The sequence below is a fragment of the Martes martes genome (genome assembly GCF_963455335.1).
Source record: "Martes martes genome assembly, chromosome: 8".
NCBI classification, from domain to species: Eukaryota; Metazoa; Chordata; class Mammalia; order Carnivora; family Mustelidae; genus Martes; species Martes martes.
In genome coordinates, this window is record NC_137895.1 from 18,739,685 (window position 1) to 18,883,863 (window position 144,179).

The 144,179-nt window shown below is 40.5% G+C and overlaps 1 protein-coding gene across 1 annotated transcript; it reads left to right on the plus strand.

Moving 5' to 3' along the window:
- The first annotated feature begins 18,836 nt into the window (after positions 1–18,836).
- PAH (phenylalanine hydroxylase) lies at positions 18,837–87,082 on the plus strand. Its single transcript, XM_080811274.1, has 13 exons — positions 18,837–19,015; positions 25,027–25,134; positions 39,052–39,235; positions 53,113–53,201; positions 65,645–65,712; positions 71,090–71,286; positions 73,683–73,818; positions 75,086–75,155; positions 78,621–78,677; positions 80,868–80,963; positions 81,390–81,523; positions 84,728–84,843; positions 86,481–87,082. Exons 1-13 carry the CDS (start codon positions 18,959–18,961, stop codon positions 86,522–86,524), a joined length of 1,356 nt encoding a protein of 451 aa, XP_080667400.1. The 5' UTR covers positions 18,837–18,958; the 3' UTR covers positions 86,525–87,082.
- Positions 87,083–144,179: the final 57,097 nt, after the last annotated feature.

Genomic DNA, 144,179 nt, shown 5'->3' on the forward strand with positions numbered 1-144,179 from the left:
GAAGGGCCATCTGTACCCCAATGTTCATAGCAGCAATGACCACAGTTGCCAAATTGTGGAAAGAACCAAGATGCCCTTCAATGGATGAATGGATAAAGAAGATATGGTCTATATTCTATGGAGTATTATGCCTCCATCAGAAAGGATGAATACCCAACTTTTGTATCAACATGGATGGGACTAGAAGAGATTATGCTGAGTGAAATAAGCAGAGAAAGTCAATTATCATATGGTTTCACTTATTTGTGGAGCATAAGGAATAAGACGGAGGACCTGGGGAGCTGGAGAGGAGAAGGGAGTTGGGGGAAATTGGAGGGGGAGAGAAACTATGAAAGACTGTGGACTCTGAGAAACAATCTAAGGGTTTTGGAGGGGAGGGGAGTGGGAGGTTGGGTGAACCTGGTGGTGGGTATTATGGAGGGCACATATTGCATGGAGCACTGGGTGTATAAACATTGAATTCTGGATCACTGAAAAGAAATTAAAAAATAAATAAATATTTAAAAAAAAAAGAAGAGTTAGAAAAAGAATCCATGCCCAAGATCACATATTTGTCTTACCAAGAAACTGAGCACTCCATGGTCTGGTGAGTTGAGTGCCTCAGGAGATGTGTTTCCCAAATTTATGACTCAACAAGTAATGACTGCAAGTACCAGCACCTTAGCTTTTTTTTTTTTTTAATTTTATAGTTTATTCTCTTGATGAGCAAGTTTGACTTCAGGAAAAACAATAAATGTTGATGTCATGAGGTGTATCTTCACTAAATACAATTGAAAAGGAAGTTTTCCTTTTTATTTTTCTACAGCATAAAATCATAAATGCAGTCCCTGCACTTGAAATTGCATTCCAAAGGTTTCAAGACCCAGATTTCCCTGGTCTTTTCTTTTCTTTCTTACTTTGTTTCTTTTACTTAATTTTTTTTTTTATTATTAACATGTAATGTGTTATTTGTTTCAAGGGTACAGGTCTGTGATTCATCAGTCTTACACAAAACACAGGGCCCACCACAACACATACCCTCCCTAATGTCCAATGTCCATCACTCAGCCACCTCATCCCACCCACTCCTACCCACTCCAATCAATATTTATACCCCTAACATGGGAGCAGCCAATTATATAAGACCTTAGTTTTCTAATGGTCAGATCTAATGAGGCTCCACAGGGGCTAGGAGTCTCTGAGTGGACAGAGGTGATTATACCACCTTTGCCCTCTGCAGAGTGCTCTGGTCACTCAAGAACCAGAGAGAAAGGAGAAGGGATAATTTCCCCAACCCTAAACCTTAGCATGCCAGGTCTTTTGCTTCCTATCCCACAAGACCACAGTTCCTCATCCATCCCATGAGAATACTAAAAACCTCTCTCATTGGATTAAATACGATAACCTTTGAAGTGTGCCTGGCACTAAATAAATATTTAAGTGCTGAAGAAATATTTGTCCCTTTCTCTTCCCAGAGAGAAAGAGAAGGAAAGAGTAACACTGAGAGATAGCTTCATTTATATCTAATGAAAAATCCAGTATTGCTTTAGGCAAATTCTCTAGGCAAGCTACTTTTTCTCTTTGGGACATTTCTTCTTCCTTATGTACATAAATATAAAAGCATAAATATAACCAAAAAATCTCTTTCTTAAACCTACAATCTAGAGAAAATACCACTTTATCCTCCTTTTTTGTTGTGGTATCCCTTATGATATATTTACACAATGGGAAGTATAAGGCTTTATATTTTACCCGTCTCTAATTGAATTATGTGCATTTTGAGATAACATTTTTTATTATTTTAAAAGTAATTTTATGGCTGCCTCTGTTATGTGAAGGAACTGTAATCAAGTTATTCCCCTACTGCTGAAGTTTTAATCTCTTCCCCATTTCCCCCCTCCAAACACTTTTGTTGTATGTTTTGCTACATTTATGTTGTATGTTTTGCTACATTGTTGTATGTTTTTGCTACAGTTATTCCCCTACTGCTGAAGTTTTAATCTCTTCCCCATTCCCCCCCCCCAACACTTTTTTTGTATGTTTTGCTACATTTATGAATTGAGTACTTCGTATGGATCAGGCACCATGCCTAGTCTTAGAATGACTAAGATTTGGTCGCTGATCTGAGAATGCTTAGTCTAGAAGGAGGGGACAGAAGAGTAACAGAAAGGCAAGAAAGTTTATGAGTTTAGTTATAAAGAAAATTTCAAGATGCTCTCTGAGGTGCCTGGGTGGAGTGAGTCAGAGAAGCCTTTTTGGAAGTCGAGTACTTGGGTTAACCAATTGAGTACTAATCCTTACTCCTGAGTCTCACCACTGAGGTAGCTTCCCTTGCCTTTGACACTGGATTTTTTTTTTTCCCTTCAGACTGAATCTCAGCCTGATCTGCTTAGATTTGGTGCTCTTTCTCCACTGACCAGTAACGGAGCCCACTCTGCTCTAAAATGTCTTCAGTCACTGCATGATATCATTGTCCTGGCATCTGAGGAATCTGGTTTCAATCCAGTCCTACTTGTGTTTCGCTGCCATAGTTATAGTCAATGGGATGTGGTAAATGTTTAGCAAACCACTGACTGTACTCTTGATTTGTAGTGTTTTCTGATTTCCAGGGTGTCAATATTTCCATCATGGCAGATTTCAAGCTACTGATATGAACTTGAAGCGGAGGAGAGATGTGCAGTAGCATATTATCATGTAGTATTTCTATCATGCAGATATAACAAGCATAAATAACCTGGGACAACGAACTTAGTAAAATAATTATGAGTATTCGTTATCTTTGTTTTTAATTTACTTAAGGCAAGTTTCCATAATTGAGTTTTTAATCATGGATGTGGTTAGCAACAGACTCACAAAACCTCTGAAAAGTCAGCTCTCACAAGTCTGTATGAGCTGACTTTAGTACTCTGCTGGTCATAAACACATGGATTTGTTCTATCTACCTCTCCAAACTCAGCGCACACCCCCCTGTCCTCCATTCTTTCTACTTCAACCACAACTGGCCTCTGTCTGCCCCGCAAAGAAGTTCCAGGTGTTCATGATTCATGATTTCAGAGATTTTGTATAGAGATTCATTCCACTGGGAGTCTCTTCCCCCAGATCTTTGTAATTAGAGCACAGCCTTCCCATAATTCAAATAATGCCTTGTTGACTAGGTCTTCCTTGTGCATTCAACTTAAATCAGCCTCTCCAAAACAGTCAATTTATTTCACAATATCTCTTTTTATTTTTAAATTTTTTAAAAGATTTTATTTATTTAAGCAAAAGAGGGAACACAAGTTGGGGGTGGGCTAGAGAGGGAGAAGCAGGCTTCCCACTGAGCAGGGAGCCCAACGTGGGGCTTGATCCCAGAACTCTGGGATCATGACCTGAGCCGAAGACAGATGCTTAATGACTGAGACACCCAGGCACCCTGTGTAATACCTCTTTTCAAAACTATTTCTTCTTGGTCATTATCAGTACTGAGTATATCTTGCCTTTTTTTTTTTTTTTTTTTTGTCCACTTGTTTACTGGTCATGTTCCCTAATAGAATTTGAAATCAATGAGAGCATTGACTGTCCTGCTCATTATTGTGTGGAACAGTACCTGACACATAGTACATTCCCAACAAATATTTGTTGAATGAATGAATGTTTGAATGACAACATTCAGTGACCTCACTCTCCTGTTGCCAAAAAGGAATGATAATGTTATGGCTTCAAAGTCTCCAAAATACACAGACACACACATACACATACACAAACACACACACACATTTCATTTAACACTCTTCTGATCAAATGCACGTGATTTACCTATTGATTTAATTATAGTTCGAAGAAATGCCTAAGTTCTAAGAATTGTAGGAACAGCTTGCTTTAAGTTTTATTTTGGTTAAAACCACAAGTTCACGTGTTAATTGCACTTATTTTTTGTGGGCATTGGTGATCTTCAGATTTCTAGATTGTCTGTGTGGGAGAGGTTAGACTAAGAAGTATGCCATAGAAATGAGGATCTCGGGGGATGGGGTGACAGGGTGATGGGTATTAAGGAAAGCACGGGTTGTGATGAGCACTGGCTGTTATATGCAACTAATGGATCATTGAACACTACATCAAAAGTAACAATAAAAAAAAAGAGAAAAGAAAGAAAACGGTATGGAGGTTCCTCAAAAAGTTGAAAATAGACCAACCTTATTATGATATAGTAATCACACTACTGGGTATTTACCCAAAGAATACAAGAACATTATTTCAAAGGGATACATGATTCATGTACCCCTATGTTTTTTGTAGCATTATTTATAATTTACAATAGCCAAGATATGGAAGGATCAATTGATTATATGTGTGTGTATATATACACACACACACACACACATATATATACACATACACACACACACATATATTTATTTGACAGAGACAATGAGAGAGGGAACAGAAGCAAGGGGGGAGCTGGAGAAGGAGAAGTAGGCTCCCCAATTTTATATATATATATATATATATATATATATATATATATGGATACACACACACATATATATATAAAATGAAATATTATTCAGCCATAAAAAGAATGAAATCTTATTATTTGCAACAACATGGATGGATCTAGAGAGTATAATGCTAAGCAAAATAAGTTAAAGAGGTTAGAGAGGCAGATACCATATGACTTCCATCATATGAGGAATTTAAGAAGCAAAACAAACAAGCAAAATAAATAAAATAAGGGAGAGACAAATCAAGAAACAGACTATTAATTATAGAGAACAAACTGATGTTGGGGGATGGGGGGATGGGTTAAATAGATATTGGGGATTAAGGAGTGTACTTGTTAAGATGAGCCCAGGGTGATATATGGAAGTGTGGAGTTACTATATTGTACATCTGAAATGAATATAACACTGTTAATAACTGGTGTTAAAATAAAAACTTTTAAAAAAGGAAAAAAAAAAAAAAAAGAAATGAGGATCTGAAGAAGCTCCCAGCCAACTGATTTTGCTGGGTGGGAATTTCCCAAGTATTTCCAGTAAGACATCGCAATGTTCTCTAAGTTCTGATAAAGAAAAGAGGAGTTCTTAGACAGAGAAATCCATCTTAAACATCATTTCCGTGCATTTCATATTGTCAGAATTAGATTTGGCTGTGAGTGACAAATTTTTCAAACAAAAAGAGTCTAAAGAGTTAAACAAAATAGAAGTTAATTTTTTCCTATATCAAAGCAAGGTCAGAAGTCCAAGGCTGCTGAGTTAAGGCTCCATGATGTCATGAATCAGTCTTGTTTTATCTTTATTCTTCTCTTTTTTTATTCTGAAAACCGTAGCCCTCATTCCTACATTTATCTCTACATTTATCTCACAAAGTGGCTTCTCCAATTCCAGTCAGCATTTCTGTGCTCCATCCTGCAAAAAGGAGAAAATAGAAGGAGAAGGGCAAGCCTTGTATAGGGATGCTTCTCAGATGTTGCACAAACTTCTATTCCTTGTGTTTCTTGGGTCAAATATTAGACCTTCAGTTACATCTAACTTCAAGGAAGGCAGGGGAGTGTAGTATTTTATTCTGGGGAGTCTTGTGTTTGGCTGGCTAACATTTAGAGTTTCTATTTCAATGAAAGAGAAGAAAAGAAAATGCTAGCCATTATTGCCTCATCTCTGTGTTTTTTTTTTTTTTCTCTGTCAAATAGAGCAAGTATTTCCTAAACATCAGTGTAACTGCTAAGATGACTTGCCATACTTCCCTGAAACTGGCCAGCAAGGAATGATAAGCCCAGTGGATATAGATTGTTTATTGCTCAGAGCACAATAGGCAACACACATGTTGTTTTTATATTGGTTCCCCTTGTCCAAGTCCCATAGGTGTCAAAACAAAGTGAATCCAGGTAGATGCTGAGTACACACTGGTTCTGTGTCATAGCCAAGGAACACTGAGCTGGGGAAACTCACTTCTTCTATGGGGCTGATGGCACATTCACCATCCTCCTCTCCAAAGAGAGGCATTGTCTTTACTCTGGGTTGTAAGCAGAAATTCTCCAGGGAGGGGAAAGACTTTATTATCATGGAATATCTTTGGGGGTGGAGATCTTTATCTCCCACACATCAGGAACCAAATCTGCCCTTTTACCCATAGAGAGACACCATCTCCCTCTTCTAAGGCTGTTGCTGTGCAAATATCCTTGAAAAAACTTTTTTCCACTGGATATTTTTTCCTGCTTTGTCGAAGATAATTTGACCATAGAGTTGAGGGTCCATATCTGGGCTCTCTACTCTGTTCCACTGGTCTATGTGTCTGTTTTTATGCCAGTATCATGCTGTCTTGGTGATCACAGCTTTGTAGTAAAGCTTGAAATCAGGTAACGTGATGCTGCCAGTTTTATTTTTGTTTTTCAACATTTCCTTAGCGATTCGGGGTCTCTTCTGATTCCATACAAATTTTAGGATTATTTGCTCCAGCTCTTTGAAAAATACCGGTGGAATTTTGATTGGAATGGCATTAAAAGTATAGATTGCTCTAGGCAGTATAGACGCCAAACTGTGGAAAGAACCAAGATGCCCTTCAACGGACGAATGGATAAGGAAGATGTGGTCCATATACACTATGGAGTATTATGCCCCCATCCGAAAAGATGAATACCCAACTTTTGTAGCAACATGGACGGGACTGGAAGAGATTATGCTGAGTGAAATAAGTCAAGCAGAGAGAGTCAATTATCATATGGTTTCACTTATTTGTGGAGCATAACAAACAACATGGAGGACAAGGGGAGATGGAGAGGAGAAGGGAGTTGAGGGAAATTGGAAGGGAAGGTGAATCATGAGAGACTATGGACTCTGAAAAACAACCTGAGGGTTTTGAAGGGGCAGGGGGGTGGGAGGTTGGGGGAACCAGGTGGTGGTTTATTAGGGAGGGCACGGATTGCATGGAGCACTGGGTGTCGTGAAAAAACAATGAATACTGTTATGCTGAAAAGAAATAAAAAATTAAAAAAATATATCCTTGAAAAAGTAGTCCAAGACATAGTCCAAGAAGTGTCAGGAAAATAACCTCTCAGTTTTCCCCTTCTCCAAATTATGCATACATACATGGACCTAGTTAAATATTTAATGTTTATAAACCTCCATTGGTCTAATTACTTCACTGATTATATATGTTAAATATGATTGTTTTGTGGTCATTGTTTTGGAATCTGAGCCTTTCTATGCAGAACATGCTAAGAGATGGTGAAGCCCATTTTGCAATCCTTGACTCAACACTCATTTTAAAGATTTATAAGGGCGTTCTAGGACACTAACTCAAATGACTGGAAAGAAAGAATTTTATTAAAGAGAGTTTTGTTATTGTGCTGTGACATTTCTCTTTTCTTTCCAGAAATCTTTCTTCTTCACCTTATACCAAATTTAGGAGGGTGAAAAAGAACCTATCAGAGAACTCAGCCTATGTCTTCTGAAATTTGAGGGATGTAAGGACTATGCCTAATTCATGTATAAAGAAAAGAAACTGTCTAGCTTCTTTGAATATTAAACATGGACAGATGGCCAGAGTGAGGACAAGCTGGACTCCACCACAGGCAGGACAAAGGTACATTTTTCTTGAACTAGGCTGCATGGTGAGATGACCTCTAAAGAAATAGAAATTTATTGTGAGATGGACCTCTCTTAGTCAAGAGGTATCACCTGGATCACAGGACCATGTTTGAAAGCCCCCAGTGGGTAATCTCCAAGACACATACAAAACTCCCTATTAGAAAAATAATCAAAATTTAGACATTATTTTTGTACTAGATGACAACAATACTAGATTGTAACTGTAGATACTTCCTTGAAGAATGTGAATCTTCCATAGTGCGGCGTATCTGAGATTAACGTTGGGGAGTAGGAATGAAGCCTAGGCCAGTGTCCTTCCTGGTGATTTCAAAAATAAAGAGTAGGGACATAATCCAAGGTACAGATGATTCACAGAAAAGTAAATAGAAATAAAAACATTGCTCAAAATAAAACAATATTGTAATGAAAACTATAATGAGCTTTTTCTTCTCCAGATTGTCAAGGATTTAAAATATTGATAAGTGCAGGAGCCTCATGGCTGGTCCAAAGACTGCATGTTTTGGTATCTAATATTTGTTCTGGTCCCACAAGAATAAATTCATAAATGTTCTTAGCCAAGAAGTTTACATTAGTGTGAGGAGTTTGTGACACGTGGGAAGTTGGTTCTAAGTTTTCTAAGTTTTGTGCTGTAGACTCTTCATCTGCCCTTGCAATGTATAGCTGGGATTAATGAGTTATGCCTATTCTAGGCAAGATTCTGTCTAGAACTGCTTTCATCTCAAGACCATTAGTTGGATATGGGTGGGAGTTGCTGAGCTTTCAGAAGGTCTGATATATTTCTCATTCACTCAGACATTATCATCCACAAGTGTGTACTCCTTGGTGAGGTTTATGGCCTGGAACCTTATACCCCTGCTCCCTCCTGTCCCTAGATAATGTTGATGATCTCTTTGTTCTAATACGACTCAGTAGACTTGTTTTTTTTTTTTTTTTGTTTTTTTGTTTGTTTGTTTTTTTACTCAAGTGATATTTGTTTTTTTGTGTGTGTTTCTGAACCTACTTGTTGACATTTCCTAATACTGAGGTAAGCAACCTCATGTGTGTTGGAAAGGTTATAAAGAAATATATACCGTAACATTTTTCTTGTAGTCTGTAAATTAGCAGAACACATATGGATTGGGGGACCATACATAACAGTTTGTCTGGGATGGTCCTGACTTATACCTGTTATCTCACTATATATACAACAAGCACCTTTTTTCACTTTCAAAAAGTTCCAGTTTGGGTATTAAATTATGTGCCCACCCTCTGGAGGATAATTTGTCAATATCTATTAAAATGATAAATGTCCATATCCTTTAACCCAGAAATTCTGTTTACAGTATACCTCCATATAGACATATTCTGACATGTGTGTACAATGAATGCAAGTTTGAAGTTATTCATCACAGCATTATTTATAATAGCAAAAAATTGGAAACAATAACAATATGAAGAGAGTACTGGTTAAATTTTGATAACTGGCACAAAGAAAGACAATGAAGCTATTAAAAGAGATTCAGGAGGATTTTCATGTAGCAAACAGGGTGATCTCAACATGTAGCCATTAAATGTTTAAAATGGCAAGGTACATAACCATGCACAGTATGCTGCCACTTGAAAGTGAGAGGAATACATGCGCGCACACACACACACACACATTTGCTTAACAAATTGAGGATTTTAGAGGGGAGGGGATGCGGGATGGCTAAGCCTTGTGGTGGGTATTAAGGAGGACGCGTATTGCATGGAGCACTGGGTATTGTACATAAACAATGAATCTTGGAACACAGCATCAAAAACTAATGATGATTCAAAGTATAGGGATAGAGGGAACATTCCTTAACTTCATAAAATCTGTCTATGAAAAACCCACAGTGAATATCATCCTCAATGGGGAAAAGCTGACAGCCTTCCCTTTGAGATCAGGAACAGGAACAAGGATGCCCACTCTCTCCACTCTTGTTCAACATAGTACTAGAAGTCCTAGTAACAACAATCAGACAACAAAGAGAAATACAATGTATTCAATTTGCAATGAAGAAGTCAAACTCTCTCTCTTCGCAGATGACTCTCTCTCTTCCCAGATGACATGATACTTTATATAGAAAGCCCAAAGACTCCATCCCCAAACTACTAGAACTCATACAGCAATTCAGTAATGTGGCAGGATACAAAATCAATGTACAGAAATCAGTTGCTTTGTTATACACTAACAATGAAAATACAGACAGGGAAATTAGAGAAATGATTCCATTTAGCATAGCACCAAGAACCATAAGATACATGGGAATAAACCTAACCAGAGAGGTAAAGGATCTGTACTCAAGGAACTACAGAACACTCATGAAAGAAATTGAAGAAGAAACAAAAAGATGGAAGACCATTCCATGCTCATGGATCAGAAGAATAAATATTGTTAAAATGTCTATATTGCCTAGAGCAATCTACACTTTCAATGCTATTCTGATCAAAATTCCACTGACATTTTTCAAAGAGTTGGAGCAAACAATCCTAAAATTTGTATGGAACCAGAAGAGACCCCGAATTGCTAAGGAGATGTTGAAAAAGAAAAACAAAACTGGGGGCATTATGTTGTCTGATTTCAAGCTTTACTACAAAGCTGTGATCACCAAGACAGCATGGTACTGGCACAAAAACAGACACATGGAACAGTGGAACAGAGTAGATAGCCCAGATATGGACCCTCAACTTTATGGTCAAATAATCTTCAACAAAGCAGGAAAAAATATACAGTGGAAAAAAAGACAGTCTCTTCATTAAATGATGCTGAGAAAATTGGACAGCAATATGTAGAAGAATGAAACTCGACCATTCTCTTACACCATACACAAAGATAAACTTGAAATGGATAAAAGACCTCAACTGAGGCAAGAATCCATCAGAATCCTAGAGGAGAACATAGGCAGTAACCTCTTCGACATCGGCCACAGCAACTTCTTTCAAGATATGTCTCCAAAGGCAAAGGAAACAAAAGCGAAACTGAACTTTTGGGACTTCATCAAGATCAAAAAGCTTCTGCACAGTAAAGGAAATAGTCAACAAAACAAAGAGGCAACCCATGGAATGGGAGAAGATATTCGTAAATGACACTACAGACAAAGGGCTGATATCCAAGATTCATAAAGAACTTCTCAAACTCAAGTCACACAAAACAGATAATCACATCAAAAAATGGGCAGAAGACATGAACAGACACTTCTCCAAAGAAGACATACAAATGGCTAACAGACACATGAAAAAATATTCATCATCACTAGCCATCAGGGAGATTCAAATCAAAACCACATTGAGATACCACCTTACATTAGTTAGAATGGCCAAAATTAACAAAACAGTAAACAACATGTGTTGGAGAGGGTGTGGAGAAAGGGGAACCCTCTTACACTGTTGGTGGGAATGCAAGTTGGTGCAGCCACTTTGGAAAACAGTGCGGAGATTCCTTAAGAAATTAAAAATAGAGCTTCCCTATGACCCTGCAATTGCACCACTGGGTATTTACCCCAAAGATACAGATGTAGTGAAAAGAAGGGCCATCTGTACCCCAATGCTCATAGCAGCAATGACTATAGTAGACAGTTGCCAAACTGTGGAAAGAACCAAGATGCCCTTCAATGGACGAATGGATAAAGAAGATATGGTCTATATTCTATGGAGTATTATGCCTCCATCAGAAAGGATGAATACCCAACTTTTGTATCAACATGGATGGGACTAGAAGAGATTATGCTGAGTGAAATAAGTCAAGCAGAGAAAGTCAATTATCATATGGTTTCGCTTATTTGTGGAGCATAAGGAATAACATAGAGGACATGGGGAGATGGAGAGAAGTGAGTTGGAGGAAATTGGAGGGTGAGAGAAACCATGAGAGACTGTGGGCTCTGAGAAACAAACTGAAGGTTTTGGAGGGGAGGGGAGTGGAAGGTTGGGTGAACCTGGTGGTGGGTATTATGGAGGACACGTATTGCATGGAACACTGGGTGTGGTGCATAAACAATGAATCTTGAACACTGAAAAGAAATAAAAAATAAATAAAAATTAAAAAAAAACTAATGATGTATTTTATGGTGACTAACATAACACAATAAAAAATTTTTTTAAAAATTTAAAAAATCCCTTGACAAAACTGGTAACATCGGTTGTCTTTGGGGAAGAGACTCAGGTGCCTGAAAGATAAGGGAGTGTGAGAAAATTTTCACTATTTATGTTTTAACTTTTTGATTTTTTTTAAAGATTTTATTTATTTATTTGACAGAGAGAGATCACAAGGAGACAAGAGGCAGGCAGAGAGAGAGGGAAGCAGGCTCCCTGCTGAGCAGAGAGCCTGATGTGGGACTTGATCCCAGGACCCTGAGATCATGACCTGAGCCAAAGGCAGCGGCTTAACCCACTGAGCCACCCAGGCACCCCTAACTTTTTGATTTTTGATTTACATGAATATTTAACTCTTGAAAAATAGATAAATGGTATAAAAATTATATCTAAATAAAAAAAATGAATGACTTAGAGATTACCAGTTTCTCAGGCAGTTCAGATTGCTATACCAAATATACTACAGACGGGGAGGTTTAAACAACAAATATTTATTTCTCACAGTTGTGGAGGCTGCTGAATCCAAGACCGAGTGCTGGCAGATCCACCACTGGGTGAGGACTCACTCTCTGGTTTGCAGATGGTCATCTTTTCATGATGGAGAACAGAGAGAGGAAGAAAGCTCTCTCATGTCTCTACTTGGAAGGGCACTAACCCCATTCATAAGGGCTCCACCCTTATGACCTAATTACCTTCCAAAGTCCTCAAATACCATCACACTGGGGATTAAACTTCCAATATAGGAATTTGGAGGGGTGGAGACACAAATACTTCAGTCCATATAACCAGAAAATGAATAAAAATAGAAAGGAAAACTTTCAAATCAACAAAAGAAAAACTAGAAGGTTAAAAAGGAGAAAATGAAATAAATATAAAGTGTGGGAAGTGGAAAATATGAAATAAAATGGAAGAAATATGTACTAGCATAAAAGTCTTTATAATAAAATTCATAGGCTGAGCTTACTAATAAAAAGAAACTATTAGATTAAATTAAAATACGAGTTATGTGATGAACACTGGGTGTTATATGTAACTAATGAACTGTTGAACACCATATCAAAAACTAATGATGCATTATAATGTTGGCTAACTGAACACAATAAAAAAATAAATTAATTCTAAAAAAATAAAATACAAGTTATATATATATATATAATCATACATGTTTGTAATCTGTGTATAAATACATGTTCTACAACTTTTTTTCTGATTGATCTATTCATTTCTTAAATAGGAATTTTAGAATATCGTAAATATAGGGGCTCCTGTGTGGCTCAGTTGGTTAAGTGTCTGCCTTTGGCTTAGGTCATGATCTCAGGGTCCTGGCATCGAGCCCTTTTTCGGGCTCCCTGCTCAGCGGGAATCTGCTTTTCCCTCTCCCACTCCCCTTGCTTGTACGTGCTCTCTCTCTCTGTCAAATAAATGAATAAAAATTTAAAAATCTTTAAAAAAATCATTATATATACATACATCCACACATATATACTTGTATCTTCAAGAAATAAAGAATACTAGCATACCTGAACATTTATAAAAATGGACTATAATATGCCTGGTTACAAAGCTTTGATAAACTCCAAAGAATCGGGGCGCCTGGGTGGCTCAGTGGGTTGGGCCTCTGCCTCCAACTCGAGTCATGATCCCACGGTCCTGGGATCGAGCCCCACATCGGGCTCTCTGCTCGGCGGGGAGCCTGCTTCCTCCTCTCTCTCTACCTGCCTCTCCTCTCTGCCTACTTGTGATCTCTGTCTATCAAATAAATAAATAAAATCTTTAAAAAAAAAAAAAACTCCAAAGAATCAAAATCATGAAGACTAGGCTATTTAACCATAGTGTAATATAGTTAGAAATTAAAAAATATATATATCCCAAGTAACTTGAGTTTAAATAATATACTTCTAATAAATCTTGGGTTATTGAGAAAATTTTATTCCAAACTTAAAATCAAACAACAGTACAAACACTAACTGCATCGAATTAATGAGACACAGCTAAAATGGTACTTAGAAATATTTAATTTAAAATCCATATCTCAGGAAACAAAGAACATTGAAGACAAATAAGCTAAGTGTTCAACTCCAGAAATTGGGAGAAGAGTAACAAAGCATGCTCAAACAAGGAAATGATAAAGAAAAGTGGGGAGAAAATGCAATAGAAAATATTAGGGGGGAATGCAGTAAAAACCAAACATTAGGGAAGATCAGTCTTGCGAATGTTGATTCTTCATGGACAAACATCTGGCAAGATGGAAGAAGATACAAATAAGCAAAATATGGAACTAAAGAGAGAAAACAAATGCAGAGACAACAAACTTTTTAAAAATAAAAGAATGCTATGAACAGGAATACGTTAGTTTTGTGGAGACCTTGACAGACTGAATTAATTTCTGAATGAGAAGAAATAGAATGCATAAGAAGACCAATAATAGTCAAATACGTTGAAATATAAACTTTTCCTTTTCTTAACCCCTCAAATTCTAGATCCACTGTATTTATAAGAGATCCTACCAAATTTTCAAGAAACAAATAATTTCTACTTTCTGTAGTTGTTCCAAAAAGGATAAAAATAGCAAAATATTTTTACAACTCCTTGTGTAAGACTACTGTAATCTTTATTTTAATATGCAAAAAGAGTTTCACATTTAGAAACTCTATTAATGTAATTTACCATATTAATAAACTAAAAGGAATCCATCATGTAATTTTGCAGAAAAGGCACTTGCTAAGTTCAACACTGTGATGAAAATGAAAAAACCTCAGTACATTAGAGACAGAGAGGATTTCATACATTTAAAGACGGTTTACACATTAAAACCCTATATCACGTATAATAGTAATGGAGAAATTTTGGCTGCATTCATAATAAATAGGAATCTAGCATGTATGTCTGCTGTAACTGCTACTGTTTAACACAAGTGTCCCCAGATTGACCAGTAAAATCAGAGCAAAATCAATTCAAATTTCAGTTGGAATACGAAAGAATAAATGTGTGTTAATCGATAAGTACATTTTGGGAAAGAATGGGGAGTTGCCAACTCAATATTAAGATCCACCACCAAACCATACTGTAATATCAATAAATGCGGTATGATAATGACACAAGAAGAGACATAATGGAATAAACCAACGTGATAAAAATAAATCTTAGAGACAGAATCAAGTTTAAATGGCCATTTGAAAAATTGTACATGTATGGGGCGCCTGGGTGGCTCAGTGAATCAAAGCCTCTGCCTTCGGCTTGGGTTTTGATCCCAGGGTCCTGGGATCGAGCCCCACATTAGGGTCTCTGCTCAGCGGGGCGCCTGCTTCCCTTCCTCTCTCTCTGCCTGCCTCTCTGCCTACTTGTGATCTCTGTCTGTCAAATAAATAAATAAATAATCTAAAAAAAAATCGTACATGTGGTACCAGAAGTCAAAGGGGTATCTCTTACTGTGTATCTCTGAGATCATTTCATCTCAAGTCAGAAAATTCTGACAAAAAAAGTCAATGAGGGAAAGTCTTTGCCCGTGTTGTTGAAAAGCTGACTCACGACATGAGGAGAGGAAAGAAACCCTGGGTCATTGTTGTATCCCATCCACAAAAAGATGCAGATACACTAAAGATCCAAGTGTGAAAGATAAAACTAAAGATGATGGAAGAAGAGAGTTATCTTTGTAACTTGGGTATGAAAAAGGACTTCTTAAACAGATAGATGTCCCCCCCAAATTTTAAAAGATAAATTTTTATTATATCAGAATTATCTCTTTTTTTTTCCCCCTCAAGGAAGAACACCAGTTGGCAGTGATCTATGAGGATAGATAGATTAGTGTCTGAGAAAGGCCCAGTGCTAATATATGGACAACAGAAATTATTCCTGCAAGTCAACATGGAGAAACAAGAATCCCAATAGAAACATAGGCAAAGGATATAATGAACTATTCACAGCATGGGAAATCTCAGTGGCATTAATGTTTAAAGAGATGCTCAAACCCAGTTGTCATAAGAGAAATGCAAAAACACAAACAACAAGGGCGTACTTCTTCAAACTGATCAGATTGACAAAAAATCAGACATTTGGAAAAATGTCAGATATTGGGGATCCCCAGCAACAGGAACTACTTGGCCTTTTTGATATGGGTGTGGAGTAGTATAAGCCATTCTGATGGGCAATCTGATAGTAGTTTGTGCAGTTAAGAATGCATGTTCCCTATGACTCAGGATCCCAACCTTCTATCCAAGACAAATTCTCACACAGGTCTCTAAGGGAACAAGTATGAAGGTGTTTATTGCAGAATTGTTTGGGATGGGGAGAGTTAGAGGCAGCCTAGGGGAACATTGGAGTCAAATGTGGTAGATACACACTGGAGAGACTCTACCTGGTTAGGAAAGCAAAGAACTAGATGTACATTCATAACATGGTTCTATCCTAAGAATATGGTGAAAGAAAAAGTTAGAAAATATGAAATCTATAGTACATCTACATTCTACAGTAAAACTATACTATGACATCACTCATATCCACGGAAAGTACACACATGCACTAATATTTTCAGGCATTTTAAAAATCCAAGGCTGAGTATTAAAAGTTTTAGGGATATCACCTCTGGGAGGAGGGAATGGGGGTAGGGAATGAAGATAAAAGAGAATGAATAAATAAACCAAGAAAGGATCTTGTAGGTTTTGATTACATGCCATGAAATCATGGATTATGATTAACTCGACCCTCCTAAATGAAGAGATTGCTTGATAACCTGCAGTAGTTGGGAAATCTTCACCTTCCAAATCAGTGAAGGTCAGCTCTAAGTGTACCAGCTACACCACTTGCAACATGGTGCCAGTTTGTGTGGCCATTTACAATACCTCAGTGGTCTGCAGGTTGCATTCTTGGATGCTCCTTCTAGATTTGTACTGGGGTCTGGTGCAATTTTCTTAGGACTCAGCACAGCCCTCACTAGTAAGACCAACACATTATATTCCACCTAATTAGACAAAAAGATAATTTAAACAATGTCTACAAAATTTCTATCACAAGCAATGGGAGTTTTTATCTTAGTGCATAGAGAAACTTTCCCTTTTTGCTGGAATAATTTTTTAAAAGAAATTCATCAGTGTTTTTCTCTGAGGTATCTGAAAATCAAGTGTGCTGTGCTCCCAACCCAGGTCTGGGGCATTTTTATGTGAGATTGGATAAATAATTCCATTTTTTGCTGGTGTGAGGAGAAAAGAGATGTGCTATTATTTTTGCTGTTCCAAAAATCACTCTTGTTTTATATCTCAAAGAGGAAGAAAAGAATATTTAAAAGCCAGTGTCTTGGAATTGGGTGAAATGTAGTTCAATTTTGGACTGCTTATTTAAACTACCTGGGCCTCAGTTTCCTTATCTGTGAAGGGGATGCATCGGGCATGGTGCTGTTGAGCAGAATAAATGAAATTATGTGCGTGGAGATGTCGGCGCGGCACCCAGCATACAGTGTGCATGTAAATAAGTAGCTGTCATTGTTTGCCTTTATTTACTTCATGGGCTTAGAGAGCAGGTGCCGTCCTGTCCATCGTTCTCAGTATGACAGCGATAGCGTGAGATGAACGGTGCTTGTCAGGCAGTCCTGGGGCTCAAGGAAACTCTTTATTTCACGTCTGCTACACTCAAAAAACAAAAACAAAAACAAAAAACTACTGGAGGTGGTTAAAGGATACAATTTCTCCTGAGGGTGGAAGTCAGGGTTTGCTCTTCTGTGTTCAACAACACGGATCTTCCAAATTACCATAGGACATATGAATCAGACACTCTAAATTTCTGTCTAAAAAGACAGAAATTAGACCTAGTTATGTCCATATTCTTAGCAGCCAAAAGAAAGCCCGGCACATCATAGAGGCTCAAGGAATCCTATACAACAATCCTTAAAACCCCCATTTTAAAGACTAAGTAACTGAGGCATGAATTTGACCAAAGCTACACAGCTCATCAGTGGTGGAACTGGGAGTTAGTCCATTTGTTTTGAATCTCAACTATGAGACTATTTTCCCCCCTTTGGCAGATGCTTGGTGACTCCATCAGAGAATTGTGGGAGGGGAAGGGGAGGATATCGAGCAGCCTCTGTTATTGGCTTGTTTTCTGTCCTGGGTAAATATTAGGCAGGCCCTCAAGGCTTTGATGCCTTGATGCCCCTGATTTTTTCACATTTTTTTCTGAACCTCTGACTTTGCAATGTTCTCCCCCTACTCTCCCCCTCCCCCGACCCCAGGCACTGGCAATGAATGCCTCATCTCCGATTCCCGATCTGAAAACACAAGGGGAAAGACATCTTCCTACCTGTTTGAAGGAGTCCACTCTTCCGTACCCACCAGCTCAGTCCTTGCCTCTCCCCCCTTTCATTTTCTCCCGAACGCTTAGCTCTGACTAAATGTATTAGCTTATTTTCTGTCTCGCACACAGAACAGCAGGCTGGCCGGGGAGGCAGGATCCTCTACTTCATTCACTGCTTAGTCCTCAGCGCCTGGAACACTGCCTGGCCCACAGGAGAGGTCCTCCGTGACCATTTGTTGTCCCGTCCTTTTAAACGGTACCTTCTATTTATTGAGTGTTCAGCTATATGGCAAGAACTGTACTAAGTGTTCAATGCATTACCTCATTCTTATTCATATTCTCCCAAGTTCCTGGCAAGCTGGCTCTACCTCTGTCTCTTTTACGCTCTCAGCAGTTGTGTAAACAGCTCGAGGACATGTCAGTGCATCACAACCCAGCTTGTGCTCTTCTTACCTTTGCTTTTTATTGCTGTGCTCAGCGTTCACAATGCTACCTCTATGTAGCTTTCTGAAGTCAAAGCACGGAAAGATAGTTGGTTTAATGGTTAATAGAAAGGACCCTGCCCCCGACCCCTGATCGAAATCTAAATCAGGATTCCAGCTCTGCTCCCATGGGGAGGCGGGTGGGGGAAGAAAGGATGATTTCTTAAAATTTTTTCATCAGCAGATCTCAGGGTTATTTTCACTGCAGAGAAACTGCTTCCCGTGCTCTTGAGTCCAGGACTTGCCAACCCTGCTTAACCCCAGCGCACAGGTAGCCCTAGGCTCCATTTAGGGCCTGCAGCCAAGTCCAGCCTGCAGGCGTCAGCCACACCTTCCCCTTGGTCGGGGCCGCTGGGTGACCTGGAGTCTACTGCGTCAGGACAACGCCTACCGGGGGCGTCACTAGTGGCCTGTACTCGCAGGGGACATCCTTGGAATCTGTCCTCCCCTCCCAACGCCAGGTTAAAAACCTCAGCAGCACGTGCTGTTTGCAAAACTGCCTGCCACCGACCAGAGATCTCACTCACGAGGGGAGCCAGCATGTCGGCTGTGGTCCTGGAGAACGGAAGCCCCGGCAGGAAACTCTCTGAGGGACAGGTGAGCCAGATTTGGCCTGGCTGCACGCTGCCCAGCGCTCAGGCAGGGGAATTTGGTCCCTAGTGGTAAAGGGTCTGAGGAATGTTGATGTTTCCTATTCCCTTAAACTCATGGAGAAATCTGAACTTATTTGAAGGTGATGAAAATGTCCAGGAAGGCAACAGGTAACACAGGTCCTCGACAGCTCTTCCCTCGGGAAGGACATCTGTCCTGTGCGGCTTTCAGGGAAAGAGTGCTGTTTAGGGGTTGGGGATCTGGCTTTCAGAGCTGCCCCCAATCAGCTGTGTGTCTTTGGACAAGTCAAGTCACTGTTCCTCTCTGTTGCCTGCTTTCCCTTTCCTAGCCTGAAGTGGCTGGTTTGTAATGATCTGGAATGGGGGATGGGATTCTTCTAGATCTGCTTTACTGATACTTATGAAGGGCTCTCAGCCACCTATCAACATGGCAGAATTGTAAGAAATTTGAATCCTTTTTTCACCATGGGGAGAAAGTAGGGCATCAAGAAGTCTCAGACTTAATCAGACCTGGGGAAAGAGAAAATTAAACAGAGAGGAAAATGAACAAGGCTTAGCCCTGGGCTGGGAATGTGAGAGAACCCTAGATGTGACTTGGGATGGGAATAATGCTCAGGGTGCATTCTGATCGGGATTTGTTGCCCTTCTCTTGAGGTGAAAAATTGCAGAATATATTCTTTAATTGACTTATCACACTCCTAGGCTCTAGGGTTCAGACTTAAAGCCCAGCCCTGGGAGATAACACGACTTTACAGACATGTGTCATCTGCAGGATTATTGAGAGCCATCTGGAGAACAGACAGGCTGGAGAAGAGAGCATGGTTGATATTTTAGTATAGCTAGAGAGACCACAGAACTTTGGACTGGCTTTTTTTTTTTTTTTTTTGAGCCCCGTGAGAAAATTTTCTTTTGAAAAAGGTTTGCAGTGCTTGGTAAACAGAACTTTGTGTGAGAAGGGATAGCATGGGCGTCAGACAGATCCCAGAACAGAACCTGGCTCTGTCATCATTTAGTTCCAGTGCCATTGGTAATGGAGGAAGTGGGACAGCAATCTGGTTAGGGAGACATGGGAGCTTAAAGCTTTATTTCTAGAATAATTAGAAGATTGAGAACCACAGATTGTTACTCTTGATGACTGAGGGTAGAGAGGAGGGTTTAGAGCAGGCCTGGTAATACCTTTGCATTGAAAGCAGGATGTTAAACTTTGCAAAGCTTCAGGTTTGTCCATTTGAAAAATTGGAATAAAAATACCCACACCCTTGGGTTGGGATGAAAATTCAATGAAATAGTGTCTGTAAAGCACAGTTCCTGGAGCACAGTGTCTAGCCAGAACTTATTTGTTTGCTTGACAAAATGTGTCTGGAACACTGGCAAGAGAGACAAGCATGAGTCAAGCACAGTGCTTGGTACAGCTACACCATGGAGGGATGTTGGACATGGAGTGGGGAGGTGTGAGCTCTGGTTTTTTGTTTGCTGAAGTTGTGTAGTGGGGAAGTCACCTAACTAGGAGGGGGAAGCTCAGTTTGGTATCTGTAAAACTGCAGTGGTGGTGGGGAGGGGGGTTTGGACTTGAATAGTCTTTAGGATTCCTAACAGTCTGCAAAAAAGACTTGGTTTATGCCTTCTCGAATCTCCTGACCCAGATGAACAGCCCATGCTGGACGTAATTCTGATACAAGGCTGGAGAGCATGTGATAGGTTATGTGCTCTACACACACAACAGGAATGACAACCCTGCAATAGATGTTTGGCTCATTCATTCACCCAGGAGACTTATTGTGCCCCATACTATGTGCCAGGCACAGCAGAGTTTCTGCACCAGTGAAATATATTCCAGTGGGTAAGAAAAACAATACAAAAACGAATGAGATGGACATGAATTTCATGTAGAGAAAAGAGCTGTGAAGAAAAATAGAATGGGGCAGTGGAATACAAGATGAGGGAAACTCAGAAATCAGAGCTCTAAATGGTGAAACCTGGTTCAAACACAGATCTCACTTCCAACTCCCCAGGGCACCCCTCTCCCACATTGCCTCCTCCTGCAGAGACACGCTGGAATATAGAGCTATAGTGTGTCCATGGAAGGATGTCCACATCTTGTTTTTGGTTGTCTTCCACTGTGGACGTCTATGCATATAATTCCACATGCAAATAGAAACCTCCTACCATGGCTCCAAAAAGCACTAGGATCAAAAGGAATACCTAGTTAAATTTTGTTCCTAATTTTCAAAAATGCTCTTTTCCAAAGATAACAGAGTATATTTATTAGACACAACCATAGGGAATGTATTTCTCCCGTTAAATGGATTGCCCGATGATCAAAATTCTTTCTGTTGGATGTTAGTAAAGTTCATTTTCCCTGTCCTATTTCTTTCAATCTAGTTTCTGAGTTACTTCTCTACTTTACCCACCCTGGGCGTACATATTTCTAAGTCAACTCACATGCTTTTTGAAAGCAAATAAGATATAGATTACAAGCCAATAAAAATATATTCTGGGAGAGATTTGCTCAAGGTCCCATGCGGGATGAACATAGAAAGGCTGGAATCAGGATCCGCCCAAGGCCACACCATATCACAAACATCCATGAGCTTCTTTTCATTTAAGTCCCCTTAAGTTTTGAAAAAAGGGAGCTGTTGTCTCAGATGGTCTGTCACTGGGAGGCAGAATACGGATTGTGGAATTGTTGGACCCATGTTCAAATCCAAGCTCTGCTACTCATTAGCTGGGTGTCTTTGGACAGTTCACTGAACCTAGCAGAGTCTACTCCTTCACTTGCAAAATAATAGCACCTACTTCATGGTGCTATTGTGAGGACTTGATGAACCGATTACATGTGAACTCTTGTAACAGTGCTAGATGCTGCCAATGATGATGTCTATTAACTATAAAAAGCACCTATATGGCTCCTGGCACATAATGGGTATTCATTCAATGGCAAGTCCTATTATTAATATTAATAACAATAAAAGTAGTACCTTATCATATGGTAAATGTGAGCTTGCAGACATATTTGGGAAAAGTCATAATTTAAAAAAATATGCTGTGCATTTATCAGTGGTTTCAAAATCTTTTGTGGTTAAGAATCACCTGGGATCTTTTGAAGATGTGGGTTCCAAAAGCCTACACCAGATACTCAAATTTAATAGGTTAGGGTGAGCCTCGGAATCTGCTCTTAAACAAGGAATCCCCAGGTAATTTTGAAGTAGAGAAACAAGGAACACTCTTTGAAAATCTCTGATCTAGAAAGTATATGGGGAGAAAGTGAAAGGGACAGGCATGGGTAAGAGTAGGCTGTTGAGAGAGGTATTGAATAAACTGGTCTGCAAGAAATAGGGAAAATAAGGGGGCGGAACTAGATGAACTCTAAAAACAGGGCCAGGTCTGCGAGTCAAGTCCCATGTGGGCATCAGAAGCCAAATAGAATGCATAGAACCTGGAGGGATTGTTCACCTCAGCTGGGGAATACAGAGGTCTCCTGGCAGAAGTGAGACCCAAAGAGAGCTTTTGAGGCAGGCTAAGATATTTGAAAGGGGACGAAGGAGAGTGGTGCATGGCATTTGCTTTAATGAGAAGCTGAAAAGACAAGGAGAAAGCCGGTTTGCTGGCGAGGTGGTTCCTGTGGGTGGGTGGGCCTCTGGAGATGAGGTCTCAAGATACTCCAATATCAGAAAGAGGTATTTTATCCTGCTGGTCATGGGGAGCCTTTGAAGAATTCTGGGTAGAAGAAGGACACAAGCAAAATTCTGTTAGGGCCAGATCAATATAGATCACTAAGAGCTGGATTAGTGTGGTAGCAGTAGGAACAAAAGAAGGACATGACCCCAAGGGTCATTTCTGGAGAAGGTCAGATAGGACTCAGACCTACAGGAGCGGGAAGGTGGTGGTGATGGGAATCTTGAGGAAGGGTGCATTCAAGCCTGAATTGCCCCAGTTATGGGTGGTGTCTGTTGAGGTGTATCTGGAATGTGTAACTTTTCTGGGAGGCCAACAGAAGAGAATGTTGCCAGTTGAACCAGAAATGGAAATCTTTCGTCATTTCAAGGAAACCAGAAAAGACTAAGGGCTTAATGTTCTCTGGGAGGAAGAAGACTAACGTCAGAGACTCCTCTGCATATCTCTGGCAGGGTTTAAAAGAGGGAGAGGCAGGACAGAGTCCTGCAAGAAGAAGCTGTGAGTGGTGGACATAGGCTGGGGTCAGATGGTGTGAGGTCCCACCCTGGCTCCATTGCTGACCGTGTAACTGTGGACAATTACTTACCCTCCCTAAGGCTTCATTTTGTTGTCAATAAAAGCTGACACTTGGTGGATAGTAAAACCTGCCTCCTAAATTGTATCGAAATTAAATGAGATAATCCAAATGAAGTGCTTATTTTTTTTTTTTTTTTTTTTAAAGATTTATTTTATTTATTTGACAGAGAGAGATCACAAGTAAGCAGAGAGGCAGGCAAAGAGAGAGAGGGAGGGAAGCAGGCTTCCTGCTGAGCAGAGAGCCCGATATGGGACTCGATCCCAGGACCCTGAGATCATGACCTGAGCCGAAGGCAGCGGCTTAACCCACTGAGCCACCCAGGCGCCCCAAAATGAAGTGCTTATTATAATGCCTGGGATATTATAGGCTCTTAAGAAATGATAGATCAATGATCCTGGAATTTTTTAAAAAGAAGAAGCTTTTTTTCAAGAAAGAGAAAATCATGGTCCATTTAGGGATGTATTACAGTTCAATCTTCAACTCGTGTGAAGCTCCATCTAATTACACCTGCTGATAATTTTGGTTCTTGCCCCCCACCTCTGTTTTGGGTGCGGTTCTGTGAAAATCTGAACTTTCTGAATGAAAAGAATTTCATCCTGGGGGCCATCAGTTTTCATGCAGGGCTCATTATGCTGAGTCAGCGGGAGAGCCCGTCCAACACAGCCTCCTTACTGAGCTGAGGTAACATCTATTCCACTGACTTCATCAGCTTTCTTACAAGAGAGTATTTGTTCTACACGGGTTTTTCTTCCTAGTTTTAGGTATATACTGTTGATTTGTGGGCACATATGGAACTTTACATATTACTGTAAAACTTGACTATACAATTTTTGAAGTTTGCAGCAAACCCTGCAATGCCAACCCTAATCCCACCTTAGTTTGCTGTCACGTGCTTGTAGAAAGTACTAGATCCTTGTCATACTTTGCTTTGTAGTGTAGGATGTCCATCTTCCAACAGATTATTTGTGTTACATTGATGTATTTTGTGACTTTAATTGGATATCTTGGATCCCAGCATCAGAACAATGTTTCCTGAGTGTGATGCTTCCTTGAGATCTTTGCCAAAGGACAAGAAGTCTTTCTTGTGTATATATATTTCCTTCATTTTTATACTGTTTTATCTTTTTTGTTTTTTTCATCATGTGAATACTGCTTTGACAGAGCTTATGATTACCAAGATTTTCCAGATGAGGAAACTTAGAAGGTCAAACCATCTGCCTAGACTGTTTGAGCTGGTAACTGGAAGACAGAGAATTTCAACCCAGGTCTTTGGTCTCAAACACCCATTTTTAGTACATTCCATACCATATTTTTCATTGTTTTCTCGAACACTTTTTGAACTGTATTATACTACCTCTGAGGATCTTCGTGTGGTGTATGTGTCTATTAAGCTAAATATTGAGCTCCTGAAGTATGGGGCATTGTCCTACTCATTTTTGGATCTCAGGGCCCTAATAGTGTCCAGCACTTGGGAGGTGCTCATTAAAAGGTATTGAAACTATAGGATGACTGGTGATATCAGTAAATAATTAAAGGTTTCTAAAATTGAATACTGACGTAAGAGCATTATTGAAAATATCACTTCCCTTGACTTCCTTATTTTCCATCAGAAATTATATATTTCTATGTAGAATTTATGTAGCTTACTGTATTCTCAGCCTTGACTAGAAGAGAGAGTTCATGCCAGCCTCTTCCTTGGAGGTTTTACAGAAAACCATTTTAACCAAAAACACTTCATCTTACAGGAAACAAGCTATATTGAAGACAACTCCAGTCAAAATGGTGCCATATCACTGATCTTCTCACTCAAAGAAGAAGTTGGTGCCCTGGCCAAAGTCTTGCGCTTATTTGAGGTAATTTCCATGCCATTCCATTTCCACCTTGGATAATGCATAACAGACTTCTGGGTTGTTTTCTAATAAAATGCAGCAAGAGGAACATGGGATCTGGAACTGGAAGAATTCATTTTCAGCTCAGATGCTGGCATTAATCAACTGTGTGACTTTAGTGAAGCTTTCCATTCTATCTGGGCTGCTCTTTATTCATAATCAGAATCATTCAGAATCACTGGTTACATGCACAGAAAGCTGGCCCTGGTTTCAGACTTTTTTTTTATCAAGCTCTTCCCGAATTAGTTCCTATCTTCTCAGTGCTCCCAAAGCACTTTAGTTTTAACTATAGTACTTATCTGCCTTGTTATGTATATACATTTTCTGTCTGGGCCTGTTTTTTTCAGGAAAGGAATCTTAGCTCAGTCAGCCTTATATCCTCTACAGACCAGTTTTATACATATTTAATGTTCAATTAAGAATGAAATTAAATTTAACAGAAGCAAAGCAAATTAAGCTTCATTCTTTTTGGTCCTGGATTTTAGGAAGGAATATCTTTGAACCAATTAATTTTTACCCCAAGTTCTTTAATAAAATTATATCTAATGGTGTGCCTGTGTAGCATAGTCAGTTAAGCATCTGACTCTTGGTTTCAGTTGGGGTCTTGATCTCAGGGTCGTGAGATGGCATCCCATGTTGGGCTCAGTGCAGAGTGTGCTGGGGTTTCTCTCTCCTCCCTCTGATCTCTCCCCCACCTCCTGCTCATGCATGTGCTCTCTCTCTCTCTCTCTCTCAAATAAATAAGTAAATCTTTTTAAAAAATTGTATCTGGTGACTGAATACATAAATCAATGGAGAAAAGACACATCTCCCATGCAGAAGAGTTCTAAATAATTTAAGTAGATATTCTATACTCAAAGAAGAACATCACTCCCCACTCTTTAAGTACGGATGGCACAGCGTGACTTTTTTCCAAACAAGATAGGATGGAAAGGGGGTGGAGACCCCAACAAACTTCAGCTCAGCCAGGCGGTGAAGGTCAGTATCAACAGTGATGACTCACGTAAGAGGATGAGCCCTCAATATGACTTGATGAAAATGGTATTTTACCTCTGTGGTCTTCCTCCCCTGAAACCATAATCCCAGTCTAACTATGAGAAAAACATCAGACAAGTTCCAATTAAGGGACATTCTATGAAATACCTGACCCATATTCCTCAAAACTATGACTCTCAAGGTCATCAAAAATGAGAAGTGTCTGAGGAATTGTCACAGTCAAGGGAGGAGCCTAAAGGGATCTAACATCTAAATGTAATGTGGGTCTGGAATGGGAGCCTAGTACAGAAAAGGGACATTAGATATGAACTAAAAAAAATTCAAATACAGGAGGGTCTTTATTTTCTGAAAATGCATCAATATTAGTGCATTAATTATAACACATATTCCATACTAACATAAGATGTTAGTAATAGGGGAACTGGGTGCAGAGTGTATGGAAACTTTTCATACTCTCAGTTTTTCTATAAATCTAACATCTATCTAAAAAATAAAGTCTGTTTTTAAAAATGTTGAATTTGGCTTTCCAAAGGAGGTGGGGGTGGGTAGGGGAATGTTAGCCTGAATGAGAGCAAACAATGAGCACAGAGAAGAGAGACAGAGGACTCTCTGAACGAGGAACTATTCAGAAGGAAGAATGTATCTGTAAGATGCTCCTATGAAACATCTTAGCCTTTGTATTATACAGTTAATCAGCATTTTCCCCTTGAGAGGTCAGGCCTTAATCAGTTAATAAATTAAATAATAGTAAATTAACAGGATGTTTTCAACCTAATAAATAAACCGCAAGTAACTAAATTACCAGGACTAGATAAAATGCACCCGGAGGGTGTGTGTGTGTGTGTGTGTGTGCGCGCGCGTACTCTGGGCGAACATTTAAAAGCATTATTCAAAACTCAACTGCTCTGGTCAGTAAGTGGTATTTTTATACACATTCACAGAGGAGGAAACAGAGGTCACTGTATCAGGATTGGTGAAGGGTTTCTTGTTAGTGTGTGTTGCGTTTTTTTCCAAATATATTTCAGAAGTTGCTCTAGACATTGTACAGAACAGCATCCTTTCTACCCTTAACAGACTGGCAAATACAGAGTTAAGGTATACTTATTCGAAGTGTTGAGGGAAGATAGAAAATCGAATTCTGGTGTCTGTGGAACCATAGTACCTGATAACACAGGCACAGAGGATCCTTGATTTGGTCCCCATTCAACCTGGTGGAGGTGGTATTACTGTATTTTGTGTGAAGGAAGCGGTTCTGAGAGGCTAAGTCATTTGTTCAAGGTCACACAGCTAAAGTATGCTGGTGTTGGGATTCTGGGTTTGCCAGCCGTGAGCTCTCTCTGGCATCCCACACCTCTGCCAGATACACTTGTCCCAGTACATCTGAATACTTCTGGAGTCTTTTTTTTTTTTTTTAATACAAATATCATGGCCCCATCCTCCTATTCTTTGAAGAAAAGGGATCTGTCGCTAGGTACTCCTTCTTTCCTTCAAATTGAAACGTGTACCAAAGTGCAAGAAAAATAACTACCCATATTCCCCTCATCCACATCAGCCACCATTAACATTTCGACAAGTTCACTTTCATTTTTTTTTCATGTATGATTATGGTTTCAAAAATTACAAATTAATGTACTGTTTCTTGAAAAAGAAACACAACATTAAAGATGCTGCTGTAGTCCTTTCTGGTCTCCCCTCAATCCTGTCATGCTGTGAACTTCCTGGCCAAGGCAGCCTTATTGTGAGTTTAGTGTATTTTTTCCTATATTTCAGTCCTTGAACACATAATAATGGTATTGGCAAGTACTGGGCTGTGCTCACTGTTCTGCAGACTCTTTGTGTCAGTTCAGTAGATCCGTCAAGAGCACGGACTCTGGAGAAACAGCTGTGGCTTTGGTAAAATCGTTTGACTTCTCTGTACTTCAGTTCCTCCTAATAATAATCGCATCCGTTTCAAAGGGTAGTTCTGAGGATTAAATGACTTAATGCAGGTAAAACCCTCAGACTAGTTACACATGAGGTGTTCAGGAGGAATTGCTATGTATTTTTTTTTTCTAAATGCAGTGTTTTGAGATATATACTTGTTGATACATATAGATCAAGTTAATAACTTCTGAAGAGTAGTTTTTTTTTTTAAGATTTTATTTATTTATGTGACAGAGAGAGATCACAAATAGGCAGAGAGGCAGGCGGGGGTTGGGGGGAGAAAGCTCCCTGCTGAGCAGATAGCCCGATGCGGGGCTCGATCCCAGGATCCTGAGATCACAACTTGAGCTGAAGGCAGAGGCTTTAACCCACTGAGCCACCCAGATGCCCCTTCCTTTCCTTCTTTCCTCCCTTTCCACCTGCCTGCCGCTCCTCCTGCTTGTGCTCTCTCTCTGGGTCAAATACATACATACATACATACATACATACATACATACAATATTTTAAAAAATAAATGTTTACTTTTATCTCCATGCACCACAATTTTAGAGGGTCATATAACTTCAGGGATTCTTAAATTCCTAGCAATATGAAAAGGAGTTAAAGGATTAGGATTGTATGTCTTGAAGAGGGAAGATGGGGTGAGGGAATATTTAAAGGGCTCTTATGGGAGAAAAATACTACTTACTTTTTATTACTTTAGAGGTAAAAGGTCAAGGTGTGGAATTACAAGGAGCATATTTCAAATCAGTTAAAGGCAATGTCTCTACTGTAGAAGAGTGCCAGAAGCCATTGATTTCTAGTATCAGTACTATGAAAACAGTCAGCAAAAGGCAGGGCAGAATCAAAACCAAAATGATGGTATAAATAAGCTTACTTATCCTTAATAGAGACAAAGGATACAAATCTATCCAGCTCCCCCAAGATTGGCAATGGAAGGAGAACATTCCATACGGGAGCATCACCTGTACCCTATGAATCTCTCGCTGTGGTTCTATCTATGTTTAATGAGCAGGACTATCCTTTGATGGCTTGCAGCATAGCAGAGAGGCAACAGGGACATTTAACTAAACTTGAATACATGCTCAGAGTAATAAACGAAACACCAACAGTTGTGTGAACCTGGACCATCTGGGCCCCCTGGCCTGACTCCATATGGCGACAGCTTTCTTAGCCCCTCACCACCGGGAGCACATATAGACATCCTCGCTCCTCAAACAAAACGTGGAATCTGCAGAGTGAGGGCAGATTTCTCCCAGCAGGTCAGGCTTCATTCCCTGCTTGAGAGCCCTTCTTTTCCTCAGATGTTTAACACCCAAAGTCACCATCCCATTAAGGGACGATGTTGCCTGCCAACGGACTTGCGTCCTTGTCAGCCTCAGCTAGTAACTACACCAGAATGTAACACAATCAATTTGGTATTTATAAGAGATAAACGGAAGTACTGTGTTTGCATGTGTTGGCTGAGTGGTGAGACAGTGAAGCAGTTGTTTTTGTGACTGGGGGTCAGATAATTAGAAATACACACAAACCTCTACCTGCTAATCTGCCAATATCTCACTGTCCTCGGTTGTTCTAATTTTCAATTCTTCATGGTTTTATCTAAACATTGTCTGTAGCTCTCTATATTTTTAGCCTCTACTAGCTCACGTCTTGCACCTCCTTAGAAAAATAGTCCCCTGAGAGTCTTTGCAGCAAGTGCCTTAGTAATGGACTGTAAAATTAGATGCCAGCTCCCAGGGGAGATGGCAAAGAAGAGGTCTTCCTCCCTCTGCTAGCATTACACTAATCACCTTACTATAGATTTTCTAGGGAAGGGAACAAACAAATATATGAATATACAGAGTGCTGAAGTTCATGGGTATGCTCAATTAGCATCATTTAATTGATGGGGACACGGAGGTTCTAACTAAGCAAGCTGCCTAACGCTGGACACTTAGGGCCAAAACCACTTCCATTTTCACAGTGGGCAGGGCTTTGGGAAACAAATGGAAAATACCCAGTCAATATTGGTCATATTCACTCCCTATACTCTCCCGTCTCCAGATGACTCATTCCTTTTCCCTATTGGATATTCAGTGAACACATTCTCTCTCATTTATGCGTTCAGTTATTATTTTTTGAGTATCTACTGTTATCAGACCCTATAAAGGTGCTGGGGAGACTGGGGTGAGTCATATAGCCATTCTCTGTCCCTACAAAAATGAGAGAAGCTCAGGGTTCCATGAGGCAGCATTGGCCAGGGAAGGTTTTTTGCAGATGTAGTGGTTAAGCTGAAACCTGAAGGGGGTGACCAGGAGAGAGGAAGGGAAAACTTAATTCCAGAACAAAGAAACAAATAACTTGAAGGGAGAGAATAAACAAGTGGTCAGGTAACAAGAATCCTCACAACTTTTCTGTCTGCCAACCTCAGCGTTTCTGGGGACTGAGTCTGGGTTGCAAGAGGTGGGGGGACATCTAGGCTCATGTGCCATGTTTACTACCTGAAGTTTGGACTTTAAGGTCCTGCCTGTGACCCCTGGGCCTGGAGAGCAGGACAGGATCTAGAATGAATCACGAGGGTTGCCTTTACCCCTTTGGCCATAAGTCCGGAGCAGTCGTGAGCGGTACAAGTGTTTACAGGAACATTGCTGCTTTAATCAAAATAAGAAGAGCTTTGACCTCCAGGGGAGGAAAAAAAAATCTTACAACACAGATGACTTTTAAAATATTCTTCCAAGGGACTCCTGGGTGGCTCAGTCGGTTAAGCCACTGCCTTCAGCTCAGGTCATGATCTTAGGGTCCTGGGATTGAGTCCCACGTTGGGCTCCTTGCTCAGCGGGGAGCCTGCTTCTCTCTGTGCTTCTGCCTGCCACTCTGCCTGCTTGTGCTTGCTCTCTCTCTCTCTCTGACAAATAAATAAATAAATAAATAAATAAATAAATAAATAAATAAATAAATAAAATCTTAAAAAAATATTCTTCCAAGCCCCCAGTATTGATCATGATAGAAAGAACACCCATGCAACTCACTCCCTGCTTAAGAAATGAAACATTGGGGGCACCTGGGTGGCTCAGTGGGTTAAGCCTCTGCCTTCGGCTCAGGTCATGATCTCAGGGTCCGGGGATCGAGCCCCGCATCCAGCTCTCTGCTCAGCAGGGAGACTGCTTCCCTCTCTTTCTCTGCCTGCCTCTCTGCCTACTTGTGCTCTCTCTGTCAAATAAATAAAATCTTAAAAAAAAAAAGAAGTGAAATATTGCATGAGTGACCCAAGTCCCTGGATACCCTCTCCATGAGCTTCCTCCTCAGAAGTAGCTACTAATCTGAATTCAATGTTACTCCACATATCATTTTAGCCTTTGCTATATTTAGTTACCCATTAGCAATGTATGGCCTAGTTTTGCAAGCTTTGACTCTTTGTAAAATTAGAATCATATTGTAACTGCTCATCTGTATTTCCTTCTTGATGACAGAGTGGTGAATGTTGCTTTGGGGATTTGCTCAAGTTCGTAGTGTTCTGGCTCATTTATTCTCCCCTCTGCACATTCATGGTGTGACAATACTTGATCCTCTCCTGTTGGTGGACATTTCGGTTGCCTTCATTATTTACCCATACAGATGGTGATGCATTTAACTTTCTGTACAGGTCAGGTGACTATGTATTGACTAGAAGAACCTCAGGTCGAAAACTGGCACTGTTTTTAGCTGCGAAACCCTTCAGAGGTGGACATCTTTGAGAAATAGCAGCACAGAGCTTACTTACTGTTTGAACTTTTCTGATGAAGTTCAATCTCACATGGTGAAAATTTAAAGAGTGCCATGACCCCCCTGATGGCCCATGAGTTGTGATTGCTCTTCAGGAGCGCGGGACCGAAACATGTCCTTTTTCATTTTATGATCCTGTTGGCAAGAAAAGGTGTACAAAGAGGAACACAGGAACAAAAAGGCTCTACTCTCCAAAGCCTCGAAAAGAGCCTAGATTAAGCTGCTGCCCCAGATCTCTCCAGAAAGGGGTCTCCTCTGAGTTGGATGCAACCCCAACCCAATGGAGGGGAGGGCAGAGAAGAAATAATGTAACAATGAGGGAGAAGACAGAGGGAAGAGAAGGCCCAGAGATTACAACAGAGGTTCTTCCAGAGCAAGCAGCATCGTGTCCCAAAAGATGGTCTGCAGGGTGTATTAATCCGGCTGACGGTCCAGCCTGAACCTGACCAAGAACTCTCCTCCAGAGCAGGGTGGGGAATAATCTGGAGCCCACTCTAGAATTTAATTGTGCTGCCCATGCTTTCCTGAATGTTTTTGGTTTCCTGTTCACCCCAGTGGGTTCAGTTTCCAGATTCTTGGTCAACCAGGGCTGTTCCTGGCCCTCTCCCAAGAGGAGATCAGTAAAATAAATAAAAGCCCTACCTGCATCTCCATAAAAATCTCTTCTCAAATCCTTGTAACTGTCATTTCTTATCCCAAATATTGTAGGGGTCTCCAGACTGCTTCTGCTTCTGCCCTTGGCCCAGTACAGTCCATTCTTTTCTTTGTTTTTCTTCAAAGATGTTGCTTATTTGTTTGGCAGAGAAAGACACAGCGAGAGAGGGAACACAAGCAGGCAGAGGGGGAGGGAGAAGCAGGCTTCCTGCTGAGCAGGGAGCCCGACGCCGGGTTCGATTCCAGGACCCTGGGATCATGACCTGAGCTGAAGGCAGAAGCTCAACACCTGAGCCACCCAGGCACCCCACTACAGTCTATTATTAAAACAGCTGCCAGAGTGCTCCTTTCAAAACACGAGTCCCAAAATGTATCTTCTCTTCCTTATTACCTACTATAGGTTTCTTCTTATTACCACTCCGAGTGAAAAACTAAGTTCAGATAATGGCTGATAGGTCGTTGTCAGTTACTGCTCTTCCTCCTGTCCTGTTGCCCTCCTCCTTGCTCATTCTTCTCCAGACACTCTGGCAAGCTTGGTGTTTCTGAATCATGTTGTGCACTGTCTTGCCCCAGGACCCTTGCACTTGCTGTTTCACGCACAGCTTGCTCTCTCATTGACTTCAGATCTGTGCTTAAATGTCACCTGTTTATTTTTTGAGCCTTTCTTGACCACACTGTTTAAAATAGCACCTTCATGGCACCCCCGGAATATCTAATCCCTCTTTGGTTTGGATTTTTTCCATTCCATCCGAAGACTGTATGTTCTATTTGTTTTTCACAGTTACTATTTGTCTCCTGCTTTGGGAATGTGACCTCCAGAAGAGCATGGATTTTTCCCACTCTGTTCCCTGTTGTATCCCAGCACTGGGACAGTGTTTGGCACATGGGAGGTGCTTGATTGAATGAATTATTGAAATCTCCTGTTTACTTCAGACCAATGATTTGGGACATTCTTTGTGAATGTCTTTGATTTGCCCTCAGAAAACTCTAGAATAGGTCAGAACATAACTCTTTTAAGTTTTTTCTAAGGCAACAGCATGGAGCGGTCCAGAAGCTTTCCTTTTTCAGCCTCATCCCATCTGAAAATATCTTCAACTTTGCCTTCTCCTTTTTGAAACATGTTTTCAGGAAAAAAGCTGAGAAAAATTTAGGGTAAAGCAAATAATAAAGGGTGAAAGAACTCATAAAACATAATGCATTTTGCCTCCCAGGGAAATGTATATCCATACCAAGCTGAGAGAAGCAAAGTATCATAAGTCCTTATTGGGTATCCATCAATGAAGCCAAAATGGTGTGTAGTGCTTTTTCTCTTTTTCTTACTGAGCTACCAGGTAATACTATTGTCTCTATTTTAAACATAAATAAATAAGAGTTCAGGATGACCAGCTAATGTATACAGAGGTGGTGAGCAGCAGAACCAGAAGTTGAACTCAGATTAGTTTCCAAAGCCCATCTTTCCTCCGTTGTACCATTCTCCTTTTCTTGAGGAATGAAATGGAAGAAGAAAGAATGAACCCCAAACTTGAAGAGATCCAGAAGGGCAAATCCATTTTTCACCATTGGGAATTCTGTGTATCTGCAGTTTTATTCACTACTGACCAAGACCCCTGTAGAAAGGTTTTTCTTAAGAATGGGAACAGGAAGGGATTTCTGGCCAATCCCTATTTTTTTTTTAAGATTTTATTTATTTATTTGACACACACAGAGAGAGAGAGAGATCACAAGTAGGCAGAAAGGCAGGCAGAGAGAGAGGGAGAAGCAGAATCCCTGCTGAGCAGAGAGTCCAATGCGGGGCTCCATCCCAGGACCCTGAGATCATGACCTGAGCTGAAGGCAGAGGCTTAACCAACTGAGCCACCCAGGCACCCCCTGGCCAATCCTTATTAAAAGAGGCTTTTCATTTCAGTTTATTTTTCTCTGAGTCCCTACACTCTCTGCTCAAGAGTACTAATTAATTAAGGTGTTACACTGTTATCTTTTATGTGTAGATTTGCTATGGGACAAATCATGAAATTGTCCTCGAAATGTTTAGCTTTAAACTTTTCTTGCCTCCACCCAGATGTCCATGTCAATAACAGAAAGAGTTCTTTCTTTGTCCCTCACCCAAAAATATGGTGAGTGTATGTGGGTCCATTTGTAAACCTACCCAGACCCTTGCTTAAAAATAAAAATTCATTTACTAAAAGGTAACTATGATCATAATCAGGTTTGAAGGTTGATTTCTAAAGTCTGTCTTAGCAACCAAGATTATTGGTATCTAAGCTGGAAAAACTCCAATAAGCAAATTGCATGCCAAACTTGAGAATTAATTTTTAACAAATTGATTCAAATGGGAAAGAAATAGCTTAGAGAGTTTGGCAGACTATTCTTAGCCAAAAACTTCACTCACATTTAAAAGATATATTTTTCTTTTCATTATATGTGTAATATTGTAAGTCTTTTGACAAACAAATAGAAGTTGTACGTAATCTCATAATAACTCATTTTGATGCATTTTATTCTAGTCTTCTTTCTTTCTTTTTTCTTTCTTTCTTTTTTTCTTTCTTTCTTTTCTTCTCTCTTTCTTCATTTTTTTTTTTTTGACCTGGGCATAGTTTTTTTTAAAACGTGTTATAATTATCACATACTTAAATGCATCGTAAGTATTTTCCCAAGTGGTTGTCATTGTAACCATTTTAAGAAGCAACGTTAATTTTTCTTTGTAAAAGTGTAAGTGTTGTTTTTAGAAAAGTTGAACTATCATAAAAAAATAGAAAGAAACAAAATCATCTGTAGGCCCATTGTCTATAGACTACTACTGTTAACATATTTTAGGGTGATTACTGATACTGCTTTAAGCATGTTGTTGCTATTTTTTTTAAGATATTATTTACTGGGACCCCTGGGTGGCTCAGTCGGTTAAGAGTCTGCCTTCAGCTCCAGTCATGATTCAGGGTCCTGGGATTGAGTCCTGCTTGGGGCTCCCTTGCTCAGCGAGGATTCTTCTTCTCCCTCTTCCTGCCGCTCCCCCTGCTTGTGCTCTCTCTCTCTCTGACCAAATAAATAAATAAAATCTTTAATTTATAATTATATGTGATATATAGTTATATTATACATAATACCATTGTATATCACATGTAATTACATTATATATAATTTACATTTATATATATAAATAAAATGTTTTATTTATTTATTTGGAGAAAGAGAGAGAGAGAGAGCGAGAGAGAGAGAGCATGAGTTGGGTGAGGGGTTGAGGGGCAATGGAAGTTTTTTTTTCATTGAAGTATAATTGACATACAACAGTCTATCAGTTTCAGATGTACATCATAGGGATCTGATATTTTTATATATTACAAAATTATCTCCACCATAAGTCTAGTTACCATCTGTCACCACACAAAGTTGTTATAATAATATTGACTAATTCCCTATCCTGTACATTACATGCCCATGACTTATTATTTTGTAATTAGAAGCTTCCACCTGTTAATCCACTTCACTTATTTCTCCTGCCCCCCAATTCTTAACCCTAGGAATTGGGGGGCAGGAGAAATGAGTGATGCAGATTAACAGGTGGAAGCTTCTAATTTTCTAAACATTTTGTAACATATTGATTGATTCGTGAATGTTATTTACTTTTCAAAAGTGGCATAATCTCCACTGAGTGATTCGACTATAATTTTCCTAATTGTTCCCCTATTGTGGGGCGTTTGTTTAGGTTATGAATTCTGGTGAATTTTTTTCCCCGTAAGTTTGATCTCCAGCCTTATAAAAACTGAGTCATGGGGTCTGTGTTGTTTTATGGCTATTCCTAAAGTGAGAGTCGTCTCTCTGGAAGTGCTTTTGTGGGGGGCGGAAGGTTGGTGTTGAACACAACAGCCTATAGTCTGTCTTCAAGCCCTTTCTCCAGCTCCCACCTTTCCTACCCCTTCCATCACCTGCTCTGTTCTTGCAAACAAGCATGCCGGAGGTGTGTCCACTCTTGGTTCTTGGCTTTGCTGTATTTTCTGCTTTACACAAGGTAGGAACAGTTTATCTCTTCTTTTAAACTTTCAGTCTGGGCTAATAGTAGGTGGAGCTTCTCTTTCTTTCTGAGCCAAGAAGGATGACATTGCTCTTTGCTTTGTTTAGGGAGTTACCTCTGTTTGTCTGGAAAGCTTCAGAGCAACCGCTATCTCTCGGGTCTTCCCTCCTCCACACATACTCTCTCTCTAGTTGGGATCCTCACATTGGGCTTCCTGGCCATCACTGTCCAGGCTGGATTCTCTTAGGCTGGTGCCCACGAACAATGGCTCTATCATGTGCCCTCAGGGATTATGAGGAAAAAAGTACAGTAAGAGTACATGTGTGGGGTTACTTATTGTGTTTGCCATACCCAGAACTTTTTATTTTTGTGCTTTGCACACTAGTAATAATAATGATAAAAGCTGATATTTGCAGAATTCTCATGATATCCCTGGCAGGAAGGCAGGGTGGGTCAGAACACCAGTGACTCTCCAGCCTCTTCTGGAAAAGCATCATCATCTCTGATTTCACATTTTACAACTCCCCTAACCTACTCAAAGCCTTTTTAGGAAGGCCACGGAACATAATTCTAAACTGTGAGGTGATAATCAAAACAAAAAGGTGTCATCATTGTAATTCTTCATGTTTTCTCTTCAACCACATGCCTTTAACAATCAAGGATAAAGATATACTTCCTGGGGCACCTGGGTGGCTCAGTTGGTTAAGCGTCCTACTCTTGATTTTGGCTCAGGCCATGATCTCAGGGTCATGAGACTGAGTCCCGCATCAGGCTCCACGTTGGTGTGGAGCTAGCTTGGGATTTTCTCTCTCCCTTACCCTCTGCGCCTCCCCCTCAAAAAATATACTTCCTGAATTACAAGATAGATGAATTTCATTTTTTGGAATTATAGAATCAATCAAGTTAGATTCTTTTATTTTATTTATTTAAATGTTTGGGATAACCCCTATTATTTATTTGTTTTAAGAAAATGTAGAGCATATTCCTTGGTTTTCTTCACAAAGGACAGTCTGTCAATGAAATCAGACTTTCTGAATAAGAAGCAGATGACTACCATGCATTTAAATTTGAGGATCAGTTTACATAAATGACTTTTTCTTTTTCATGACAAAACTGATAATAGCTAAAACATGATAGCCAAAGACATGGAAGTTGAGTCGCTTTAGTGATTATTGCTTTAATAAAACCCACATATACATGAATGTTCCCTTCTCAATGAAGCCTCATGTGTCCACCTTATTTAGTTCTATAGTTTGTCCTCACTTCCCCCCCCCAGGACTGCCTAGCCCCTTCACCATGCTCTGCTTAGTGTTTTTTTTTTTTCCCTTGGGCTTTTTCATTACAATCATTATAAAATAATACATAAATCAGTTAGTTATAGTTTATGTTTGTTATTTGTCTCCCTCAATTTAAATGTAAGCTTTATAAGGGAAACTATCTTGGTCGTGTTTTGCTCCCTGATATATACCAACCACCTGGAAGGATGGTCAGTACCTGGGAGGTACTACCTATATTTGTTGTTAACTTGAATGAAAATTAATTATATAAAAATATGAATGATAGCTATACTACCATTTTCATACCAGCTAATTTTTACTGAGCATTTACCATGTACCTGGGGTTATGCATACACATGTCAACCAATGCTCCCAACACATTTATGAAACAGGTATCATTAATACTGCTAAATTACAGGGGCGCCTGGGTGGCTCAGTGGGTTAAAGCCTCTGCCTTCGGCTCAGGTCATGATCCCAGGGTCCTGGGCTCGAGCCCCGCATCGGGCTCTCTGCTCAGCGGGAAGCCTGCTTCCTCCCTTCTCTCTCTGCCTGCCTCTCTGCCTACTTGTGATCTGTCTGTCAAATAAATAAATAAAATCTTTAAAAAATACTACTAAATTACAGATGGAAAAACTGAGCACTAGAAACACAAAAGTAAATTGTCTAATCTTACAATCCATATGAGAACTCTGATTTAAACCCAATAAGCCTGATTCCTGGGGATCCTATTTAAGCTGGGCAATGTTGCTTCTGTATTATTAATTTACTGAGATATTATTATTGAAATTCCAGGGGATTTCATTTGGGAAAGGACGTTTCCCTGTGTATACATTTTTGCCAACTTCTGCCTTAAGCATTTGAACCAAACCAAAATCCTAGGTTTGTAGCTCTAAGCCTTTAGCAGATTTCTGTAGCGTTTGCACTTTTTCCTCCACCTTTTATTACTTGGTTTTGCACAGACAAGTAAACAACTTCTATTACTTTAAGGACTTTCTTCTACTCTTATATAAAAAAAAGTCCTGTTTTTCTTTCTCTGAATTTTATTGTGTTGTGTGTTTTGCTCTGGTTGTGTGTGTGTGTGTGTGTGTGTGTATGTGTGTTTAAGTAGGGTCCAGCCCCAACATGGGGCTCGAACTCACGACCCTCAAATCAAGACCTGAGCTGAAATGAAGAACTAGAAGCTTAACCAACCGAGAAACCCAGGTCCCCCTCTAGTTGTGTGTGTTTTGTCTGTGTTAATTCCAGTGACTGCCCCTTCACACTCCCACTTCTCTTTTCTAGGAGAATGATATAAACCTGACCCACATTGAATCCAGACCTTCACGCCTAAAGAAAGATGAATATGAATTTTTTACCTATCTGGATAAACGTAGCATGCCTGTCCTGGCAAACATCATCAAGATTTTGAGGCATGACATCGGTGCCACTGTCCATGAGCTTTCTCGGGATAAGACAAAAGACACAGGTAAGGAACAGAGGGATTTCGCAACACAAGCAACTTGACATTCTCTTCAAAAAGTACTGGCAAAAGTAGTGTCTATTCTTGTAGACCACTGCAGGGGACTAAGCTGGAGGAAGTATGTTAGGGACCTAAAGGAGTCTCTAGCATTTTAGACATTTAATAAATGTGCTTTTTTTCCCCCACTTCCTTAAGATAACTATTCCTTATATTAGTAATTTTCTTTCTCTTGCTGTAATTTTATATATTCTAAATTTTAGCGATCATGAATAAAGCTATTATAAACATTCATATACAGGTTTTTGTGTGGATATGAGTTTTTAACTCCTATAGGTAAATACTTAGTAGTGTGATTGCTGAAATGAACTGTTTTCTTTTTTCCTCAATAATCAAAACACTTTGTTCTACTATTATTTTTTTTTTTTTGCCAGAATAGTAAAGACTGGGACTTAAGAGAATTTCAAACTCTGTAGCTGAAAATAACATTTTAATTGGCAGAGATGCCTTAAAATGAGAGAAGACCCACCTCTTTGTACAGGCCATTGAAACATTTTCTAAAAGATACCTGCAAGGCCTTCCTAGGAGATCTCTCTTCTCTTCCTCCCCTTGTCCCCTGTGGCTGCTACCAAGACGGGGAAGTTGATTCCTGGATTCTGCCCCTGCAGAGCATAGAAAGCCAAGCCCGTGGGCTCAGGTCACTGAAGGGCAGGCACTTGGAATTCCTCTTGAGATCAGCTGAATTTGCCTTCCTTCCCTTCTACCTCCCGAGCCGCTTAGCTGATGAACGCCTTCTCTTGCTGTTCCGGCCACCTGCTCCCACCAGGAGCTGCAGGCCCTCAGGACAAAGGGCCTGCCGGATCCTGGGGCAAACTCTGCCTCTGCTTGGAGCAGGTGGAGGCTGGGCCAGCTGGGGTCCTGGGGTAGGAAATCAAAGCAATTGACGCGCAGGCAGGCAGCTCCTTGGGGAGTCAGGGAAGACACATGTAGATCAACTGACGGGTGGGCAGCCTGAACTGGAGGCTCAGAAAGGAAGTTCTTAATGGAAATGTGCAAGAATAGTGAGGCATCCAGACTCCAGAGCCAAGGTGCACTACACTTGGTGTGACTTTGGGCAAATGACTGATGTTCACAATCTCCCACTGTATCAAATGGGGGTAACAAGAGTCGGCCTTGTGGGATTAATGAAATAATACCGGTGGAGCATCGAGAACCATGCAGGTGGTGATTAAGGGTTTAATAGATGTTCTCTATTCTTACCATTACTTTCATTGTTATTATAAATCATGACCCCAGCACAGGAGCCATGAAAAACCAGCCTGTACACAACAACTTTTTCAGAGATTCTGAGAACAGCCAAATGACCTCAGAGGTCGTGCAGCCCAACAGACCCCTTGATTTTTTATTGTAAAAGACTGAGGCCATGACTTGCCTTAAGGCACAGAGTGAATTCCGTATGGTTACTGGTAAGCCTGTGTCAAGCACCACTCTGCACCAGGCATCGTGATAGGGTCTGGGGGTAGAAAGACTCAACACTACCCATTCTGAAGGTGCTCACGGGCTGACAAGAGTAAGGAGACACCCAAGTGAATAGTCCAGAGGCAGGTGTTGTGATGAGGGCAGGTGATGGAATCTGGCAGGGGGTTGACCTTTGAACTGGGTTGACATATGACCTAGTGAAGATAACCCTTGTAGGACTAACCCTTGAAAACAACACGTGTCTCATTTCATTTATTCATGTGGTTGATCATCCCAGTCCCTATAGGCTGCCCCCATCCGAAATAGTTTCCTGACCCCAGTGTCCATGGAACAGAACAGTTGTTCAGGGTGCTAACGGTGCTAAAACAACACAGTCTTGCCCCAGCAGAGAGGGGTGGCTCTTTGGGTTTCTTGGTTTTGTCACCTGGAGTCTGGGCCCAGAAACAGATCCTTCTAGGGAAAACAACCATCCCTTTGCAGAGCTGTTCTTTCCATGGGACTCAGTGCGAGAATGATTAGAGGAAGAATACCATTATGGTAGATCTGAATCTTTGGTTCTTTCACTCCACAAAAATGCCCTTTCTTTTGAGGGGCTCAGATATCAGGACTAAGTTTGACAGCCGGTTGAAGTGGGAGAGCTGAACCCCTCGAATCAATTAGGCTAAACCACTTTCCACTCTCGTTTTTAAACCATTCAAAAGACCATGTGGGTGACAGAAAATGAAAGTTTCCAGTTTCTTAATTGCTAAAGTTCCCCACCCAAACAGCTTAAGGGAAGGTTAATTACGGTGACATGTTAAAGAAATCCCAACCTTCTAAAATGCCTCCTGGAGAAGCTGATGTGACTTTAATAGGATTTTAATCCAGAGAGTCTTTTGAATACTTGAGGTCTATTCTCTTGCTACCCTCTCTCCTGATGACCTCAAATCCTTCTTCAACCCAACATGAAAGAGCATTAATATCTTCTATCGATCAATCTACTAATCCTTTTACCTTTCCCTTTGAGTCTTCTGCATGACATTACGTTTGGAGGGGGATGGAAAATTCCTACATGGAGGCCGATTGCAGCCAGGACAAGCAGACGGACAGACTGATTTGGCTAGACAGAGGTATAGGATTATCACCTTTTGAGAAATTTATCCGATTGGAATTATTTTTCCAAGAGCAAATGGACATCTGGTGGATTTTGTTCAAGCTGTGGTAATTATAAGAGTCCTGTGGTGGAGGCAAAGGGAATCCACACTGCCAGTATGACCATATTTTCTGTGGGGGAGTGGAAGGGCTATTTATCTATTTTTTCATCTATCTATCTATCTGTCTACCTGTCTGTCTGTTTGTCTATGTTTCTATCTGTTTGGCCTGCGGGCACTTACAGTTTTGTCTTTTTTTCTTTTCTTTTCTTTTTTTTTAAAATATTTTATTTATTTATTTGACAGAGATCACAAGTAGGCAGAGAGGCAGGCAGAGGGAGAGGGAGAAGCAGGCTCCTTGTTGAGCAGAGAGCCCCATTTGGGGCTCGATCTCAGGATCCTGAGATCATGACCTGGGCCGAAGGCAGAGGCTTTAACCCACTGAGCCACCTAGGTGCCCCAGTTTTGTCTTTTTTATTGGATCAATTCCTGAAGCAGTGATTTAAGGGAAATAGTTACTGTGAGAGGACAAGGGCAGCATCATGACATTCGTTCCTTCCCCCTTACACACCCCTCCCTGCTTCCAGCCGGGCAGTCCAGTCCCACTGCTGCTCCAGTAGGGCTGCCCTGATGGGCAGGGCCTGGATAAGGCTGCAGTCTCAGATCAGTTGTTGGGGGAGGAAGACTAGAATTCCTTGGAGATGGTGGGCAAGATGGTGCATATACCTGTGCATGCATATTTTTAAAGAGTGATTTTCAAAGGGATCATGGTTCCCAAGGAGTTGAAGACCCTTAGAGAGAAGCTGCTTAGGGCTGTAGGGGTTTCCAGATGGCTGAGGGGAGGGGTTCCCCATTCCCATCGCCAGTGCCCACCTTTCCTCTCTCCCTGCCTCTGCTGTTCTGTTCTGTGCTGCCATCTTCCCTTTGTCCTCTTCATGGTTCCAAACCTACTCCTGTGCATTTCACTTTGCCCCAAGGGCACCTCTCAGGGCTGAAGGTGCTTGTTTGTGGCCCTGGGCCTGCAGGAGACCAAGGATATGCATGTTTGTAAAAACACACAGGATTGACGGCCTTTTTCAGTCCGCCTGGATGCTTGCTGGGTGCGATTGATGTCATAAGTCATGACAGCTGGGCATGAGCCTTTCGCTTCAGCACAGTGCTACATTGATAGAAGCAGACCCACAGCTAAGAGGATAAATCAAAGCAGGGGGTGTGTACCAAGCCTGGAGTTGGAAGCAGAGCTGGTATTGTTGGTATGGGGCTCGCTCCCTTGCCGTCTGTTAGAGGCAGCTCAACGCACTGGCAAGGGATGATCCGAGGAGAACGTGATTTCTAGAGCCCACTCCATTTGCCGGGTCTCAGGGCTTCAAGCTAAGAGAGATCATAAAATTATAAGCGGTCTCTGTTTCGAAGAGGGGTCCCTTCTGTGCATGCCCAATCCTGTGTTTTCAAAGTTCTTTTCTATTCGGTTGTTTCGCTTAAGCTTTGCAACAGCCAACTCAGATAGCTAGAGCAAGAAGGTAACGGTGTTCTCACCTTCAGTATCAGGAAAGGAGACACAGTGCTCCTTTGGAACAGGGACGTTTCCGCAGTCCATGCGGCCCTTCAGGTTTACCCTGTTAAATACATTTTCTCTGTGCGACAGGTGTGATTGGAGGTGATAAGAGGATATGAAATGATTGTAACAATGTCGATTTGCCGTTCACATCAGATTGAGGGAGCACGATAGTGACGCAGAAAAAGCCAGGAATTTAGAGTCAAGAATTAGGAATTGGACTCCTCTCCTGTGAACGGCTAGCTAGATTTGAATCCCATCTGACCACCTGACCTCTGGGTGACCTCATTATCTCTTGTTTCTCATATGTGAAATAGAGCTAAGACCAACTTGGCCACTTTCTAAGGCTTATGGGGAAGATCATGCAAGAGACTCTGAAGGTTATGGTGTTTGATGGCTTGAGCTTGCTTGAGGTGAATAGCCCTTGAACTTACACATCCTTAATCCTCAGTAGGGAGGGGCTCTATGATCCACAACACCAGCCAGCTATTAGGTTATTTGACACCACCAGCTGGGTAGGTATGGACAGTGACTAGGCTAATCTATAAGGAGTTGGTGACAGCCACACCCTCACTGGGTCCAACCTTACCTGGCAACTGGGGAGACAGCTTCATGTATGGGATGATGTGAGGGGTGGTGGGAATGTCCTGTCACTTCCAAATCTTACTTCCTGTGAATGTGCTTTTGATGCATACCTTTATCAGCTTGTCTGTGTGTTGTATTAGCAAACGTACTGGTCTAAGAGATAGAAGGCCAGTTGCTCATGCAGGTTCCTTCCTTCTTCCTCCCTCCCTCGAGTCTCACTTCCTTCTTTCTTTCCTTCTCCTCGTCCTTACCATTCTGGCAACACCCATGACCCTAACCAGTATCCTCTTTTTTTTTGTTTTCATTCTCTTTGAAATTTTTGTAGCATTTAACCACAGATTAATCATTTTTATAGCATTTAGCCATGGATTAATAATTTAATCCATGATCCCCCTGGAATTCTCTCTTTCCTTAGTATTTTATAAATTACATGGCTCTTACTTACTAAAATCCTGACTCTTGAGGGTTTCTTTCTTTTTCCTTTACTACTCCCTCTCAAAGACCACAGTCAGCTTTGCCACCTTCTTCTCTTTCATCCACATTTATGTTCTAATTCAGTTGATCATTCATTTGTGTAACTTATATTCATTGGGTACCCATTCAGTGTCAGCCACAAGATAAGGATGCAGTAGGGAAAAAAACAAACATGGTGCCTAGACCCATGTGTCTTATAATCTAGTAGGTAGTTTCTATATGGCATGATACACACGGGAATAGGAAAGTATGGGTCGCAACAGGAGCACCTAGGAGGTACCCTGAAGCCAGTGTGGGCATGGTAGTGAGAAGGGAGTGCAGGATCAGGGAGGGACACCTGTAAGAAGACAGACATGATATGCAAGAGCCTTTCAATGTATTCTGTTTGTCTTCAGGTAGATAGTCCGTAACTCTAGTTGTAAGTGGCAGGTACTCAGACTGAGTTACAATGTAAGCTTTCAGAAACCAGAACTTGGTATCTGGGGGTACAGTGGGCAACTTGCCAGTAGATATGTTTATAAGATACGTGACATCTTCAAAAGGATATTGGGAGGATAGTACCAGTTTAGGATGGTGATTGGAATGAAGGATGCTGCAGGTCATTCTTTTATTTTTTCATGATTTTATTCATGATGTTATTCATGATTCCACACATACCCATTCATTCTTTCCACCATCAATTTATTTCAGCACACTTTTACCTCTATTCTTCATGCTAAGGCCCTTTTGTTTGTCTGGTTTTCATTCTATTTTAACATGTGGATGAAGAGATCAAATGCTTTGCCTGTCACATCACTGATAAAAGCGAGCCCTGAACCCACCACTCCATTGCTCTGTCCGGGAGGAGGACGGAACTAGAACAGCCAGAATTTGGTTCACCCGTCCTTGCCAAGACCTTCCTGAGGGGCCTTCCTTCTCTGGAAAGAAAATAGAAGCTCCTTAAAAGAGAGAAATAAAACCGCCAAAAGCCTTCAACCTGCAGGTTGTTGGTGCATTACCCTTCTTTTGGGGGAGCTGTTGGGATCAGCACACCAGCGCTTCTCCAGGGGGCTGGAGGCCATTGCTTCAGAGGAGACATCCAGGAGCCTGGAAAGAGGGAGTGAGAACACCCTTCTATTTTGGGCCCAGGAAAGAAGGATTTATTGCCCTCCCTGAGACAGGCTGGAGGCAGAAGTCTGGGGCAAGTCTGGGTGCCTTGCTGGCTAGCCCCTGGGGCTGGTGGGTGTCTGCTGGAGGGAGGGGGTTCACGGGACTCAGCCTGCACCTTAAACTGCTATAAATTTAACGGGCCTTCTCTGACCCATTGATCAGGAAGCAGGCTCCGCCAGGCCTGTGGGGGTTTCTTACTCAGGAGCACTCCTAAGCTAGCCACCCCTCGGCGTCCGGGCTGAGCAGTTGACCCCGACTTAATGAGACCACGACGTGGGTGTCCAGGGTCAGTTGTCCTGCAGGCTGCTTCCCTTGGAGCCAAATCAATATTTATTAATGGTCTGCCCCCCTCCAGTGCCTCTGGCTTCACAGAGGGCCTCTGTTGCACCAGCCTGCCCAAGTCATTCATTAACGCCAAGCCCAGCAGCCCGTGAGGCGGTCGAGGGGCCCACAGAAGCCAGCCCACCGTGGAGATATTTGCAAAGGTCATTAATGAGCTAATCTGATTTAACTTTTCAAGACGAAGGCCTGGGTCGCCGGGGTCAGTCTCTCTTCCCAGCACTGTGCCAGGGTGGGGGAGAGGCCCACCACTGCCACTGAAGAAGAGAAAGGAAACGTGAAGTTTCTACCCCTAAACCCAGGGAGGCTTGGAAAGGGAGATGGAGAAGGAAGGATGATGGGGAGGACCCGGGGCTCCCCTTGGGATTTTCTCCAAGCACTTTAGATTCCTGCTTTAGTGCATGACCTCCTTTCTGTCTCCAGGTGGGAGATCAGGAATCTAAAATCAACCCCCCTGCTGCCCCCCCACCTTATTCTAAGCCTACCCAGCAGAGCAGTTCTTCAGAATCCTCATTTCACAGTAAGCGCAGTGATCAAGCCCCAGTTTGCTCATCAGAAAAGCAGAAATAATGTCTACCCCCTAGCATTGCTTTGAGAATTAAAATGATATAAGTAATACGCTTAGCATAGTATCTGGTGCATCCTAAGCTCTCAAAAAATTAACTTCAAAGGAAAGAAAATAGCTATAACTTTTGCTGGGAAAATTAGAGGATCCCAGGTTCATAAGTACGAACTCTGACCCTGCCACCAGTGGCCTCTGAGACCCTACTTAACCAGAGAAGTGTTTCTGGGTTTTCTTTGTGAGGTTCACGTGTAAGGATGGGAGATAGACTTACTGTGCATGGGTCGGTCGCTTCTCACCCTAACCAAAGAAGCAGGCCAGGGATCGGCCGCCTCACCCATTTCACAGAGGAGAAGCCAGAGCCTCAAGAAACAAGTCACTTGCTCAGAGTCCCAGAGTTTGTGGGTGGGAGAGATGAAACTTGAACACAGACCTGCCGGCTTCAGGCCCAGGATGTGCACGCACTTTGCACAGGATAAGGTGTAAGCTTTACAGCGGGGCCTGTAACCAGTCCACTTCCCTGGAGCTGCTCAGCCTTGCCAACTCTTGGGCCGGGCGCGTCTTCAACTGCAGACGAAGGGCCCCTGTTTCTGCAGGACACCTGCTCCATCAAGGGTGGGGAGGCAAGTAGGACTGGCGTCTACCAACTGTAGGCTTCTGCTGTTCTCTGAAGACTAGCCATCTGTCTGTCCTTGTGGGGTTCCAGCCTTCATCTCCTCCATTTTACCCCAGTCTTCCCTTCTGTCTCCTGCCCTGGGGACGTCAAGCTCCGGCATCACGCAGGAGACTAATGGTCTCACAGGTACATAGAAACAAATACAGATATGTAGATATAGGGACATGCATTAGTTCGGCCTCTCTGACCTCTGAGACACACGCCTACCTGCATATATAAATATATATGATATATGTATATAAATGTATGTGTAGCATTAGAAGAAATAAATATGATAGGCTCTGAAACAAAGTGTAGGCTTCATACAAAAAGGCAAGAGCTTGGTCCTGTTTTGTCTGGGGTCCTCTGTCGTCTCCTTTCCTTTAGTGCCTGGGTCACTTCATGTGCTTCTTGGCCACATTGAGGAAGGGAACCATGTCGGGACCTTGCTTCCCCCATCCCCGACAACCAGAACTTGCCTCTCTTGGGTCTCATTTCTTTAAGCCTTGCCCTGCTCTCCAAGGTGATGGCTGGTGAACTCCTTCTCTTAGTTGTGAGGCCTGGCCTGAGTCTTCCTTCTACCCCAGGTGACACATAGGCATTACACAGTGTCCTCTGGGAGATGATGATTTAACCTCAGGTGAGGTCTGGGGAGGGGACAGTTGAATAGATCCAAAGTTAGGGCTGCTGCCTGGGAAAAGTGTGTACCAGGCTTGTCACCCCTTGTCACTTGGCCTTCTACAATGATAATAATGATAATAATGGAACCAATTACTTAAAAAGCACTTGCTGTGTGCCACGCATGGTTCTAAGCACTGCTCACCCATTAGCTCATTTACTCCTCACGTACTCTGAAGGTCATATTATGATTATAGTCATTTTACTAATGGGACACTGGAGGATAGAGGTTAGGTAATTTTCCTGAAGTCCCAAAGTTACCAAGTCACAGAGGCAAGATTTGGACCCAGGCGATTTGGCTCTGAAATCTGTATAATTAGCCACCAAGCTTTGCCTCTTCTCCAGCCTGGCTGTGTCCTGGGTCTTTTCTGGTTGGTGACAAGGCTCCGAAACTACCAGAGTTCCCTGGACAGGGGTTAGTGGCCTCACGGTCTTGCAGTGCTGCCTGGGGGTCCCTCATAGTCTCTGTGACAAGGACTTGGGGCTTGGTGGGCTGCTCCCACATTTGTCTCCTCAAGACTCCAATCCTTTGAGGTTTTGCAATCTTCTCATATTTTTTGATTTTTTTTTTTTTTCTTTTCTGGGTTTGTCTGAACTAACCCATTGGTCCAATAGTGTTCTCCCTTTGGAGGAGCTAAAAAACAAAACAGAAAAACACCCTGAGCTGAAAACATGCTGATTCTGCTGCCCTCTGGCGTTCAGCGGGGAGACGGCCGCACACACAGCTCTGAATCCCGTATCTGCGGAGTAGAACCTTGTTCCTTTGGTGAGAGGAGAGAGAAAGGGAAGGAGCAAGCGTTATGTGCGCAATATTCCCAGAAGCAAGGAAGACGGGCATCCTGAATGAACTAGAAGCACATCTTCCACATGCCCTCTGGCCAGGCTTAGCCCTTCACAGCATTCTGGTAGGGCTCGAAAATACAAAACCCGAAAAGGATTACAGCAACAAGTGAATCCCATACCCTACGTAGTATAGAAGGGGGAAACTGAGGCCCGAGGGTAGAAAGCCTGTTAGTATCTGACCTTAAGTGTGAGCGGGCTTCTGACTCCAGTATCCCTTCTCTCCTCTTCCTTTTCCTCTTCCTCCTTCTCCTCCTCTTCTTCCTCCCTTCCCCCCCCCCTTTCTCTTCTTCCTCTTCCTTCTTTTTCTTCCTTTTATCACCATCATTAAATTCTTCATCACCCTCATGGTTAATACAGAAAAGCACTTACTGAGGAACACGCGCTGTGCTAACATAGGTCACATTTGCTATAGTATTTAATTCATGCAAAAATGAAGTAATACAGAAAGATGATTCTAATCTACATTGTAGATAAAACACTAAGGCTCTAAGAGATAAAATACTTGCTCAATTACACAACAAAATAAGCAGCGGACTTTCTAGTCTTGCCTGAAGGCTTTCTACTCGGCTTGCTAAGCTAAGGGCAGAGTTAACAAAAATTCCCTGGAGCTTGCCGGTGAACAATAACCGTATTTACTATGTTCCAGTACTGTTCTCAGTGAACACACCTATTAACTCGTTTAACCTCGTATTGTTCCAATCAAGTAGTACTGCATTGTGCCATTATTATTCCCATTTTTACAGTTAGGGAGACTGAGGCACAAAGAGGTTTCATAATTTGTTCTGGGTGCCACAGATAACAAGTACAGAGACAGCATTCCAGCTGAAGGTGGCCAGCTCTGTTGCACTGGGTCTTGAAGATTGCCAGACTGACTCTCCCTGAGACAAACAGGGAGACAGTTCTGGATGAAGGACGGACCCTGGCTATCCCAGATCCCCCTGAACTATGGCAAGGCAGTGTCAGTGTGCCAGGACCCTCCCTCTGGGATCTGGAGTCACAGGATGATGTATGAAATAGTATCTCCCTCACTTTCCATCTCCTTACACTGCTTTCTTTTTCAAGAATGTCCTGGCAGGGACACCTGGGTGGCTCGGTCAGTTAAGCATCTGCCTTTGGCTCAGGTCATGATCTCAGGGTCCTGGGATGGAGTTTCACATCAGGATCCTTGCTCAGCAGGGTGCCTGCTTCTCCCTCTGCCTGTACTCTCTTTCTCTCTCTCTGACAAATAAATAAATTTTTAAAAAATCTTTAAAAAAAGAATGTCCTGGCACTTTATCTATTTAAATGTATTTATTGTTTCTTTCTGCCCACCCACCCCCACTAGAATGTAAGCACCACGGCGGTGAAGACTCCTTCGATGTCTAGCGCCCTAGTAGTAGGTGCTGAACACTTATTTATGGAATCTTTTTCAACAAGATGGAGAGTGCTCCAAGTCAGAGGTGGGGGCAGCAAGACAAGGCTGGCTTGCCCTGTCTCTGGGGGCAACTGTGACTGCTGGGATTGTGGATGATTCTCAGGCAAGAGAGAAAATGAGTGAGTGGGGAAGGCGTGCCCTGGAAGAGAGGTATGGGATGGCGACATTCTGGGGAAGCTGGAATGGTCTCAGAGGGGATCCCGGGTCCTGGCTGACTACAGTAGATGTCCTTTCTTAAGTCTTTCCAAACCCGGGTAAGGAATAGCCCCCGTTTTCAGTGCTGGCTACAGAGATCCATTGTACAAGGTAAAGCAGTGGACTCAAGACGAAAGAAAAGCCTGGAAAAACATTCTGGAGACAAAGTGGGAAGCCAGGTGCCATGCTAGGTGAATAGTCTGGTGCTGAGTTATCTCAGACTCCAAAGTCTAACAGTTGGGACCCAGGAGGTCTCTGAAGAGACTTATCCTCCTGTTCCTCCACATCCTCATCTATGAAATGGGGATAGTAATAACACCCAGCTCCTGGGGTTGCTATGTGGATTGGGTGAGGGGGTAAATGTAATATGGGCGGACAGTGCCTCTCAGCAAGCCAGTGCTAGATGAGTCTTAGCTGGATACAGCTGCAAGGTCTGTTCCTGTGACTCTGACCACAGAGAGCCAACCTGGAGAAGTGGGCTGGGCTTTAGGGGTATGGAACCTCTAGGTGGGAGACAGCAAGAGCACTCAGGCAGGTCAGGCTCCAGAGCCCAGCGAACAATGTACTCTAACTGCCCAGAGTGGCGGGATGCATTCATGGTCACGGTGGAAACCGCCCAGTCATCCAGGCCTGGGTTTGAATCCTGACTCCTCTGTTTCCTAGCAGAGGAAGCCCTGTATCTGGGTTTGCCGCCTAACCTCTCTGTACTTCAGCTTCCACGTTTGTGATCTGGGGAGACCAATAGTACCCACCTCGCAGGTTAAATATTTAGAACCGCACTCAGTGTTACTTTTTATCATTCACATATGGGGGAGACAGCTTTGCACCTTACAGCTATGGGAACAAGGTTCTAAATGGCCCTCTGTTAATGCTGTTGGAATAAGCATCTCATTTTCGTAGAATGTGGCTGATTTCTTGCCTGCCTCTTCTATGTCGAGATTACGGATGGCGCTTCCCCAGTTTGGCCACTAGATGGCAAGCGTGTGCTTTCCCGCCCCACTTGGCCGGGCCAGAATCCGAAACTACCTGCCTGAGAGGGGAAGCTTCCTTCTATGGGCAAAAACATTGGGTTGTGCCCTTTGCCTACATTTCACTTACTCCTCACAGTAATACTCAGATTAAAACAGATATTCCACCAATATGGTAAGCACGGTGGCTGACACGTGGTAAGGCCTCAAAAACATCTGCTACTCCTCCTGTAATTGTGGCCGTTACTCCCATTTTTATAGTTAGGATTGAGGCACAGAGAGCAAAAGTAGGTAGATGCAGCCCGGATTTCAAGTCAGACCTTACTGACTCCAAGTTCAGCATCTTTTCCTCTAAACCTCGTTTCAGGGGAAGACTGGACGCCTTGGCCTCCCTTCACAGCTCCCCTCAGCCTCCCCTGTCTCCCTGGGCTCCGTGAGTTTTCCTGGAGCTCTCACTTTCTTACTTTCTGTGTGGCCGTCCGCTAGTTCTTTAGACTTTCAGGGCTGCCATTTTTCATCCGTACAATAGGGGTCATAATGCCTTCCTTATTTTGGAGATACTTCAGAAATCAGAAACAGCGACTAGACCAGAGTTGGTGCTCCAGGGGTGGTAGTTACTTTTGTGAATGCCTTACAAGTTAGCATAACCAGACTTCTTTCTTTCCTTCTTTCTTTCCTTCCTTCCTTCCTTCCTTCCTCCATTGCTTCTTGCCCCTCACCCCCATGCCCTCCCTCCCCTCTGGGCACATGAACTTCTGCCCTCATGGACCTTATAGTCCAAAATGTCTTAGTCTCTGTTAATTCCTGGGACAATTCCACCCCCCCACCCCATGTGTCTTCTTCCCCGTAGACCACACAGTTCAGGCCTCATCTCCTTCCCCACTAGGTTACTCCAAAAGCAAGCCTGCAGGTTCTTTAGGTACTGCAAGATGCTGTCAAATCCTAAGCTGCCTGACTCCGTTCTGTTTCATCCGTGACTTTCAAATCGGCTTGGGCATCAAAAGATTCTGCCAGGATGATGCTGGGAATATTTGGCAGGGCGATATGTGATAGAAAGATAGGGTCTCATGGGCTCGTCCTTGTTTAAAAGAGAACAGCTCTGCTTCTATCTGATGTATATTCTGGGATTACATGTAATATTCTGCTACTAAAGAAAATCTTCAAAAACCACCCCACTATACTAGGTAAATTTTGAGATAATTCAGAGAAAATCTGTCTGGGAAGATATTTTAAAATTCCTTTCTGAGGTGCTAAGTGAAATAAACCAGACAGAGAAAGACAAATAATTCATGGTATCCCTTATATATGGAAACTTGAAAAAAAAAAAAAAGCACCAATCTTATAGAAACAGACAGTAGGTAAATTATTGCCAGGGGCTGGGGGCTGGGAAAAAGAGGGGGAGGCTGGTAAAATGATATATTTTAGCTAAAAGGTGAGTAAGATCTGAGGACCTAGTGTAAGATATGGTGACTGTAGGCAATAACACTGTATTTTATAATTGAAATTTGCTAACAGATTAGAACTTAAATGTTTTTACTAACTGCCAAAGATACATATGTGTGTGTTAATTAACTAGATGAGAAAATGCTTTCATATTGTATACCTGTATCGAATCACAATGATGTGCACTTTAAATATCTTACATTTTATTTGTCAGGTATACCTCAACAAAACTGAACATTTAAAAAAAATTAGTTTCCAAGGAAAATTTGAGTAAGTCGGGGGTTATATGGGACCCTACATGACCCCCCCACCCCTGGTTTGTCTAACTGGGGCTGATCCATGCTTCTGTCTTTGCTGAGACCTTTGGCCATGTCCTGCCGATCTTCCGCTCAGGATTTTGCCCTTTCTGTGTTTCAGTGCCCTGGTTCCCAAGAACCATTCAAGAGCTCGACAGATTTGCCAATCAGATTCTCAGCTATGGAGCGGAACTGGATGCAGACCATCCTGTGAGTCCCCCACATCAGTGCTGCTTCCCACGAGACCCTTTCAGTCCTCCCCTCCCTGACCCTACTCCACTCCCTGATCCCCAGTAATGTGTCTTCTTCATTTGTTTGCTTGTAGCAAAGACATCTGTAGGCTGTCTTCTTATACAGCATCACTGCCATAGTTATCATGGTCGTTATTATTATTGGCGCAAATATAGATTGGCCTCTGGAAACTATTGTTTATATGTATATATGTGTATGTATGTATGTATGTATGCACACATACACAAACACACACACATAAGTAAATCGTCTTTCTGTTTTCATACAACTGTAGAGGTTTAAGTCAGGAGCTTGAGACACAGTAACCCACTAACAACTCTGCCAGGTACAGCAGGGCAGTGGTGACATTGGACTTGGATCCTAAAACCTGAGAAGAAGCTGAGGGAACAGTATTGTGCAAAGGTTCTGTGTCCTGAAAGTATCCGGAATATTTTGAAATGCAGAATATTTTGAAATGACTGGCTGCCGAATTAGGTGTGAGGGCCAGATTTTAAAAGGTCTGATGGGGGGGTCCCTGGGTGGCGTGGTCGGTTAAGCATCTGATTCTTGGTTTTGGCTCAGGGTCACGATCTCAGAGGCATGAGATCAAGCCCTGCGTCCAGCCCTGCACTGGGCTCCTCTCTGAGCTCAGCAAGAAGTCTGCTGAAGTTTCTCTCTGTCTCTCCCTGTGCTTGCTCTCTTTCTCTCAAGTACATAAATAAATCTTTTAAAAAGTAATAAAAAAATTAAAGTTCTGATGTACCAGACAAAGTACTCAAACCATGTCCTGTGTCTGGTGGGCAGGGGAGCAGGTGCCCCCCTGGTTTCTGAAAAGACCAGGGTGGAGGAACTTAATCACTATTTTTTGTGGGGCGGAAGATTCCGGGGAGAAGCGGGACAGGCTGGACTCAGGCCAGGGCTAGGTCTGCTTTCCTCCTTAGGTGAAAAGGGCTGCTATCACATGGCCCATCACTTATTTTCTGTCCAGGCAAATGGCTTCTTAATCTTTAAAGGACTTGGAAGCTGTTTTCATTTACAGTGGTTTAGTGTAACTCAGTGAGAGTGTCTACATTTTATCTGGAGTCTGTTTTCTTACATCTCTGTGGGTCTTTACAGTTGAGTAAGTTGTGAACTTGATCTTCACAAAGGCTCTTTGCAGTAAGCAAAGCAGATGTTCCCATTTTACAGATAGATTCACTGAGGCCCAGTGAGAGTACATGACTTTTCTAAAGTCCTGTGTTAATCTTTGGGCCTTAAGACTCTTAACCCAGTGCTCACAGAGCCAGAAGACAAAGGTCAAGCCAGTGGCAGAAATTCCAGAGCTTTCTCAGAGGCAAAGAGAGTTATTTCTGGAGTAGCCTGGTTTTTAAAATATGAACACATGTTGCTTATTCTCATTCAAATAGTAATTCCCTTATAGTGGACTTAAAAATACAGAGAAGCATGAGGAAGAAAATGAGGATCACCCATGATTCCAGTTATTTCCCTTTTCCTCTTGGTGGTATTCTGCATTTCTTTTTTTACAATGAGAAACTATTTTATTAACAGAAACAAAGTTGAATTCCCTCCTGACACCCAGATGTCAAAATAGGAAAAAAAAATCACCTATTCTCACACTGTCCTGAAATAATAGGTGTTAATTTTGGTATGCTTCCTTCCTCCTCTCCCCATGTCTTTCCCCCTGCCTCTCCTTCTATTATTTAGACACTAATATGAATTATTACATTATGTATATCATAAAATTATGATATACAATTTTTTACGCTTTGCCGTAACTTCCTAAGCAGCCCCCAATGGCAAACATGTTTCTAGTCTCCCTATTACAGTAGTTATCTGGCCTGCGCATCTTGACAAGGATGTCCCATAGCTTCCTTGATTCTTACTTGTGAAATTACTTAGCTCAGGCTAGGAATCATATTTCAGTCATATATGTGTGTGTGTGTGTGTGTGTGTGTGTGTGTGTGTGTGTGTGTATTTAAGTACCTTTCCCCTGAAAAACTAAAGGTAAGGTTGGAGGCTTTTCATCCCCATCCAAGGCTGTATCATTCCTGGGGATGGTACAGCCTTCTCCTGTGGGACAATAGACGTGCTCTGGGAGAGGCCCCAGATCCCCTTCCACAGGTCTTTGGCTGTGGGCCTTGGGAGCAAAGTGTCTGCAAAGAGATCATTCCTCTGGAAAAATCATCTGGCCACGCTGACCCAGCCCATGGAATTGGCCCATCAGAGTGTTTCCTCCTCGTACCAGTCTCTAGGCCTCCTGGCCTGACCCAAGACCCTTCCATTGGCCACTCACTGCTGCTCACTTGGGGCAGAGAGGAAAGAGGGAAGAGGCCACAGACATGGACATTTCCCTCCTCTTATTCTTGTGTCTCCTGACGCAGATGAGCTGGCCTTCAGATTCCCTGGAATTCATTTCTTCTTGCAGACCCAGCCCACATTTTTGGTTCCCAGGCCTCTCGCTCTGATGAACTTTATCCTAAAAGAACAATTTTGTCAGGTACACGGTCTTCCCGCGGAGGAGGCCAGGCTCTCTCTGTTCCTTCATTAGAGCCTGGGAACCCATGCGCCAAGGACAGAGTAAACCCTCCAGAGTGCTTCCCCACACTCCCCCAGGCCGCACAGGCCTTGGCTGCCAGTGTGAGGAGTGGCGGGTGTTCTTCCCCAAAGGACCCTCTGTTCCGCTTTGTCCCTGGCACAGTATGCTCCCCTGCTCTTGGCAGTGTGTGCTGAAGTTTAACTCAATCTCTCACTTCAGAGCCTCCAAAACAACCACTCTGAGAAATGCAGCCAAGGAAGGATTGTTCCTGAAACAGAGGGTAAAGGGCATCTCCCTCCCAGCCTTCGCCAAGTGGGAGAATGAAATAGGATAACTACATTCCACTTGGCCTTCTTTCTTTTGTTGCCAGTGTCTTGCCCTCCCTCCTCCCTTCCCCAAACACTTACTAAGCAAATGATACCCACAGCTCGCATTTCTTGAGCATAGACTGTACGCCGGTCACTGTGCTAAATGCTTTACCAGCGTTTTTAAAATTTAAGTGTGATAGCCATCCTGGGAGGGTTGTGTTTTCACATTCAGAGGAGAAATCTCAGACAGGAAGCCCTGTGAGCTGTGTCCCAGGCTATGTAAAGGAACAGGAACTGAAATGATTCATAAGACAGGACTCCTATCCTTCAGGGGCCTCCGGTTGTGGGAATACAGGGAGGAGGGAATCTATTCTTTCCAGAGGGGAGTGCCAGAGGTGACTGGGTTATAACTTTACAACTTACAGGTTACGACTTTATAAAGTGGTAAACTGTACAGTTGCTTGGCAGGCAGAATCCAAGTGGTCTGTTCGGTTTCCATTCTAAAACTGAGTCTCTTTTCTCTGACCATTCCCCAGCCTCGGTGGGACTGTCTGTGTGGTCTCCTTCATGGGGATACTTTTCCTTATCCTCTCACCCGCTCTATCCCTGCCGCAAAACCTCTATTCACTTCCTAAGGCCCAACTCATATGTTGGCCTCCTTGAAGCCTTCTACCTACCTCTTCCCCAGGCCAAGTTTTTAATGTTGATACTATAGAACTGTGTGTGTGGTGTTTCGTACTTTGAGTACAGAGCATCAGAGAAAAATAAAGTCACTTCCTCATGAACTGTAACCTCATAGAAGGTATAAGATATAGATATATAGATACACAGACACACACACAGACACACACACACACACACACACGTGAAAGGGTTATAGGCATGCTTCCCAAACCGTAATCTACCAAAAAAAAAAAAAAATCTCACTATCAAAGTGAGAAACACTATATTCTTGAACCCCATTTTAAGCATATGCAAGCCCCATTATCTCATTAGGGACTTTGGCAAGTCCTGCGAACATGAGACTCATTCAACCTAATGTCCATCAAACTTTTTTCCTTATGGAACTCCCTTTTCATGGAATACCAAATAACATTATCTTAAATGGTAGTGTTCCGTGGAACTCAGTTTGGGTAATATTGAGTTTAAGTCACAACACACAAAAGTACATGTTTAAACACCAGGTTTAATCATGGTTTAATGAATCAGAAGGCATGTGCTATCAGTTCTAAGGTCACTGTGGACTGGAATGGTTAGAGAGGACTTCTGGAAAGAGGGAAGTGTGAGTTGAGCCCTCTAACAACTAGGGTAGGCTCACTGCTTATCAAACAATCCCCAAAGCTCCATGGCTTAGCCCACTGGATGGTTATTTCTAGCATAGGTCAATAAGAAATTGCTCCACACAGTCTTTCAGAGACTAAGTCCTTTGCACTTAAGGTCAGCACCTTCCTCCAAGTCCTTAAAGCCCTTTTCATTCTGCCAGCACGTGGGAAAACGGAGTGAGAATCACTCCCGGGTCTTATGGGCCAGGTTTGTAGGGGACTCATATCTTTCCCTCAAATTTCATTGACTGCATCCCAGTCACATGGCCACTATGAGCTTCAGAGAAGACTGAGAAAAGTGGTTGAGAAGTGTTCTCTGAAGGAAGGATGAGACACAGATCTTGGAGAGCCTCTGCCACACAGACCTTAACCCCAGAGTTCCCTATTCCAGATCCCCTTGTGCCTACACCAGTGTCTAAAACCGAAGATCTGCACTGGGGGGCCTTCTGGGGAAGAAAACATTAGTTAACTCAACTGTCCTTTCTTCTACTATCTGAAGCTTTCCAACTGTTTTTCAGTCTTTCAGATATAGATATTGAGTTTCTCTTCTCTCCAGAAAGAGACTTGCCCTTCCCAAGAGCAGGGCTATATTTCTAGTGCTTCTCTTCTCTTCCTTTCTCCCATTCAAACTTCTCCAACCCTGGGCCCCATTAGAGTCTAAGTTCTAAGGATGTCAGTCATCAAAGACTTGTTGCATTCCTCCTAAATTGCTCTGTCAAAGCATAATTTTCAAAAAGTTAAAAACAACTGTCATACAGGTATATGGTCAAGATTTGTCAAAAATCCATTAACTTGGTAGTGAGGAAACTAGCCAGATGACAACGGTGGTGTGAAGGAAGCTACAAAAGATCAAAGTGTGGATGGTCATTGAAAAATTGAGTGTTGGAGCAAGATAATAGAGATTGCTATACAAGTGATCAATGTTCTAGAAGACAATAAAGCCATAACCACAAATGTTCCTTTTTTCTACTGGACAGAAATCACTTGCAACTTGGTCATAAAATAAGCATTTTGCTACTTGTCCATCTTCTGTAAATCAGCATCTTACCTTAAGAGTTTGGGCCTTACTAAGTAGCAAATCGCACACCAAACAAATACACAGACCCCTTGAGTGTACAGTGAGCTTGTTAGGCAGTGAGCTAATTTTCTGGCATAATTTTTAACAGCTCCTACTCAGAAGTATGCTGATTATGCCATGCACTGAAAATCCAATGATAAGTGAAACAAACAGAGTCCTGAGTTTAATGATAGTAACAAGCATAATGATTGTCTGGAAAGAGAAACACTCAGGTTATTGAGAAATTGTATTATAGAGGAAAACCAATAGACTTTGGAAAAAGCAAAGAAGGTCTCTAAAAATTCAGTTTAATCAGAATGGAAAGGTGAAGTCATAGCTTATTGGTCTGGAAGAGTGGTTAAGAGTATTCCAGTAAGAGGGAACAGCATGTGTGAAGGCCTTAATTCGGGGAAAACATGATGTGTTTAAAGAATTAAAATAAGACCAATTTGGATGAATTGGAACGTAGTACGTGGAACCACAACTGTAGTTCTACACAGAGCTGGAAGTATAGGCAGAGCCGAGTCACACAAAGCCCTGTGGACTGTGTTAAAAATTTTGAACCTTATCCTAAAACTGATGAGAGGCCATTGAAAGTTTTTAAGGATGGGAGCAACCCCACCATATCTGCATTTTATAAATCTACTTGGGCTGCATGAGGGGGGACACATGGAGAAAACCCAAGAAGGGTCACTTGGGAAGCAGTTATCGTAGTCCAGGCAAGAAGTGATAGGGACCTAAAGTAAGGGATAGCAGTGAGAATAAAGTAAAAAAAAAAAAAAAAAAAAAAGATAGACTTAAGATATTTGGGAGGAAGAATGGACAAAAATTGATTATCAGATAAGAAGGAAGATAGAAGTAAAGCAATGACTCCCTCCCAGCTTATAGGCTTGGACAATCAGGTATATGAATAATCCTTCCCAAAACAGACTTCTTGGCCTTATTAGTGGTGGCCAAGGCCAGCAACAGAGAGTGGGTGAGGGGTGGGGCTGTTGTCAGTGCAGCCTTGGTCTATCGGTTTGCAAATCTCTGGCCAGTGTCTTCAGGGTGGTATTGGTAGATAACTGTACCACTTTGAACCTCTTGTCTCCCACGTGCCTTGCATGGTTCCTTTAGCTGGTGTGGGACCGAGGGAATGCAAACAGCCTCTTGTTATTGGCATCTATGAAATGGAAATTGTAAGGTAAGAATTCTACAGATGTTGTTTAGAAAGCCCAAGGTTGGTAACAGGGCTCAGTGACCCATTACAGAATTAATCCTTTTTGTGCTCTGAGCCAGATATCTCAGCTTTTGGATTTCCCACCATTTTGTACAAATACATCATTTTTTGATTCAGAATATTACTTGGTGCCCTGTCTATGTTATCTGACCTAACCCACCCAACGCTGTGAGGTAGCCGACAGTCTCATCTTACTGATGAAGAAATGTAGGTTCTGAGAGTTGAACTAACTAACCTTAAGTCAAGCTCCTAGTGACTGGGATTAGTAAGTCACCCAACCTGTCTGACTTGAAATCCCCTGTTCTCCTTACTAGTCTAAAGATGGCATTTCTGAGGTTTAACCTCAGCCATGACATAAAAATGATAAAATAAAGATCTCAGTCTGGAATACCCAGAAGACTTTACCATATCCAGTCCCCCAAATCCCCACAAAAACAAAGCCACACACTTCAACAGCCAAGTCGCAACAATTCTGAGATTAAAGAAAGTGATTGCATGCAGACAGCAGGTGATGTTATAACTTTGCATCCTATAAAATTCTCTCCATTTTATCCCTTCCACTCCTCCCCTCTTCTCCCTCCTCCCCACTCCTCCTTCACCAACAATATATTTTCCTGTCAAAACATACTTGGTTACATGCAGTGCAACCAAAATTGCTGCTATTAGCTTAATTGAGACAGGGTGATTATAAATAAATTACACGCAGTGCTACTGAAATTGCTGCTATTAGTCTAAATTGAGACAGGATGATTAGTCATCATCAAGGGAAGCTTAATTCAGAGTGTACTTAATTCAGAGTGTACTCTGCATGGCTGCAGAGGCCCTGTGGTCATCTGGAAGCCCAACTGATACAAGGCCAAACCACCAAGAGGTGGACTTCGAGGCACGGCTTTCTTTAACTGGTAACTGAGGGACAGAAGTCCTTGCAGCCGGGCCAGTGGGGGCTTCTTGAAGACGGATAATGAACTTCTTAGGTACTTTGAGCTGGAAAGGATTGTCGTCAGAAACTTTCCCTATGGAAGATCCATGTGATATATGACGTGTGTGTGTGTGTGTGTGTGTGTGTGTGTGTGTGTGTTGATACAACTCAGTGTGTGAATCTTCTGTTACTTCATAATGGTTTGACTTGGATTTGTAATACTCTTACTTTTTTACGAATTACAAAAGAAATCTACACTTACATTACAAAACTTCAAAACATAAATAGTATAGAAAAATAACACACTTACTCTTTCTCATTTTCATAACATTTGTTAGACTCTGGTATACTTTTTCCATTATTTCATTTGTATATTCCCTTTGACAGAGTTGATACCTACTGGATATGCAATCTTACAGTAAGTTTTATTTTCCCTAATGGAAATATCTTTGAACTACCTAGACAAAGTGCATTGACTGACAAATTTCTGAACTCTGCATCTGAAACTAACGGTGTACTGCATATTGACTAATTGATTTTAAATTTAAAAGAAATGGAATGGGGGCACCTGGGTGGCTCAGTGGGTTAAAGCCTCTGCCTCCGGCTCAGGTCATGATCCCAGGGTCCTGGGATCGAGCCCCACATCGGGCTCTCTGCTCAGCGGGGAGCCTGCTTCCTCCTCTCTCTCTGCCTGCCTCTCTGCCTACTTGCGATCTCTGTCTGTCAAATAAATAAATAAAATCTTTAAAAAAAAAAAAAAAAGAAATGGAATGGGAGAAAATCCTGCAAACCATACATCTAATAAGGGGTTAATATCTGAAATATATAAGTAATTCATACAACTCAACCAAAAAATTCCAATAAGAAAATGAGCAGTGGAACTGAATAAATGTTTTCCAAAAAAGAAATACACATAGCTGGTGCTCGACACTAATCATCAGGGAAATGCAAATCAAAACCACAATGAGCTATCACCTGACACCTGTCAGAATGGCTATCATCAAAAAGGCAGGAGATAACAAGTTTTGGCAAGGATATGGAAGAAAGCTAACCCTCATGTACTGTTGATGGGAATGTAAATTGCTGTATACACTTAGGGGCTGGAGAGAGCCATTTATTAAAGACTATTAAATAAGAGTGGTAGGTGAGGAGAACTGTGATGATCAAACCTTAATGACTGGCAAGCATTAAGTTTATATTTTGCGTCTTGAGTATGGAGATGTTTTCTTCATTTAGTCTGGTAGGAAGGTTCCTAAAGGGGTGCGTTTAGTGGTACTTGGAAATCAAATCACGGTGCCCAGTTTCCTGACTGTACCATCCCAAGGCAACTTACCTTCATCCAGCAGAAGTGCACCAAGGGTAGTTTTAAGTTTTTAGATTCCTAAGCCTTCCTACCTGTAATGAATGATTCAAAACCATTTAGTATTCTGAGGAAAAGTGAAGAGATATGCTTTGTAGTTACTGTATCATAGAATCTTGAGATATAGTTTTGGAATAAAAATTTATGGTGATTTTAATTTTCCAACATGAAACACTTAAATTTCTCTCTTTCTCAAAATGTATCTTAATAAACAAACTAAGATTTTTTCTTCCTTCCCTCTGCTTATCCCTCTCTCCCTCCCTCCTCTTTCCTTCTTTCTGTCTTTCAACAACTGTTTATAGTTCTTTCTATATAGCAGACTCCATGCTACAGATTCTCAGATTATACACACACACACACACACACGCATGCACCCACACATATACACTCACATACACACACATGCACACACATGCACACACACACACCACACACACCTGTGGTTCTTTGGAAATGCTGGCAGGACCCGACTGATTGATTTATTGATTGATTTTATTTTTTTTGGATGTGATTTTTTAATATTTTTAAATTAACATATAATGTATTATTTGCCGCAGGGGTACAGGTCTGTATCATCAGGCTTGCACATTTCACAGCACTCACCATAGCACATACCCTCCCTAATGTCTGTAACCCAGCCACCCTATACCTACACCCTCACCCCCCAGCAACTCTCAGTTTGTTTCATGAGATTGAGAGTCTCTTATGGTTTGTCTCCCTCCCCGATCCCAACTTGTTTCATTTTTTTCCCTCCCTACCCGCCCCCACAACCCCCTACCCTGCCTCTCAAACTCCTCATATGATAATTGTCTTTCTCTGATTGACTTATTTTGCTTAGCATAATACCTTCTAATTCCATCCACATCATTGCAAATGGCCAGATTTCAGTTTTTGGATGGCTGCATAGTATTCCATTGTGTGTGTGTGTGTGTGTGTGTGTGTGTGTGTGTGTATCACATCTTTTTTATCCATTCATCTGTTGATGAACATCTAGGTTCTTTCCATAGTTTAGCTATTGTGGGAATTGCTGCTATAAACATGCCTCTTCTGATCTCTTTAATTTATTTATTTGTCAGAGAGAGAGCTCAAGCAAGATGATGGGCAGAGGGAGAAGCAGGATCCTCTCTGAGCAAGCTAAAGAGGCAGATGTTATTGTTTATGGGAAAATGCTTGGAAGGAACAGAGCAAATCCAATAGTGATGATGCTAGTCTCTTGTCTTTGTAAAATTCAGATTACAGTCATTTTCTTTTTGTAGAATACTTCACTTTCCAAATTTATTAAGATATAATTGTCATATCACATTGTGTAAGTTTAAAGTTATAACATGATGATTTGATACACATATACATTGCAAAATGTTTATAACAGTAGGGTTAGTTAATGCCTCTGATTACTTCACATATTTAATATTTGTGTAACGTGTGTGTGCAAGAGATGAGAATACTTAAAATCTACTCTTAGTAAATTTCAAGTGTATTGTACAGTATTATTAATTATAGTAACTGTGCATACGTTAGATTCCCAGAAGTTATTCATCTTGTAGCTGGAAGTCTGTACCCTTTGATCAACATCTGCCTTAGCTTGTGAGAAATGCTGCAGTGAAAGTGAGAGAGAAAATGTCTCTTCAATATCTGTTTTTAATTTCCTTTATATACATACAGAAGTGAGATGGCTGGCTCATAGGGTAGTTTTGTTTTTAATTTTTTAAGGAACCTCCATACTGTTTTCCATAGTGGCTACACCAATTTACATCCCCATCAACAGTATATGAGGGTTAGCTTTCTTTCATGTCCTTGCCAAAACTTGTTATCTCCTGCCTTTTTGATGATAGTCATTCTGACAGGTGTGAGGTGATATCTCACTGTGGTTTTGATTTGCATTTCCCTGATGATTAGTGTTGAGCACCAGCTATGAGTATTTAATTTTTTGGAAAATATCTATTCAGTTCCACTGAGTTTTTTTATTTTTTTTTTATTTTTGGAAATTTTGTTTTTGGAAGTTTTGGTTGAGTTATATGAATTACTTATATATGTCAGGTATTAACCCCTTATTAGATGTATGGTTTGCAGAATTTTCTCCCATTCCATTGGTTGCCTTTTGATTTTGTTGGTTGTTTCTTTTGCTGTGCTGAAGAATTTAGTTTAATATAGTCCTGTTTGTTTACTTTTGTTTTTGTGGCTTGTGCTTTTGGTATCATATCCAGAAAAATCTTTGCTAAAACCAACATGAAGGAGCAATCCTGAAAAAGAAGAACAAAGAGGGAGGTATCACACTTCCTGAGTTCAAATTATATTACAAAACTATAGAAATCAAAACAGTGTGGTATTGGCATAAAAACATACAGACCAATCAATAGAGCAGAATGGAGAGCCCAGAAATAAACCCATGCATAGGGAGTCGACTAATATTTGACAAAGGAGCCAAGAACACTTGATGGGGAAAGGATGATGGCCTCTTCAGTAATTGCAGTTGGGAAAACTGGATGGTCACATGCAAAAAGGACGAAGTTAAATACCTATCTTATACCACTCACAAAAATTAACTTGAACTGGATTAAAGACTTAAATGCAAGACATTAAAACCATAGAAATCCTAGAAGAAAGTGCAGGGAAAAGGCTCTTTCAATCAGTTGGGCTTACCTCTGATGAAAGGATATGTTGTACTAACCCTGAAAGGCACTCTTGGATACCTTTTACTGTTTAGAAATATGCTGCTTATGAATTGTTGGGGGGAAAGGCAGCCTGCAGGTAAGTCTCAGAGGAGAAATCATCTTCATTTTTACGTATTGGATTGGTTTCTCAGTTAAGCCCTTGCCCTAATACAAAGGTTGACAATTACTGAAGTGTAATGAAAAGAACATGAAACTGGGTGATTCAAACCCTGGCCTCATCTTTGCTTGACTCCTTTTCCCCTGAGCCACTGTTTGTTCTAGAAGGATGGGGATAATCATACTGATCTACTTTACGAGATTTTGTAAGACTTATAGATAAATGAGTCCCTAGCTCACACAGATAGGCACATAGTAAGCACTAATGAATAGCATTTTTAAAAATTGCAACAGCACCAAGTATGTGCCCATTTCTTTATTAAGAAGTCAGGAAGGGCTTCTGGGTGGCTCAGGTGGTTAAGCATCTGCCTTCAGCTCAGGTCATAGTCTCCACGTCCTGGGATGGACCCTGAGTTGGACTCCCAGCTCAGCGGGGAGTCTGCTTTTCCCTCTCCCTCTGCCTTTCTCCCTGCTTGTGCTCTCTCTGTCTCTCTCTCTTTCTCAAATAAATAAATAACTCTTAAAAAAAAAAGATGTGAGGAAGCAGTTCTAGACACATACCATTGGCTAGGAATTTAGTGGATGTTGTATATTTCTGTCATGGACATCTATCCTGCTAACTGCCTAATTAGTCAAGTTTGTAAATTAGAAATGCTGTAGATGAGATTTTTTAAAAACTTGTAACCATTAGCACTTTGGAATTCCATAGCAGAGAGGTCCACACTGATTTGAAGGTGTTGCTAATAATGTGTCATTCATACCTGGTGGGAGAGCTTGCCTAACGTAGTTTCACTGAAAACTTATTTTCCAGGCATAATTTGAGGAAGGAGAGATGGACTGTTAGAGCTCACCAGTCCCCCATTTGAATCATGCATAAATATGCCAGACCTCTCTGTTCAAGCCTTGAGAATTCCTGTGTCTCCTTTCTCCTAGGGTTTTAAAGATCCTGTGTATCGAGCGAGACGGAAACAGTTTGCTGACATTGCCTACAACTACCGACAGTAAGTCTGCTTTGCTTGTCTGGGGGAAGAGAGAGGAACACACTCCTAGCTTACTTTTTCCTCGCCCAAGTTTGGAAAATACTAGCATAGAGAGTCCTGTCTTTCGTGTGTGTGTGTGTGTGTGTGTGTGTGTGTGTGTGTGTGTGTGTCTGTATTTAAACCCTCCCTTTAATAACACATGTTTTTTGAAAAAATGCTGCTAGACAAAACAAAATTACCCACTGAGTAGGGGCCCAGCTCTCTCTCAGCTTTGTTGCGTCCTTATGCACTAATGTCTGAAGTAATTATAAAAGGCTTCAGCCCTGAATAAAACAGCCTCTGGTATTCTCCACATTAAACGGGGAAGAAGGAAAAAGAGAATCATTTACATTCAAGGAGGAGTTGGCTGCTTTACTGAAATAATGAATCATTTGAGGTTTCAGATGAGTCCTGCCTCAGTGTTCTACTTTTATCTGATCTGACCCAGCTGCGAAGGGCAATTTTTGGATGAGTTTATTTTTTTCTGTCTGGGATTCTACCCTATTTTAGCCAAAGGAAAATGCAAATATCATGTCATTTGGGAAGAGAACTGTTCTTGCTATTTTGAGTCCTTAGGAACTATAGAAATGTTACCATGAGGAACTTAGTGACTAAGCCCTGAGCTCCATTCCTGAGTTGAGGATATGAGAAAAGACAGGTTCAAGAAGAGACTTAAAAGTTGACCAGAGCCCTAACGGAATGGTACTTGAACAGCTTTGATGGAATATGAAGGAGATAAAGAAGAAGATAGGGCTGTGTTTACTGAAGACAAAGTGACCTTCCAGATGGAAAGGCCTCCAGAGAAGATAAGAAAATTTCCTTCTCTGGATGATTCCCGGCAGTGGAAAGATCCAGAATTTTGCTGACTTTGGTTAAATCTAGGCCCTTCTGGGCCTTGGCTTGTGACAAGCAGGAATCACAGAACATGGCCAGCCCCTGTCCCTATCTTTGCTTTAGCACTGACAGGTGAACACCATCAATCAGGGGCAGACATGAGCCCTTTTTCAGGTAATCAACAAAAATACATTATATTTATGATTTCCTTGCTATGTCTGGGGCTTTGCTACATGCTTTGCCTCCATGATTTCATGATTTCATCTAGTCTTAATAATAACTCCCTATTTTTCACATTGGAGTGCTCCATGCAGTTAAGTATCTTGCCAAGATCATTTAACTCATAGGTGGCATCATTCAGTTTTGAATTCAGGTTTCTTTAACTCCAGAGCATTCTCACCCTCTTCCCTGAGTGCAAGGATTCTCAGATCCAGGAGATCACAACTTGCCATATAATCCAGGAGCTCCTTAGGAAGTATATTCAGTTACTACTTGGCTGTTGGGACTTGAAGGAAGAAACTGATCCCCTAACCTCCTTTACATAAAAATGTTAAACCTAATGAAGAAGCGTGGAATTGATTGAATGTTTCACCATCCTGGATGTTTATCAAGTAAGTAAAATGGATTGCTGAAAACCGTCCATGGATGGCTGGCTCTCTGAGGAAAGTTAAAGATCTTCTAGTCAATTTCTCAATTTTTACAGATGAATCTCAGATGGTTAAGTGATGTGGCCAAGGTCATGTGGCTAGTAGGGTTGAATATGTTCTCAAATTTAAAGCCTATTTCAGAATGCATTTTATCTACTCTTTTTTAAACTTTTGATGCTGTTTATCATTTCTTTCTTCTTTGAAATTGCCTCTTAGCTCAGTATTTGGCACAGTGTCTTCTCATTATTCAAGGATTACTTGCTTATGTTTATTTGAGCAAATATCAATATTTGTGGCACTTCTGTGATCATTCCCAGACGTGAACAGAATGGGGAGAAATTTGTGTTGCCCTGTTACACAAGCTTCCAGGTCGAACAAGGTGACACCACCTTCTTATTCCAGCTCTTATACTATAAACAACCATTGTTTTTGTGATCTATGTAGATTAGATCCACATTTGCCAAATTTTTATATTTTTCATTGGCAATTTCGCTGCTTAAAATGCCCCCCCACCTCCCAGGATGGAGGTGAAGTACTTTGTGTGGTTCCTAAGTGCAAGAAGGCTGAGATGTGCCTTGTATAGAAAATACATGTTAGGTAAGCCTTTTTCAGGCATGAGTTACAGGGCTGTTGAGTTCAATGTTGATGACTCAGCCATATGTATTAAATAAGATTTCTTTATATAAAAGTTCACACAAAGTAAGATTTTACTAAAATGTGACCAGAAGCTAATGGGACTCTAGTCATGGTTTCCTTTTGGATTAGTGGTCCAATGTTCAGAGTTCATGATGACTGTACGTAGCATAACTACCATATATAATGAGAGTCGAATGTATCAAATGTATTCTACTCCTTACTGGTTTCCCTCCTGCCTCTTTGAGGCTCCTTCTCAGTTCTCCATGGCCTGTTCATCCCACTCCAGAAGTTGTCATGTCTATCAGGACTCAACTTTGGCCCTCTTCCTTGTCTTCTGCCACCCTCTCTGCCAATAGTCCCTACATTAAGATTTCTGGCACTTTCCCATGGTTCCACAAAGGGAATAAAGCACAGACTCATGCATCGCTAGTCATAGAATCACAGGATATTGATCAGGTGATAAAATATATCTACTAAGTTCCAGAGCCTACCCAAGAGCAAAATCAACAGAGTCCATGTCCTCCGGGGGACCACTGGGGACGACGACGACAATAGTAGAAATAAATGTGATAGTTTTGACCAAAGTCAAAACTCAGGTGTCATGAGGCCAGATCATTAGAAGTTTAAATGTAGACTGAGTGAATGGGTCTGTCAGATGTAAAGTTTAGGCTGAGAATTAAAGATTGACTTAAAATTTACAGCCAAAGAGAAAGGGAGGGTTACAGTTGTGTTTGGGGGCACCAAATTATTTGTCTTTTAATAATTCCATGAGTGGGAGGAAGGACCTGGAGTAAAATAAGACACCAAGGAGAGGTAAGGATATGCCAGGTCCTGGAGTATCTTGAATGCCATATTTGGTTGGCAGAATAATTCAGAAATGATGTCTTCTACTTAAAACTTTTTTTGAAGAAGGATTCTAATTGGCTTAACTATAAATCTCCTTTTTGTTTCAAAACAAATTGACACTCTTCCTAAAAATATCTTAGTTTATTTTACTTAATGAGATCATGATTTGGTAAAAATAACTGACAATTTCTTCAAAGACCAGGGATCTTATAGAACCTCAGGTCTCTTCATGGAAATAGAAGATGGAATAAAATGTGTTGTGTTTAATTCCCAAGTAGACCATGGAAGTTAATGTATATGTGTGTGTGAGAGACAGAAGAAAAAACTTCTGAGATATTTACTATATCCAGGTAACACTTCAGATACGATCTACTTGATTACCATTACAACATTATAAGATAGATTTGATTGTCTCTATGCTGAATGTATATATGGCCCAGAAAATAGCAATAACTGGCTCAGGGTCCCACACACTTCCTTCCCTCTCTCTGACTCTGGAGTCCTTTACATTGGCCTTAGTCTCTGGCATTGGTCTCATATCTCTTGGAGGTGAGCCCAGTGCCACCAGGCTGAAACCCCAACTCAATCAGAGGTTCTAGCTCTTTTCAACAAAGTTCACACAGGTTTTCTCACTGAGTCTCACTGGCTCTGATTAGGACATGGCCCACCTCTCAGCCAGTCTCTAGGACCAGGGAAATGAGACAGTCTAATTAGCCAGACCTGGTCACATGCCCATATGGCAGTGGTAGAGTTTCTTCTCACCTGAATCTCAGACTGGGAGGGGAGGAGTGTGCTTTACTGAAAGAATGGGGAAGGGATCTTGAACCCCTAGATCAGCAAATACCAACCAGAGAGACATCTTAACACTCAGGATGTTGTTATCTCTTAAAAATTTGTTACAAAATAGCAAATGTCTTTCTTTTCAAATAAGAATCAGTTATAATGATAATCATCCATTATCCAGTGGTATTATTGGTCAGCACCATTATTAGGTACTTTATATACTTAGCATTTCACTTAATTTTCTTTTATACCCTCCAAATAGTTACTTATTATTAACCCATATAATAGTTGCACAGACTAGGCTTAGAGAGGTTTATTAAATTTCCAGAGGCTATCCAGTTAGGAACTGGCAGAGCCAAGTAATGAACCCATCTCTGTCCATGATCAGAGCCTGCTCTTTCCTTCCATTAGCTCATGGCCCAGAATAATGGTGCGTCCTCAGGCAGAAGCTTACCTGATGTTCTATTCACAATCCCTAGTGGTCATTATAGAGTCTTCTGAAGTTGTCCTATTTCCAATTCTTCACCAAAACTCTATCATTTTTCCCTAATCTCTGCCCACCTTTCTGGGGAACATACAATGTCTTTGCTTTAATGGCTTTGGATGAGCTACAACTTTGAAAGGGCAGGAGAAACCTACTTTGGAGCCTGAAGAGGATCCATAATTCCGAAGTAAATAGGGCTGCCTTGTCCCCAGACACTTGTACCCTGTTAGGAAACAGGCCTGCGGTGCAAAGAGCAGTCACTGGTTTTTAAGGTCAGGCTTTGTTTTTTCATTTGTTTTTACTGTTGAGAACACAGCTCATTCTTAGAGAATTTTCAGTAAGATCATTAGAACTAATGACTCTCAAACTATACTATGTCCCCTGGGATCTTATTGGAATAGATGCCTTGGCTTTCCCTCCCCAAAAGATTCAGGATCTATGGGGCAGGGTCCAACACACATACTTTAACCAGCTCCCTGTAGTCCTGTTGTGTCATAGTGGAAATGCTGCATCAGTGGATCTTATACCTAGCCTGCATTTAAATACCTTTAAAGCTTCCTAAGGTCAGAAATATCAAATCCAGCAAGTGCATGCCCACAAAAAAGGGTCTCAAACTCATGGTCCACAAATTAGATCCACTTTATCCCACAGATATAATTACGTTAGTTGACACAGTACAAAACATGATATTGCTTTTTTTGTACTTGGATGCCTTTGTTTAGAAAGAGGATGCCTTCTTCAGTTGTCTCAGCTCTCACCCTCTTATTGTCCGTACTTGCTATTTTACCCATTTATGTTACCTGCTGGGTCCCTGCAGTTAAGTGAATTTCCACCCTGGGCAAATAATTGGAGAGATAGGGGAGCAGAAAGGCCAAGTGATTTCCCAAAGTGAGAACAAAGTTTGGTGTGTGGGTGAGCTGAGAGCTTGTATCATTGCTTAACCAAACTGCATGAATGTTTCCTATATCATGAAATAGAGCTTTCCTCTTTCAAATAACTTATGAAATCCCCTGTAGTCTGGGTGGCTGCAGCTTACAGGCTCTGTATGTCTCTCTCTCTGCTAATGCTCCTTCTTCCTCTTTTTTACATTTGCTCTGCTGGAGACAAATATTTCATGCCTGTGTTCTAGTGGTCAGCCCATCCCTCAAGTGAAATACACGGAAGATGAAAAGAAAACATGGGGGACGGTATTCAGGACCCTGAAGTCCTTGTATAAAACCCATGCTTGCTATGAGCACAATCACATCTTCCCACTTCTGGAAAAGTACTGTGGCTTCCGTGAAGATAACATTCCCCAGCTGGAAGAAGTTTCTCAATTTCTGCAGAGTAAGTCCACTTTAGGGACAAAAGGGGAGGAAGGGGAGGGAAGGGATTGGGAAGAAAGTAAATCGAGGCCAGTGTGAGTGTGTTTGTGGTAATGCCTGCAGGTTGATTCTTGGAGAAACATTTCTCTGCTGTGTTCTGTCTCACCGCTAGCTTCTGCGTTCGTCCACTCTCATCCAAGACAAGGCATCATGTGTGGGTTTTGCCATATCCATGTCTCTGAAAAGCACTTTTTCCCATACTCAAAGCCCCAGGTGCCCAGACAGGGCTCTCCTTGTAGTTCCTGCTGTGTTTTGAGATGGCTGCAATGTGCATTTGTTTTTTTTTTTTTTTTTTTTTTTTTTTTTTAAGATTTTATTTATTTATTTGACAGACAGATCACAAGTAGGCAGAGAAGCAGGCAGAGAGAGAGAAGGGAGGATGCAGGCTCCCCACTGAGCAGAGAGCCCGACGCGGGGCTCGATCCCAGGACCCCGGGATCATGACCTGAGCCGAAGGCAGAGGCTTTAACCCACTCAGCCACCCAGGCGCCCCTGCAATGTGCATTTGTGTAAGAAATGTGCTCTTTGTGGCAATGCCAAGAGCCCTTAACTCTAAGTCTGTGCATCCAACTGGTATGGATCTTGCTTTGACCCTCTCTATTTGGGATAACCTGCCTCAGTTTAGTCATCTGTCAAATGGAGACTGTCTCTTAGGGAAGTTATGGGAATGAAATAAGACATTGCATGTGCATTGCACAGCATGGTGCTGCATATACAATAGGTGCTCAGTGAATTTGGGCTGAACTGGAATCTGAGTAACTCTGTGGGGAAATACATTATTGGGATGACTAGTCTCTGCACACCATTTCCAAGTGAGATAAGTATTTTCTTTTCTGCCAGGAGGCATTAATTCAGCAAAAGTGAAATAAGACTATCAGCTAATGCATATTGAACATCTAGTATGTGCCAGGTAGAACTAAAGAAAGTAGGAAGACAGACCACGGCTTTACAGAAATGAAGAAGCTTCTATGCCTCTGAGCTATATGGAGATGGTATGGTTGACTCTGGGGCAAGGGGCAGGGGAAATTATGTGGCAGGGAGAAAAGTGGCAGCTGGGATAGATTGGGAATGGGCTGGATGACATTTCAGGTCCCTTCTATTTGGACAGTCTCTACCTATCAGATAAAGAGGGGAATGAGAGGTCAAGCAGAGTCAATTTCAGCGTGAAGGTCCAGGGAACATGGCACAGGGGCAAGGAGGTCCTAAAGACATTCTCTGGCCAATTATCCATGTTTTCATGGCCAATAGTGAGATAATAAAATAGTAATAATAGCAGCTGGGGAGTTATAGAGAAGTAACTAAGGAATAGACTTTGAAGCCAGATTGACTGTAGCTGTGACCTTGGACAAGATCTTTAACTCTTTGTTCTCAGCTTTCCCATCTGTAAAGCAGAAATGTTATGAACATCTACCTCATAGCATTATTAGGAGAACTAGTTAGTATTTATAAAGTGTCTAGAACATATGGTGTCTGACATATGGTGGGCAGTATATAGCGTTAGCTACCATCATCATCGTCATCATCATCATCATGATCATCATCATGATCATCACCATTATCACCGTGATTATTATTCTTCTTCCAAGTCTGAAACAAACTGAGAGTCAGATATAGGAACCAGAGACAGGATCAGAGACAGGATCAAAATATCAACTTTATTACTGATAAAACTACTTAGAGAATGTGGTATGGATGTACAAGCAAAATGGATTTTCTAGTATTTCACCTCTGAATCATGTAACCTTTGAAGTGTATATTCTATTGCATGACCCAGAGCAGACCAGAATGTGCTCCTCTGTAGGCAGACAGTTATGAGAGAAAGGACCAAAGGGGTCAAACTGAGAATATTCATTTTCTCTTCCTAACTGCTCCAATCAGAGAAGTCCTTGCTCTTTCTGGGGTGTAGTGTGGGAAGGACAGTAGAGAAGCTAGAAGTGTTCCTTTCATACTCTTTTCTTCTGGAAGTAGAATGAAAATTCCCTCCCCAGTCTAGAGACATGAGAAATAAGAAATAAATGCTTCATCCTAATAAGCTATAATGAAAGCTAAATTTATTAAATGCTCCAGCGTGCTAGGCTCTGTGATAAGTACATTATATTTATTAGTTTATTTGATTCTTAGAATAACCCTAGGAAGTATCTATCCACATTTTGCAGAGGAGGAAATAAGGCTCAGAGAAACGAAGTTACTTGACCCCAATTGCCCAACTATATAGGTGCAGAGATGTGAACCCACGTCTACTTGGCATCAGTATCCCTGCTGCTAGACAGTTGGGAGTATCGCTTTCCTGCCTAAAGGTCTTCAGGTGCCTCTGGCTCTGCCATGATAGGCTTTGAGTTTTCTTTCTCTGCTTTGCAGGTTGCACTGGATTCCGCCTCCGACCTGTGGCTGGCCTGCTTTCCTCTCGGGATTTCTTGGGTGGCCTGGCCTTCCGAGTCTTCCACTGCACTCAGTACATCAGACATGGGTCCAAACCCATGTATACACCTGAACCGTGAGTGTTCTGCTCCTGCTGCTAGTATCCAACCACAGTTGAGTGCCATTTCTCACTGCTCCAGGATGAGGTTTGGGTTCATCAAAGGCTGATCCACAGGACTCATTTTCTGGATGGTTTGATGTTAGCACAAAGAGAGAGATCATCTCTCTTAGGTATTTTCTCTGTCCAATAGACCATACTGTTTGGAGACTTGGGCATCTTGTGAACCACAAATTCAGATCTCCCTGGGTCATGGGAATAAGAAGTCACAGTCAAGCTCCAAAGGGATTTTAAGAGTCAAAACTATGATGTCCCAAATGAGAACAGGAACAAGTGGTGGCCAAAGTATCTCAATATCTCCAGAATATACATCTAGATGATTCTAATCTTTTTATGTCTAGATGTGTCTTGTCTAAAGGTAGAGAATGGCTGGCCACCATGTCCCTTATGTTGGCATTTAGCTATCTTCTTAAACAAATAGAACTTACTCAATTTATACAAAAAGTTAGCAGCCTGTCCACAAAGTTTATAACTACAAATCAGAAAAGACCTATTCCTGGGGCACCTGGGTGGCTCAGTGGGTTAAGCCTCTGCCTTCGGCTCAGGTCATGATCTCAGGGTTCTGGGATCGAGCCCTGCATCGGGCTCTCTGCTCAGCGGGGAGCCTGCTTCCCCCTCCCTCTCTCTGCCTGCCTCTGCCTACTTGTGATCTCTATCAATAAATAAATAAAATCTAAAAAAAAAAAAGAAAAGACCTATTCCTAATGAACCTGACACATAATGTATTAAATAAATATAAATTTTCTTCTCTGAATGACTGTTGTCCCCCTTTAGAATAAGAAAACAATAGCACTATTTTTAATTTAATTTTTGTTTCTTATGGGGAATAACTGAGCACATTTCATCTGCCCAAGATGCCCAGGATGTCAATACCAAGATGAAGACTTGGGATGGGAAGTGCTCATGACCCACAACATGCTCAGGTGTATAGTAGAAAGTCCATAGGAATATTGGCTCTTTTGTTCTGCACCCTACTGAGTATACACCTAAGACCCCCTGGCTGTTGTTCCCTGACTTGCCCCTTACTTTTCTTTCCTTCCTCCTTTTCTTTTATACCTTGCCTCATCTGTTCCCAAGTTTTACATACCACTTATTGTTGGGAATGAGGTCTTAAACTGTAATGGCTCACTTCCTTTCTACTTGTCCATTTCTCATGTAGAAAAACTGAGTCTCACTTGGCTTATAACCCTCTTTACCTCCAACCTCTGTGCTTTCTCTCTTTCAGTGACATCTGCCATGAACTGTTGGGACACGTACCCTTGTTTTCAGATCGCAGCTTTGCTCAATTTTCCCAGGTGAGGAATGGATGCTTTTGGCCTTTTAATTATAGGATTAAGACCTAGATTGCTCAAGTGAATTGAATCTATGGAGGGGCCCTTGTGTCCTCTGCAAGAGTGGAAACCAGATACCGTTCTGTGATCCCACCAGAGATAGGCATATGGTCCCATGGAGATGGCTAAATACCCATTCCAGGGATCACAACATGGGGGTAGTGAGCCACTCATCCTCTGAATTATATATGTGCTGTTGAATTTGCTAATCTCACCAGGTTTAGTTTAAGAGCATTTTCATCCAAGAAAGCCTGTCTGATCCCCACATAGAAGTAATCTTACCTTCTTCCAAGTTCTCCTGGCACCTTTCCCCTCCTCTTTAGGGCCTTGCCATTTCCAATCTTGTCAGGCAGTTGTTTTTGTATATGCTTTAATTAAATAAATAATATTGCTGAGAATCCAATTCCAATAACCCAGCACCTAGTTGGCAAGAACTGATGTGCCAAATGTTTTGCCATTATCATCAAAGCAACAGACTAGGCCTTGATTCCTCTATCACAGTGGTGAGCTTTTTACATGAAAGAAAGAATCCTAGTAATTCCTTCAGAGCACTGAGAGGCTAAGCCATGTTTGGGTAGCCGGGATCATGGGAAAGTTGATACATCCCACCCTGCCTCCAACCAGCTGTGTGACCTGTGTGCGTCGGTCTGCACAAATGAGAATCAATACAAAGCTTTGACTGCCAATAATCTTCCTCATAGGGAAGGATAAATATCAAATGGAATGAGTCATAAGCAAATACTGCAAATACTGCACCAAACATGAATTTCAGAGTAATGGGATTGTGTGTGAATTTTATGTCTTTTCCCTCAGCTGGAAGAAATAAATACTTTCACTGTTGATTGAAGAGGTTACCACTTAATATCTGAAACAAACAAACAAAAAAAACCTTGCTTTTATGTGGGGTTTAGGGAACTGTGGTGTTTAGAGATTGTTGGACTTTTATGAGTTGAGTGGGGATTAGCTGAACTTAACTTGTAAGTATCACCATTTGACCGAGGCTATTGTTGACTGGCTAACTTTCAGAAGCATGGTTCCTGCTGTCAAGATGTCACTGATTGCTTGGAACAACTTTAAAACTGGGCTTTCTTCCTCTGGCCAAAGAACAATCCTATCCTAGAGAATAGGAACTTTTTATTCTCACTACCAGAAGCTATTCTGCTCAGTCAGAGGTTAAGTGACAATCCTCCTTAAGCCATTTCCATTTGGGGGAGTCCCCCAGAGGAGTGGACAATTACCTGAGTCAACAGATAGATGCTACTGGGCCATAAGTGTCACATGGCTCCAACTTAGACCTGGACAGTCCCAAGGGAGGTGTAATTTTGAAAGTTCCCTAAGCAAATCTTTTTGATCTAAAAGGAGGATTTGCTTTCCACTAGAGTGCAAAAAGAGATGGGGATTAAGCATAGGGAAATCTTGGGACCCTTTTTTTAGGCAAGCTTTGGGCTCACAAAGAATGGTGACCATGAGAACAGAGCACTGTTTCAGTGGCTTCTGTTAGACTGTGGCATGTCTGGACAGGAAGGATGTACAGAGATGGGGAAAGGGGCAAGAAAGGAGAGCCAAGCTGTCTCAATTTAGTTCACTCTACCTCAGCATTTTCTCAGCATGCAGTATGGGTCAGGCTCTGAGTTTGGCCCAGAGATGAAGACCTTGTGGCCTCTTGCTTTAAAGTAAGCCCAATCCTTAGTCCTTCTCTATCTACCTCAATTCTTTTGGTTATCTCACCCAAACTCACTGTGTTAAATATCATCTCTGTCCTGATGACGAGCACATTTGTATCTCCAGCCCAGACCTTCAATCCCCAAACTCAGACTTATGTATCCAAGAACCTATTCAATTTCTCCACTTGGGTGTCTATTAGACATCTATATTCATCCTCTCCAAAACTGAATTCCTGATCTTCTTGTCCAAACCTTCTCCAACCACAGCCTTCCCTATGTTAGTTCATGATAACTCTATCCTTTCAGTTGCTCAAACCAAAAGCACTTAGGGGACATTATTAACTTCTTTCTCTCTCAAATACCCATAACCAATCTTTCTGAAAGTTGTATGTATTTTGCCTTCAAAATATGTGTAAAATCTGACCTTTGTCCATCATTTCCACTGCTGTCAAGCTGGTCTCAGCCATAATTGTTTCTCACCCTGGGGACTGTGGTAGCTTCTTAAGTGGTCTGTCTCTACTCTCGACCCCCTACAATCTGTTCTCACATAGCAGCCAGAGTAAATCTTGGATGACGTAAATCAGATCTTGCCGCTTTTTTGCTCAAAACCTTGCAGTGACTATCATTTCACTGAAAAGAGAATCCTAAACCCTAAAATGCCAAAAAGTTCTATATGACTGAGCCCCAGATCCCTCTTTGATACCACCTGCCTCTCTCCCCACCCTTATTCTGTTCTAGCCATACTGGTCCCTCCCTCTTAATTGAACCTACTGATATTTCTCCTCCTTAGAGAGCATTTTCACAGGTTATACATGTGATCTATACAATGCTTTTCCCTCACATGTCAGCAGAGCCAACAACCTCACTTCCATCAAGTCTTTGTTCAAATATCACCTTCTCAATGATGTTTGCTCTGAAATTATTTTTAAAATTGCAGCCTCCCCCTGTTCTCCTGGCACTTCCACTCACCCTTGTCCCTTTCTTCTTTTGTTTCTTCTTGTAGAATAACATATTCCTTCTAATATACCTATGTATATGCTTATTATTTATTGTCTGCCTTTAACGTAAACACCATGAGGTCTAGGATCTTTTTTGATTCTGTACACTGCCAACTACATAGAAGACATTCAATAAACATTTTGGGATGAATACACGCATATAGTAGGGAAAGCAAATATATTTATTTGATACAAAGCAAGCTGGAGCAAATGTTATAAAAGAGATAAAGACAAAGAGACCACTAGGGGAATCCTGTAATTGGAGCTGGAATGAGAAGTGGTCCATAGCATTTCAGACTCTCTAGCTAGTATTTACCTGGGTGGATGTCAAGCATTTCTCTGTAATTCTCCTGTGGTGTCTTGAGGATACTTGATGAAGACACTCATCTTGTATTCCATGAATGTTCTGCTTGAGCTGTGGGAGAATAACCACTGAGTTGGAATCAAGGAATGAAGCTTTACACATAACCTACTGTGTGACCTTGAGTAGGTCACCTCCCTTCTCTGTGCCTCACTTTTCTCATTTGTAAAGTAAATATAAAGGACCAAGTGATGAAGTAAGGTTTCCTGCTCTAGGGATCTATGATTCTATGATGCGTGGCCAGACAAGACTTAACAGAATGATCAGGGTCTATCTGGGCCCTTCTGAAGGCTTCTGGTCACCCATCACCTTCCTGTGCTGTAGTGCAAGGTGGGAGCTGAGGGTGAAGTTTTAAAGTTATGCAGACCCCAGCCATGCCAGTGACTCTGTTTCTCTACAATTACAGGAAATTGGCCTTGCCTCTCTGGGTGCACCTGATGAGTACATTGAGAAACTCGCCACAGTAAGTTCCTTCTGCCTCTGGTGGATAGTGAGAGTGCAATAGGCTAGAGCCCTCAGGTCTTCAAAGCTTCAAACCCCCCCCCCCCCGAAAGCCAGGTCATTTGGGGGGAAATATCAGAATGTGCTGACTTACATTCACACAAGTAAAATTTCACATTTTGATTTTCCTTAATGGTCTGATTTTGAAATCAGCTGCATGCAAATGTTTACATGTAATTTTAAACAAAGTATCTTAAACACGAATGGGCTATAATGATAGCTCTTGAGAATCTTTGGGCATAAAATGTGCGTGTGGTAGGGGAATAGCCTGGATTCATGGTTTTGAAGAGGAAATATTTACACCCCTCTTTTGCCCTGGAGCCAGCATTTGGATCTTTCCTTTATTAGACACAGGTGGAAATGGGGGTGGACTTTCCTTGTCTTATTAAACACGTCCCTCTCTCCAGTGAATGTGATGACACTCATCCATTGAAGAGTGGAATCAGCAACTCTGCGCAGCAGGGGGTTTTCTTCCCACAGACTCCTTTCCAACTTGAGTTTATCCCTCCCCAGCATCTGAGTCACATTTCTTACAATTTGATGTGTATCAGTTTAGAAGTTTATGAATTCAGTTTATCCGAAGGGCAAAAATTCCCAGAAGTTTCTTTCTTAAATTTATTTATTTATTATTATTTTTTATAAACATATAATGTATTTTTATGCCCAGGGGTACATGTCTGTGAATCACCAGGTTTACACACTTCACAACACTCACCATAGCACATACCCTCCCCAATGTCCATAACCCCACCACCCTCTGCCGACCCCCCTCCCCCCAGCAACCTTCAGTTTGTTTTGTGAGATTAAGAGTCTCTTCTGGTTTGTCTCCCTCCCGATCCCATCTTGTTTCATTTATTCTTTTCCTACCCCCCTAATCCCCCCATGTTGCATCTCCACTTCCTCATATCAGGGAAATCATATGATAGTTGTCTTTCTCCGATTGACTTATTTCACTAAGAAGTTTCTTTCTTACTGAGCAGCTGCTCTGAGGCCCTGGGCAAGTGGCTTTTGCTTCCTCATCTCTAAAAATGGTTACATTAGTTTATATTCTGCCAACCTAAAAAGTATATAATAAGGGTCTGAAGAATTACCTGTGTGTGAACATGGATTTTTAAATGTCAGATTCTGTATAGAGGCAAGAAGCAGCTTCTCATTTGTAGGAAGAAAACAAACTCAGAACTCAGAGCATTATGTTACTTGCTATGACAATGATAAAAGTACTTATTGCCAACCAAAATTCTCAAAAAACAAAAGCAAAAACAAAAACTTTACTATTGAATATACTGGGCTGGGAATAGCTCTAGGTGCTTGCTCTGCTTTTGATTTGCTGTGTAACTAGATGTATATTGCTTGACCTCCCTGGGCTGAAAACACCTCATCTGTACATGAGGAGGTCTATGTAGGACTAAGCTCTATATAGGACTAAGGTCTACGGAGGATTAAGCTTACAAACTTCACATTCTGTAGTGCAATAAACAGACTTAACTAGTAACCCATCCCTAATTCTCCGAGACCGTGACTGTCTGCAGCAGCTAACTGGACCCAAGGCTTCTCTTGGCCCTGGCCAGTAAAGTTATGCCAAAATTCCAGGATCACCTTCCCCAGGCCAGGCATCGAGGACATGTTGGACTGGGAGCTGTTTAAAGAAAGGACTTGGTTATTTGAGGAGGATAAGTGCAATTGTTGGCAGTACATCAGAACCCGCCCAGGTTTTAGCATGGATGGCAGGATGCCCTCAATGATTTTATCACTACCCGATCTCCCACTTCCCATGACTGAGCTTGATGGGATTGCATGGTAAGAAGTCTGGCCAACTAAATGGAACACCTCATTCTAGTTAGTGCCACAGAGAGCAAAGCAAAAGGTGTTGAGGAGCTCCTGTCGTTTAGAGTTACCTGCTGGTGGTATCTTCTTGGGGTTTCCTCAGCACTCCCTCTCTCCTTCCTATCACTTCTTACATTCAGCCAACTCTTGTTTCAAGCAGTGACTGGATAGAGTGAGACATAGAACACAGAGAAGGGACCCCAAGTCACGGTGATTCAGAGAAGAGACCTGTACAAACTCCCACCTGGACAGTTCTGTCCTTAGCCCTGGGGCATCTGCTGCCTTTCGCTTCCTCGGGGTGTGCTCTCAACTTCACGTTCCATTCCAGATTTACTGGTTTACTGTGGAGTTTGGCCTCTGCAAACAAGGAGACTCCATAAAGGCATATGGTGCTGGGCTCCTGTCATCTTTTGGTGAATTACAGGTATGACCCCATTAATATCCATTTTGAGATTCAACCCAGGGGTTAATCCTCAAATAATTGGTACCTTAGCAGCCTATGATTTGTTCATGACTTTGGGTGTTAGATATAGAAATTGAACTGCAAGTACACAGGTCTACAAAACAGAAGGGCCTCCAGATCCCAGCGTGGACCCGTGCATACAGATGTATGTAAATCCTTGTAGTTGGCTCTTACAAGCCAATTACTCCTTCTATCTGGACTGTAGGTTTTAGCATGGGTTATGAGGGTAGGATCTAGTGTATGTGAAATAGTTTAGTTTAATGCATTTGGTCTGGGGTGTGGAAGGAGTCAAGATGAGATGGGAGAAGGTACACAAATAACCAATGGAGGCAACAGGAACAACTCACCCAGACTTACCTGTGAAAACTCTCCCCTTTCTACCTGCAGTACTGCTTGTCCGGCAAGCCAAAACTCCTCCCCCTGGAGTTGGAGAAGACAGCCACCCAGGAGTACACTGTCACAGAGTTCCAGCCTCTCTATTACGTGGCTGAGAGTTTTAATGATGCAAAGGAGAAAGTGAGGTGAGGTGGTGACCAAGGTGGGTCAGAAGACCTTGGGGTCTCCTGATATGGTCTGGTGCCATTGATCTGTGGGTGGTTGTCCAGGAGAGTGGACTCCAGTGCTTATAGTAACAGTGTGCAGCAGACAGAGCCTCCCCACCCTTGTCCCTTTTCACTTTCTGTTTGGGAGGGGTTCCCTAATGGGACCCCATTTCACAGATTATTGTCTGGACATGTTGACCTATGCAGACAATTCTGCCACTGGATCCTTGCTTTAATGCAGCCACTAAGTCCAAGCACTGAGCTCCCTGTATACAGAGTAGCCACGAAGGCCCCCAACAAATCACTCCTAGGATTCTCCTAACCTGGGGGAGTCACTTTACTCTTCCAATACCTGCATAATTCACCCCCTCAACTCCTTCAAATCTTCACTCTCATTTAACCTTCTCAGTGTGTCTTTCTTTAACTGACTTACTTATAATCCCTACCCATCCCCATCCCCACACTCCTTGCCCCCTTCTGCAGTTTATTTTTCCCCTTAGCACCTGCTAATGTTAGATATATTACATGATTTAAGATTCATTTGGGTAGGGATTTTTGTCCTTTCTCTTTTCCTGTCCTTTCCTCAGACTTTGGAACAATGCCTGATACATAGTGATCATGCAATAAGTTAATAGGCAAACACATAAATCGCAGAGGCAGTCCAGCAAAAGGCTGATAGAGGGAAAGCTAGCAAGACTCAGATTCTCAGCCCTCTCAGCTGACAGTCCTATCTATAATCTTCTTGAGTGACTCTCCTCCCAGCAAGAGACAGGCCAGGCAAAGGCTCTACCTAGACATGGCTATCCTGATAATCGGTGTTTCTTTTGTTTTATATCTTATTCATGAGGGATGATGGACATAGATATACAGGTTTCTGGGATCCCATAAAGCTGGGTATGCCAGCTTCCCCTGCATTGGGCTTAGGTGATGGAAGGTAAAATTCTTGTCCGTAAGTCCACATAGTTTGGCCTAAGATATCTCCTTTCCTCCTATCTCTCCAGGGCCTTCAAGTTCTATCAGTTATTCATTTCTAATTATTTCCTAAATCTCCATCCCCTACTGGGAACATAGCCTTCCTCTAGCCCCTAAGGATTCCTCTCTGCCATATCTGGGACCCTTTTGGGGTTACATATTTGAGTGGTTTTGTGCATTACCCTACCTGGGTAATAATAATAATAATAATAATAATAATAATAACAAGAATAAGAATAAGAATAAGAAGAATCAGTAGCAACAGCAAGTTAAATACCTAACACTTACTATGTACTAAACACAGTTCTAAGTGTTTTTCATGTATTGATTCATTTACTCTTCAGATAAGACTATGAAATTTATAGGTGGGGTTCAGAAGCATAGAAGGGGTAAGAGACTCACCCAAGGTTATAAAGCTGGTAAGTGGCTGACCCAGGGTTTGGACCCAGGAAGTGGGGCTCAGAGACAGTACTCATAACCTCTCTGTCAAACCAGGGTCACATTTAAGTGGGGCCTCCTGGTGATGACTTTCTAACCCAGGAAGTGATCAGTCCCAGACCAACAGAGAAGAGCTTGCCAGAACCTAGATTTCTTGGGCTTTAGAAATCCCACCCCACTCTCTCAGTGCCCACAGCCCAGAGGAGACTACCACACAAACCCCATCCTGCTGAGTGCTTAACTCACAGCGTCAAAGGGAATGCTGAAAAACAGGGTTCAGAAAAGGAAGGGATTCTCTCAAAGTCTCCCAGCTAAGAGAAACCACTTTCAACCATTTTCAGTTTCAAAATTCAAGTTCTAGGTAGAAAGAAACATGCTGAGTGTGATTGTGTGCCCCCTCCCTGTCTGGAGGAGAGGTGGGCCCTGCGACTGACTGCCTAGGTGAAGCACTTCTAACGGTATAGAGGCAGATTTTCCAAAGGAAAGATGAGGCAAACTATGGGAATAAGAGGGAAGAGGCTCAGAGTGGGCCAAATCACAGACATGCATTACAAGCTTCATGTCACCAGTGGGGTTGAGAAAGCTCTTTTCAGAGAAGTAGCGGTAGAGAGACATACTTAACCATTTGTTCTTCTGGAGTCCCTAGTCACTAATGAAAGAGAACAGCTAACACTCATGTAGGATTTACTCTATACTATAAGAGCACTTGCCATGACCCTCTCAGGTAGTACTGTTCTTGTTCCACATTTATAGAGCAATGAGGACACCAAGGTGCAGCCCATAAGGGCTGTCATTGGCAGAAGCAAGGTTTGAGCCCAGTATCTGGTTCTAGAACTTGGGTTTCCAGCCACTGTGATCCACCACGTTTGGCAAACTTGGAGAGAGCCCACTAGTTTCCCTTACAGTTGTCTTCTCAGTATAGCAGCTTTGACTCTTACCGGAAGCCAAATTAGAAATATCATTTCTGATGCCATTGCATTTTATAAGCTATTTGGGGGTATCTTATTAGTTGCATTGCTTGATGTCCCTCATAAGGCCCTCCTGGTACATTTCTCCAAGACCCAGATGTAATGAATGCATCAAGAAAGCAAATAAGTGAAGAGCACAGGCCAGAGTCAGACTACCTGGGTCCCTTTTCAGTTGCACAATTTATTGCCAGTATGACTTGGTAGTCATTGAATCTCTCCAAGCTTCAGTTTTCTCATTAGTAAAATAGGGATAGTAATAGTACCTTCTACTACAATTTCTATGAAGATTAAATTAGGGATGATAGTTGTAAAGAGAATAGCACAATTAGGACTTCACAGAGTTTTTGGTACATAAATGGCACTCAATTCATGTTAAGTTTCATTTATAACATAGTGTTTTCTTCCATTCTTGAGAGCTGTGTTTCCCTCCTTGCATTGATTTCCAAGCATCTCAGAGCTTATTTTTTTCTATAGCATTCTTTGTTTAGATTTACTTTTTTTATTTTATTTAATGGTAAGAATTTTGGCTTTAATGTCTTCTGTGCTTTTATTTTGATATCTCTTTTTTGGAGGTAGGTAACTAAATAAATATGTGCCAAAGTGTGTTTGTATATACACCTAGACACATACACAGCACACAAAGTCTACCCAAGAGGATCTCACTAAAATTCCATATCTCTTTTCAGCCTGGTTTCTAAAACCCTTGGTCTAGTGACATTGAAGTGAAATTCCACTGAGAAATCTTTTTTAGAATTATTTTCCCCTGAATTATGCCCTTTACTAAGCTCTGTGGATTTGGTTTCAGGAACTTTGCTGCTACAATCCCACGGCCCTTCTCAGTTCGTTATGACCCATACACTCAAAGGATTGAGGTCTTGGACAATACTCAGCAGCTTAAGATTTTGGCTGACTCCATCAACAGTAAGTAACTCACTCTCTTTACCAGGAGGTAAAGAGGCCACTCTCTTTACCAGAAATAGAGAGTTGGATTTTTCTTACCCTCACCATCAGAACAATAGGAAATTTATCAAATATTGAATTAAGGAGAAAAGCAATTCCAGGTGAGCCATTTGTTTGTCAAGGGAGAAAAGCTTGGCAAAAAGCCAGAATTGCTTTGAGTGTCTTTTCTTCTTGGACTTTCCCAGATTCCACGCTACTCCCAGCACCACACCAGCTCTCCACCCTGGCTTCTCACTGCCATGTTCCTCTTTCTTCTTTGCCTCTGTACTCTCTTACCTCTAAGTGCTCAATGGATATTGCTGTGCCTGGAACTTCAGCCCCTATAAGACAGGTTCTAGCTACTTTATTGGCCATCTAGTGGCTCATCCAGGGGGCTACCACTCTTCCAGGACAGTGAGGATATTATAATAGTTACTCATAAAAAAAGCAGAGTATTACATTGCTTTTCACTGGATTCCCTTTCCAGAGCTTCAACCTCCCCTCCAGCAACACTGACCAGCTTTCACTTCTCCTCTTCCCCTCCTAGCTTCTGGTCTTCGCTTATGCAGTTCTTTATGTTTAAAATGCTCTCATGCCCATTCTCATTTAGAGGTCCCCAATTCCAGTTCATCTTTTAAGTCTTTCATAGATACATCATGGGAAGACTAGTTTGGGTATCCTTCCTGTGTCTTGGCACTCCCACAGGTTCCTCTCTCAGAACACCTATCACTATATTGTTTTGTAATTATCTACTTGTCTCACTTCCCAACAAGACCCGAGTAGAGAACCAGGTTGGGATCACCGTCAAATCCCTGGTACCTAGCCCTAGTTCTCAAAAAGTTATATCAGGTCCTCAAGATTTATTAAATGGATGAATGAAACCACCAAATGGGTAAACAACCTAAAGGGAGGAATTCTAGGTCAAGTGGTGTTTCCTACCTTACGTAGTGCTAACGAAGTCCAAAAAGGCAGCTGGGCTTGAAGTATCGCTCTAATACTCCACTGAAATTGCTTGTCCATATCCAGAGCCCCTTCCACTTCTTTGAAGTATATTTGTTCCTGTGGACCCTTGGTCTATGCATGAATGGGAGCAGCTCCATTGTAGTCCAATGGTCTAGCAATCTAGGCTGATTTATCTGCTTAGACCATGCATTCTCAAACCGAGTGTACATCAGAATCATTTGCAGAGCTAGTTAAAAATTAACAATCCTGACTCATAGTCCCAGACTAAATTTACTAAAATTGTGATAAGTCTTGGGAGTTTGTATTTGTAATAAGGCTCTATGTGATTCTGACACAGGGGGTTCTTGTGAACCACACTTTTAGGTTTCATAGCTTAAGTCCTTACAAATATCTATAGATGGTCCTGTAAAAGAAAAAGAGAGAAAATCGTTAACTCCTTCCATGGAAAAAGGAAGCTAATTACATTAAAACTTGTAAGTCCCTATGCTATAACTGCCCAAATCATATCACCATAACTAATCTGTAAGCTCCTTAAAGGTTGGGATGGTACCCAACATATCTATACATCCCATTGATCCCCTAAAGTGTTACACATTGTAGAAATTTAAAGTGTGTTTTCTAATAATATGAGTGGCCCATTTTTTTTTTCTTTGTAGGTGAAGTTGGAATCCTTTGTAGTGCCCTCCAGAAAATAAAGTGAAACCATGGACAAAACCTGTCAACAGAGAATCTGTTGATAGAAATCTGTTGATGGAAATTTCATTTCATCTGAAAAAGTTTGAAAAGTAAACCTTAATTTGAATTGACAGCCTTAAATCTTTTTTGGAACAAGATGGAGGATGAACAAATAAATCAAAATAACTTGAAATGACAGCATATTAATGCACATCCAAAAGCATAATCTGCTGGGGTCATCTTTGATTTAGAGATGATAATCCCATATTCTCAATTCAGTTAAAGTCAATAATCTGTCACCTTTCATCAACATTAATTAAAATTGGGAACTGATTTACTCAAGCTTCATGTATGCTTTTGTTATTGGCCATAGAGAATTCCTAAAGGAATACATATCACTCAATATAAAACACGAGCCTCTTATTAGAATTGAATTTGTTGATTTAATATAAATTTAACCTACAAAAGTCATTTTCTGTTTCAGTAAACTATAGTTCTAATTATTGTTGTGTTTTACCCATGTAATTTCCTTTAATTCAAGAGCTTATTAAAATAGTTATAAAGATTGAAGCTCATAACATAATACTGAAGCACTTCTGTGTATTTTATTGTAATCATAAATACTGCCATGGAAGGTAATATAAGTTCTCACCTGACTCCCACAACTTTCAATATCATTTTCCAATTAATTGTCACTTTTTTGTAGATATTTTGTGGGCACGTGTGATGCAACAGATGTTAACTGATGGTTTGGCTGGTAAATACTCAATAAATACTCAGTGAAAGAATAATGGAATATATTATTAAATAGCAAATCCTCAACAAAAGTGAGAATTTTAGTTGTTTAAAAAGTTCTAGGGGTTAGAAAAGTTTACAGTTTCAAATATTTCTTGGAAGGAAATATTGCTTTCCATTGTCTTAGAGATACATTAACTGGATAATCTTGTGGCTTGAAAAGAATGATCAGTCTCGATTTCCAACCCATCACAGAGTTCACTCTGATAATCTAAGTTATGTCTGGATAGTCAACAGACTTTGATTTCTGTTGGCTGTACATTTTACACAAATGCATGACTATTTGAGAAACAGTAGGAAAAAATACAGCGTCTTTAAAGCTATGCTTTGAAATTTTCACACCACCTTATCATTTTACTTTGGAAGTAGTTAGATCTCAGAGGACTTGCATAGTATTTGTTCATGGGTGATTCTCAGACCAGCTGTATCATCATCAACATTAAATTCTGGGCACATCCCAGCTCTATCCAGCCAGAATATCTGGAGATGGACCACAGAGACCTGCATCTTTCAGTACCTCAGGTGTTTTTTTTGTTTTTGTTTTTTAATGCCCAGCCAAGTCTATTGGTACATTAAGTTTGAGAGAACTTTACTTTTGGTGGCCAGTTCTGCCAATTGGCAATTATGTTACTTTGCATAATTTACTTTGGATCTCAGTTTTACTTGAACCATAAAGGAGTTTAACTGGATGAATCAAGGTTTCTTCCAGCCTTGAAATACAATTCAAATGCTAACATGTGTCTTTAAACCGATGTCCCCGACCCACTAAGAGTGTGTAATAATACCAGCCCAACTATGCTACCTGGGTGGAAAGATCAATTTGGTCTGATTGTGTCTGAGATCTCATTGCTTTGAATTTGGGTTTTCACATCTGTATTTATTTCCTCATGCCTCTGTAGAACCCACTGACAAATGCTGATTCTAAAAGTGGAAATGTTCTTTTATCTGTTTCTTGAGACCCCAAACACCTTGCAAAGGGACTATTTTGATAAATATTTCTTTACTTTATATTAAATTCTTGATTTTGGAACTAAAATATTTTATAGTTTTTTAGACTGGATATTTTATTTTGTAGTGCTTCTTAGTCTTACCGAAAATAATTTAGTGTGCTTGAAATTAAAACTTAGGTTTAGATTGCAGTTTTGCAGAAAAAAAATTACATACTGACTAGAAGATAACCTTTGATTTTTAAAGTAATGTGTTACTCAGTACTTAGCTCTTTTTATCTGGATGTAAAAACCCAACCTAGAGCAATGGAGTCAACATATTTTCATGTGTTAATATTATTATCTGTTTCATATTCAGTAAATGAACTGTTTTTTTAGAAAAAATAGTAATGCTTTACTGATAACTAGCCAATTGCATCTAAAAAAGAAAAATACATATAAACATTATACATTTTTAGTATTAGTGTTCAATAAGTTTCTAAAAGGATCAATTTAAATTTTAATTCTAGGTTCCTAAATTATATAGGTTAACTGTTTATCAAAGAATTTAACACTAAAATGTCAACTTCATAAAACATGAAGCTTGCCTGTCTTCACCTCTGAAAGCCTTAGCATATAGTGCATAGTAGGTATTTAATAATCTTTAAAAAATTTCTGAGTGAGGTGAATCATAAGGCGTGTAGTGAAGATTGTCTCTCACAAATAAGCTATTTTGAAAGAAAAAGTTGAGAAACAACTAAATTTGCAATTTTCCCTTTTAAATGCTGTAGAACATTTTGCATCTTAATGTAATTTATGATTAAAAAAAGATATTGTGCCTTTAGAATAGATCATGGCTAGGTAATTTGTGTTTATACTGCTTGAAAAATAATTGACACATGAAAGTGCTTAATAAATGTTTGTTAATTAATAAAGGAACAAAATTACATCAATAAAATGTTTCAGTTATCCATGGTGGGGCTGAAATGATCACAAAGCAATGAGTGATTTGCCTAATGACTGCAAAAAATTATAGAGGAGACAAAATAGGAAAGACTATGAAAATGGACTCTGTAAAGGAAAGAGGAAAAAAAATGATCAGAGTTTCTTTCCAGTGGAGTGTGTACCCACCCTACCCCCACCACACACACAAGATCCCTGTCTTTTAATAGCTTTCTTGTGCAGTTTCAAAAACTATAAGCAGTAGTAGACTTGATATATGCTAGTAGTGGCTCTAATATTTTTTGTGCTTTGAATTTTCTCATGTATAATCTTAACTTTTAATTCTGCTAGCTCCAAGAAAAAGTTTACCTTCTCATGTGTGGTAAGCTTAAAGAATAAATTTAGAGTAGTAAGTAATTGTAGAGAAGATCGAATCTAGCCCTCTAGTGTATACACACAACTCTTCTCTACAATATGATTTATAGTGGTTCAGGGTTGTTCTTCAACAATGCTTCTTTTGTATGTTTCTTTCACACTGTTTCTTTTATGACAACAGTCTTTAAGTAAGAGAACATTCATGGGGGAAAAAAGGCAAAAGATGTACCTCCCTGAGTCCTGCGATCGAGCCCCACATGGGGCTCTATGCTCAGTGCAGAGTCTGCTTGGGATTCTCTCTCCCTTTCCCTTGGTCCCTCCCCTTGCATGCTCTCTCTCTAAAATAAATAAATAATTTTTGTAAAAAAAGATGTACCTCCCTGAAAGATGGATGGATTTCTTAAGTCTCCAGTTTGAAGTTGTTACTACAGGGAGCATAATACCTCCTTATTTTCCAGTTGCCTAAATAGAGAAAAGATAAATGATTATAGCTTGAACTGCAGCTTTCTTTTTCTCAGATCGTTCTTTGAAGATAGGTGATGTCTAAAGAAAATAAGTGTATCAGTATTCTCTATTGAGTTTATTAAAATTGGTGCACACGTTGGGTGTTTATGATTTACTTTTCCTAGAAGTAAATTAAGGAATATCTACCTAAAAAGAAATATCCTTAGTCCTCCCTGAGTTCTCTTTATTCCTAAAGTTTCTCAAAGAAATATCGGCTGCAGCCTGTCCTTTTATGGAATCACCTTGCTAATGGAGAGGGTTGTGACTAAGGGCAGATTTCCACTATTGTTTCTGAGTGGTCAGGAGAGAGTGGAGTTTGGATTTAGAAAAGAGGGATCAGGAATACATCTTCATTTGTGTCTTTGAGTTTTTCTCTTATGTCTCTAAAGCGTGGGTGTTGGGGTTTGTTTGTTTGTTTGTTTGTTGAGAAATCACTCATCCTATCACACCAAATACACACACACACACACACACACACACACACACACACACACACCCACACCCACACCAACTCTTTGACTTCCAAGAAGCCACAAGATGATTTGGAACTGAGCTGAAGACTCCACCAAAATAGGCACAGAGGAGCTGGCCTTTCCCATAAGCATTTACCCACCCTGTTTGTGGGAAAATGTATGTCAAAGCCATTCTTTGGAGGGTCTTCAGGGATTGGCACCACCCAGGAGTAGAGAATCAGCCTAGAACAACGGCATTAATTGCAAAGGGTAACTGTTGGACTATGAAGGCTTTCTATCTCCTCTAGGGTCCTAATATTGTTCTCTGCCATGAGCCCTGAAGCTGTGATGGCTGATGAGCTCCATTTCCTTGGCCTAACAAAACGTCAGATTTTGGATGGGGAAGGAGGAAACAATCTTTCCAAAAGTTTCCATTCCCTGAATGTCCTTGGGAAAGTCAGAGAGAGAAGAGGCTCCGTGTTGAGTCCCTCTTGGGAAAAAAAAATCGCTTCCTAGATCAGAGAGCAATCTGATTATATTAGATTGAGATTAGAATATAGTGGTTTTATGATGTGAAGTGCCTCATAAGAGAGCATGCTGAAGCTGGAGAAGAGTGAGAGGACAGGACTATTCACACCTTTCAGAGCAGAGTTTCTTAGCACTGCAGATAGCCAGAAAGGTACCACTGGCATGGAAGGGAGTGATAAAGTCCCAAAGCCTATCCTTTTTGGAACAAAATTCAGGACAGGGTAAGGTCCTTAAGACATTAGTACAGAGGCCAGGAAACATGACTCTGATAACTGTCTCTGCTCACTGCAGACTTTGAATAAATTTTGGCTGTTTGAAATGAGAGGGTGTAATATTTCCCAGTAGTGCTGCTCTGACAATTCTGATTCGAATGCCAGTTTTTCCATCAAGCTGAATCTAGTTGGTCGGACTCTTACTCTTCCTTAGTCTCATTTCCTCCTTTGTAATATAGGGAAGATGCATGCCTACATCACAAGATTGTCACAAAGATAAAATAGCATATCATGTGCATGGAAGCCTCTCAATCGCTTTCAGCAGTATCTAGCAATTTCAAATGTTTATTATTCTGTTATAAAGCACAAATGAGCTCCCCAAAGAATTGGTTACTATATTTTTGTACATCTTGGTCCAGCAATATGATCTCAGTTGGTTTTTCTTTCCAAAAAATGTGGGCAGTTATTGAAGTGCCCTACATAAAGACTCTCTGGCTTCCATTTGAGAAAAGAATTTAACCAAAGCAGAATTTAAACCTTTCAACACAGTCCAAATCCATATGTACATATAAATTAATACTGTGAGCAGTAAAATAAGAAATCTGCATCAACTTGAAGCTAAAACTGTATTGCAAAAAAGACAACTCTGGAGATTGAAATGAAAATGTCCTGCTTGAAGCTAAAGGCAATAGAACTTCATTTTCCACTTTCATTTCTGATATTCGGACACCATTAGGCATTTCCCTTCTTTCAGAGCTATAGTATTACTGGTATAGCTTTAATCACAATGTCAAAAAATCCAGCATTTGCTCTGGTGTTAAAGACACTATTTCTCAACTGAGAATATCATGTGCTCAATTTATGAAATAGTTAACGTAAACAAGATTGATTTAAAAACCGAACATTCTCCAGACATGTTGTTTTACGAAGGAACAAATACAAGGAAAAAAAAATGCCTTCACTTTGCTGCCTAATTTTAAGATCCCCTTAGGAAATGAAATTTGGGGGTGCCTGTGTGGCTCAGCAGGTTAAACATCTGCCTTCTGCTCAGGTCATGATCCAGGGTCCTGGGATCTACCTGCCTTGCTCCCTGCTTAGTGGGGAGTCTGCTTCTTCCTCTCCCTCTGCTCCTCTCCTTGCTTGTGCACATGCTCTCTCTCTTAAATAAATAAATAAAATCTTAAAAAAAAAAAGGAAATGAGATTTGGGAAGCTATTTGTCTTTCTAAGGGCAGGAAATGGAGACCAATTATAGAAATAAATGTCATTGAAACTGTGGGTCAAGCCATTTCCCCTTCTGAGCACTTTGTTCCAAAGCCGACCCTATAAAAAGCCAATGTATATGGCAAAATGGAAATAAAGATTCCTGCAAAATAGGCTAGAACTTATTAGTCCTTCAAGTAAGTCGATGTAATAAGAAGAACTCCTGTTCCTGTAAGAGTATTGCTCCATCCCCATTCATTAAAGGATTGTAGGAAAAATGTCGCCAGAAATCTGGCATCAACTGTATAGTTTGATAGGCAGACGAGATAAGCAATTAAATTATAATGATCAAAATAACAACTTATGATACTTTTTGGAATTAATTCAACAAGTATATGTTTGTCTATTTCTTGCTGCTTTTGAGAACTGGAGCATTAAAATGTTTCCTGTGGGGGCGATGCAGCAGCACCTCAGTGCTGACCCGAGCTTATTAAGCAGATCTATGTTTCCACTTATGCACCACCTCATTCTTCAGCCTCTTTTATCCGTCCCTCCCCGAAAGTGTCCGAACTAAAAGGGGGCAATCTCCATTTTGCGGTCCTGGCTCAGAATCATCGCAGATGAAACCTCAAGCACACGATTCACTTAAAGAGGATTAAACCTCATTGTTTCAAAGATCCAGTTACTATCTGACGACATTGAAGGTCCATCCCCTCCACATACAGGCCAGGGTAGTGGCTTTTAAGCCAATCCAGCTTCAGACTGCCCTGAAATGGTCAGGATCCGCTTGATGGTTTGGGGATTAGGAGTAAAGATGACAAGAGGTTGTGGCTAAGCAAACTTCACCTCTGGCTTTTCCGCCTACATCCAGAGGTGGGACAGGAGAGGGAGCTGGAGGAAGAACAGATTCCGGGAGGGGGCAGTGTGAGAGGAAGGGAAGAGCCAAAAGAGTAAAGGTCTTTTAAATCCAAAGAGGAGAGGGGGCACAGAAGGGGAACGTGAAAAGAAACTTTCACATTCGCCCAGGCAATGACTTACGCTCGGGAGGATGCGGAAACGTGACTCTCAGACCTTGCATGCGAGCAGGTTCATTAAAATCAGTTCCAGCTCCACAGTCCGGGACTTCTTCATCAGCTGTAGTGGAAGACGGACGCGCTGTTCTTGGCCTTAAATATCCACGCGTTGACGTAGGCCAGGACCACGGACAGCTCCCGCCCCGAGGTCCCTGTGCCTCTCCTGTGCTGGGCAGTCTCCAGTTCCACCCCAGAGGACAGGGAGTGAGGCTGCCCCGATCGGCCTCCTCTGGCTCTGCTCCCTCCCCAGCCACCTCTGGGTGTTCTTTAGGATCCTGGGGTTTGTCCTTGAGCTAGGCGCCCACAAAGGGCCAAAGCCAGAGAACCAAGAATGGGGCTCCCTAGGAAGACCGAGTCCTCAGCTCCCTGGGAGCTCAGCTTCAACTCCAGAAAGGCAGCACCCAGAAGATGACTGCGGAGAGAAGGCAGCCACGGGGTCCCTGGGAGTAGACCGGGCGGAGGTGACCTTGCTTTTTCTCCCCCGGGGGTGGCTGGCTTGTTGAAATCAACCTAAGTCGTCGAGGTACCGCTTCTTACTTTACGTCCATTTTCACTTCAAAGTGAAGGATAAGGGAGAGAGACGTGTCAAAAGACTCCGCACAGCGGAGCTGAGATTTCCCAGGGTGATAAGCTCACTCTCTGCTTTTCCCTCCACCCCCCAACTCCAGCCCTTCCTAACTGGCTCTTTGGGGGGAGTAATTGGCCAAATGTGTAATGCCCTCGTTCATAGTCCCCCTTTCCATTGTCCCAGATTCACCAGACACCAGGTGGTCTCCACATTCCCCACATCCCCTCTTTTGGGATCCAGCAATCTCCAGGTCCTGTGGAAAGAGCTGATGGGAAGGTGGGTGACCAGGGCTCAGCTGGGATTAAGGCCTGGGGGCTCCTGCCTTCTGCTGAAAAGTGAAGAGAGAATGTGAGATTATTCTGCTTCAAGTTAGTCTTGTCTCCCGGTTTCCATTATAAATGTAGAGGCAGCGTGCAAGGAGAAAAAGCCTTCCTGTTTCTCCAGGACTGAAGAAACATTTCAGATACAGCCTTTGTTCAAGAAGCTGGACATTCTGTGTGGGCATGGTGGGGATAAAGGGAAGGGATGGGAAGCATATTTCAATTCAGCTGAGCAACAGCTTCCAAGGCTTTGGTCTCTGTGAATTCAAAAAGACTCAGGGCTGGCCCTGAAAACAATGGTCAGGTTGGAAGGCTATACCTAGGTGGAGGTAGGAGATGGTGGAGAGAAGATGGAGGAAGGAGCCTACCAGGTCTTCCTCTTGGTTGGGTATTAGGATGGGAATGCAGACACACGACTGCCTTTAAGGATTTGTAATTTAAATCGTTGTTAATAGTTGCAAGCATCTAAACTAGAATTAGAAGCAGGAAATATTAGTGGAATGGAGTTTGGGAATCAGAAAATTGCTCAGTTAGACTTTACTTTGTTAGTTCAAAGGGAGAAAATCCCAACCATCTGACATCTTTCATGCTGAATGATCTAAAAAGACACCACCTGGAGAGTGTAAAAAGACACTAAGATGAACTTTGCAGCAATTTTTTATTAGCAAGTGTTTTGAAACAGGTCAAATATCTATCAGTAAGAGATTGTTTAGGTAAATTACAATATGTATAATGAAATGTTGTACAGGAATTAAAAGCAAAATGAGGTAAAATCTGTAAATACTGACTATCAAGGAAGTCTAGAAGGTATTGTTAAGTGAAAAAAACATGATCATATTTTTATTTTTTTTAAAAAAGCTGTCAATGATATACAGGTATGTTCAAGGCCTATAGGTATGTTTCTATAATCACAGAAGAAAGAAAAAACTGGTGAGGACCAGATTGTTGACCGTTGTTACTACTAGGACTAGAAAGGGGGTTGGAGACTACTCTCATTCTTTACCTTATATTCTATTTTAAAGAAAAGAAAAAAGATGTGATTGAAAATAATTTGAATTGTGTTGTTTCTCTTGTTTTTATTTTCTTTATTTCAAAATTTTCCTTTTTAAAGAATTTATTTATTTACGTAAGATAGAGCGTGAGAGAGCGCACAAGAGACAGGGAGGAGGAGAGGGAGAAGCCGGTTGCCTGCTGAGCAGAGAGACTGACATGTGGATTTGTCCCAGGACCTCAAGATCACAGCCTGAGTTGAAGGAAGATGCTTAACCAACCGAGCCACCCAGGCACCCCATATTTCAATATATTCTGTAACAAAAATATACTAATGAAATCAGAAATAAACAGGTACATGAAGGTGTCAATTACTGATCCATCTTTCCCTTTAGTTCTTTGAAACAAAGATCCACCATCTAGAATAAAGATCTGCTCCCAGAGCCAAGAGTACATTGTCCCGGGACGCCTGGGTGGCTCAGTTGGTTAAGCGACTGCCTTCGGCTCAGGTCATGATTCCAGAGTGCTGGGATCGAGTCCCACATCCGGCTCTCTGCTCAGCGGGGAGTCTGCTTCTCCCTCTGCCTCTGCCTGCCACTCTGTCTGCCTGTGCTCTCTCTCTCTCTCTCTCTCTCTAACCAATAAATAAATTTAAAAAAAAAAGGAGTACATTGTCCCACCTAGGAATTTCCATGAATATAACATTTCTAAGTCCAGTGTCAGCCTGGTTATTGATACCTTAAAACAAGATTTCACAGATATGCATTTTCATCCAGAAGAAAGAGGAATATCCTATGTTTCTATTAAGACTTCATAAATCAAAATTGAGTAGAGATGAAGTGTTACTATTTCCCTGGATTTGCTATGTTCACGAACCTTGTTTCCTTTTAAAAGTTGTTCCTGGAATTGCCCAGCTCCACAGTCTACTCAAAGCTTTGCTCTTCTAGAACTTTCTGATGAAGGAGACAGAAGAACACAGTGATCATGCAAGGGAATTGAAATCAGACGGAACCGCTGTTTTCCCATTCACTGAATCAATGACCTCAAGCAAATTATCTACCACATTGTGCTTCTGCTCCCTTATCTGTAATGTGGGGATATAATAGTACCTACTTCGTAGATGAGGTAAGAACATTAACTAAGAAAAACCTGTCAAACATAGAAGAATGTGAAGCGTCAGTAGTTATTATCACTAACTCTGCCTAGAAAATGTAAATCAAGGGGCAATGGAAACCTGTTAGGAGCAACTTGGATCTTCTCTGAAACAAACAAAAAAAAACCAAACAAATAAACAAAACCAAAACCAAAAAAACTTACCACTTACTGTGGGCAAAAAAAATAGAGCTGGAGAATTGGGAATAGACTGAGGAACTTGAAGCTACAGTTGGCATACTTACATGGAATAAGGTGATGTTTTAAGATTCAGGACCCCAGAATCAACTCCCGGCTTTACCATTTACTAGATATTTGCACATGAACAGTTATGTTACCCTCCTTTACTTTTTGTTAACTACAAAATGTCAACAATAATAGTGCCCAGCTTATATGGTAGCTGTGATAATTAAATTAATTCTAAGTATTCAATACACGCTAGCTTCTACTTGTCTTCAGATGTTATCAGTGATCCAGACTCCCTACCCTTACTACTTCAGGGCAGAAGGCTAACTTCCAGTGGCCAGTTGCTTAATTTCTCTTTCTGAAAGTTTTATCTGATTCAAAACACTTTCCCTGCCCTAATGGTAGACTAAAATTGTCTGGAAACTAATAACCTCCCATCAGTCTTCTACCAAGACACTGGCTCCCAGAGTTTCCTGATTGGGCTTAAACTCAGTTGCCCACAATAATAGCTGCTTGATAACACTCCCTTTAGTTACTGCCTTTCTCTGTTTCTTTTTCCTACTTTTCTAACTTTGATTCTTAAGCTATTTGCACTAGAGTTCTTTTCTCAGGGTCTGGTTCTGGGAAAACCCAAACTAGGACAGAGGTGCATAGTGTTTTGTGATGATCATGGCAGCATCTGTTGCTCATACAAGCCTCTGCTTATGTCCTTCCAAGATTGCCACTCAGAAGCCCAAATACTATGCAATTATTAATTTTAATGTTTCTTTGTTCTCTCTTAACTCAGTTTCCTTACGTTTCCCTGGTTTCCAAGGAAAATACAAGATCTTGACAACTGCCGCCATCTGGTAACCGCGGATGGACCCAGTTTGGACCACTATCTCCCTGAAAGTGAAATGTCCTTGTTTATTTGAAATCCATTCTATGACTTACTATTTACACTCTCTGAAATTCCAAGAGAGGATTCAAAGTAGGCTTTTCAACTGCTCTGAAAGTAAATACCATCATTGTCACTGTCACACAGGAATCTGAGAGGCAAACTCTCATCTTTTCAAAGAATAGAAATTCGAATGTGGATTTAGGTTAGTACACAAGGCATATAAAAAAATCAAAAATTCTAACCCCAAATACATAGACAAAGGTAAATTGAACTCTCCTATTCATGAGTATCATGGTAGGAGCAATTCCACACAGTGGAGTGGGTAGGACAGATTTAGACAAGCTAGGTTCCCATCCTGACTCCTCCACCACTACTGTGTAACCTTTGTAAATGGCATTTAATCTCACTAAACTTTGGTTTTCTTGTTTGCAAACTGGGGATAAAAATATATGCATGCATATACACATACATACCTCACAGGTTTTTTCCTAGGGGTTAAATATGCTAATGTATATTAAGTACTTAATACAATAGCATATAGTAAGAGTCCAAGAAGTATTGACCCTCATTTTCCCTACTGATAATAACAACAACAACATTTGATAGAGGAAACATAAGACACCATATAGTATGCAGTAAAATTTATAGATTCTGGAACCCAAAAAGACACCATAGACATCTTGCAGGATAGCAATCCTCTAACTGAGGTAAGATAGAAACAACATTCTACAGAACCCACAATTGGTTTCAGGAAACAAATGCAATAATTGTTCACTGCAAGTTAGATATGATGGTATTGGTGTTGCTGTTGGAACTACAAGCAAAGGGGAGAACTGACTTTAAGGTTATAGATCAGTGCAAAGCCTAGTCATTGTCACCTGGAAGGTGGCCACAGGTAACACCTAACACTAGCTTAAAATAGGGGACCACTTCTTTTCTCTAAGCCAAGAATATGGACAGGAACTTATGCATTTTGGAAGAAGAGGTGGGATTTCCTGGGCTCAGTTTGCCAGGGGCAAAAAAGAGTTTAATTAGTATGGCACTGAGATGGAAGTGCATAGAGACAGAGAAGGGAGCATACCTTCTGTCCAAACACTCTCAGTGGGTTGATACCTACATTGTCCAGTTGACTGCTTCTCAGGATAGAATTAGTATCCCACAGTATGCAGGTTACATTGTTGCTGGGGACATGCACTTCGGCATTTGCCTTAGAAATTTCTGCTCCATATCTCCAAGCCCCCAAGTTGGAGGTCTTATCTGGAGTGAATGGCTGGAACTCTTTCAGAAACTTTTTTTTTTTAAAGATTTTATTTATTTATTTGACAGACAGAGATCACAAGTAGGCAGAGAAGCAGTCAGAGAGAGAGAGAGGAGGAAGCAGGCTCCCTGCTGAGCAGAGAGCCTGATGTGGGGCTTGATCCCAGGACCCTGGGATCTTGACCTGAGCCGAAGGCAGAGGCTTTAACCCACTGAGCCACCCAGGCACCCCTCTTTCAGAAACTTTGACCCTAACAAAGTCATGCTGGCTTGTGGCCTATCTTATCACCATATTTCTTTCTAAAGAAACATCATTTTCATGGCAGAGAAGCATTTTTGAACAATTTAATTCTTTACTGGAATATTTGGAAAGGGAATCTAAGGGAAAATTCCATTTCTCTCCTTACAAAAATGTATCCTTATATTCTATGAAATTTTCTCCTTTCTCTTTCCTGTACTTTTATCTCTCAAACCTCAGCTATCTTTCTCTCTCTCTCTCTCTCTCTCTCTCTCACACACACACACACACAAACACACATTTATGTTCTTATCTCCTAACTTTCTGGCTCTAAAAATAACATAGTGTGGTGGGTCAGAGCATGGCCTCTAGAATAAGATTGACTAGTTTTGAAATTAGCACTGCCAGTGTTTGTTTATGGCCTTGGAAAAGTTGCCTCATATTAGTTGACATATATTGACTTTTACCTTGTGCCAGGCATGTATTAAGTAACTTGCCCCAAATCACTTAGCTAGTTGATAATGGACCCAGGACTTGAGCTCAGGCATCTTGACTCCAAAGCACATGTTGTTGGTGATGATACTCTTCTGCCATGCTCTGCCTCAGTTTTTTCATCTTTAAAGTGGGAGTGGGAATAATAATAATACTTCCTTATGGCAGGAAAGGCAATGTACTGTTGAGTGGTAAGGCTGTAAACCTAGTAAGTAATTTCCTCCTGACATCAAATGTCCTTAATGGTTCTACTTCACTGAGTTAACTGAAGTTCAGAGAAGCCAAGCTACTTTCATACAGTCACACTATTAAATTAGTAAAACAGGCCAGATTTAAATTCAAATTTATACTACTTCTAGAGTAGCTATTCAAACCTACACTCAGCCACCTGCCTATGATATTGGGCATGTTTTACCATCTCCCTAGGCCCCAGTTTTCTCATCATTAAATTAAGGGGGGCCCTGTACACAAAGCTGAGGAAAGAATAAAAATTAGATATGAAAATTTAATTTGTAGGTCTTCAAATGGCATGGAACTGTAAACCAGGGTACCACTGGAGATTTCTAGAAGCTTCCCCTTATTTTGTACACAACTAGGGAATGAACAAAGTTTGATGGAGACAACAGACACACTAAAATTCTCCAAGGACACCACAGATGCTTATTCACCTTATTGGATGATCTATTAAGAGATCCTGTTGAGGAGAGGATAGAGGGATGGCTGCCAAGGCCCCTGGGGTCAGCAATATAGAAGTGGTACCTATTTGAGGATGGAAGAAGATTGTCTTTTCTACTGAAACAACAGTGTATTCATGAGAAAGAAGGAAGCTCAACAGTTGAGCTCATGGAGAATTCAGTTACCTACACATCCAATCTTCCTTCATTCCTCTTGTCCTAACAGAATCACTAGGATTACCTTCTCTTTGGGGGCAGGTGGCTTCAGCCATTTGTTCAACAAATATTTGTTAACTGCCCATTATGTGCCAGACACTATTCCAAAGAATAGAAGTAAAGGTCCAAATTTTGCAAAGCCTGCATCCTGGTATATGGGCAGGGGGGCAGGAAGGGCCATGCAATATAAAGAAATAAAGAAAATAATTATTCTGTGTGACAAGGGCTGTGAAAAAAACAAACACCTGGATTACTCATTAAAATAATTCCCAAAGATGGATCACTATGTACTCTTGGCAAATAATCCGAAGGTATTCAAAGAATTAAGTGACATCACTATAATAATAAACCTTACATTCTTATTTATGTCAATAAGATTTCTCAACAACTACAACTATAAAAATTTTTAAAAATCACCCATAGAAGTAGAATCGTTAGTTCCTATCTTATTCTCATTGTAAATAAATCATATATGAATTAATAGAGATTACAAATATACATCTAATTAATAAATACATTTGCAATTGAAGTGTACTTTTTTGGTTAATAATCATAAATTATGTACTAATAATATTTGTAAATTTTACCAGTCCAAAAGAAATATTTTAACTTTTAGGGCCTTATGGTAACAGGGATTTTTTAAAAACTTACTTTTAATTTATATTTATATTTTTGTTGCAAAGATCAATAAATTGCTTTTAGAAATAAAATATATTGCATAGGGATAAAATTTTGTGTGCAGTTTGGAATGGAAATAAGATTTAAGAAAATAGGAAGACATAAAATTATAAAATTTGTAATGATTATCAAAGTGTTTATACATATATTTTGAATGGATTGTGGTGAATATCAAATTGCAATGGAATTCAGATTTCATTGGATACCTACAGAATGAACTAGTTTTAAGTGTCAATGTTTTAATACACCAGGAATTACATTTTTTTGCAACATACTATAAACACTTTCATATTATAACAAAATATATAAGGCATATGTGCAATTTTTTATAAAATTGTAATTTTTCAATAAAATTGTTTTAGAGAGTGTATGACATAGGTTTGAATACCATGTGGGCCGTCTGTAGGCTGCAACCATGCTTAGTGGCCTCTAGAGGGAGTCTCTCCTCACGCATTGTCCCAGTTCCACTTCAAGGACAATTTGGAGGGGTAAAGAATTCTTACTTGCATTGATTGCTCCATAAACTGTTAGAAAGGCCCTGGGGATGGAAATCTGACTGTGTGGGAAATGTGTCATAGTGGAAATAGAACTAACGGAGAATAGATAATAGATCTAATGTGAGTCCAGAGTCTATCTCTTTGGTTCTCTGAACAGTGGTTTCTCCACTTGAAAAATGAGCATTAAGAATACCTACCTACCTTTTCCAATCCACAATGTGGTAGAATAGAGTGATAAAGAACACATAATATGGAATTTGACTGCATGAATTCAAAGTCCAACTTCGCCATTTAACAGCTAGGTACCTGATGTATATTTTTTATTTCTCTCTGCCCTCTGTCATACTGTAATAGGTATAATAATAGTACCTACTGAACAGAGTTGTTGTGATGCTTAACCAAATGAATATTTACAGATAAAGTGTTTTGAATAGTATGTGGCACATAGTTATTATTATTACTTATTACCTTAGCTATCACTATTACAATCATTCACATGGGTATTGAAAAAAAATGAAGTGGAACAATACATGGGAGTTGTTTTAAAGCATAAGGCTGCTGTAAAATTGAAGGAAATGCTGATAAAACTATATTAGTTATGGTGCTTTTAGCAGTAAATTGCAGAAAGACAGAAATAAAAAACCCAACTAAAACTGGTTTAACTTATAAGGAAATTTTCTATTCCCCATAACAGTAAGTCCATACACGTGATAACTGGGATTCCAGTGTCATTATTTTGGGCTCTGCCTTATGCATGTGCTTTGTCTTCCAAGTGACTTTCTTCATGATCACAGGATGGCTACTGGCAGAAGCTGAGGCTAGGTGCTTCCCTTCTGCTATGGTCTGAATGTTTGTATCCCCCCAATATTTATGTGTTGAAACCCTTACCTCAAAAATGATAGCCTTCGGACCTGGGGTATTTGGGAGTTTCTTGGGACATAAGGGTGGAGCCCTCAGGAATGGGATCAGTATCCTCACACTTCCCTTCCACCATGTGAAGACCATGAGAAAATGCCAGCTACAAACCAGGAAGAGGGACTTCACCAGACCTCAACGATGCTGGCGACTTGATCCTAAACTTCTCAGGCTCCAGTACTGTGAAAAATAAATTATGTTATTTATAAACTACTCAGTCTGTGCTATTTTGTTATTGTAGCCTGAATGTACTGAAGTTGCTTCCATATAATTGGACAACTTAAGTCAAGTGCCCATCTCTAGATCTAAAACATTTCTTAAGGGAATACCATGCACTGATTATCTTAATGCTGGGGTCTTAGATGATTATTGCTGTGAATTGGGATACTGTGACCAGACCAGACCAGACTAGACTAGACTAATCAGGAGCCAGGCCTTGAAACTGGGGATGTGAGTCACGTGATGTATTTGGATCCCAGCAAGAAACAGATGATATATTAAAACTAGCTAAGTAGGAGAATTTATTTTTTTATTTAAATTCAATTATCCAACACATAGGACATAATCAGTTTCAGATGTAGAGTTCAGTAATTCATCAGTTGCATATAACACCAGTGCTCATGATCCATCAAGTGCCCTCCTTAATGCCCATCACCCAGTAACCCCATCCCCCTACCCCTTCTCCTCCAGCAACCCCCTCAGTCTCTTTCCCATAGTTAAGAGTCTCTCCTGGTTTGTCTTCCTCTCTGATTTCTTCCCATTCTCTTTTCCCTCCCTTCCTCTGTGATCCTCTGCACTGTTTCTTATATTCCTCATAGGAATGAAACCATATGATAATTGTCTTTTCCTTACTGACATATTTTGCTTGGCATAATACCCTCCATTTCCATCCATGTTGATGTAAATGGTAAGATTTCATCCTTTCTGATGGCTGAGTAATATTCCAATGTATATATATATATACCACATCTTCTTTATCCATTCATCCATCTATGGACATCGGGGCTCTTTCTATGGTTTGGCTATTGTGGATATTGTTGCTATAAACATTGGTGTGCAGGTGCCCCTTTGGATCGCTATGTCTGTATCTTCGGGGTAAATACTTAGTAGTGAAATTGCTGGGTTCTAGGGTAGCTCTATTTTTAGCTTCTTGAGGAAGCTCCATACTGCTTTTCAGAGTGGATACACCAGCATGCATTTCCACGAACAGTGTTAGAGGTTCCCTTTTCTTAAATAAGAGAATTTAATAAAGTGATTATTTTCAAAGTTGTAGGCTAAGTTAGGAACTCAATAATGGTGGAGTACCCAAGAACTAGCAACAAGAGGGAGCCATTACTAGTCCTCAGACCAAGGAGTAGGGAGCTGTTACTAGAACACTCATGTAGAGAATCAAATGGAGAGGGTTGCCCAAGAGGCTCTTTCTCTGCTCCTAGAGAAATGCTGTCGACCTGCAACTACTTAACAGGGGAAGAAGCCATCAGAATAAATGCTCCAATGTTATTGTTGTACCACTCCCTGAAAGCCACAGTGCAAGGGAGGCATTGATGCTGGAATGCATACCTATCACCTGGTCAAGCACCCAGGCTCTAGGCCAGAGTGGAGGAAGATAAAGAAGCATTTGGAGGAGCTAGTGGGATAGTGAGCTCGAGTGAATATTGAGCATACCTGGGTGTACAGAAGAAGGGAGTGTTATCTTAAAAATCCTGTCTCAGTAGGAAAGGGGAAGGGAAAGCCGGATAGATATCTAACAGCGTTCACTAAAAGGATCCTCATTCAAAATAAAATTGTTCTGTCTCTTTTTCAAATGTAAACTATCCAAAATTACAGACATCTCTTATTTGTAAGCAAAATTCACTCTCAAGGGAGCTGCGCAAGAAGATAGCAGAAGGCTGAGCTGCCACTGCTTGATGAGGGATTCAGGGAAAGTGGGATGTCCTGACCTTTCAGGGAAAAGTGAAGAAATCCATTCCCAGAAGGGGGATTGCAAAGGGAAGTGGCTGTTCCCTTAACGAAGCCAAAGAGGGCAAGCCTAATGAGGCCTAAGTCAGTTACATGGTGTAATTTACTGAATGGTGTTGGCTCTCTTGCAGTATTTTAAGGCAAGTTTTTGGTAATACATGATTAGTAGGGAAAGATTTGGCTGTTGCCATTTTCCAAAGGAAACTTGACTACTCTTAGTAATAGAGAAAAATGTTCTCCTTGGAAAGTTTTATATTTCTATGCAAAGCAGTGTCCCAATCAAAATTTACACAATTTATTATTGCCTAGTGTATGAGGATCAGCTAATTAGTTCTGAACTGAATGTCAAGGTAAACAAATCTCTAAGGGCCTCCAAGATGCTCTATGACTAAGTGACACCATCGAGTGCCCATCAAGGGCAAGGACAGTCTACCCCAGTGGTTCTCAACATCGGTTGCACATTAGAATTGCTTGGGGATCTTTAAAAAAAAAAGTCCATGCCCAGAATCCACCCCAGAGTAATTAAATAAGAAACTTTCAGTGAGGTCTAGATAAGTGAGGTCTAAGGTCTAAGGTCGCTTAGCCCTTTTGAACCTTAGTTTCATAATCTCTAAAATGGGGGCAATAGTAGAATTTACAACAGATTATTCTGAGGATTAATTTTAGAAAATGTTTATAGATGTTTTAGTGCAGTGTCTGACATAAAGTGAAATCTTAATAAATGCATACTATTTACTATATGTCTAAACTTAAGCCAGCTGGAGGTCTCAGAAGGATCCCTACATTCTGCTCAGTTGGCTCTGTTGAGTTTTCTATGGCATGGGAGTGCGGATGGGGAGGGGGATGTTGAAGTAGCTGGATCTTTTGTCCCCTTTTAACTGAAGGTCTATGAGTCTTCAAGATGTTTTGGGGTTACTCTGCATGACAAGCAAGGGCATGAACAAAGAATAAGTAAAAACTACTACTGTGCCTGTCAATCATAGCCATTATTTATTGAGTATGCCAGGCACATGTTAGGTACTTTATATCTTCTCTCACTTAATCCCCACAAGAATCCCACAAAAATAGGAAGTATCCCTCACTTTACTGGAAGATACTTCAGCTCAGAAAGGATGCAAATCTTTCCCAAGATCATCCAGCCAATAACTGAACAAATTAGGATTCAAAGCCAGGTTTCTCTGTTTAGACCTCAAACTTCATCAACTGGTTCGTGTTACTCCTGTAACTTCCCTTCAGGAAAGGGGGAAAAAAACCTTAATGAACAAATGGGGCCATATTCCAAGGATGGATCCTTCTCAGCTAGTCTTTTCCTTTCTAGAGTAACATAGATCTGGAGTACCGAGGTTAGAGAAGACACTGTGGAACTGGCTTTGGGCTACAAATAAAATAAATAAGCTCCTCAGGCAGAGTTTCTGGGTCCAGAGCTTTCCCTGGAAAAAGAACGATTTTCCTCATGGGAATATTTTTTCCCTGCAGAATGGGTCAGCAGGTAGTGTGTTCTTCCAAGGAAAGAAGGAGCAGCATCTGCCCGTGGTGCTCTTCTGAGGACCTATTCTCATTGTGTTTAGCAATGGGGGGGCAATTAGTAGGTAGAAGAGGTATTTATAGCCATCTCTGAGATGTTAATATGAGTCAATCCATCACGCTAAGAATGTGCTACTTAGCTTCCACTGGGAAGGGCACCAGACCATTGTGATCCAGTTTCCTCTCCCCAAAATGGGGTCACTTGGCCTCACATAAATTTTTCCTGATTTTGGAAAGTGCTTATGTGAAAACCTTACAAAGATAACATTTTAAATCACATTTACATATATATATTTAATAACCTCATTGCAAAGACAAAATGATGATGATAAGAGTCTAATTTTATTGAAGGGCTTTGTTTTTTTTTTTTTTTAATGGGCCAAGCTTTATATGTTTTAATTCATCTAAGCTTCACCATTACCCTGTGTGCTATTGATCGGACTTTTCAGCTGAGAAGACTGTAGCCCAGAGAGGTTAAATAATTGCCTGATGGATTTTGTGGTAGATCTTTGGATCTATCATGTTCCAGAGGAAACAGAAGAAATACTCAAGTGGAGTAAATTGGGATAATTTAATATTGGTACATCGAGGGCAAGGTGTAAGGACATCCAAAAGGCATAGAAAGTATTTCAGCCCATACAGGTTGACCTCCCTGGGGCACAGAACAGGGTATATGGGTGAAGAATGGACCTGGAGAAGCAAACAGAAAATATTCAGCACACATCTAACCTCAGTTTGGCCAATCAGCTCCTCTCTCTAGATTGGAAACAGAGCCGCAGAAACTGTCATTAGAAACTGTCCATGGTTCATGACAGAATGTCCATGAATTTCTCCTGCTGAAGAATCTTGGCTTTTCGGCTTCCATTCATTGTGTACATTGGAAACTCAGTTTAAGATGTTTCTGATGAGGTTCTTACTTCTGCTTAATCCAATCAAAGTCACTTAGAATTGCTTGCAACCCTAAGGCTCCTAACTAAACAAAGCCCAAGTTTTTTCTGTCAACCTAATCTTTCTCAGCATTACTAATAGATCACTGCATTTGTATCTATAATTCCCAACTGTATTCAACAGGAGCTCCTATATAAGAGTAAGAGATGGAGAAGGGGAAGAAGGAGGAGATGGGAAAGGAGGAGGAGGAGAAAGGACAAGAGTAAGAAGGGCAAGTAGGGACATCTTTGACATGATTCTGTTGAGAACAATTGGTCCCACCTTCCACTGTTTTACGTTGCAGTTTCAAAGAAAAACTTAAGTATAAGGTTGTAATTTTTATGGATTTGGCTATTTTGGTTAATTAAATTTGCTGTTTAACTATTAAGCACCTTTGAATTTTAATCCTCGTTGACTCTTTGTTAAAATGTTATTAGCTGAATCTTGGAACACTGAAAAAATAGAATAAAAAAATAAAGGCAAGAATATAAAAAAAAATGTTATTAGCTTACTTTCATTCTTTGGCATGTACTGCATCATCCCAGAGAAAAAAATTCCAAGCCATCTTCTCTGGAATTTTATGTCTACCTGCATTTCCCTAAGAGCTGATTGGAAAGACAACATTCACTCTTAATTTTCTGTCCCTCTTTGAGAGAAATCAATCAACAACTCATTTATTCTGCAAATATATGGCAACTACCTATGCTGTGCTGGCCTGGGTCATATTCTAGTCAAGGAATATAAGAATGCCAAGACAGTGTCTTTTCAAAGGGGACAACTTAAAACCTTAGCTCCTGATGTTCCTTCTGCCCAGTAGTATTTAGTTTTATGTTTAGTATTTTTTTCTCATTGTTCAATATTTTTTAAATTTAATTTTATTTTTTCAGTGTTCCAAGATTCACTGTTTATGCACCACACCCAGTGCTCCATGCAATATGTGCCCTTCTTAAGTATTTTAATAAAAATTCTTCTTCAAGTTATTTTAAAACACATCTTAACATCATAAAATACATCTTAAAATCATTTGTTTGTTTCACTTTTCTTAACTGCACCTGTGGAGAGCTTGGTTCTTCCTATTTTAGGTTTCTGGCCAAGACCCTTCGGTCCACCGGAGGGCAGTATATCCTTAAGTAGAAGAGCACCCTGAAGGAAAGGACAGGGTTTTTGAATTCCTAGCTTTCAAGCACAAGCTTTTGGAGCAGTGTTTCTCAAATGATTGATCCCACAGATATTAATTCTGAAGAATTATACTTGAATAAATGGTTCTATAGTCAAATAAGTTCTGGGTAACTCTCTGGTTTAAACAAAGTTAAAACCTGTACTCCCCATAGGACTTCTCAGAACCTTTGATAGGCTTTTGTAGTACAAAAACAATACTGGCGCACACTCACACTGTGTCTGGCACTGTGCTAAGTGCTTCGCCTATAATTGGCCCATTTAATTCTCATAATAACCCTATGAGGGGGCATGAATACCACTCTTCATTTTACAAATGAAGAAAACAGAGGTACAGAGACTTTGAATGGTAGCTGAGTTTCAAACCCAAGCTGTCTAGTTACAGAACTTGCATATCTGACCACTCTCCTATAATGTTTCACAATGTCCGACGCCAAGAGGGGAGATTTAATAGTGTTTCTTGAATTTATTTGGCTTTGAAACTCCTTTATTCCCTCTGATCAATGTAGAGGACTAATGTTTAATAGAACACACTGTGAGAAATGCTTCCATCATGTGATTAGTAATGTTATCCCTCTTTAAAATTTAACTGGAAATATAAATCCACAGGCCCATTATGTAATTGAATGGTTAACTTTCAGTCGAATTGTCATTTGATGGGAAGGCTCCTGCTATGCTAATCTCTGCTCTCAAAGCTATTGCCAGTGAATCCAGATTATTGACTGTATTTAATGTCAAATACCAGTCAGAATTGGCTCTTCTGAGGAAGAGAAGAAGGTACGGGGTAGGGAGGTATGATTTGTAAGCTACAAGGTTTAGCCAGGGAGCCAATGATAGTGTGAAATGTTCTGGGAAAATGGGAGAATTGTTCACTTTTTCATAGAGGTCCAAAAATAAGACCGAGATTCTAAATAATGTTGAAGAGTTACAGCTGGAACAAGAGTGATATCTCTGACCAACTCAAGCCCTTTTCAGAATAAAGTTGAAAGAGTTAAGGGATAATCTACTGGGTGTTTGGATGCCAGATAAGCCAGGCAGCTGTTTTAAGCAGAATTTTCCAAGATTTAGTCATTTACATACTAACTTCATGATTTTTTTTTTCCCTATCAGGATACCTTACTGTTATTTATCTAGTATATTCTATAAACTGTCTTATGCCTTTGTACAAATCTATTTTTCAAAGAACTTAATATCTGAGAACTCATGGTTTTAAAAAATGATTATATTTTTTCTAATATATAAATTTAAAAATAATTGTCTGTGATTCATCTAAAGTGGTATGAATACCAGTCTTTGGAAATGCTTTTCTAAAGGCTAAAAACCTGCCATGATGTGGAAAAAAAAAAAAAAAAGAAAAGAAAAGAAAAGAAAATGGTAGAATAAAGATTAAGTTAAAGGTAAAAATAAATTTAAAGAGGAAGCCTAAAAATGAGTGATGAAATCTGTTGTCACTTTGATATCACAATTTCAAATACTTTTCCTTGTGTGTTCTAAATTAACAATTGTTCTTTTGCTTACATTTTAATACAGTGATTGAATGAACAGATAATCTACTTTCATAAACAGATGATCTTTTTCTTGGTTCTAATAACTACAACAAAACACCAAATACACTTGATATAAATTGTCAAACCAAAAAAAAAAAAACCTTCCTTATTTGGGATATTTTATTTATGACAATCTATATTGAAGCTTTGTGTTAACATTGGCTTTATGGTTGTTTAGAAATTAATTTTGAAATTTTTTGAAGATTTATTTATTTTAGAGAGAGATTGGGAGAGGGGCAAATGGGGAGGGATAGAATCTCAAACAGACTTCCCACTGAGTGCGGAGCGCAAGGTGGGTCTCAATCTCACGACACCAAGATCATGACCTGAGCCGAAATCAAGAATCAGATGTTCAACTGACTGAGCCACCCAGACCTCCCTGGTTTTGAATTTTTAAAAACTCATCTTTTGCTTCTAACAAGTACAAGATATATTACTATACCACAAAGCTCACTTCATCAAATGGCATTTCATCAATTCAAAGGTAACCCAAAGCACCGAACACTCTTCCATATTGGCATTTGACACAGAAATTAAAACACAGAAAGTAAAGCTGTTCCAACAAAATATTAACCAGCAGATTATTTGATAAAAACAAAAGGCACTCCCCATAGCAATACTATCCAATAGCAGTTCTATATCTCTAATAAGTTGCTATTGAATTAGAATTGGGATAGCGTGATGTAGTCCATGCCCAGAGCAGGAACAATGATAGTCATATATAAGTCACATAATGACAAACCAAAAATTTACCTAAATAACTTATTTTCTGTTTAGACTCCAGATACATAGAATAAATGTCAATTTAATTTGGATAGAATTATATACCTCTTTTGGTAATGTTATTTTCAGATTTTCCGGTGGCTTAAAAACTATTTATTTTGGGGGCACCTGGGTGGCTCATATGGTTAAGAATCTGCTTTGGGCTCAGGTCATATCTCCAGGTCCTGGGATCGAGCCCTGTGTTGGGCTCCCACCTCAGTGGGGAGTCTGGTTCTCCCTCTGCCTCTACCTCTCCCCCCACTCATGCTTTCTCTCTGTATCTTTCTGTCTCCAATGAATAAATAAAATCTTTTAAAAAAACTATTTATTTTCTTTATTGCCACTTGGTAGCAGTATAAATATTATAAAAGCAGCTCATGTTTATTCATGTGATAAACATTTATTGCAAGCTCACTCTTGGCAAGATCCTGGAGATGTAGTACTAAACCAGGTAGACGTGGTTCCTGCCTTCACGGAACTTGAAGTCTGGGTGGGTGAGGCTTGCTAGGATCGGAAAACTTCATCAGTGAGAAAACAACTTCATGAGAGCATTGCCCAGATAATCCAGGCACTAAGATACAAAATTAAGGTACTAAATTCTAGTACCCATGTGAAAGGAAATTAATCTAAATCACATATTTACAAAATGTGTTTTCTCTTTTTCCCTGCTTTCCAAGTGATGATTCCCTTCCAAGACTAAATTATACAACCAAGGAGATTTCAACTTGATGAACACACCTCATTTTTTTTCTTTTCTTTCTTCTTTTTCCTTCCCTTTCCTTTCCTTTCCTTTCCTTTCCTTTCCTTTCCTTTCCTTTCCTTTCCTTTCTTCCTCCTTTTCTCTATTGCTTTTTCTTCATTCATATTTTTATAGATATTGGCTTCACAATTCATGAAGAGAGTTTCTAGAATCATTGTGAACGTACTACTTGTATGACTTTGTTGATGGCTATGCCATGTAGGTGTGGAGAATTCATTGGTCTATGTGTTAATACCCTTAACAATTTTAAGCAAGTGAGTAGAGAAGTTAAGACTTGGATCTAGCCAAACATTTATTCTCTATAACAAATGGATAATCTTAAATGATCAAATAGAGCCAACTGTTTATCTCAGATCTATTAGTTTATGCCCTAAAGGTATGCTTTGCAGAGAGGAAAGTCACAAGTCAAGAAGTAATAAGAATTGGGGCTGGAAGGCATCTTAAAATTTTTTTTTCATGAAAGATCATGAGTAACAATTCTAAGGCCAGGTAGATAACACAAATGTGTGAAATGAATAGTGCATAAGACCCTAGAGGCTAAGTAGCTTGTATCCTTATCAGGCTAGCTCCCGGCCAGTTTTATTGCTTGTTAAAATACTCTGTTCGCCAAACAAGATAGAACTGTTTCATCCATTAGTGTTACTGAGGACATAGTATCTAGATCCCAAGAAATTTAGAGCGTATCTATCTAGGTAGATAGATATGCTTCAAAACATAAAAAGAAAACATCAAAATCAAAGTTAGTGTATTAATTAGATGCCTATAAAATGCTGCATACCAACTAACCAGCAAACTGCAATTCAGCTGTTTTGTAGCTATATTACATTTCATTTGGAATATGGAATATGATTGATTTTAACATGCTTGACAGATTTGATGGGCCTACAAGAATAAAAGTGTCCAGAGCCCTGAAAAAAAAATGCCAATACTAAACTTTTCTGGATGCCATATTGAGTCACCAAGTTGCCTGTTTGCAAGCCCTAAATGATGTGCTCATTGCCCAGATGAGGAAGTCATGTCCAGGGAGGTTAAGTGAATTGGGTAAGTGCTCATAGTCACCCAGAGGCATATCCCCAACTAGAACTTTTATCTCTTGGCTTCTGCCTGAGGGATTTTGCACCCAATGTTTCTGCTGCTTCAGATTCATCAGGATACTTGTGAAAATGCATATTCATAGGCTATATGGTGGCTTTACTGAATTAGAACCTCTCAGGCTCAAACCCGTGAATCTGCATGAATCCCCACACAGTGCTGCCTATCATTTTTCCCCTTTGCAATTAGCTATTTAGCTAGTCAACTGTGGTTGGGCCATTCAGCCACCAGTGAGTTGATGAACCTGTTGATAATATAGACATAAGTCTAAAAATGATTTCCTTTTTTTTTTAATTTTTTTTTTATTTAACAGAGAGATAGAGAGCACAATTAGGCAGACAGAGAGGGAGAAGCAGACTCTCCACTGAATAGAGAGCTCAATGCAGGACTCGATTCCAGGACCCTGGGATCATGACCTGAACCAAGACAGCTGCTTAACCGACTGAGCCACCCAGGTGCCCAAAATGATTTCCTTTTTAAAAAATGACCCTAGAATGAATAAACAATAATGCTTAGATTGCAGCAAAGCTCTCTTGGAAGAACTTTGGACTTCCTGCTCAAGATGCTGGGAGACAACTGTGATGGAGTGGAACAGAGGACAGAGGTAGAAATGCTGACTTTATAATAAATTCTCAGGGATAACCACTGCAGCCACTCAACCTTACGGTCTCTCTGCCTTTTTGACTTCTTTTTCTCTAAATACATTAGTTCAAAATGGTGAATATACGGATATATAGAATGTTCCAAATATGTAAGTGCCAAGCACTGTCCTGGGTGCTGAGGGATTCATGATGAATAAGTCAGATAGTCTTATCTTAAATTTGCTTATAGTCTTGCCAGGATAGGGCAAACAAAAAATTAATTCTAGCTCTGCCACTAATAAGCTGTATGACCTTGGATCAGCTACTTTCCCACTGTCTTTATTTTAACTTCTATCTAGTTCAGCAATACCCCCTATAGAAACACCAGTAGCCTTTGAGAGTGGTGGGCTACCATGCATATTTTTGCTTCTGTCTTCCTTTGTATTCTTGCCAATTAATTATTGTTTAATTCTGAGTTAGGCCATGCCAGCCCAGTGAAAAGGCTGTCTTCTCCACATGGCCCCACCCAGGGACCCTTGGGGCCAATTACTTCAACCCCTTCTCGAAATTTGCTCTCCAAATTAGCTCTTACGTGCTCTGGCGATGTGAGAGGGTCACATCCATTACCTCATGGGTGTGATGGCTCCAGCAAAGCCCCCAGGGACTGTGCAGCCTACTGCAACCTCCTCCAAGGGCTTTCAGAGGAGTGGCGGCAGGATGCTTTTCCTCTGTAGTGTCACTGGTCCATAAAAAGAAAAAAATAAACCCGGAGTCAAAAGATTCACTTCCAAAACAGCCCCAGGGCTAAAACAAACTGTGGTGGCAGACTGGTGGGAAGAAAGAGATAGAATGATACCCATGGGAAGACAGTGACATTTGCGGATAAGGGAAAATATGCATTCTTCCAATTACAAGCCTAACCAAGCCTGGCAAATTCTGATGGGGCATTTTTATGAACATTAAGGTTTAATCTGGGCTTCCTATTACTAAGTTAGCCCAAAATATACACTCTGGGTTACATATAGGGAGGAATAGCAATCCATAATAGCTGTTGACTTAACTTATATTGAGCAACTGTTATGTGCTTGGCAACATTGTGGGCACTGGGATGCAAGCATGAACAGAGCATCTTTGCCTTCATGGTATATATATTCTAGTTAGAGAAGACAGAAATAAAAATAAACTATTTAATCTAAAAAGATATATATGACATAATTTTAGGTAATGATAAGTCCTTGAAGAAAAGGAAAACAGAGAAGAGGGGTACAGAATAAGGAGAAACAGGACTGTTCATTAACCTGGAGGGCAGGGGAGACTTCTGACCTGAAGAGACATTTGAGTCTAAACTTAAATGAAGGGAGGTGGTGATCTAGGCAGATATCTGAAGAAAGAACGTTTCACACAAAGGAAAGAGCCCTACCAAATGCCTGGCGAGCTGCTATTTTACACACTCATAAGTATTTGTTGAACTAGTTCATACAATAGAAGACAGGTATTTTTAGGGACATTTGAGAAACAGGTTCAGAGAGGTTAAGAGATGTGCCCAGGGCCACATAGCAAGTTAAGTGGCAGAGCTGGAAGGTGATTCTTCCCAAGTACTCTTCATTCTTACGCTGAATTGTTCCTGGGACTAATCATTCCTAAACTTCTCTTGAGTCTGATTCTCTGTTCCCCCCACATAAGCCATACTCTCCCACCATCCTAAGCTTCTGCCAAGCTCTGTCTGTGGGGGTTTGCAACAAATTCCAGAACTCAGAGCTGATAGAAGCTCTGTTTCATGTGCCCAAAGACTTCTGGGTCTGAAAACATCTAGAGGCATCGTTGGAATTTACCCTTATTGTGCCATAAAGAGGCCAGCCAGCCTCTCCGGGCACTCAGGCTGCTGGCTCCATTTCTTTCTGGGGAGAACTGGGTGTGGAGGGGATATCAGTCACACCCACCCTGACTAAGGAAATGTGCAGAATGGAAAGACAGCCATTAACCCAGGCTGGCTATTGCCTCCTTAGCAACAATAGCTGTGTACACATTCACACACAAACACTGCACCAAAACAAGCAAAGGTCACTCTCTCCAGGCACTTCCAAGAATGATCTCAACTTTTCATAAAACAATGTTTATAAATTAGATGGAACCCCAGAGCAGTCCGGGAATAGAAATAACCATTTTATGAGGCTTCCTGCCATTACATTATTGCTTATTTGCTTTGAATGAGCAAAATACAGTGTGCAGCCCACCCCTTCCAGAACCAAGCAAAGACCTCTTTACAAAGGGTCCAGCCAAGCAAGCCTGAATGGGAAGGTATCCTTGGTTCTAGTAAGGACTTCCATTCATGGCCCTTTGACTGGTAACACCTTAAAGGCAGGGGCTGTGTCCTATTCATCTTTTCTTCCTAGCACTAAACACAGCTCCTAACACAACAAAAGCATCTAAGAAATGATTTTGGTTGTTGAATGAGTGAATATGTGGCTGAATCAATGAATGAAGGAATGAAATGAATAATCTGATATGCAGGGCTTGGACTACAGAAAGTGGGCTACCCAGTAAGACTACAAACACTCTGAGCCCTTGTTACATATCAGAGCTTTTTATGTGATGACACTGAAGAAATGTTACATGTTTTTCAACCTGCTTCCTGTTTTAATCTGGCTTTTCTACAGTCCCTGGGGGCATCCAGGTGCTTGCTATAGCCCCTGACCCAGGCTGGTCTCCAACCCTAACTCCAGAATTTACTTGCTCTCTTTACCTATAAAAAATCCCACTATCACAGTCCCCTGATGAAACTGACTGTCATGAAGAAAATAATTTGATAAACTAAGTGCCTTAGTTGAGTTACCTCAGAAGCAGAGCCTGAGGCAAGGATTCAAATTCATGTGGTTTATTTGAGAAGAGAAACTGGAAGGGAAGACAACCAATAAAGTCTGTATTATGAGTTATTTACCAGTAGGCAAGTTCTATGTGGAGATTCTGAAAAACTCTGTGGGAAATATGCCACCTTACTCCAAGTTATCCCACCCAGGGACAAGAGAGCTGGGAGATTTATACACCACATTGTCAGTCACTGATTGAAGGGTATTAATTCTTTAGCACTTCTAGACTTTCTTGCACATGGGAATATTGGCTTTCTTCTGTTTTAGAGAAAGAACTCAGTTAAAGCAATGCTGATACCTACATTTGGAAGTAACTTGGGCACATTGAATAGGGAAAGCTGAAGGATTGTGGGTGGGGCACTGACAGCATTGACCACCCTAAGTCTCACAAAGTGAAATGGCTGATGACATTTGCCTCAAATATCTTAGAGATCTGACTTCCTGAAGAAGAACTCAGATGGAATAATGCCTTAACTCAAATTAATGCCTCTCATATTTAGTTTGGGAAATAAGAGAGGAAGTTGAGATTTGGTGGTGGAAAGGAGCAAATGAGTTTTGTTTATATAAGACAGATATGTGAGCTTTTCTTGGGATTCTGGGTAAGATGAGCTCCACTTTCATAAAGGAGTGATAATGCAGCTAGTATTCTTTCCAGGAGAGAAGTGTACCACAAATTGAGTCGTCTGTATCAAACCCATGCCTGTAAGTAGTACCTGGATATATTTCAGCTACTGGAGATATTCTGTGGCTACTCAGAGGACTATATCCTCAACCTGCAGGACATATTTAGATTCTTGAAAGGCAAGTTTCCTTTCCCTTCTCCCCTTTGCTCACAAACATATGAAAGAGAACTTATAGTTTCATGGAGTTTTACTGATGTTAAAATTAGAAGTAATCTTCAAGTGTTAGATCCTCCAGACCCTTTTTTACAGAATGGAAGCTGAGACTCAGAATGGAGAAGTCACTTGCCCACAAGTGGCAGGCTGGTTTTATCAGGTAGAATTCAGAAAAGAAAATAAAATCACTCTAGATTTGTGAAGTAAAAAAGTATTTAACATGGGGGAAATAAGCATTTACAAAACCATTTACGGCTGAAAGGGCAAGAGTCAGGAGCACTGCCACTAGCTTTTAAGTTGTGGTTTCAAGAGTCATAGAACTTGGAAGCTGTCCAGAACTTGGAAACCAGCTCCTTCCCAGGCTTGAGGCATGTAAGTTTCAGGAGCCTACTATAAAACCTCCTGTCTGCATGGCATCACAAGTTGCTCCTTCCAGAAGCAAATGATGGCTACAACCTTTCTTCCACATCTTAAGTCAGTGGATCTCACTAGCACACTGGAAATCAATCACCCTGGATATAATGCTGGAGGCAAAGGAGTCTGGGAAATGTAGTTCTCTGGCTTACAGCTCCTGAGATTCAGGGGAGATCATAAAACCAGTAACAATGAATGCTGATTGTCCCAAGCAAAAACAGAACATCATCTAGAGCTATGGTGAGCCCCAGTTTGTACATAGAGGAGTGAAAAGGAACATCCACTTGGTGGTATATTCTTCTCCCAAAGAACAAGTGGGAAGGAGGGACAAGAGAGAAGACCAGCACTGGCCAGAATTCTGTGCCTGGTCCCTACCCTGACACCAGTTCTAAAGATCCTGCATAAGAATTATTTCCAACATCATTTTTCAGTCCATCATGTTCCTTGTCTTTGTTTTGCTGCCTCCCCCACCTGTCAGTCTATATTGCTACACCATGAATATGTAGTGACAAGCCTCAGGGGAAAACTGGGGGTGCTCATGGTCTGTGTGACTACACAGGGAGCAGATGGATACAAGCATTCAGAAAACTTCCGTTAATGGAGCGTGCAGATGTTCCTGAAGAACTCTTGTTTGCTCTTCATTGATGTATAGGTGTTTGAAGTAAAGTGACTAGTTAATATCTCAATTTGGGGTAACTTGGTTGGGATTATGGCTCTTATACTGGTTTGATGTAGGACTTTGGGCAAGTTACCTAAGATTCCTCATCTCTGGGAGAAATGTTGTTGGGCTACATTATCTGTGTTCTTGGTCCTGACACTAGTATCTTTACATCAAAGCATCTTTTTTTTTTTTTTAAGATTTTATTTATTTATTTGACAGACAGAGATCACACGTAGGCAGAGAGGCAGGCAGAGAGAGAGGAGAAAGCAGGCTCTCCATGGAGCAGAGAGCCTGATGCGGGGCTCGATCCCAGGACCCTGGGATCACGACCTGAGCCGAAGGCAGAGGCTTTAACCCACTGAGCCACCCAGGCGCCCACATCAAAGCATCTTAATTGTAAGGTTGTGACATTGTTCTGAACCCCAAACCATGACTAAGGTTTCACTAAGATCTGGAACTTTCTATCTTAAGGGGGAAAGTTCTGTTTAGACAACGCCCTCATTATAATCTTTCCCTTAACCAGAATTAGGACTGACCCTTTGAGATCCATAGGGTCACTGTAGTGTTTTATTCACAAACCATGTGCAAGTTATGGTGCACAACACAATTCTGAGCTTTCCATTAGAAAAAAACCCTAATCCTAACCCTTACACTGTGTCCAGAGGAATCCTTGTGCCAAACACTGAGGCAATCCTTTTGGGATGACAAGATTTCTAACTCCTTTTAGGCTTCCCATGCCTTCCTGTTGCTCCCCTGATTCAATTCTGGTATGGAGGTATTACATATTCTTCATCTCTTTCTTACTGATCAACACTTGGAAGTGTCACTCCCTCCTAGGCTCTCTGTTCTGAGAGGAGGATGGTATTAGTTAGATAACATCCCTGAACTAATATGCTGTCTCACCTAATTTATAGAATATTCAAATCAATGTAAAATGTGGCATTCATGGTGCATTTTTTATTAGTATTATTAACACTATTATTACTAAATAACATTTAAATATTTTAAATATAATTATATTGTTACCAAATAATAATATAATTTTTCTTTGTTAATAATAATTATTATTGATGATGATGTTGATAATGATAGTACTTTATCTTTCCAGAGAGTTTTGTGGTCTTCAGATTGTTTTATTTTTAATTTTCTAGAGATGGAACTGAGATTCAGATCAAGTAAGAGATTTTTCCAGGATCACCCAAGTGATTGCTGGTAGAGCTGAAAATAAAAACTGAGTATCTTGGCTTCCAGTACATGCTCTTTTTATTGCATATCTCACTGTTGGGAGGAAAAACCTACAGAAGTCCCAGAGTAAGGATGATCGAGCAGGATGGATAAACCAAATAAAGAGACTGACACTGTGTTGTGTCCCAGTGTGGCATTAGACAGATTCTCAGTTCTCCACAGCAGAATACCCATCCAGACCAAGCAATAGGTTCACAGGATAGTCTGATTTCTAAGTTTTAGAGGTAGCAAAATACTTATATCAGTTTGGCTTCTTGCCTTAGGAAGGGACAGCCAGGCCACCATGTGTAGTGTTGGTCTGACCCTTCACAACCCCAGGGAGTACCACTGACATGAGAGGCACTATATATTTATATATTTGCTACTAAGAATTTCTGCAAGATGACAGTAAAATGCTTTGTTCTATCAAAATCAATTTGTTATACCATTTTTTTTTGAGATGGAAGTGAAATGTCTTGAGGAGGAAATTTCATAATCTAGGGTCCAGATCAATGGAAGAGAAATTTGGTTTTCATTTATTTACTTATTGATTTATTCATACATTCATTCATTCATACATTATGTATTCATTTAAAAAGTATACTTTGGTGTATAGTCAGTGCTAGATGTTGTGCCTGACACTGGGATGCTTAAGACCAAATTACTGTTGCCAGGGTACTCAGGCCAATGGAAGAATCAGACAAATAGATAAAATATACTAGTGTAGGGTTTCATGTGAACCCAGAGACAGGAAATGTAACCCAGGCTTTTATGGGAACAGACAAGGTGGGAGAGTCAGCAAAAATCACTTTCCTGCCCAGGTAACATGAGAGTGTTCCAAGCTGAAGGAACAGCATGTTATAACACTGGGGGTAATAAGCTATATCTTCCACACTTAACATGTATTTAATTATTTAAACCTCATAACCACCCTATGAGACAGGCACTAATATTATACCTGATGAGGAAACAAAGGCACTGAGAGATTAAATAAATTGCACCCAGAGAATCAAGTTACTGAGTTCACACTACTCCCCTCTTCCTCTCTTTTGAGAGAATCAGTGCTTTACGAGAACCAAGTTGGGTTGATGCTCAGCACTGGGGTTAGAGATAGTGAGATACAAGGCTGGAGAAGCCCATGGGTGTGAGTTAAAGGGAGCTCTCATGCCTGGAATGATACAATTCAGGGCTGGTTGTAAGAACACAAGCCTTGTTTCTTGGTCTGTTCCAGCTGGTGGCTCCACCTTTTCTACTGGCTGCTTCCCATAATCCACTGCCCTAGCCCCCCAAGGGTCTTATACCTAATAAACTGTAGGGACCCCAGAAAATTACTCATCTTCCCCATTCCATGTCTGTACTGACTCTAGAGACATTTTCCAGGGTTGTTTTGTCAATTCTTAAACTAAATTTCCATCCATTTATTTTGTTACTATGAGGGTCTTTTCCCTACATGTTGAGTGATGGGAAAAGGGACCCGAAAACTGAATTTCAGTTTTTCAAGGGCTCTGACTTAGATTGTCTCCAGTTCAACTGTAAGTTTACTCTATTGTGTGAGTATATCATTGAAGTTCTAATAAAGCTAAAAAGAATGCATGCATTTCAAAGTATCTGTTACTTGCTTTCTTAAGAAATTTTGGTCCTTTAAGCAGAGGCCAAATTTATCCTTGAAAGATCCTTAGGAAAAAAAATTTAAAAGTTAAAGGAAAAAATATCATATTCTGTATTTGATATATGTGTGACAGCACATTAAAATTACTGTGCAAGTTCTCACCACTGTTCATAGTATTTGATTAAATGAGCAGAGAGCACTTTTTTTTTTTCTCTCTGTTGGATTCAGTGATATGGATACTAAACTATTAAAAGACCAGAGCATCACACACACAAGTTACAAAATATGTTTTAGCAAACACTGGAGTATTTCCATGAGAAAACACAGCATAAAGATCTTAATCATATGTCCCTTCTGAAAACCAGCTTGGTGTGGGTATTTTGTTATTGGTCATGGAAAGCAATGTCCTGTCTATCACTTTGGTTCATTTGCATGTGAATGAGCTCCCATGTTAGGGAAGCTTCCATATTTTTAACAGAATGGGTACTGGTCTTGGAGTCAGGGGGCTAGGGAAGGGAACTTATACTAACCCCAACTCAACCTAACCCTGGATGAGCACCTTTACTTTGAGAACCTTAGCTTTTATCATAAATGGATTGAACTCTATGATCTCTGAAGATACTTGTTTGCCTAATACTATGGTGAAATAAGACCAAAGCTTTGATACTGATATAGACAGGCAAGCCTCGGGTAAACGTACATTTTATTTAATCAGGACTCCACAATCTTTTTTCTGTAAAGGACCAGGTTGTGAATATATTAGACTTCACAACTACTCGACTCCAATGTAGCAGGAAAGCAGCTATAGACAGTACCTTAGCCACAGTACGGTACACTCTATTGACAAAAACAGGCAACAGACAACATGCAAGATTTAGCCAGCAGCCTCCTGATTGAGATGGTGGCTGTAAAAGGGTTGGGGGTAAATAGTGGGCAAAGCCTCGGCCTGAGGGATCTCATTGGCATGGGAGAGGCTACATGAACCTGCTCCAGGCCTACCTTGCAAAGGACACCAGAGCCACTCAACCCATGCCACTTCCAAGAACCAAAGAACAGACCTGGGAGAGTCTCTCCCACAGGAATGAAAGAGTTAAGAAGGCAGGGGCAGACACAATTGTTTCTTTCTAGGGAAACTATTCGGACTTGGGAATATACTCTGCCACACAGCTGGAACTCATTACTGCTGAAGTTTTTTAAGTTAAAAAGTTTTATTTAGGCCCCTGCAAAGGTTTTCTTAGGCCAAGAGTGAAACCTTGTGCTCACACTGCAAGCTCTCCCCAGCCAAGTGCTTCGGTCAGCTCTCCCATCATTTCTCTTGCCCTCATTGCCTTTCTGCTGACCCTCCTGCCACCTTGCCTCATTCCTCTCCTTTCTTCTAGACTCTTTCATCAACTATCTGTCCACATGGATCCTCTCTGGCAAGCAGGACATTCCTGTTTCAGAAATATGGAAAATTGCATAACTGAACAATTGAAACATTCACTTGCTGTTAGCTGGGATCCAAAAATGCAAATGTTTTAGGTGGACTCTAGACTCTAACCCAGAGCCTTTGGTACAGACACAGAGAGTGAAGTCCACAGACCATTGGAAGTCAGGTCAATACACATTGATAATCAAGTGAAGAAAATAGGTTCTTTTCCCCTTTTTTAAGGTTGATTCAGACAAAGGATGCAAGAGGTGGTTTGCCTGGTGTGAATGATGGTAAACCTCAGTTAATGAAAATTTGGTAAGTAATAGTCCTTAGTTAACTAGACACCTTTTTTTCTTTACTTTTAGGCTAAAGAAGTAAGAGTGAGGAGACAGCTGGTGTCAGGGTTTGATAAATGGGATGTTTATAGTTAACCTCCTAGTGTCATTATTTCTAGAATCCCGTCTACAGCCCAGATTAGCAACAGTGGACATAACTGGTAACAATTCAGGTTCACAGTAACCCCTTTTACACTGTAGGTTCAGAATCACTGCAATTCAACAACACTCCCCCCTCCTCTGTGTCATCAAAGCAGGAAGGTACCCTAGTCTCCTTAGAGGATTGTCCATAAGACCCTGACAGAGGGTTTCTCTGGTGAGATCACTAATTCATCAGAAAGTTGCTAAGAGGAGTAATTCTTTTCCCAAGCACTGTATTAGAGATCTACTAACTTTAGGCAACCATGGGTAACTGGTCAGGTCAGCCATCCTTTAGGAAGTTTGGTGGCAGAGCTACATGTGGCTAGGGTAGAAGTAGTATATGGGGGCCTGAGAGGCATAGATTTGGGTCTGAGCTCTCACAAAATAAATTCAGCATTCAGTACGCAAATTTGGAGTAAGCCAAGCAAAATATTCTGGAGTTGAAATAGGTGGATAACAATAGCAGTCATATTAGCGATGACTAATGTTTGCTGAGTCCTTACAACACGGTATGTGCTTTCCAAGCATTGTGTGAGGCAGATATAGCTGCTCCCATTTTACAGACAAGGAAACTGAGGCTCAGAGATGGAAGGGTTTTATTGGTGACACTGGGCTACCAGGAAGCTGAACGAGGATGTGGGCCAAGGGCTGGCTGGTTGTAGCACCCAACTTACATTCTGGGTAAACAGGAGGAAAGGCACCTAAATTAGACCTGCAACTTGGATTCTAGTGGAAACTCTGACAGTAGCTGGGTAAACATATAACCAGGTGGCAGAGCTTCCTTGCTTTATGGAGAGACAAAGGAAAAACATGAAACACCTATGTGAATATAATAACTGTACAGAGTAGTGGGTACAATGCAGAAATTAAAATAAAGCCAAAGAATAACTGGGGGATGAGACTTAAAGTTCAGGCTGTTCAAGGATGGTGTCTCTGCGGAGGTGACATCTTGAGTGCTTTGTGGTATTTGAGGTGGGGGCTGGAAGAAAGTAATGAGGAACTAGAGAAGAAAGCAGAGGCCAGAGGCCAGGTAACTAAGTGATCCTCCCCCCAAGCCATCCTGTGGGGCCCAGTGAAGCCCTTCTCAGGGGTCCCTTCTATAGACCAGGACACGGTTGTGTCTCTTCTGGTATCCTTGGAAACTCCTCAGGGGATTCAATCCCATGTCCTGAGGAGTTGAAGAGTTCATGGTTCTCCCCTCTGGAAAGTCTCTTAGAAATGGCCTTCAACTCTCTCCTTCCACAGAAGTGAGAACTGAAACTCAGAGAGGTGAAGCTACTGGACCAAGTTCACATGCCCATTGCTCGATCTCCCCCAACGCACCCCACACCAGCCCTAATATTCCTCCAAGCTGCCTATTATCCAAACCACAGGTTCATTGTCTCAAGCAGTCATTCTGAATCTGTTTCCTGCCAAAGCACAGGTGGTGGGTGTCACTTGCGTTTTTGACAGATGCCCTGAGATGTGCCAAGATCAAACACTGTGAAATAGATGAGCTCTATTGTGGGGTATGTATAATATATGTGTAATTCACGGCTGAGACCCAGACTCCACCCCTTCCACAAGCCAGAAAGCACATTGTTATGCAAATGAGCAAGAGGGAGGCTATTATAAAAGGGACCAATTTTGAAAATGATTAATGTGTTTTTTCTTTGCGTTCTAATTGCAGCATTCCTAATTTCTCCCCTCTGCAGATGGATTTGCTGAACCATGCACCAGGAAAAGCAAAAGTAAAACACATTGCTATTTTCAAAATAGTACCCCATTTCATTTCTTCCTTGGTAAACTCTGACATACTCATAATTTTCACTTACATGTAAGAGCCACCTTTTTCAAGTTGGTTGCCCCAGGTCTGTATTGAATATCTAGTTTTCTCTCCATCCTCCAAGCCCTCCAATTCTGCATTGGTAAACCCTGGTGTTGTTAGCTCACCTCCTACCACTAGGGGTCACTACTCAAGCCCCAAAGAGGTTTGGCGATCCCCTGACATTGACTCCATGCCTCCCCCAAGTTGCTCACCACTGGAGCAGATAAAGTATACTTAGCAGAACTGAACCAAAGTGGGTCCTACAGCGTTGGGAGTGAGTGGTTTGTTTGTTGATAATTCAACCCAATCATCTATCATGTCCCCCTCCTAACCTCTGCTTGCCTGGCTTGAGTGACAAAGTGGTACTAAATGAGTTAGCCCTTGTAGGATCAATGTGGCTTTCACTCTGCTTCTCAGGGATTTCTTAAACAGGTCTTGGCATCCACATTACTACCTGTATTCTTTCTGACCTTGTTATAGAGTCCTGTCATTTTCTCCACAGTGTCTTAGAAGAAGTCTCAGATCAGTGAATTAATGGTCTGAGTCCAAACTAGAACTGGAGGGTTCTTTTGTGGGATAACAATTAGTCTTTTAGAATTTTCAGAATTCAAGAAAGAGCTTCATGATAACTTATCTTGTTCCTCCCATCTGCTGATTATTCTACATCTGTCTCCCTAATCTTAGTTTGGGCATTTGTTAATCTTCCTAAGATATAGGTATAGGACATCCGCAGACCCTTGAAATCCTAGTTGATTTCAGCACTCCTCCACCCGCGTAGCTGGCCACAAATTCACTCATCCAACAACTGAAGTTTGTGAGGAAAATGCAATTTTATTACTTTATCTATAACTAATTCCAAACTATTTTTGATAGCAGGGGGTAAAATAAATTTTAGTCCTAGCTGCTTAAACACTTCAGTAACACCTGTTCACTGAAATACTCCCTTTAGACAGTGGTCAGTGTCTCAGACTTTTTAGTTTTCTGGTCACCTCCTTGATTATTCTGCAAGAGGAGTCTAGGTATATGGGGGGATGGAAAGATGAGATGGCTCATGTGACCTTGTGAGAAGGGGAAGAGCTGGCTTCTAATGCTAAACATTCTTTGACCTGGTCAGGGCTCTTGGGGAGAACTGTCCATTCCCCTCTTTGCTAACTTGGCTTCTTCTTTCTCCTCTGGTATAAAGGCCCACCTAGCATCTGTTGCAGGATCATTTCACACACTAGCCATAGAAAAGACTCTACCACAGTCCTCTAGGCTCTCAATACCACATTTACCCTAAATGGGTACAAAAGGCATCTTTAATAATAACCTCAACTCAAGGCCACCTTCAGCCTCACCACACGGCTGTCAAACCTGCTCTGATGTGACTATGCCTCAGATGCCATGGGGAAGCCTGTGATTTGTGGCACCTTCCAGAGCCTCAAAAGGGGTGTGAGAGATAGGAGATCCCCTTCTTTCTTCAGAGTTTTCTCCACTTTCCTAAAGTAACTTCCCTTTTTGAAGCCAAAGGTGGAAGAAGAGAATATCAAGACACATAATCTATCCGTTTTGGCTTCTGTCTCTACTTACCTTTTTTCCTGAGATTGGTGCCTGAGCATATTGAGGGAAAGATATGACTTTTATCTTGTACTCTTTTATATCATACTCTATTACTATGAATTCCAAGCTTCTTTAACAAATTATGGGGTATATTCACCACCCCACAGAAATCTTAGGACTGAATCTTCTGGGAATGGCCCACGCTAAAAAGGAGATAAAAGGATTGGAAAACTTTCTGAACAAAAAATCCAATACCACACCTTATTTCTTGCTTTGAAACCTACTTTTGAATGAACATTAACTGTGAACTCCTTTGTGACATCCCCACTTCCTCATCAAATAAATGACCAGGTCAAGCAGAGTGAAGGTCAAGTCCATAGAAGGAAAGGAGAGTAAAATGCATTAAAAAATTATTATCTCTGTTTTGGTATGATAAAGGTGACCTTGTATCTACCTTAATATCTTAGCTATTATTAGTAACAAACCATTTATTAGCTAATAGTGTCTATCAGTGTAACTGTGTCACACCAGGGAAATATGTCTAGCTAATTTGTAGTCTAGCCTTTTAAAACTTCATGGGCTTCCCAGTTATCTCAAGACATAAAGAAAAGTTTTCAATAATAAATTGTGTCTGTTAACTTTCTTTTTTTTTTTTTTTTTTTTTGTTCTTTCTTTTTTTTTTTTTTTTTTTTTTTAAATTTTTTATTTATTTTCAGCGTAACAGTATTCATTGTTTTTTCACCACACCCAGTGCTCCATGCAATCTGTGCCCTCCCTAATACCCACCACCTGGTTCCCCCACCCTCCCACCCCGCCCCTTCAAAACCCTCAGGTTGTTTTTCAGAGTCCATAGTCTCTCATGGTTCACCTCCCCTTCCAATTTCCCTCAACTCCCTTCTCCTCTCCATCTACCCTTGTCCTCTATATTATTTGATATGCTCCACCAATAAGTGAAACCATATGATACTTGACTTTCTCTGTTTGACTTATTTCACTCAGCATAATCTCTTCCAGTCCTGTCCATGTTGCTACAAAAGTTGGGTATTCGTCCTTTCTGATGGAGGCATAATACTCCATAGTGTATATGGACCACATCTTCCTTATCCATTCATCCGTTGAAGGGCATCTTGGTTCTTTCCAAGATGCATAAAGAGTTGGTGAGTGCCTCATTTCTCTGAATCATCATTTTGAGCCATAATTGCAACTCTGTCAATTGCACTGAACACTGAAAGTACAGAAGACTGAGTTGAAAGGATATTTAACCATGGATACTCTCTGAAAGTAGCAACTAATGAATTGTTGAACACTACGTCAAAAACTAATGATGTACTATATGCTGGCTAATTGAACATAATAACAAAAAAAATTTAAAAGTATCTAATTGAAAGATCTTCTTGTTTTGGTTCTAGTTAATTAAGGTGTTGCTAGAATTCAGGTAAAGCAATCTTCTTGTCCCAAAATTTGAGGCAAGTCTCTTGCATTCTTCTTATGAAAGCTGGTCTGGACTATTGCTAAAAATCTGCTTTGTTTTTAATCTGTTTTTAAATCTTGCTTTAAAAAAAAAAATCTGTCTTTAAAGCTTGCTTTAAAACTGTTGAAAGTCCCCAGGCCAGCTCCAGGAAATGTTGGGCAGAAATCCCCATTGTCATCTTTGAGTCTCCATATTCAGAATGCTCCCTTCAGTGCTCATTAATTTTAGCTTTCATAACATTGGCACTGCCAAAGAGTCCCCTATTCAGATGATAATCTTAGTTTTATTGTTGTTGTTGTTGTTTTTTCTTCCCTCTAGTTATCATGCCCTAGTTTGAGAGGGTAGCTTGAGGAAGAAGGGTGGCTTGGTAGTCCTGACCATAAATTTGATTTGACACATCTCCATTAAAGAGATACTTCAAGTGTCTGGGTTCCCAAAGCACACCTGTTCAAACAGCACTTCCCGCCATGTCTTTAGGCAATCTGATGGGTAGAGAATAGATATGAACTCATTAGCTGTCTGGGACTGTGCTGAATTCTTCCCTTTCATAAATGCTCTTTGGCTATGGGTAAAGAACACTACTGGTCAAGGCAAGGCCTATGAGAACTAATTTTAAGCCGACAGACTTCCTGCATTCTAAAAATACCTGAGATTTTGGCTGTCCGTAGGAAATGGAGATTTCCTTTCAAGGCCATCAAAGTTGGGATGGATACTCTCTTTCTTGACAGCTACCTAATTTGAGCTACAAGGATAGTATACTCATTCACTCTGATGAATACAATATTCTATTTTTGTAATGTGCAGAGACTTGATCTATAATCCAACTGGAAGTGTATTTTTATTACCTATTTCCTTTTACAAATATTGGAATCATTCAATAAATAGTTTTGAAGTCAATCTTATGCCAGCACTGATTCCAAGCCAGAGTTTCTCAAAATTTTTGGTCTTAGGACCCCCTTACACACTTAAAAATTATTGAGGACCCCAAAGAACTTCTGTTTATGTGGGTTCTATCTGTCAACATTTACCAATATTTACCAGTGTAGAAGTTAAAACCCAAAAACTTTTTAAAGATTGATCAATTGACTTTAACAATAATAAATCAGTAACATGTTAATACAAATAACATTTATAAATATCATAACATAGCTTTGCTTTTCAAAACCACAAAAATAGTAAGAAAAATGACATTGTTTTACATTTGCACAAACTTCTTTAGTATCTGGCTTCATCTGATAGTTGCATTCAATCTGTTGTGATGTGTGTTTTGGTTAAAGTATATAAAGAAAATCTGCTCATATAGTTATGCAGTTGGAAAAGGGAAAGTATTTTAATAGCCTTTCAGATGATTGTAGATAATCTTCTTTGATGCTAAAATAAAACTCAATTCATAGTAAGTTCTTAAAACTTAGTTGCAGGGTGTCTGGGTGGCTCAGTTGGTTAAGCGGCTGCCTTCGGCTCAGGTCAGGATCCCAGATCCTGGGATCAAGCCCTGCATCCCGCTCCCTGCTCAGTGGGAAGCCTGCTTCTTCCTCTCCCTCTGCCTGCCCTCTCTGCCTACCACTCTGCCTACTTGTGCTCTCTCTCAATATCTCTGTCAATAAATAAATAAATACATCTTTAAAAAAAAAAAAACTTAGTTGCAAGGAGGAATTTGAAACCATAACAATTACGTTTTCATACTCTGTTACATTAAAATGCATTAGCCTATTGTGGCACTTGAAATTGACCCTTTAACCATGCATAATTTTGTAACTTTATCCATCATTCACTTGGAAAATGATAGTTCACTGAGTTATCCAGATAGTCTAAAAGTTGACACATTACAAAAGACTATAAGACTATGTATGATATTTTTAAATCACACATTTGCTAATATCACTATCATACCCAAAAAAGTCTTTAAGTATTGCAATGCTGTCAAAATGGTAGATGTGATTTTCCAAAATTTTCATTTTCACTGGAAAATTTCAATTTTATCATCGACAACTGTACTGTTAGCTGTTTTCCTTAAAGTGTCATTTTCATTCATTTTTGAGAAAATGTCTACCATATATCCAAATGTAAATGACCATAATTTGACTGTTTGTTGTTCTTTCAAGTAACAATTGGGTTTCATGAAAAATGTAGCTAGTGCTGCTTATAACCAAACAATTGCAGAAATGCTTTTTTTTTCAAGGTAACCATTATGCTCCATTTTTGAGGGGGTATGCTTTATAGGTGTTTTCCTTTTATCACATGGAATATAAAAGGGATGTGTACTCCAAAGTCATAATTTTTAAACAATTTTTGTTGTTTTGTTGAGAACATTCTTTAATAAATGTTTTTATTTTATGGAGCAGCTGGGTGGCTCAGTTGGTTAAGCGTCTGCCTTTGGCTCAAGTCATGACCCTAGGGTATTGGGATCAAGCCCCACATGGGACTCCCTGCTCATCGGGGAGCTGGCTTTTTCCTCTCCCTCTCCCACTCCCCTTGCTTGTGCTCTCTCTCTCTCTGTTAAATAAATAAATAAAATATTTTTTTTAAAAAAAATTTATTTTATTCATTTATTTTGCTGGAAGGAACTTACAGTGAGGAGTGTCTATCTGTACAGCTTCATGGCTACTTCATGATTTGTGCTAAGGAACCAGTGGTTTTACCTACGATTGCTTGACACAATCACAGCAAAATGTCAACACAGTGAAAAAAAAAAAAGACATTTAACGTCTTATTATGAAAATAAGTTGATCAGAGTTTTATGGATCACACTTTGAGATCTGTTATTCAAAACACTGAGAATACTCATAAAGTCCCTTCTCTCATAGCGATGACATTTTTCTGGAGATTAAGCACTGGGGGAGAAGACATTATACAAATAAAAGAATAAGCTAATGGCAGAGTAGTAAGGGCTAATATGAATATACAGCAGTGTGGTGTGCTAGGGAAGAAAGGCTAGAATAGGTAAATTACCTAATTTGGAAGGCATCTTTGATGTGCCACTCTTGGATCTGAGCACTGAATGATGAGGAAACCAGTCATGTAATGATTTGGAGGAAGAAATTTCCAGACTGAGGGAAGAGGTAATGCAAAGCCCTAAGATGGGATTGGGTATGGCTTCATGTTCAAGGAAGGCAAAGGGGGCCAGTGTGACTGAAGTTAGCAAATGAGGTGCCTTATTGCAGGAGATTTTAGGGCAGAGGCCACATCCATTCATGGGTCCACCTGCCACATGGCAGATTGGTGTGCTCACAGAGCATGTAATTTGCATCCAAGTTCTGCTTTTGTTATTTGCTAGTAGGGTAACTTTAGGCAGGTTAGTTGGAGACATTAGGTTTGGTTCCCCAGGTACCAGGCACTGTGGTAGAGATTTGCCTGCCGAATTTTAACTGGGGAAGCCCAAACACCCGTACTGAAGAGGGAATGAGAAATGGTGTAAGGTAAAAGGGAATTGTGGCAAAGTTGCTACAGTTTAGAAACAGTGAATGTGGGAAGGCCCTTCAGAGATGTTCCGAATGGAGGCAAGGGGATGAAGCTTTGTATCCTTATCCTGACAGGTCAGTAGATGAGGGTTATCTTGGGTAGGGGACCTGACTTTGTACAAATCCACTTCCTTTCTAGGGAGGGGCTCAGCTATGATCCATCAGCAGCCTACAATTTTGTCTGAAGAAGGGACACTTGGTGCTAAGGGGAATGTGGCTAGCATACCACATCCCCTATACTTAGCTTCTCTGAGTTTTCATTTCTTTATGTATAAACTGGAGAATCAGAAGAGTTGAGTGACTCAAATATGATAATGTGTAAGAAGAGACTTTATTGAAAACATGGTTAAGTGGGGGTTGTTGATACTAAAGGGAGTTTACATGACTTTTGTGTTTCTGCTGTGAATTCTTCATTATATTTGAACGTACTTATACAAATATAGTAATATTTGTTTTATGTAGAAATTTACCTTCAGAATATGTGGACTTTCTAAAATAACATTATTTTAACAAGCTAACAGGTGAGCAGTTCTGGAATCATTTTTTGAATGTCAAAACATGTCATGTTTAGCTTTTTCCATAATTACCCTTCATGTAGCCTTTCCTATGTGACTACAGATCATATTTGCCACTTTGTGTTTTTCTTCTCTAGAGAACGCTATCATGAATTACTGAATCATATTCCTTTGTTAGCAGATAAGGTATATGACAAGTTCTTACAGGTATTTATTCTTTTGTTTTTCACTCATTGTTGTCTAAATTACAAACTTAGGAAAACCAGACTAGGAATTTCTTAAGGGAAAAGAAAGGATTCCATGATCAAATAAGTTTGGGCAACAGCTGTTTGAGCAAAGTTTACTTACCATAGAACTTCTTGGGGTCTTTAATAAACTAATACTTTGTCGTCTCTGAGTATGGAATATAGCATGAAGCATAAGAACATAGACAATGCAAAAAGGCATACACTTTTTTCTCTCAATGACTAAAATCCTGAAAAACTGATTTTGAGACATTTTGGTTAACATTAAATAAAGCTCTTATAGGGCTTTGGTGAATCTCTAAGATCATCTTGTCGTCTACTTCACCCACTCACCTGCCAACCTTACATTAACAGAGGTACAAACAAAAGCCCATCCAAGAATTCAGTAGAGTGAGGTAATTTTGGTTTTAGGAAATAATTTCTGGAGAAACATATATTGTATCCATACCAGATCCCCATCCAGCATTCAGTCTATCACACGGTTGTCTCCATCATCACTTCTTGGTCCAGGCAAATCATACTCCCATGCAGTCCTCGGCCATATGGAGGGACAACAATTTCACTGTCAATTTATTATTTGACTCCTCTCAATACACCAGACAGAAGTTTAAATTTTATTTCAATATGTAAATTAAAAACAAATTTTATTCCAACTAAGACCTAATCTATTCTAGTTTCTTAAAAAAGAAAAAAAAAAAAGAAGCAAAACAACTTGGCTCTTGGCAAGCCAAGACCTAGTTGCAAGGCTCAGACAAGGGACAGAACCTGGGATTAAGACCTTTTTTTTAAAAAAAAATAATAACCTTCTGATTGAATAATGGATGAAGGGAAGAAGTGAGATTTCAAGGGAAGAGGATGAAATGTGAAGGAAAAGCAAGTGTCATTTGATTTCAGGCTATTGGGAGGACAAGCATAGATACTTGTGTTAACTCTTGTTCCTCTCTTTTGCTCACTAGAACACTGGACCTAATTATCTTAGGTCATATAATGATTTTAAAATTTAGCAACAGGAAATGTACATTGCATATTTATGGTTTTTTCACACATATGGAGATAGGATGAGCGATATAAGACTTTTTGTTTGTTTGTTTTATGAGCTCTAAAATTAGTCATGGATGTGCTGCCCTTTTATGAAGATCACATGGTAGAAAGCATCCCAGACTAGGAATCAGACCTGAGTGGATCTTGGTTTTGCCAAGGATTAACTGACATGGTCTCTTGGTCAAGTCACTTCATTTCTCGGTCCTCAGGTTCCTCCTCATTCCTGGGTGGAGGCTGAACTGGACAAGACAACTTCCAGCTCCAACATTCCAGCTTTCTTTGATTCCATGTCATTCTTCTTCTTAAACATTGACCCACTCTCCCATTGCTTGTAAGATCAAGGCCAAAGTTCTGCAACTGTTATTTAAGGACTTCTAGTTTCTGACCCTATCCTTCTTTTCGGGTTCAGCTCTCAGACCAGCTTATTCCTTTAAAGATACATCTGCTTTCCTGCTACTTATTCAGATCCAGCTCCCATGTAAGGCTAGCCCAAAGTATCACCTCTACTCAGAATCCTCCTTTTCTGGGAAGGATCTGTTCCTCTTTAATGCCGATGGCCACTGGGATATTTTTGGCCCTACCCACTTACTGGAGGGTACTATTAGTTTTTTTTTTTTTTCCCCTTGTAAATATTCATCTCCACAAATATACAACTATACTGTATTTTATGCGGATTTTTTATTTTTATTTTTTTAAGCTCAGGACCTGGTAATGAAGAGAACATAATGGAAGTTTGTTAACTTTTTTTTTTTAATTGATTGATGATTTGGTGATTTTCTTTTCTTTTTAGCCATAGTAATGAATTAATTCACACACTCTAACTTGGGCTAATGTAGTGGTAGTGGATTCATTTATTAAAAAGGTTTTCTATGGACTCTGAAAAACAACCTGAGTGTTTTGAAGGGGCGGGGGGTGGGAGTTGGGGGAACCAGGTGGTGGGTATTAGGGAGGGCACGGATTGCATGGAGCACTGGGTGTGGTGAAAAAACAATGAATACTGTTACGCTGAAAATAAATAAAAAATTTAATTAAAAAAAAAAAAGGTTTTCTGGGATCAAGAGTGTGGCTGTAACCATGAAATGGAGACAAGCCACTAGCCGTGGGTCCTCTTTAGATTCCCTACTCTGGATAATTATGCTACCATGTCCTTATTATATCTAAATGTTCTGTGCATTCTCATCACGTTCACCAGTGCTTCAGGAACATAATCTTGTTCACTACTTAAAATCATCCTCTGTGGTTAGGAAGTCTTGTGTTTTGTTTTTGTTTTTCTTTTTTTATTGTAATGTGATGAGCACTGGTGTTATATGCAACTAATGAGCCATTGAACATTATACTAAAAACTAATGATGTACTAATGTACTAATGTACTAATGATGATGTAAAAAAAAATTTTTTTTTTAAATATTAAATAGTTAGGGGCACCTGGGTGGCTCAGTGGGTTATGCCTCTGCCTTTGGCTCAGGTCATGATCTCAGGGTCCTGGGATCAAGCCCCGCATCGGGCTCTCTGCTCATTGGGGAGCCTGCTTCTTCTCTCTCTGCCTGCTTCTCTGCCTACTTGTGATCTCTGTCTGTCAAATAAATAAATAAAATCTTTAAAAAATATATTAAATAGTTAGAGGAAGTCTTGTTAAACAGATACCTAAGTAGTTTGCCCTTGGTCACTCAGCTAGCATACAGCAGAATTGAAATTTGAAGTGGTACTTTGAGTCTAAGGTCAACATTCTTACCTGGAGTAATCAGGAAGCACACATAATAAGAAAGCTTTATGAAGTACATTTTATAGCCAATATGTTATAGAATGTGTACTTAGAATGCTCTCATTTGTGATTTCTATTTAGTACCTGACTGGACTGGGCTAAAAGAGAACATTCTCTCCCATTCCATTGTGGACAGAGAATGAGCTAGCACATGAACATGTATGGCTCTTTACTTTGGAAAGCCTAAGAGAAATTATGGTCAAGTGCTGATAACTTCAGTTTCTAGGAACTGGTGTGGAAGCAACTAGGTATTGTTAGAGGTGGTAGGACCATATCTGAAAGCTACTGAATTTAGGAATATTGCATAGTATGCATGCTGTCAGGAGAAGCAGTATAATGGTGCCCCACAGTAAATGAACAGGGCCAGGAAACATTCATGACAATCAATGCAACCTTGGGCAAGTCACTTAACCTCTCTAGGCCTTATTTTCTTTGTCAGTAAGATGAACATAGCAGAGTCTGCTTCACATGTTTTTTGAGAGAATTAAGTGATATAATTCATTTATTGAACACATATTTGCTGAGTGCTTATATCAAGCACACTTTAGATCATAGGGATTCAACAGAGAACAAATTAGGCAAAAATCCTTGCTCCCGGAGATTACTTGTCCAGAAAAGACAATAAATGAAACAGATGAGTGAAATTTATAGTGTATTAGACATTGATAAATACCAGAGTGAAAAACTAGACAAAGAAGCAGAGAGGGGGGTGCTAGTAGGTTAGGAGGGGTCAGAGAAGGGTTCACTGAGAAGACTGTATTGAAGCAAATCTGGAACGACTCATGTGGTTACCCCCCACCTGAAAAAAAGTGAGACTGAGGACCCAAGGTAGGAATGTGCCCAGAAAGAGCAAGGAGGCCAGTGTAACTGAGCAGAGAAGATGAAAGAGAAGAACAATAGGAGATGATGTTAGAATCAATAAGGCCTTATAGGTTAGCTTGAGAACTTCCACTTTTAATTTACTCTGAGTGATGTGTGAAGCCTTTGGGAGGTTCTGAACAGAGCAGTGACATGATCTGACCTAGGTCTGAACACCATGACTTTGGCTGCTGTGTTGAGAACAGACTAAGGGGATGGCGGGGGGCGGGGGGAGAAGGGAGATCATTAGGAGATTGTGGCAATAATTTCAGCCAGAGAAGGGGAAGGACATCAAAACAGTCACTTGGCGAAATAACATAATTTCTCCCGTTGCATTGTGTGGACATCTAAATACACCTTTATTTCCATGTTCATCAGAGCACACTGGGCAGCTGTGGAGACAGACTTTCCATGCTGTTAGGTCGAGAACAGATCTGGAACCTCAAATACCAATCCCCACAAGTTAAAGAAAGTTCTCTGAGTCAGCTAGCCACTGTTAAGACATGCTGGTGTCTTCAGAAGCATCCATTCAATGCAGGGAAGATTCACTCTACTTGGTAGAGGGGCTATATCCAGAGGGTATATCCAGATGCTGACATAAGGCTTTCATTAGGGCTGCAGGAAGGTGTCCTGTTTGTTCTAGCAACCAAGCAGATCACATAATAAATCAAATCAGATTTCAGGTTCTCTGAGAATCCGGGTTGACACTGGCATCATTGATGTGGTGCATTCTGGGAAGTCTCAGCCTGATGTCTCTGCAGAGCATAGTTACTGGACTACAAAAGAAAACAATGTGTGTAAGACAGTTTCCACTGTAATGAAATTCTCCCTAGTTATGCAGACTTGGCTTCTCTGCTATTTAGAAGCAGGTGGAAAGTTGTTTTAATAAAATTATTATTAAAAATGTTTCAAATTACCTTAAACAAGCATTGGTAGATGACTGGCTCTCTCCCACACTGACCAGCCATCTGGTCTGACCAAGTCGTTCCATGCTTTCAGCTGGACATACCTTGCATGAGGTCTTTGACATGGCAGCTCTATAGCTGGCTTTGCCAACCATGACAGAAAAGCCAGGGAAGTTTATCCTGTGTTCCTCTGCTGATGCACTTCATTTAAGGATTTGGTGAGCAATGCAGCCTGCCCCAGGTTATCCCAGACCTAGCAACCCACAACCATGCAAAAACACAGAGGCTCCCCCAGAGGCCTTCTGCAACAGTTCCATGTCCAAGTGCATTTTTGGCAACCAGAAACACAGCCTTCTACTGGAAAAGTTTGCTTGTTACCCACCCTCTAAGAGCTAAGAAATAGAGCCAAGGTTGCAGAAAGGCTGTACCCATTGAAAAGCTGCCATCTCAACTCTCTCCCAAAGGGGTGAATGAATGTCCAGGAATTGAAGTCCATATGGCACAGCCAGCAGCCTGTCTTTCCTTTGGGAGCCATCAGTCTCCTACATCACTTTGAAATGTTTCCCATGCTGATTGGCCCTCTGTACCCTCTGTAGGATGGGAAGAAGATTGTATCCCTGTTTCTAGGACAGCAACTCTTAAGGGAAAGGAATTGGATTTCTTATGTGTCCTTGAATGTGGTTGGAGAAGCCCAGTGGTTAGAGATGGCATTACTGTGTTACTCATCCAGTAGAAATAAGATAGTGGTAGCTTACAGAAGCAGTAGTTGCAGGATTGGGGGATCAATCCAGAAAACATTTGTTTCCTCTTCCAATGGACTTGTGCTACAGTTAAAGACTACAGACAAACTCATTTAAAATTCTACTTTCTGGCTTAGCAGACCAGCCTTTAGAAGTATCACTCTAGTGTGCATAGTGAGACTCCTCACAAGGTCAAAGTCTACCTCATCTTCATTCTATATGAGCCTCTGTTTTGTGCAGATATTGCGACTAAGGTTTTCAGTGTTTCCAAATCAAATCGCTTAGCAGTGGATTTGATATTCTTCAAGATAGCTGTTATGTATTAGTTTTGCAAATGCAGAATTCTTTATTATGTCACCATGTATGTAGTCACCATACATGGTGACTACATAGTCATCATTAGTTTTTGATGTAGTGTTCCCGATTCATTGTGTATAACACCCAGTGCTCCATGCAATCTGTGCCCTCCTTAATACTCAACACGAGGCTCACCCAACCCCCTTCTCCACTCCCTTCTCAGTTTGTTTCTCAGAGTCCGTAGTCTCTCATGGTTCATTTCCCCCTCTGATTCCCCCTTCCCTTCATTTTTCCCTTCCTTCTCCTAATGTCCTCCATGCCATTTCTTATGTTCCACAAATAAATGAAACCATATGATGATTGTCTTTTTCTGTTTGACTTATTTCACTTAGCATAATCTCCTCCAGTTCCACCTGTGTCGATGCAAAAGTTGGGTATTCATCCTTTCTGATGGCTGAGTAATATTCCATTGTAGATATGGACCACATCTTCTTTATCCGTTCATCTGTTGAAGGGCATCTCTGCTCCTTCCACACTTTGGCTATTGTGGACATTGTTGCGATGAACATTGGGATTCATGTGGCCTTTCTTTTCACTACATCTGTATCTTTGTGGTAAATACTCAGTAGTGCAATGGCTGGGTCATAGGGTAGCTTTATTTTTAACTTTTTGAAGCACCTCCACACTGATTTCCAAAGTGGCTGTACCAATTTGCATTCCCACCAAGAGTATAAGAGGGTTCCCCTTTCTCCACAACCTCTCCAACATTTGTTGTTTCCGGCCTTTCAATTTTTGTCATTCTAACTGTTGTAAGGTGGTATCTCAATGTGGTTTTGACTTGCATTTCCCTGATGACTAATGATGTTGAACATTTTCACATGTGTCTGTTAGCCATTTGTATGTCTTCTTTGGAGAAGTGTTTGTTCATGTCTTCTGCCCATTTCTTGACTTGATTATTTATATTTTGGGTGTTGGGTTTGAGAAGTTCTTTTTTTAATTAATTATTTTTATTAACATATAATGTATTATTTGCCCCAGAGGTACAGGTCTGTGAATCATCAGGCTTACACATCTCACAGCACTCACCATAGCACATAGATCTTGGACACCAACCTTTTACCTATAGCGTCTTTTGCAAATATCTTCTCCCATTACATGGGTTGTCTCTTTGTTTTGTTGACTGTTTTCTTTGCTGTGCAGAAGCGGAGAGCCTTTCCCTTAAGATCAGGAACATGACAAGGATGCCCACACTCACCACTATTGTACAACATAGTACTGGAAGTCCTAGCAACAACAATCAGATAATAAAAAGAAATAGAATGTATTCAAATTGGCAAAGAAGAAATCAAACTCTCTCTCTTCACAGATGATATGATACTTTATGTGAAAACCCAAAATACTCCACCCCCAAATTACTAGCACTCATACAGCAATTCAGTAATGTGGCAGGATACAAAATCAATGTGCAGAAATCAGTTGTTTTCCTATACACTTAACAATGTAACTGTAAAAAGAGAAATTAGGGAAGTGATTCCATTTACAATAGCAACAAAACCTTGAGATACCTTGAGATAAACCTAACCAAAGTAAAGGATCTATACTTTAGAAACTACAGAACACTTATGAAGGAAATTGAAGAAGACACAAAAAGATGGAAAACTATCCCATACTCATGGATTGGAAGAATAAACATTGTTAAAATGTCTATGCTGCCCAGAACAATCTATACTTTCAATGCCATCCCAATCAAAATACCATCATAATTTTTCAAAGTGCTGGAACAAATAATCCTAAAATTTGTATGAAACCAGAAAAGACCCCAAATTGCCAAGGAAATGTTGAAAAATAAAAACAAATCCGGGGGCATCACGTTACCTGATTTCAAGGTATATTACAAAACTGTGATCACCAAGATAGCATGTTACTGGCACAAAAACAGACACATAGATCAGTGGAACAAAATAGAGAGCCCAGATATGGATCCTCAACTCTGTGGTCCACTAATTTTCAACAAAGCAGGAAAAATATCCAATTTTTTGGATATATCCAGATATCAAATATCCAACAACAGTGCAGGATCTGTAGTTTCCTGACTTCTTAATTTTAGCCATCTTTTGAGAAGACTGTCTCTTCAATAAATGGTGTTGGGAAAACTGGACAGCTATATACAGAAGAATGAAACTCGACCATTCTCTTACTCCATACTCAAAAATAAACCCTAAATGGATGAAAGAACTCAATGTGACACAGGAGTCCATCAAAATCCTAGAGGAGAACATAAGCAGTAATCCTTTTGACATTGGTCACAGCAACTTCTTTTAAGACACGTCTCCAAAGGCAAGAGAAACAGAAGTGAAAATGAACTTTTGGGACTTAATCAAGATAAAAACTTCTGCCTATGTTTTCTTTTAGAAGTTTTATGGTTTCCAGTCTTATTTTTAAGTCTTTGATGCATTATAAGTTGTTTTGTGTGAATGGTATCACATAGGGAAAATTTTCATTCTTCTGCATGTGAACATCTAGTTTCTTTAGCACCATTTATTGACGGGACTTTCCCGCTGAGTGTTGAAGACACTTTTGTACTGAGTGTTTTTGGTTGCCTTGTCAAATATTAGTTGACCATATACATCTGGATTTTCTTCTAGACTCTCAATTCTGTTCCATAGGTGTACCTGTTTATTTTTGTACCAATACCATGCTGTTTTGATTACTATAGCTTTGTAGTATAATTTTAAATCAGGATGTGTGATTCCTGGAGCTTCAATAATCCTTCTCAGGATTACATTGGCTATTCAAGGTCTTTGCGGTTCCACACAAGTTTTAGAATTGTTTTTCTATTTCTGTGAAAAATGCCATTGGAGTTTTTATAGAAATTGCATTGAATCTATAGATGGCTTTTGGTAATACAGACATTTTAACAGTATTTTTTCTTCCAATCCTTGAACACAAAATATCTTTTTTATTATTTTGTGTCTTCTTCAATTTGGCATTATACTAAGTGCAATAACCAGAAAGAGAGAAACAATGTATCACTTACATGTTGATATAAAAAAGCTGAAATCATAGAAACAGAGAAGGAAATGGTGGATTTCCAGGGGTTAGGAGGATGGGGGAAATGGGAAGATGTTGATCAAAGGATACAAACTTCCAGTTGTATGAGAAATAAGTTCTGAGGATCTAATATACATCAAGGGTATTGAAGTTAACAATATTGAATTATATACTTGAAAGTGCTAAAAGAGTAGATATTAAACCATAAAAAGAAATGATAATTATGTGAGGTAATAAAGACTTTAGCTAATGTTATGGTGGTAATCATTTTACAATAGGTATATCAAATCAAATATTATACACCATAAATTTACACAACATTATATGCCAATTGTATCTCAATAAGCTGGGCAGGGAAATAAGTCAAACAGAGAGAGATAATTATCATATGGTTTCACTTACTTGTGGAACATAAGGAATAATATGGAGGACATTGGGAAATGGAGAGAAGTGAGTTGGGGGAAATCAGAGGGGGAGACAAACCATGAGAGACTGTGGACTTTGAGAAAGAAACTGAGGGTTTTGGAGGGGAGGGGGCATGGAGGGTTGGGTTAGCCTGGTGGTGGGTATTATGGAGGGCACGTATTGCATGGAGCACTGGGTGTGGTACATAAACAATGAATTTTGGAACACTGAAAAAAATTAAATTAAATTTAAAAAAGTAAGCTGGGGCAGGGAAAGAACATTCTCTACTGGAAAAAAAAATGAACAAGATGAGAAAAGATTCTATAACAGTAGCATGGATAAAATAAGGCTAAAAGATGTTAAGGACCAGTGAACTCTTTTTTAAAAATTATTTTTATTAACATGTAATATATTATTTGTCCCAGGGGTACAGGTCTGTGAATCATCAGGCTTGTACATTTCATAGCACTCACCATAGCACATACCCTCCCCAATGTCCATCACCCAAACACCCTATCCCTACCCCCTCCAGCCCCCAGCAACCCCCTCAGTTTATTTCTTGAGATTAAGAGTCTCTTATGGTTTGTCTCCCTCCCGATCCCATCTTGTTTCATTTTTTCCTTCCCCGCCCCCCCACAACTCCCTGCCCTGCCTCTCAGATTCCTCATATCAGAGAGATCATATGATAATTGTCTTTCTCTGTCTTATTTCGCTCAGCATAATATCCTCTAGTTCCATCCACATCATTGCAAATGGCAAGATTTCAGTGTTTTGATGGCTGCATAGTATTCCATTGTATGTATATATGTGTATATATATATCTGTATATATATACCACATCTTCTTTATCCATTCATCTGTTGATAGACATCTAGGTTCTTTCCATAGTGTGGCTATTGTGGACATTGCTGCTATAAATGTTTGGGTGTGTGTGCCCCTTCTGATCTTACATTTGTATCTTTAGGGTAAATACCCAGTAGTGTGATTGCTGGGTCATAGAGTAGCTCTATTTTCAACTTTTTGAGGAATCTCCATGCTGTTTTACAGAGTGGTTGCACCAGCTTGCATTCCCACCAACAGTGTAGGAGGATTCCCCTTTCTCTGCATCCTCACGAATATCTGTAGTTTCCTGACTTGTTAATTTTAACCATTCTGACTGGTGTGAGGTGGTATCTCATTGCGGTTTTGATTTGTATTTCCCTGATGCCGAGTGATGTGGAGCACTTTTTCATTTGTCTGTTGGTCACCTGGATGTCTTCTTTGCAGAAATGTCTGTTTATATCTTCTGCCCATTTCTTGATTGGAAGGATCAGTGAACTCTTTAGAAATACATGCAGTAGTTGGACAATTAGGAAAGGTAATGAAAACACAGATTGTATTAATAAAACCAACCATATATAATGAGAAAATTTTACATGAGACTGGCCTCCCCAAACCTAAGCAGGCATAAAAAACTGGAGCAAATAACCAGGGTGGTAAATTAATTTTACATAATATTATGTGATTGAAAGTACTGGGTATGTTTGTTCTAATGAAACCTCTGTTATTTTCAAGTAGTATATACACAATAGTCCTTCACTTATCCATAGTTTTGTTTCTCATGATTTCAGTTACCATAGTCACCCACAATCCAGAAGCAGCTGGTCCTTCTGACATATACTCAGAAGGTCAGTAGTAGCCTAACATACATCACAATACCTACGTCATTCACTTGATTTCATCTCATCGTGTAGGCATTTTATCTTTTCACATCATCACAAGAAGAGGGTGAGCACATTACAATGAGGTATTTTGAGACAGAGATCATTCACATAACTTTTATTACAGTAAATTGTTATAATTGTGCTACTTTGTTATTATTATTATTCTTAGTATCTTACTGTGCCTAATTTATAAATTAAACTTTATTATAGGTAGGTATGTATAAGAAAAAAACAAAGTATATATAGGGTCCATTACTATCTGCTGTTTCAGGCATCCACTGGGGTTCTTAGAACATATCTCCCATGGATAAGGGAATTACTGTATAGAGAAGGTACATGTATGGTGTTTCTCAAAATGAGATAGCCATATGACCACTAATACTTAATAAAACCATAATACACATAATATGTGTAATTAATAAAATGTTGATACTACAATTAATATTTATTAGAAAAATATGAAGTGAACACATCAAACCAATGATTTCACACATATTACTGCTTAATTTGTGAGATTAAGATAGGTGTCTAAGTTACAATAAGCTGAAAGAAAAAGATATTAAGTGTACAATAGTATTAGTATGTGGTATGACAAGTAACATTAGAACAATGTGGAAATACTAATCATGTGAATAGCACATCAGATGTCCTGGATGACCAGCCCCCAAATCAAAGCCAATTAGTAGAAGCAACAGGAGGCAGGTTTCAACTCAACATATAGCAGACTTTTCTCCAGCCCCAGAGTTGTGAGTTCTGCATCAAGTCTCAACTCATCTCAGAGACTCCTGGCCTTTTGGTATTAAGGAATCCGTTGTTTGTTTCACTTTATTGGGAAAAATGTTGAAAGGAATCAAGACTGCATTATCAGAGATGCCCTGGGTTCCTATTAGGCTGGGGCTGGTAATGATTGCCTTCAAGACATTAATTTTAGCTAATTGCCAAGGTACTCCTCTCCAGCTGCAACATATTAGGTAGCATGCACCGCTTCATCTTTTCTCAGTTTAGTTTGAAAAAGAAGACTGTGTTCCCCAATAATAAATGGGATCTGAGGGGGGCGCCTGGGTGGCTCAGTGGGTTAAAGCCTCTGCCCTCGGCTCGGGTCATGATCCCAGAGTCCTGGGATCGAGCCCCGCATCGGGCTCTCTGCTCAGCAGGGAGCCTGCTTCCCTTCCTTTCTCTCTGCCTGCCTCTCTGCCTACTTGTGATCTCTGTCTGTCAAGTAAATGAATAAAATCTTTAAAAAAAAAATGGGATCTGAGGAAAGAATGAAATTTCCCCTTAAAGGGAAGGAAAGTGTGAATGTGTTCTCAGGTCACTGGTCCCTTTTCTATCCATGCTTACAGTTTTGAAGCCCTGCGCAAGTGACCTAATATCCTGGAACTTCGTTCTTTCTCATTTCTGAAATGGGAATATGATACCAAATGTTAAGATGCCGATGATTATAAAGTCCTTGGTATCATATTTATCACATAAGAGGAGCTCATGGATTCATATGTGTTCTTGTTGATTTCCCTTCTTTTCATCATTATTGCTACTTATGCAGCAAATGGAATTTCAGTAATGAAACTTTTAATTAATTCCTCCACTCATTAATTCACTCAGCAGACATTTCTGAAGGTGCCTGTGAAACCATACTGCCAAGTAAGCCCAATGATATGCTCTATTCCAGAAACAGGAGGTAAAGCTTAACAGTAGTACTGTTGATAAGTTGTTAAATTATAATGATACTTTACATTTATCCAGACCTACATCTCACAAAATATGTTCATATAACATAATTTCATCTTAAATCTTCTCCAAAATCCTGGAATATAGCAAACTCCAGGAAGACAGAGACCGTAACTGTATTATTTATTACTATATTCCCTAACCCTGGCACAAAGTCTGGCATATATTGGGAATTCCATAAGTACTTGGTTAAATGAACAAAGGAAGAAATTGATGAATCAGTGGACTTAGCCAAAATAGAGTTATTGGTAGCATCA

Coding starts and splice junctions, on each gene's coding strand:
- PAH (XM_080811274.1), top strand. CDS start 18,959: ATGTCGGCTGTGGTCCTGGAGAACGGAAGCCCCGGCAGGAAACTCTCT. Junction 71,287..73,682: donor AGTTTCTCAATTTCTGCAGA/GTAAGTCCACTT, acceptor TCTGCTTTGCAG/GTTGCACTGGATTCCGCCTC. Junction 80,964..81,389: donor CATCTTTTGGTGAATTACAG/GTATGACCCCAT, acceptor TTCTACCTGCAG/TACTGCTTGTCCGGCAAGCC.